Here is a 144,179-nt window from a genome sequence, read left to right on the forward strand (position 1 = left end):
GTATTTATAAAACTTACTGTGTTAGCCATACTCTTGCCCTGATGTTCAAGAGGAAAAGAAAGTTACCTAGTGAAGTTATCACAGCATGTAATTATTCCTGATATACCACTGCTTGCTTTAAGTCTGCTGCTAAAAACGCATGTATGATGCTTGTGTAACAATTTGGTACAAGTGATAAGATATATGGCTTATAAAATGTTTCCCCATTAGCATACCTCTGAGCCTGTTCATGATATCTGAGTAGTTTCCCCCCCCAACATAGATAACAAAGCAAAAAAAAAAAAAAACATATACATATAAATAAAAAGGAGGCCTAACACCAAGTGGCATGGTGGACCCAGGGCAGGCGATAGACATCCTGGCATTCAGGGACACATGTTTTGTGCTGTTGAAGGATTTGCAGTCAAAAGGGGAAATGGTGGGGAAAAAAATCTGTACATACTGAGGTATGGGGAAGTCGATCTGGTGTATGCATGGTTTAAACTTAACTGATTAGAGTAGCCTGTTTTGTGGCCTTTTGGACAAGTATTGTACAATTGCTTTGGCCATTGAGGAGGGGAATGTATTTGAAAGTCAAAATCGAGTAGGTATGGTTCAGACGTTCAAGGTAAAACTAGATGGTCATTGTGGACATAATTTCAGACACATTCCTATATCGCTTAGAACTTGAATTTTCTGAACTGTGTCAGACATGGGGATGCCACCAGCCCTTCTCAAAGGAGCATCTGCTGGCAGCTGCAAACTTACGGTCTCAAGGTCTCCTCTTGTAACTATCAACTTTTTAGACAATGGAATTGCTTTAGATCAGATGTTAGTAAAAGATGACTTATGTGTAGTGGCCAATAGCTCTGGCTATGTATTTGTTAATGCCACATCAGAAATTAAACCCTGCTTTGATAAAATTAGACAACTGGCTAGAAATGTGCCCTGAAGTTCCAGGTCCAGATTGGGTGTCAGGCTTATTCTCTTGAATTTCTCAGACCATGAGATCTATCTTGTCTATTAACATTCCTCCTAATTCTAATTGGGTCTGTTGCACCAAAATGGTGGACCACAGGATTAAGATCTGAATCATTATAAAATTCGAATCCAGGACTTGGAATTTAGGAATGTTTCCAAATCAGTGTCTGTTCCCCAAATCAAGGTAGGACTGTGCCCCATTTCAGCAGAAAGTAACCAGAGTGATCATCACCCTGTTCCCTCAGATTTGGGGAAGGTAGAAATAGAAGTGGAGTTTGACACCAAGTCCTTCGGAAAACCAAGTTCCTCTGCCGAGTTTATGATTAATTTCTCTACCCTAAATGTTATTCCCTTTCTTGTCCAACACGTGTTCTCCTCAAGATTGTGGTTTATCGAAGAAAAGAGGGGATTGAAACCGAGCAGGACCCTGTGAGCTCTCTAGGGACAAATCTTCTTCCATGTCCTCTGCTTCTTGTTTGTAGGAAACAGGCTTTCATTCAGCCTCCTAGACCTTCCCTGAGTTCCAGAGGGCAGATGCAAACAGTTGCTAATCAGGGAGGGGGAGGGAATGAAGAAACAGAGGAGGAGCAGTCAGGAAACAAGAGTGCAGTGATAAAGCAGGGTCCCAATTCCTGCTCAAGGAATATACATAACAAGTGATGGGCAGACTTGGCCAACATCTAGCCAGACTATGCATGCATTTATCCTTTGACAGGGATTCTAATATCTAGGAAATTATCTCGATGATACACACCCAGTAATTTAAAACTGCAAATACACAGGATCATTCCTTGCAGCAGTGTATGTATGCAACAAACTGGAAACTACTTATGTTACAGAAACGACAGGCCAGCCAAGAAACAAGCACCACTCGGAGGGTTGGAGTACTCAGATGTATTATGCCGGCGGGCTCAGAGGGGCTTCTGCTCCGAAGCTCTGAGCACCTCCAAGACGTGCGCATGAGGTTTTATAGGGCAAAGTACAAGCTTGGGGTATTCGGCCAATAGGCATGGAACAGCTTTAGCAGCAGCATTATCACAAGAGTGGAGGCAGGGAGGCAGCAAACCAACACTCCAAAGCCAGATATATATCTTTGAAAATCCAGCTGGCTAGCAAAAAAAAACATGAACAGCAAACAACACTAAGTAACTTAGATTTACAACTTAGTCCAGCAGAACTCAGATCAGTATTCCGATACTTAAATTTGTGAGTTATCTTGTTAGCCCAGCCCAGCCTCTCCTTCACATTCCTAGACTTGTGAGTTATATTGTTAGACCAGCCCAGCCTCTCCTTCACATTCCTAGACTTGTGAGTTATCTTGTTAGACCAGCCCAGCATTTCCTTCACATTCCCCCCCTCTTGATGTTTTCACAACCCTAGTTGGAGTAAGCATCATCACTTATCTGTTGCAGGGGCCCATAATTGGAGGCTAACGTCTGAAGTTTTATAGCCTCTATCCACTCACTGACAAAGCAGGTCAGGAAGTTTAGCACACAGGGCCCAAACAGCAGAACTGCAAAAATCAGGAGCAAGGGGCCTATGAATGGTGCCAGCCAGGAGGTCCAGCCCCAGGGGCCTGTCCATGGGCTCTTATCTAAAATACGTTTTCTCTTTTTCACTCGGCCTTGTAACTCGTGAACCATCCGTCTGACAATTCCTGCTTGACTGGCATAAAAACAGCACTCTTTGTTTAGGAAGAGGCACAGTCCCCCCTCTTTGGCTGTGGGTAGGTCCAGACCCGTCCTGTTTTGTAAGACCACCTCGGCCAGAGAGTCAGTCTGAGTTTGCAGAGTTCCCAGGGTTTCTGCTATTTGTTGGAGATCGTGGCTGAATTCACCTGTAAGCTGATAATAGTAGTAAGAGGAAGAGGCGATGCCCCCGATTCCTGTGCCCACCCCTGTTGCTGTTCTGAGCCCCACTAGCAAGGGGATCAATTGTATAGCTCGTTTTATTCTCCGTGGATGCTGGTGAGTTACGACACGGATAGGTAGACTTTGATTATTAGGCATAATGTAACATCAGCCTTATGATTTTCTTAGACGTGATGCTGCCATGATGGCCCTAATTATGACAAGGTATAAAATACTTATCAGGATTCTATGGCCTATGTTCCAGTCAGGTGGGGTGGCGCTAGCTAGCCCCACTGCTAATACGCAGACTACTATAGCAAACAAGGAAAGAGGCAAGGGAGCACAAAAGAAATACGTTTAACAGCTTCACTGAGCTCTCCTCAAGGTTCGGCCGTGCGTGCATTGACTAGCCAGCTTCCGGGTGTGGCTAGAGCAGGGCTCGTCGATCCTTTTCTGGTCCCTCTTGATCTTGATCTTGAGCGGGTCTCCCTGGACACTCTCAATTTTCCAGGGACCCTCTGTCTGAAGTGAAGTCGTACTCTTAACCCTGGAGTGGTGGATCCAAGGAATGACTCCTGCAACTTTAACAGCTGTAGAGGTAGTTAATACCACTAAATATGGCCCCTTCCATGTTGGTTTGAGAGGTTCTTTTTTCCAGTCCTTCACCCATACTTGGTCACCTGGTTTATGGGGATGCACTTGGACCCCTAACGAAATGGGGGTTCTATTACCCAACCCCAAGCTTTTCGTAGTACTTGTCCTAGTCCCAGCAGTTGTTGGTGGAGCCCTAAATTTCCTATTTCTGGGGTGAGATTTCCCATCCTGACTAAAGGTGGTGGTCGCCCATAGAGGATTTCAAAGGGAGAGTACCCAGTATTAAATCTTGGGGTGCATCTTATTCGCAACAGAGCCAGGGGTAGAATGTCCACCCAGGGGAGCTGGGTTTCTTGGCTGATTCTAGCTATCATTTGTTTTAGAGTTCTGTTCATTTGTTCTACCCTCCCTGAACTTTGAGGCCGGTATGCTGTGTGCAGGTTCCAGCGGGTGCTCAGTGCCTTTGCCACTTGCTGTACAATTTCTGCCATGAAGGCGGGCCCATTGGCAGACCTGATGGAGGTAGGCATTCCAAATCGAGAGATAACATCCCTGAGGAGAGCCTTTGTCACTTCCCTTGCTTTCTCTGTCCTGGTGGGGTAGGCTTCTACCCACCCTGAGAAGGTGCAGACGAAAACCAGCAGGCCCTTATATCCCTTACTGGGCACAAGTTCAGTAAAGTCCACTTCTAAATCTTCGAAGGGAGCCAGTCCGCATCGTTGTATTCCCATTGGCCCAGTGAGCCCTTGTTTTGGATTGTTTTGTGCACAGAGCAAGCAGCGTTGGGAAGCTGATGCGCACAGAGTAGGGAGACGAGAAATTAGGAAATATCGCTTTAAGAGGGCCTCCAAAGCCGTTTTGCCCATATGTGTGGCCTCGTGTTGTTGTTGGACTATACGATAAGCTAGTCGTTCTGGGATGAAAACCCTTCCATCCGTCATGATCCACCATCCGTCCTTTCCTTTCTTTCCTTGTTCAGCCTGTGCCCACTTGTTTTCATCGTGGCTATATTCTGGGGCAGTGGGGAGCTGGCGCTGCCATAACTTTAATTACTGAGTGTTCCCAGGCGGCTGCCTCTCTTGCCTTTTGATCAGCCAGCCTGTTCCCCTGGCTCATAGGGTCATTTCATTTTTGGTGTCCCTTACAGTGAATAATGGCCACTTCCTTTGGATCCCATACTGCCTCCAGTAACTGTAAAATTTCTTCTTTGTTTTTGATTTCCTTTCCCCCAGCAGTCAAAAGTCCTCTCTCCTTATAGATGGCTCCATGTACATGCAAGTTTGCAAATCCATATTTGGAATCAGTGTATATATTGACTCATTTTCTTTTCCCTTCCCTTAGTGCCTTGACCAGTGCCCAGATCTCTGCTCGCTGAGCAGACCATCCTGGGGGAAGGGACTCTGCCTTTATTTCCTCTCAGGTTGTTGTTACAGCGTAACCTGCTCGCCGTTGTCCATCTTGCATGTAACTGCTGCCGTCTGTGAAAAGTTCCAGGTCTGGGTTTTGCAGGGGCTTGGTTAGATCAGGCCTACTCCCGTACATCTCTTCGATGATTTTTTCACAGTTGTGGTCAGGCTGCCATTCCTCCTAAGGCAAATATGTGGCTGGGTGTAAGGTTCGTACAGTCTCTAGACGGACTCTTGGATTCCCACACAGAAGCCCCTGGTGTGGGTCATCCTTGTGTTAGTTACCTATTTGTAACCTGGGCTATTCATCAGGGCCACCACAGAATGGGGCACTTTTACCTTTAAAGTCTGTCTCAGTGTGAGTTTATCTGCCTTGTTGACCAGGAGGGCTGTGGCAGCGAGGGCTCACAAACAGGGTGGCCATCTTGATGCTACAGGGCCCAGTCTTTCAGATAAATAGGCCACAGGGCGCTGCCATGGCCCCACATTCTGAGTTAGGACTCCAAGAGCAGTTTGGTCTCTTTCATGTACAAACAGGTTAAACTCTCGTATTACATCTGGTAAGCCTAGTGCTGGGGCTTGGGTGAGCAGTTCCTTTAATTGCCTAAAGGCATTTTCTTGTTCAGTTTCCCATTTGGGGGTTTCCTTTCCTGATCCAGCAGTTGCTTTGTAGAGGGGCTTGGCTATTCTTGAAAACCAGGGATCCAGATCCGGCAAAACCCAGCTGCGCCCAGGAACTCTCGCAGTTTTCTTTTTATTTCCAGTCTGGGTATGGTGCAAATAACTTGTTTTCGTTCTGGTCCTAGGGCTCGGTGTCCCTCTGAGATAATAAATCCCAGGTATTTGACTGTCTTTTTGCAAATCTGGGCCTTTTTCCATGAGACCTTGTACCCAGTTGTTTGGAGTAACCCTAGGAGGGCTCGAGTTCCTGTCCAACAGTCCTCTTCACTGCGGCTGGCTAACAGCAAGTCATCCACATACTGGAGCAGAGTACAGTTCAATGTCTCCCCGGGGAATTTTACAAGGTCTGCAGCTAGTGCCTCTCCGAACAAGGTGGGCAAGTTTTTAAAGCCTTGGGGGAGACGTGTCCATGTCAGTTGAGTTTTTGCTCCTGTATGGGGATCCTCCCATTCAAATGCAAATATGGGCTGGTTCACAGGTGAGAGTTGAAGACAGAAGAAAGCGTCTTTAAGGTCTAGGCATGTAAACCATTTGGCATCTGCCGGAATGAAGCCCAGAAGAGTGTATGGATTTGGCACTGCTGGATGTATTGTAATGACTACTTCATTCACTTTTTGTAAGTCCTGCACTGGTCTATAGTCTGTTCCTTCTGCTTTCTTCACTGGGAGCAATGGTGTGTACCAAGGAGATCTGCACTCAGTTAGGATTCCCTCTTGTTGGAGGCGCTGTATATGCTTCTGGATTCCTAAGTGGGCCTCTCGAGGCATGGGCTATTGTTTCTGTCTGACCAGGCTGGCTCCAGGTTTGAGGTCAGTCACCAGTGGTGCCTGATTATGTGCCAAGCCTGGCGGTCCATTTTCAGCCCAGACTAATGGGAACTCTTCCAGGAGTTTGCTAGGATTTTCCTAGAGTTCTCTGCTCTCATACAGATGCCACTCTTCTTCTCGGGCAACTGAGATGGCTAGAATCATAGACTCTCCCTGTAGGGTCAGATGTGCCTATTTCCCAGGGATGAAGGTAATTTGTGCCCCCAATTTAGATAGAAGGTCTCTTCCAAGCGATGTTATCGGGCATTCAGGCAAATATAAAAATTCATGTGTCACTAGATGGCCCCCTACTTGACAGGATCGTGGTTGGCAGAAATGGCGGACAGTTGAATCCCCAGTAGCCCCTAATAATAGTCACCTTTTTCTTGGTCAGGGGGGCTACAGGTTGGGTCACCACAGAATACTCTGCTCCTGTGTCTACCATAAAAGTCATTGGTTGGCCCCCTATAAAGATCTTGACCTTGGGCTCCCGGGGGCCCAGGGGCAGGGAGCCCGGTTTCTCCTGTTCTGAGTCGACCCCAGCCAGTCCGATGTGATTACTGGCTGGTGGCTCCAGCTGATAAGTAGGCCTTTTGGGGGGTGCTCTTTTTCCATCCTTTCTGTTTGGGCACGCAGTCTTCCAGTGTCCTGTCTCCTGGCAGTATGCGCACTGGTCTCGGCCCAGGGGCATCCATGGTTGGGGTCCCCTCTTCCAGGGTGGTGCAGGATTCTGGCTGAAGCTTGCTTTCCCCAGGGCTGCTGCAAGGAGTGTGGCTTTCTGCTTCATTCGCTGGTCTGCCTCTTGTTGGGCTTCCTGTTCTCGGCGTACAAAAACTTTGTTTGCTACTTCCAGCAGCTGTGTAGCGTTCATCCCTGTGACTCCATCCAGTTTTTGGAGTTTCCGGCGTATATCTGGGTATGATTGGGCTACGAAGGCAGCGTTGACCATCCGCTGGTTTTCTTCGGCCTCAGGATCAAAAGGAGTGTAGACTAGGAATGCTTCACATAGTCTCTCATAGAAGTCAGTGGGGGTTCCATCTGGCCTCTGGGTCACCGTGGTCATTTTAGACATGTTAGTTGGCTTCTTGGCTCCCTCTCTTAGCCATTGTAGGATGGCCTCCCGGTACTCACACAGTGCTTCTCTTCCTTCTTGGGTGTTAAACTCCCAATCTGGTCTGGTGTCAGGGGCATGTGTCATGGCCCACCCCTCAACATCCATTGTGTCCCCAGGGGCTCGGCCCTGCAGCCATTTTCGTGCTTCAGTGAGACTGCTTCTCCTCCCCTCCGTATTGAAAAGAGTCAGCAGCAGCTGGCGGACATCTTCCCAGGTGGGCCGGTGAGAATGGAAGATAGACTCTAGGAGGTCACTCATAGCCTGCGGCTTTTCGGAGTAGGAAGGAGTATGATGGCGCCAATTGAGAAGATCTGTGGTGCTAAAGGGTTGGTAGTAGAGTATGGGGTGCCCGGGCTGAACAGTCCCGTTTTCCCCAACTTGCTGCGGCCTGTGTCTCCCGCAGCGGCATTTGGAGGGCTGGTGGTGCTGGCTTCACGGCTTGTGCTGAACGGAGTCTCCTTCCTACCGGCTCAGGCTGGGGGCTGGGCTCTGCCTCTGGGTCCTCAGGTTGGGGAGGTGGTGACACAGAGGGTGGTGGTGTCTCTAGTGCGACTGGAGGTGTCTGTGCCCCGGGGGCATATGGAGAGGGAAGGCATATCTCGTCTTCTGCGTCTTCCTGGAAAATAGGTTTTTTCTGTCTGTCTTTTTGGCCTGGACCAGCTGAGCTGCTAATATCTTACATTGTCCAGGTCCATTTGAGCAGAACCAAATCCATGGGAGGTAGAGTCTGGGCGATATTCAGCCAGGAGTCAATGTAAGGGAATTGATCTGGGTGGCCTGGGGTTCCAGTGATTATTTGATAGACTGCTCGCACTGTTGCTAGGTCCAGAGTTCCTCCTGAGGGCCACCTGACTCCAAAGGCTGGCCATTCAAGCTCACACAAAGTGCAGAGCCTGCCAGGGGTCGTTCGAATTCCATAGTCTCCTGAGAACCCCTTTTTGAAATTCTTAATCATGCAGTCTAGAGTGGTGGGCTTCAACTTAGAGCCTCCGATTCTTTTTAGATGTTTAAGGATAACAGATCTGTTGCTTTAGATGTTTGGGAAGGTAGCCTTTACACCTTTTCCTTCTTCACTCCTCAAAACACCGGAGTTCCCAGAGAGACTGCTCTTTTGCTGGGTCTATGAGTTGTTTGAAGGCTAATTTGGTCAGGGAGTCTGGGTTCCAGTCACCACTGATGTTTCTGGAGCTCAAGGCCTCAAGCAGTTCCAGGGACTTTCTTCATTAAATCCTCTCTATATCCTGAACTAACGTACCAAGGGCCTGGGACTGATGGTGGATGGTAAAACAAGTGGACTGGAAAAGGGACCTCCGAGGCCGGGTGAGCCCAGTCTTGAAGGAATTTGTCTTCTAAACTTGAGTCCTGGGGGTCTGGGGCTAAGCAAAAGGGGCACTACTTGGGTCAGTTCAGTAGGGGAACAGTAAGTCTCGGGTGTTCTGTGACAGAATCAGGTAGGAGACTTTCTCAAAGAAATAGCATCCTAGCATCTGAGGGCACAGGGGTGTTGACTCATTGGCTGTCTATGTCCTTTTCCCTCCCAGTGTAGCCACCCTGTGCTGGTATCGCAGACAAGACAAGGGAGGGTTTTCGTTGCGTCCACCTGGCCGCTCCCCTCACGGGGACGAAGGTGCCTCTTAGCTTTGGCGGGTCAGTATAAGCCGCTGACTCCGATTGGGACCCTGAGGGACCGATACCGCCCTGAGCCATATGAGGTCACCATGGAACTGCAGGTTGGGACTCACTTGAACTCCGTAGCAGAATGCCATGCAGCTACAAACTCGAGCCTGATCGCATGCTTCACAGGCCGCTCATTCACTCACACACACACACACACACAGGTTAACAACAGTCCTCCCACCAATCCCAATATCCTGTTTCCTGTAGGAGGGGATCCGCCTCCTCTTCTGTCCACTGGGACAGGACCTGATCCCTGACCCGATTTCCCCGTCTGAAATACCATCAGACAGAGAGCCTGTAGGAGGGGATCTGTCTCCTTTTCTGTCCAACAGGACAGGACCTGATTCCTCCCGGGGGTTCCTATGTTGTCCGGACGGCCACCTGGTGAGTCTGTCCGTCCCTCCACGGAGTCTGGCTCTGGATGTAGCCCAGCCACCCGGGGGGGCCGAGTTGCCGTCATGAAGGAGACCCTGGAATACCGTCGGGCGGCGCCACCTCGTTCGCTGCTGGAGTCCTGTCCCCTGGTCGGCCAGAGCCACCAGTCCAGCGGCTCAAGGGGCCAGCGTGGTTGTATCTTACTGGGGTCTCCAGAAATGTTATGGAAACGACAGGCCAGCCAAGATACAAGCACCACTCGGAGGGTTGGAGTACTCAGATTTATTATGCCGGCAGGCTCAAAGGGGCTTCTGCTCCGAAGCTCTGAGCACCTCCAAGACGTGCGCATGAGGTTTTATAGGGTAAAGTACAAGCTTGGGGTATTCGGCCAATAGGCATGGAACAGCTTTAGCAGCATCGTTATCACAAAAGTGGATGCAGGGAGGCAGCAAACCAACACTCCAAAGCCAGATACATCTCTTTGAAAGTCCAGCTGGCTAGCAAAAAAACATGAACAGCAAACCAACACTAATTAACTTAGATTTACAAGTTAGTCCAGCAGAACTCAGATCAGTATTCCGATACTTAAATTTTTGAGTTATCTTGTTAGCCCAGCCCAGCTTTATTTTCACATTTAAATGCCCAAACCTGAGAGATTTTGTTGAACAACCTATTTGGCATATACACCATGAAGTACAATGTTGCTTTGAAAAATGAATATCTATGAATTAACACGAAGAGATTTCCAAAGTTTTTTACTAAATTAAGAAAGCAGGGTGCACAAATGTATGTCTCTATATATCTATATATCAGTCTTTTGCTTATGAAAGAATGGAGGGGAAAATAAGTCGAAAAGGATGAAGGAAAAAAATTCTGTCTATTGCAAAGAAATAATTGAAAATAAGACCTTAACTTTTTAAAATGTGCCTGATCTTATCTTTGGAATGTTGTGGGGATAGGAATTCTGAAACTCCCCTTCAGGTGTAGAGTAGTTTGGCAAATGAAATGTACAGTGCTGCTGTGGCTGGAAGCTAGGGCTCTTACTGAGGAAGGAAGTATTCGTGAACCTATGGGTGTGTGTGTGTGTGTTTGCTTTCATGTTACGAATGGGTGGAGGTATGCTTCTCTGCATCTGCTTATTTCTTCCAGCTCTGTTCACTGAAAGGGCCTGGAAGTATCAATTCTAGTAGTAATGAGCTTACCTGGCATTCAGATCTTGGATTCAAAGTATCCCTTGGTAACTCCTCTAGGTTTTCTGACCCCTTCTGGTACTGATTCCAGGCCTAGGACAAAGAAAGTGCAAAAGTGCAAAGTGAGGCTGGAACAGCTAGTTCTGCCACGAGGATGAAAGCAAGCCCGCATAGGACAGGGGCATGACTGAAAGGTATGAGAGTCAACTTGAAGAGTTTCTACAGCCAAACCTAGGCAACTTCTTTACTTTGATAAAGACTGAGCTGGATGATTGCCCTTTACATAACAGGAGAATGTGTGATTTCCCTTTGACAATCAATAATGATAAATAAATAACTATGTACATGAAAAAAAAGGAGAAGAGAGAAAATATCCCCCAATGGAGACATGGCATCTTAAGGTGAAGTAATTACTGGAGATGGAAAAACTACCATTTCATAGTTCTGGTAGTTGAAACTGTTCCTGGGAAATGTCATGGGTAGTGAGAGTCTCAAAAAGACCCCACACAAATTGCTTACCGTGTGGAGAGGGAAATGTGGTATAGAGTGGAGAACCTGGGTAAGACCTTAGTTAGGAGGTCATGGGCATCACCATGAGGGATGGTCAATTCCGTGTCCCTCTGGATGTGTGTGATGCATGAAAAAGATTCTGCTTCAAGTGCGCCGCAGTCTAACCAGGAATGCACAACTTGACTCTCGTCCGCAGAAGCACAAAACCTCAAACTGAGGAATAATCTACAAGGTAACAGGTCTGTATTTCTTCAAAATGTCTCTGTTATGAAAATGAAGTTAATTAGGGCTGAGAGTCAGTTTCAGATTAAATAAAGGCTAAAGACATGGGCCAGCTACATCGGAAGCATGGCCCTAAATTAGATCCTGTATTAAAGAGGGAAATGCTATAATAAAATATTACTGGAAAAGTGCCACTCTAACAAATAGAAAGAACCTAAATTATCACACCTAGATTGAACTTGAAGTATCAAGTCTTTTACACCATCTGAACCTGATACACTACGCGCAGTTGACCTAGTAAGTAATACAGACGCGACAGCTGATAATGGGAATGAACGTGACTCCCGTTAATTAAATGCTTGCTGGGAACCTTGCTTGGCGCTTTACACCTGTTATTCTGAGTAATCTTCAATGATGGAGTTAAGGTAAAGACATTAAGGGGAAATTGATGCTCAGAAAAGAGGAATAACTTATCCAAATACCCAAGGTGCTTTGAGAAACATGTTGCTTTAGATATTTAAAATAATTTTGGGAGGTCTATGTTTAAACTGATAACTAGTTTTCTGCTAATAGTAACATTTTAAAACCCAGTGTTTCCCAGTGGTATAGATTTTTAGGAAACTGGTCCACGGCTTTATATTTGGCTTACTTGTACCTACCTTTGTTATGTTTCTTGAGTTTGCTGAAATTTATGTCACTATACAGAGAAAAAAAATTGTTCTATATAAATGCATACTTAACACATCAGGGATTCTCTTGGACTCTTAATGAAAAAGATGCATGAGAAAACCAAGATATAAATAATGGTGTAGGACAAAGTTTTTTTAAAGACAAAAATCAGTTCTTAATATTTACAGTTCTGCTAGAGATCTATATTTTATTTTATTTACTTACTTTTGTTTTTTACTTTTTTATTGTGGTATAGTCAGTTTACAATATTAATTTCTGGTGTACAGTATAGTGATTTGGTTATACATGAATATACATATATTTGTTTTCATATTCTTTTGCACTGTAATCTACAAGATATTGAATATAGTTCCATGTGCTATACAGTATAAACTTGTTTATCTATTTTATATATACCAGTCAGTATCTGCAAATCTTGAACTCCCAATTCATCCCTTCCCACTCCCTTCCCCTCTGGTAACCATAAGTTTGTTTTCTATGTGAGTCTGTTTCTTTTTTGTAAATAAGTTCATTTGTATTTTTTTTTTCAAGATTCTACATATGAGTGATATCATACGGTATTTGTCTTTCTGGCTTACTTCACATAGTATGACAATCTCCAAAGCCATCTATGTTGCTGCAAATGGCATTATTTTATTATTTTTTATGGCCAAGTACTATTCCATTGTGTAAATATACCACAACTTCTTTAAGAGAGCTCTATGATACATTTCAAATATGAGTATAGTATACATCTTTATTTCAATGGAAAATAAGTCCTCTACCATACTTAGAAAATGTAATTCCCAACAGAGTATCTAATTTGAAGAAAATAATTCTCATTTTTGTGATTTAACTGAGTTTATTTTTAAGTTATGAACTTACTTTTGACTTTGCTGTCAACCTCTAGGTGAAATGTTTCAAAAGTTTGCAGAGTGAGTTTTCCCATTAAAATGCAAATCAGTTTCCTCACTGACAAATATTAAATTAAAATCCTCATAAAATGAAGACATGCCTTAATGGCTACAAATTTAAATCCAATCCTATGTTAAGATCTGAGTTATGGAGTTCTATCGGAAATAATGTTTGCAGAAGTGGTTTTTCACATTATTTCATGCCTGGTAATGTGATGTTAACTGTTCAAAGAAATATATTTCTAATGAACAGATTTTAATTGTTAATACTAACAGAGTGTTAACAAATAACTAGCAATTTAGAATAATTGTTTGATTTTATTTGAAATTATATATATTTGTGTATAACTTTGACCAAGAACATCAAAGACTTTGGCACTGAAATCTCATATTGTTGTGATTAAAAGGAACCTGAGAGCTTGGATAAGGGCAGGGTTAATAATAGTAATTTGACTATGATATCTTGCCTCTGAATACTTTTGACCTATTTTATAGTGTTCTTTAAAAGCTTAGTAAATGCAATATGGTATTCTGGATTGGATCCTGGAATGGAAAGTGACACTAGTGGATAACTGAATCCAAATAAATCTGGAATTCAGTTAATGATAATGTCCCAATGTTGTATCAGCCAGAACTCCTGTGATTCAAAGTATCTGACGCTTAGCTCAGTGTACAAAAATACAATGTACAAGCAATTAGGAGTTTATATGAAATTAGATTTGGTAGGTACAAACTTCTTTCTCTTTACCCTGCTTCTGTCTCTTCCTCCTCTGCGTACATCCACGTTGCCCTCATTTTCACACTCGAAAAGAAAACCTATGTATTTCATGAAGATAGCCATTGTGAGTCCCAACTTTAGTACTTACCTACTTAACATTCTGAGTGGAGGAAATATGTACCTCTCTCCTCATACATCTATGTATTAAAAGCGCTAAAGTATCTCTTCAGCAAGTGGTGCTGGGAAAGCTGAACAGCAGCATGTAAATCAGTGAAGTCAGAGCACTCTCTCACTCCATACACAAAAATAAACTCAAATATAAGACATGATAAATCTCCTAGAAGAAAACACTGACATAAATCTTAGCAATGTTCTCCTAGGGCAGTCTAGCCAGGCAATAGAAGTAAGAGCAAAAGTAAACGAATGGGACTTAATTAAATTCATAAGCTTTTGCACAGCAAGAAACCATAAGCAAAACAAAAAGACAACCTACAGATTGGGAGAAAATATTTGCAAATGACGTGACTGACAAGGGCTTAATTTCCAGAATATAAAAACAGGTCATACAACTTAATAAGAAAAAACAAACAACCCAATCCAAAAATGGGCAGAAGACCTAAACAAGCAATTCTCCAATGAAGACATACAAATGGCCTATAGGCACATGGAAAAAAAAAGCTCAATATCGCTAATTATCAGAGAAATGCAAATCAAAACTACAGTGAGGTATGACCTCACACCAGTCAGAATGGCCGTCATTCAAAAGTTCACATAAATGCTGGAGATGGTGTGGAGAAATGGGAACGTTCCTACACTGCTGATGGGAATGTAGTTTGTTGCAGCCACTATGGAAAACAGTATGGAGATTCCTCAAAAAACTAAAAATAGACTTACCATATGATCAAACAAGCCCACTCCTGGGCATATATTTAGAGGAAACTCTAATTCAAAAAGATACATGCACCTCAGTGTTCATAGCAGCACTATTTACAATAACCAAGACATGGAAACAGCCTAAATGTCCATCAACAGATGACTGGAGAAAGAAGTTGTGGTATATTTATACAATGGAATACTTAACCATGAAAACAAATAATATAATGCCATTTGCAGCAACATGGATGGACCTGGAGAACATCATTCTAAGTGAAGTAAGCCAGAAAGAGAAAGAAAAATACCATATGGTATCACTCATATGTGGAATCTAAAAAAAAAGAATGAAAACAAAAGACATTATGAACTCATCTACAAAACAGAAATAGACTCTTAGACATAGTAAACAATCTTACGGTTACCAGGGAAAGGGGGTGAGAAGGAATAAATTTGGGAGTTTGAGATTTACAAATGTTAGACACTGTATATAAAAATTGATTTAAAAAAAAGTTTCTTCTATATAGCAGAGGGAACTATGTTCAATATCTTGTAATAACCCTTAATGAAAAAAGATGAAAACAAATACATGTATATATATGCATGACAGGGACATTGTGCCGTACACCAGAAATTGACACATTAAAATCGATATACAGTCAGTTACAAAGTGCTAAAGTACTAACGTCTGTTTTAGTATTTACTCATCCCTGAAATGATTACTAAGACTGTGCATGTTGGCCAAACTCATGTGATCAAACCAGAACCAAGTGAACTGCAGGGAAAAAAACTGTCTTGGGAAGATTAAATTTGTGTGGTCATGTCACCAACATGTACCCAGGAGAGGGTGTCTTTGCTCCATGATCCCATAGCATCCTGTTTATTCCTCAAATTATTCTCAACCATCACAAGTCTGCCTTCCTCATAAGATCATCTTTGGTGACTTGAGTTATAAAATAATGCCTTTACTCATCTTTCTGCCTCCATGTTTATCTGATGGTAGTAACTAAAACATATTTGATGAATGGAGACAGAAAGAAGATAAATCAATCTGAGGCAAGTAGGAAAAATAATTGAAGTTAGCATAGAACTTGTTGATTTTCATTTTTGTTTTTTAGCATTTAAGCAAAAGTAATTTTATTTAATGGAAGTATTAGATTTCAGTCCATGCCCATTTGTTTGCTTATTTATTCATTTGAGATATAACTGACATATAATGTTAGTCTCAGGTGAACAACATCATGATCGGCTATTTGTATATATTGCAAAATGATCACCACAAGTCTAGTTAACATCCATCACCACATGTAGTTAGTTTTTTTCTTATGGTAAGAACTTTTTAAGATCTACTCTTAACAACTTTCAATTATACAATACAGTATTATTAACTGCAATCACCACGCTGTATGTTACCTCCCCATGGCTTATTTATTTTTTAAAGATGCTAATTTTTAACATAGCTCGTAGGTGCTATCTAGCTTTTCCCATCTTCTTAAAAATGATTTCATAGATATGAAGCCAATACAGGACCTGGAGCAATTAAGCTTTTTGAGTTTCTATGGATAGCACCAGAGGAAAGCTGTCTCTCTTTTTCTTTTTTTTTTTTTTTGACCCCTTTCTGTCTCTTTCCTAGCACTTATACACAGAGTCTTTGTCTCTCTCACAAATAAATATTTTGCCTGGGACTAATCTTGTCCCAGGAGAGCCAGTGATTGATGGATTGACACGGCATGGATTGACACGGCTGTTTGGATAATGGCCATCTTAGTCTGTGCTTAGCCCTGTTTATCATGTGTTTTTTTTTTTTCTCTAAGTTTTGGGTTTTTTTTCCTTTGTTACTATTTCCTCCTCCTGAACCATTATTTTTCTCCATGGCGCCCTTTTTAAAACATCAAGGCTCTACCCCATAGTTCTTATTTCTCAACATGGATTTCTTTAAGTTTGGCAAAAAATACTGGGAGCAGACTGTGTTAACTTCTCCTCACTACTGTACTCAAGTGTGTTGAAAATCTTCAATGGTTATAGTTGTCATCCAACAGGATTGATGCTTGCATAGGGGAGGCAGCTGTGAAGTTCTAACTCCCGGTCCCAACTCCTAAAGAAAATGATCAAAGGCAATACCTTGTGGCTAGGACATAATGCTTTTTGCCATGTTGCTCTAGCATCATGAATCCAACTTGCTGGACCATGTTTTATGATATAACTAAGGCAGTGATATATAGGTGGGGCATATAGGTTGATAGCCTGTGGGGTGATCTGCACACAAAATCTTCCTAATAGGATTTTCTGTGTGAAACCTGATAAACTTAACAAACAGTAGTTTTCCCCTGAGCTATTCTGTATGTTAGATTCACAGAAAAGAAGGAAAATAGAGCAAGAGAAAAAAACAGAGAAAAGCAGATATAAATAAAACTGATTCACAGAATTAGCACTGAATGCAAACTATTTTGCAGGCAATGGACTAATGATTTTAAATGTATCATCTCATGTAATACTCAAGACAACCCTATAAATTGTTTTTATCACTGTTACATAGATGAGTAAATTGAGGATCAAAAAAATTAACTTACCCCCTTTTACAGATCTAGACTGTGGAAGAGGCAGGATTCAAGTCTGGTGGTCCCGTCTAGAACTCGTATTCTTAATGTCTCTGATTTTGGAGAATTATGCACCTGACCCCGAAGACACAGGAGGCTCCACAAGTCCTTGGAATAGTAGCACGTGATTAACATGAGTTAATGTGCTAGGTCGGCATGAGCGCACGCTGTGCTTTCTTACCCTCAAGCCCTTATGTTTTAGTCAGCATGCGCTGCCATAACAAAATGTCTTCGACTAAGTGCTTGACACAACAAATCTGTTTCTCTCAGGTCTGGAGCCTGGAAGTCTGAGATCAGGGTGCCAGCCTTGTCGGATTCTGACGAAGAACCTCTTACCATGTTCTCATTTGGCACAGAGAAAACTCCAATCTCTTTCTCTTTTTATAAGGACACTAATATCATCCTAGGGGCCCCACCTTTATGATCTGATCTAAATATAATTATCTCCTAAAGTCTGCATCTCCAAATAGCATCACATTGGGGGTTAGGGCTTCAACATATAAATTTCAGGGGAGTACAAACATCCAGTCCAACACCCCTGGCTTCCACAATGGCTGGACAGTCAAGTTGACCCACTTCTGAGCCAACATACGTTTGAAAGAGCGCAACTCATATGGTGGTCATTTCAATAACATTCTCTTCTTCTAAAAGTTGTAGGTCATTTTTGTCAGTGCAGTTCTGCAAGGTAGAGGTGGGGAGAGGAGGTTGTTATTTTGTTTTAAATATAGTCTTTTTTTTTCCTCTTAGGCAGTTAGGTGCTGAAAAATATTTCATGCTCTTGCTGGTTAAGCCCTAAACAATGTCTGCATCTGAGGGAAAAAAAGAAGCAAGTGACAGGAACCATAGTAGGCAAGATAATAATGACACCTGTACTTCACGCAAGACACTTCTATAGCTACCATGCATCAATGTGCTAAGCATAGAATAAATTAATCTGTTTCGTCTTAGTGTCATCATATCCAGAATCCAAAAGCAGAAGAAAGCAATATTCACAGTTAGGAAAAAATTAGTCTGAAAGAGGAATGGTGACAAAGAGCTTACAGCCATTATTAAAGGTGGTCAGTGGGACTGACCTGATGGCCAAAAAGAATGTGTCAGTTTACTGAACGTCATCCAGCAAAAATTCCATTTTTACCAGATTTGACAATTGAAAAGAAAGAACTTTAAACACCGGTTAATGGCTTTGGTGACGCAGAGCACGGTAGATTGGCATACAGAAGACTGAGAATCCAGTTGATATCTGTAATGAGAACTTTTATTGTCTGTTGGGTGATCAAAATGTCTGAATCCTCGTGAAAGCTAGAATGTAAAGAGTAAAATGCCAGGGGTTGTTAGTAGTCATGATTTTTAAATCAGGATCATTCACCAAACCGGTTTCTGAAAGACCTGAGGGTAAATGATGTTGCAGTAGCACATCAGGTTAGAAGTGTGTTTAGATTGAAGAAAAAAAAAAAAAAAACACAACATGTTGACTGACGATTGAAGAGTTCAAGCTCAAAACCATTGACTTGAAACTTTTAAGCAGATGAACTCCACTGGGAAGATGTACAGAAAGAACCATTGACTGGGATTTGAATTCTCAGCGTCTTCTTTCACTTGGAGAATTTGAACTCAACTTTGAGCTCATATTGAATTCACAGGAGCTTCAAGGGAGTTCAGATTAGCACAACAGGGGGTAAGCAAGATCAGATGGTGGCCTTTTAATGCTCTCTCTGTTCTCTGCTTCAGAAGTCAGTGGGAATGCTCCGTGTGGAGAAACTCAATAGGAGCAGTGAATAAGGACAGTGCATCTGTATCTTTTTTGCCCTGTGTGGCAGACCGAATTCCCATATAATGAATGAGCTAATTTATCATTTGGAGCTCATTATTAGAAAGCATTGTGTAAGCAGATTATGAAGAATTCAAGTTTGCAACCTTTTGATAACTCCAAAAGTGCTCGATTTATAACCCTGTCTTGAAATATTCAGATAAGCCAGGGTGTGAAACAAAAATTTCTCATTGCCTCCTTTTGAAGCATTGTGCAACTTACAAGCTCTGACCTCAGTGCTGCCCTTCATAAAATAGCACCTACTCCATAAGACAATCTTGAGGATCAATGCAATAATATACTTACAGTGCCTCCATTGGTTCCCAGTGTGAAAGGATAGTTGAACAAGTCTTACGTGTTCTCCTTTTCAATTCAGTCGGACATTTCTAACACTGGCAAAACTAAAAGATTCCTTTAAAATCAGAAAACTAAAGTTACTTGAAACTTGATCCATTTGATTACTTTTAATGCACTAATTTTAAAACAAATAGCCAGAGAATGACTATATTGTTAAGATATTCAAAAAGCTAAAATGAAGATATCTTAAAAGGTAAATAAAGTACATGATGTCATTTAAATTTATTGATGTGTCAATGAGAGTGTGGATGTTTTAGGAGAGATTCCAAGGACCGATAAAATATTGCATTTTTTGAATCTTTTCCCAAAGCAGTTCAGGAAACATGCAAACTTTTTTTTCTGATCTCAGTTATTTTGAGAAACTATAATCTAATGGCTATTCAGTTAATTCAAGAAATGGTTCTTTTAGGGGGGAGGGTATAGCTCAAGTAGTAGAGTGCATGCTTAGCATGCACGAGGTCCTGGGCTCAATCACCAGTACCTCCTCTAAAAAAATAAACCTAATTATCTGCTCTCTCCACCAACAAGAAATGGTTCTTTCATTGGTTGCAGTGGACAGTGATACTGTGTTAGCCTGAGTCATCTAGAAAGTAAGACTAGGGGACATATTACTGTTCAAACACTGTATTGATAAGGTTCAAAACCAGAACAGTCAGGGTGATGAGAAAGAAGCAGGGATTTACCTGTATGGCCCTATCCCAACCTTACCACTTGCCAAGGTTTACCCAACAGGGAATGGAGTCCACATCACTGAGCTGTGTCCTATGACCTCTGGTGGCCCTTCATGACTGTGGATTTATATCCAAGTCTACAAGTAATGAAGTAATGGCAATGCTGCATGGATATAACTTGACACATGGGGCCCAAAGCTCTAGCTGGCACTCATCCACCTCAGGAAACCCAGAATGAGGGACCTTCACCAGCTGCCAACCTTTCTCAGTTTCAGTGTGCTTGTCTCAGAAATCTTTTCACAGTGCTAAAAGAAATATCTTAACAATTCATATGATTGCATAGTTAGGTTCAAACATTTTTTTAAAATATGTATAAATTGAAAGAAAATATAACATTATAGTTTCACCCTTAACTAATCACAGTGACTAATTTGATGTGTGCTGCACAATTTTTCTGGCCTTGGAATTAACCACCATTCTCATTTGCTGTTGATTTTCATGGCACTTTTGCAGTAAGATGCCATCAAAATGTCTATGTCACATGACCTCTCCTCTGCTGGGAAACCTTTCCATCTTTTCCTCCAGGGCCCAGTCCCTTGGCACTCCCCTTGGGGGTTTCCCTCATCCTTCAGGGCAGTGAAAGAAAAAAGAAAGCAATATAGAATAATCTAATGTTTAAACCATGAACCACCTAGGATTTATAGTTTAGGGGAAAGTCTAACAAATGCCAAGTATTGCTTAAAATTGTAAAAAAAAAAAAAAAAAAAAGTCCTGCAGAACCCTTGTGTGGCCCTATCATGCTCCAGAATAACTTGGTGCATGGTATGGGAACCTCAGGGGCCAGCAAAGCCAAAGGCGCAGGGGGAACCTTATAAAATTGGAGGCTGGATTATGGAATATGAGGTAGTTCAAAAGGCCTGTCATATCAGAAGCTTTATACACGTCCAGGTCAAACTCTCGGAATTAACAACCAACCAAATAGCTAACTAAATAGCACGTGGGATATAGACTCTGCTCTGGATTCTGACTCTTTCAATAAAATGTTAGCTGTCTGACTGTAGGAAGATGTTTCAAAGCCTGAGTTTGCTTGTGCATGAAATGAGACGGGTAGTGGACTCTCCTTCATGAGCTCTCTGGGAGCGCTACGTAAGTGATTTCTTTAAAGCGCTTTGCATGATACCTGTCTCGTAGTAATGGGTCAGTGACCATCGTGCCGCCGCTGCTGATGACAGTATCCTGAGCCCAATCTATGTCACACTCCAGTCTCTGCTATCATATTAGACTGTTTCTCTTGACTCTGTAGTACCTTCAACTGGAATGGAGACAAAATGCTTCAAGGTAAGGAGATAAGAACAAATGTGAGGGGTTTTGCAGAGGCTGCCCCTCTTCCCATGTCTGGAGCAACTTGGCCTCAGTGTGGGTGAAAACCATCGTAAGTTTGCTTGAAAACTCCAGCTGTTTCAGCTGCAGCTTGTCTGTTCCTCGCAGCAGACAAGGTGCTGCAAAAAACAGACATGGTCCAGCTGACTTCTGATGGCAATTCTTCATGCAGTTGAAAGCTACAGATGTTTCAGTATCCTCATCATACCTGTCCATCAGTTTTGTTTCAAGTGTTGACTTTGGTTCTTAGGAGGTTCAGTTTCAGCCACGGAGCATGTTCTTGATTCTGTGAATTGCATTATCACCCACCTTTGCATTCGTGCATGTTGTTCCTTGTCTTCTTGCATGAGATTTCTTATGTCAGCTTTAGCCCTCAGATTATGGACTAGGGGTACTGTTTTCTTGTCCAGTGCCTTAGTCAGAGACCATTGCTAGTCCCAGTCAGGACTGTCCATTTGAAACATCTGACCACATGCCATGCTGTCATTACACACACAATCATGGGCCAAAGGTGATAGATAGCATCGCGTAATCTTACTTGGAAGGAACCACATCGGTCAGTAGTCCAAAGTTCAGTTCAGTTTAAGGAAGCCTGTCAGTTGTACCCAGATCTGCCCAGTAAGGAGAAAAGGGAATGAGTGCTGAGCAACTAAAATAAATCCCCTCCAGGTATTGATTAGCTGGAAATGTGGCACTCAGTCTGCTGCTTTAAAAAATGCATTAAACTCATGAGTAAGTCAATAATTGTCCCATTTTGCTCTTCTAAAATAGAGAATTTATACTTAAAAAAAATTGGTGTACGTACCTTTGTGCGTGTCAGAGAACAGAGAAGGAGGCAGAGATTTGGGGTGAGAGTGAAAAAGAGAGTAAGAGAGAAAGAGAACACCCCTCTTTCTTTCTCCCTGGAGCTCACTGAAAATGCTTCTCAGTTAACTATTCACGGCCGTGCAAAACGGAGCTGACACAAAACCAGAAGTGGCCATGCAGAAACTTGCTGCTGATATAGTTGGGTGACTGAAATACAAATTTACTTTCCTGAAAATATTAAAATCCCATTTTTTCCTTTCTTTAATCCTGGGTTCAAATGAAAAAGTTTCCTGATTTCTTCCTGGGGAATGAAATTTTACTTCCTCTGGTCTTGATCTCCAGTGGTCTTACTCCAAAGAGGTCCAGTCACAGAAGCGAAATGAGCCGTAGACAGGTTTGTCATATTTATGTACGTGCTTTATTTCTCTACTGTATTACACATTTCCCTCTACTTGAATTACGGTGGTTTACATATTTGTCTTTCTCACTAGACGTGTGAGCTGCTTAGGAGGCCCGAGTCATTATTTTGTCTTCATCTTGATTTAAGGAGATTACAATTTCAGAAAGCTATTATGCTGTTTGTTGTGTACCAGTTTACAGAGTGCTACATGTACCTTCAGTGGTTGACATTCTCCACTTGACATTACAGTCCATGGAATATATGCCATTATTTCCATTTTAGTGATGACACAGCTGTGACTTATAGAAACCTTTCATAAATCTCATGGAGGGGTTGTGATTCAAACTGAAGGTTGCAAAATCCACCTGCAGTACATTTGGTTACACCTTGCTTATCCCAACATGCCACTTAATAGACGCCCATAAATGTATTTAAATATGCACAGTAGAAATTTTTTAAAAATCTGCACAGTGTTTTTCTGAGAAAAGTAACATTTTGAAGAAGAGACCATGTCTTCGGACATGAATTCCCAATAATGACCAAGAAGATGCTGGCAGAGTGTGAAACTACCCTAGCTTCTCTCGTGTTCACTTTTTCCTGGGCTTCATTAAACAGGAAATATGCAAATCACAACTTTCTGAATGTACACAGATTCTACAAACACAAGTGCATTTTCAAGAGCGACTTTAATTTTCCTTCTTTTCATCCTAATTGACAACATTGATAGAAGGAGCACAGTTTGAGCAGTGAAAAATCAGGAAAATTAACTACGGAAACAGTCTCAACTGTATAACATGTCTCCTCTTTCATTAGAAGAAAGAAATATTGTCAGTGCCCTTTATAGTTTTAATTAAGTGTGTCAGGATAATACTTAATTGAGAGAAATATGCAAATGACTGTTTCTTTATAAGGCCACAGCTAAATAAACACAGCATTCTGCCAGGACCCATCTTATTATATGTCTGTGCGGAAGTCTTGTGCAGATTAAGTTATTACAGGCGGTTCTTTTTACCTAGGAAGTTATTGGTAACATATTCGCGCTTAGAGGTTTGTATCAAAAGTCCTAGCCGGTTTGCAATTTGTTTTCAGTGTTACCATGCAGTACTCTTCTTGGAGCACAGTAATAGGTGTGCTGCTGATTCCAGTGGCCAGCATATTCCATGTCTGTGGTCAGGCTATGGAAGGTGACTCTGAGGCATAGACCAAGCTGCTTTACCATCTCTCCTCGAGAATTAACGCACGCATGATTGCTTTAAACTTGTAAAAACGAACACATCATGTCTTTCTAGACTTTAAGAACAAGAAGACCTGGGCGATACTGAGAGGCGTTGAGGACTAAAACAAACCTTGTTAAACTTCTGCTTGTAAGGATTGCCGTGCTTAAACCATCACAGGTGGATGCATGTTGCAAATTCTTGTGGCCTCTCTTCTACTGCCTGCTCTGAAACACCCTGCAGTCCACCCAAACCTTATTACTACCTCTTCCTGAATATTTGTGTTTCTCTGCTTTTATCCTATGCATTTGTGATAGTGTTTAGTTGACAATGTCTTACCCTTTCTCTTCCTCTTGACATTGTACTTTTCCACATAATTTCAATACCCTGTCTCCTATGAAGGCTTCCCTGAGTCCCTCAGAGATCACTTGTGCCTTACTCTTTATGACTTCCTTTAGCCCTTTACGCTTCTCTGTGGTATAAGTTATTATAATAGGTTACCATTAATTGGCTTTGCAATGCTATCCTCAACCCCTTCACATCCACTGCAAAACTAAGATTTCTTTGCCTTCCTAAACCTATTGTCATTTATCTTGTTATAGTCCAGTCCTCCCAGTCTCGTGGAAATCTAATAGGCATTGTTGGCGATTTAGTTCTTTTGTGTGATACTTTTATTGCTGTCTAAGACTTATTTTTGATAAAGATTATAATAGGTATTGTTTTATGGAAATAATCAAATATTCATTGGGCAATATATCCAACAGGATTAAAGTGATTTTCTAAGTATGCAACGGACTAAAAAAAATATGTGTTGACATTGAATGTTTTAAATAGTCACTGGCAATTTAAAACACACCCAACCATACCATCCATAATGATCCAACCTTTCCCTCATCCTGAGAGGCTATGGTCTGTGTGAATCTGATGAAGATTAACCAAAGGAAAAGTAGAAAATATTTACTATCTGATTAGAAAATGATATATATGTATCTATTTATACCTCATCTAAAGACAAACCCCCCTGCTAATAGTTAATGTAGGTCATTATTTATGAATTATTTTCTCTGCTTATATATAGTGGGAATAACTATTCTCTTATTTTCAGGCTAAGGTAGAAATACTAATTCCAGGAATGGAACCAATTTCTTTTTTTTTTTTTTTAAACGGAGGTACTGGGGATTGAACCCAGGACTTCCTACATGCTAAGTATGCACTCTGCCACTGAACTACACCCACTACCCCTGGAACCAGTTTCTTGAACCAGAAGGGGCTCCCTCCTCTGAGCGCCTTGGTATGCGCCTCCTCTCAGGCTTGGCTGCTTTTCCCATGCTGCTCCAGTGTGTAACTCTGTCTTGTCTATCAGGGCATGATAGCCATCACTCTTCTCTTAAATGCCTCTCTGACTGCCCCAGATATTAAAATAAATGCTCCTAGTCTGTGCTTCAGTAATATGCTCTTCACTCCCCATTTTCATTCATTTATTTACATTTGCATTCAACCAATATTTACTGAGAGCCACCTTTATGTTTGGAACTGAGGGTTCAATGGCAGATAATAGCACCCATGATGTGTTTGCTGCTAGCGTTCAGTCTGCTTGAGGGATTTCTCTCACATGACACATTTCAGACAGTACCAACTGTGTCTGTCTCCCCTGTTAGTCGCTGCTCTCTACTCTGGAACAGAGGTTACCTCTTATTGCATCCTGTGCACCTGAGGCTTGGGAAAGGAGGTACTCAGTAACTTTTTGATAGGCTCGATACCCAAAGAACTTTGCACTTGTTTAATCCCATTCTCAATCCACTGGCCAGCAAATATTTAGTAAACTCCTCAATTCTGTGAGGTCCAGATAAGAATTGGAAATATTGCATTGCAAAAAGATGTAAAATATATTCCCTACAAAACTGGAGCTCACCAAATGTTCTTAAGGCCACTGTGCATTTGCCTGTATGCCACAGTACACGCGCATGAGTGGAATAAATGGCAAGGCTGTCACGTTTCACCTTTTTTGAGTTCTGTGCATCTCCTGTTGAGTAATCACAACTCAGCTCTAATGATGGGGTCAGGGCTCAGTGTCAGGGCTCGACTCTTAACATTAATGATATGGGTCAGTGAACATCTATGCAGGTCCCAATAACTCGGTTCTTGTTAATACATCTTCCCATAGTTTCTCTCTTGCTCTTGTAATTAATAGTAACATCAAAAGCCCTTCAATCAATATTTGGAAGATACTGAGATGCGTCATTATGTGTCCTTAATGGGCAGGGATGACACTGTGCTCAATCTGGAAAGCAGGGCGGCCATCCACTCCAATGGTTACCACGAGAGCTCAGCAAGAAAGTACTTGGCCTGCTTCTGGCACATATGACAAAATCCTCTTGGAAGGGAAAAGTCGCTCAAGGTTCACTAGTCCAGTTCCTTCCGGGGGATGCTAACTGCCTGACACTAGAGAGAAGGGGCAGCACACAGGGAAACTGCAAGGCCACTTCCAAAGCAACTCTTACTGAGCTTAGAATGTAAAAGCCGATGCAGTGAGAAGTGCACGCATTTTAATCTGCCAAGTAATTAAGGTATTATAGTCATTTCTCACTTATCATTCATACTGTCTCCAAAACAGCACCTTAGAAAAAATTATATGTTATTACAATGAACAAAAAGAGTTTGCAGCTCCTTGTTGACCTAAAAATGACTAATACTGAATGACCTAAAATGAGTTAAAGGATGCATTTTCCCACCAACTTATACATGAGAAAAAAAAAAAACTAACCTTTTAAACACAGTTAATAGACACGTGACTGGTAATATACGATGGCAGACAGACAGTGCTGGTTGGCAGACCTACCTTCCATCCCCTAGCCCTTTTAGCCCCTGCTGCTTCCACTTCAAAGGCTGGAAAAGCTTAATAGACACAGCCCCACCCTCTCTACAGCCAGAGGGGTTGACATACTTCTCTAGTATTATGGTTAACAGTGTGCATTCTGGAAGCAAACTCTTGAGTTTATGGCCCGTCTTAGCTACTCACGAGCCATGTGACTTTGGACAAAAGTCACTGCCCCTCAGTTCCCTCCCCTGTGGAATCGAGGTAACCAGGGTGTTCCCTCCTCTGGTTACAGGGAGGTAGATGTTTTAATGAGTTATCACATAAGACATGTTTAGAATGGTGCCTAGCATATAATAAGTGCTGTATGTGTCTAAGCTATTACTATGACTTGTTTTTTTGTTAATCTTGGCAAAGAAGGTAGAATTGGAAATCTGCTGTTTTTGGAAAGATTTTACTTCCTAATAAAATCAGAAGTAGTAGCTGGCACTGTCCTGCCTCCCTAATGCCAGCCGTGCAGCTGGAAATGATACCTGCAGCTGGAACAGATGGGCTGGACATCCTGAAAATATAAGCACTGGGGAGAAATGGATGGAGACAAGCACAATTTGAACCCAGACCAACAGCCACCTCCCTTCCCTTGAGGTGTGTGAACCATTGTAATCAAGTTTTGCATTCTCTGAAACCTAAAGCATTTTTTCACTGAACTGCGGGTGGAGCTGACCCGACAGCTAAGTCTTCTTACTGCCAGAATTATGTAAAAATATTCTCTGCTGATCAAATTGATCAAAGAGATGGACCGCATTTTATGAAGTGTTTCAAAGATAGCCTCTGGAACACTTAGATCTTTTTGGGTCAGAAGAGCTTGTCCCACAGTTAACATTATGTATTATCACACATTTCAGCTACGGCGCTAAGTTAATTGTCTAGATCTGACGTGTGGAGAGTGGAACTTTCTAAGTCACTGAACACCTTGGCAGTTTAGAGACAGACTTTCTTCCTATGGACTATTTGCTATCAGCTGTGACATTTTTATTTTGCCGTGGAAATGTACGTACCTGACACGTGTGGTCTCCAGCCTTCAGAGCTCCCAGGGTGCACACCTTGTAGACTTTGTTCCTACATTTTACCAGTGTTGGTCTATGTGACCAAGAGCACACAGTGGAGGTGACTGTACGTGCCTCCAGATTAGGTTATAAAAGACCGGTTCTGTCTTGGACTTTTTCTTGCTAGCCAGCTCTCTCCCATCCCTCACTCCGTGCAGAGCCAGTTGCCCTGTCGTGAGGACACACGGGCTTCCTATGGAGGGGTGGGGAGTCTCACTTGGCAAGGAACCAGAGGTCACTGGCCAGAAGGCAGTGAGGAACTGAGCCATGGCAACAACCTCCTGGATGAGCCTGGCAGGTAATTCCTCATCCTCCATTAAGCCCTGAGCTGACTGCAGTCTGGCCACGCCAACAGCTTAGCTGCAACTTCAGGAGAGACTCTAGACCAGAACCACTCGGCTAAGCCACTCCTAGATTCTGACTCTCATAAACTGTGTGAGATAATAAGTGTTGGTTGTTGTAAGCTACTAACTTTTAGGGTTTTTTGGGGGGGTTGTTTTTAGCGATTGATAACTAGTGTTATACTAGAGGAAAAATTTAAGGCATCAGTCTTAAGTGATATGTCACAAGATTGTGTTCAAGGTTGTTAATTCCCCAAGAATGTTCTGTGAACTAATATTTTGCTCTTAAAAAAAGTATGCGTGTACATACATACACACACTTACAGACACATATATGCCTGTTCTGAAATACGCAGCATGCATCTGGGTAAGCGGCAGTCCATGGGCCTTAAGTGACAAATACTTCAATATATTATATGAGAAAACAGAGGCCGTGTAACTGGAGACAGATGGCATGACTCAGTGAGACTCCAACTATATTACAAAGAGAGGTTAAGAGTTTTTCCTTTCCTAACTTCAGATTCCTTTATTTCCAGAAGAGGCCAGTAAATCCTACCTCATAGAGATGTTAGAAAAGACAGCGTGACAAATATAAAATATCCAGAACGTAAGTTAGTACATATCCAGTAACCTATAAATGTGTCTTCTCCTTTAAGAAAAAACCTTGAAAAACAGCATAATAAGAGTATTCAACTGCTTTGCTCATATCTTAAAATTATACATGTCATTATTTATTCATTTGAAAAGTATTCTATTTAAAAGATATCTTAACAATTATGTATTATATATACTAATTTATATAGCCATACTTATAAAGGCAATTTATTTTCATTCATATATATTGAATGTTAAGGACTTACTCAAGTAAAACATAGTTGTAGTTTAATCTAACAGTGATGAATTACTGGAGTGAATTCATGCAAACAGGGAAATTGAAATTAAATTCATCACACCAAGGAAAACACTTCCTACCCATGTAAATTAGCAGCTTTTCCGCTAAAATCAATTTGTTTTGGTAAATTATGCAAAAATCCTCAAAGGACTTAGGTGAGTAATTTATTATACTCTCGGCTGTCTCATAATGTTAGGAAGTAAAACGTATTCACATAGTATTAGAGGGCATGAGCTGAGAGCTTTAGTGACAATTTTTGTTTATTACAATTAATCTGACTTGACTGCACCGTCAGAACACCCACGTTGTATGGGACGTATAATTTTTGTGCCGGTGCTTAGAAGATGTTGCATTAAAAAAAGAGGAATGAAAGAGAAAAAACTCTCTTTTGGAGTACTGATTATTTCCTGAAACATTTCATGGCAGAGATCAGTAATTTCAATGAAAAATGCCTTGAATTCTGTAGTTCTAAGAGAGGAAATTGCCTTCCTAACCAGCATGCGTGAGAATACAGTTTTGCACAAGGCTACTGTAGAATTTTTGGTGTAATTCAAAGAGAATGTGTTTGTTTAGCAGAAGATTTTATGTTGCTATATCACCAGATCTAATATGCACCTGTAGTCGCATGGGATATCCGATAAATTTCTGTATGCAGAGGGGTAGAAGTGTTTGCTATTTGTAAAAACTTCTCTCTCACCCTGTACCCAACTGCTTAGGTTATCTGAGCCATTCTAAGTCACGTGTATGTACTTCCCTCTATCCTGCTGTATGAGATCAGTTTTAGAGACCTCCTTTCTTATCCAAACTATAGACACAGCCACCTAATGGTCTTGTATCTCCCACCTAATTACCCCAAATCCCTTCCCCACAGGGTGGACAAACCGATGTTACCAAACATGAAGCCGGTGTGACACTCCACTGCTTGAGGACATGGAATGGTCTCTTGTGACCACAGTGGGAATAATAACCTTGCAGAGTATCACATCAGACCTATCCCATCATCACACTAAGCCACTGGGCTCGTGTTAATCCTTCCTCCAGGCCCTTCATTCCTGTCACATCAAAGTCCTTGCCTATTATCTTAAAGAGATCATGATCTTTTCAAAGTACATCATGAGCCCTACCCTTTACATGGTAAGTCTCATTTTAGATCACTAAAATTTAGAGGACCTTACCCTTTCTGGCTTAATATTTTTGAAGTACCTAAAATCACAATCATTTGTTTTTCTGCTCTCTCCCCCTAGTACGTAAGCTCCGTGAAGTCTACAATCATATTATTTGGTTGACCAGTAATTTTACATGTGTATGTATGTGCATTTGTGTGTGTACGTGCACACACACATTTCAAGTGGTGTAAACACTTTTATATTAGCTGGTTTTCTTCCTGATACGGGTTTCTAATCTGCTTTGCTTTCTTCTCTACAAATTTTGGGACCTCCACAAACTGAGGTTTCCACACACTCTTGCATCTGATTATTTGCTGTCTGACTCATAAAAATTTAAAAAATAAAAATTAACTTAATTTATCTCTGTGATTATATGTATAAAATTACTTAATTATGAATGTATGATAAAAAGATACATATCTTGAAAGTTACAACTGAAACCAGATGAGGATCATTTGACCCATGAGCTTTTGCTAACAGATGGTGGCTAGTTTATTTCTGGGTACATTGGAGTGTCAAGTGGGTTAAAAATAAATGGCCACTTCTGAATGGCCCAGTGGTTTAAAATTACATTGGCATCCACTATCCATGTGCTCCTTGTGAACACAGTGGGGTCGAGTTAGGCTGAGATTCCTTCTCCTCTGCCCTACTCCTCAACATCAGGGATCTAAGCCTATGTTATAGGTTCAACTCACGACTCCAAACATCAGGTTTTGTGAAACCACAGTCTACATGTGAATTCAAAGTACTCCCATGTGTATGCTGTTTAAAGTCAGTAGAATTTTCACAAATAAAATTGAATTGTGCTACAATAAGGGATTATTTGATTTCAAGGAATGAGTTGGTACATATGTAGTATAAATATATATAGATAGATAGATAATTAGAATAATGGAAAGATATTGCAGCTTACTTAACAAGACTGAAATGTTGGGATGACAGTGCTTCACTTTCAAGGGGCCTGGATTCAATGTCAAGCGCATAAAGATTTTTTGTTTGTTTTTTGTTGGTGTTTTTGTTGATTTGTGTTTTCTGGTTGAATTTTCTTAGTCATTGATAATTTTCTCCTTTGCCAAGTCATTTGTTACTATGGTTATTTTAAGAAATGTTTAAGCTCTAAACATTATTTCTTTCAGAATCAGTGCATCTGACATATTAAACATAATAAATTATGTCCTCAACAGCAACAGATATATACACACACACACACATATATGATTACTCCATATAAATTGCATTTTAAACATTGAAGGAAGTTTCCATTTTGAGATTCTTTTTAATCAATGCTATTTTCACGTTTTAAGCTCTGTAAAGTTCATTGAAAATAACGTGTCACAAGTATGTAAGGGAAGAATTAATGTCCTAATGTTATCCAAAAGCCTACGCTTTTAAGAGTGAAATAGTTGCTCTATTTAAGTGGCATGGGAGGTTTTCTAAAACCCAAACCTATGGTTTTATTCCACACTTCTGGCTTTCTCAGCTTCTCTCATTAATCTTGCAGTAAATGATGCTAATACAGGAGTTGCAGGGGGCATCCAGTCTGCTTATTCTCTGTTTGTGGTCCCCAGTGGGTGTGAGCTTGGAGCAATTAAGGCGGTGTGTGTGCTGTTCTGAGGCACCACAAAGTTAGATTAATTAGGTGGCAAATGGTCCCAATGACATTGCCAACAGAGCCTTTGATGGGCTCGGTCCAAGGTGAGTACGAAGTTACTGATGGGTAGATGATCTCAAAAGAAGGGAACTGACTATGAGAAGTAAAGGAGAAGCATCTGGTGCCTGTTAACATGAACAAGCCCTAGCTAGCGCTGCCAGAGTTTAAAAATGGATGCATTCTCTAAAAACACTGTTTAGCAAGACTAATATAAAGTGAAAGGAATAATATTAGTACTAAGGAACTTGAATTTCTGATTATAAACCTCACAAAGAAAAGAAAACCTCAGTCCCAGATTAGAGTCATATGCAATCCAAGTCAAATATTTGTAGAACAAATAGTACTAATCTTACCCAAACATTTTCTTAAATCTTCTCTATATTATCACTCATATGTTTGATAACTCACTGCTGAATTATATCACACATATGAGAGGGAAATGAGAGAGAATGAAGAGCTTTCCAGTCAACAGAAGTAGAAGAAAGCATTTGAAAAAATTCAACACTCACTTACGGCAAAGCTTTCAGACTCTAAGAACAGAGTAGAATGGAGAAACTTCACGTGAATGTAGAAAGGGAAGTAAGAATGTAGCCTGCATCACGATGAGCTGAATTTTGATCACTTTTTCTTACCCAGCAGGGGCAAGTGTTGTCCAGTGTCAGCCACATGTGGCTATTGAGTATTTGAAATGTAGCCTGTTCAAATCTAGACATGCAGTCAGAGTAGAACATGATGGACCCCAGTAACTTAGTTTGACAGAAGAATGTAATATTTCATTAATCATTGTATATTTATTTAATGCAGGAAAATTATATTTTAGATATATTTTATTGATTAGATTGGCTGTTAAATTTCACCTTTCTCCCCCTGTTTAAGGTGGCTACTATAGAAATTAAAATTACATATACGACTCACTTTGTCTCACAGATACCCATTGGACAGCACTGTTCTAAAGTTTCACTTGCCCAGTTAATTTGATACGGCTCTAAAATGAGATGTGATCCACAGGGGTTCTCAGCATTAAAAATTTAAGATGCAGATTTGTGTGATTTCCTCTTTGCTTATGTTGTAACTGGTTCAGGTTGGGACCTTCGTTTACAATCGGGTACAAAAGTCTATGTACCGCTCTTTAAGTTGCAAAATTTTCGAGGCCAAAACTTTCTCTCTAGTGCCACCTTTTAGGCAAATAAGTTCTTAGCATTCTGTGTCTTTCTGGAGGGGTTTTCTTTTCCCTCGAATATCTTTTTATACCTGCCTGCTTTTGTTCCAGCTATTTTCTTTATCTGAAACACCCTTGTCCCTTTTGCCTATGAAAATCCTGGTACTCCGTCAAAGGCCAGCTTGCCCCATCTGTGAGAGCTGATCGCTTCCTCTTCTGATCCTCCCTGTCCTCTCCCCAGCTGAGCCTGACCCTCTAAACAGAATGGTTTTCTCCTGACTTCCATATTCCAGTGAGAGGTCCTGTGTCTGATCCTGCAGTAAGGAGCTCTGTGACCACCATCAGGACCGTGGGGCCTCCCTCTTGCCTCTTTCTTAGCACCTAACCCGGTTTGCACATGGTGCTGTTCAAGGCTTGTTTCCATAATTTATTTTCATTTTTTGTATGCATGCGTGTGTACTTATTAATTTATAAGAGCAATTTGTGAAGATGTGATGTATTCTTGGGTTTATTTAAAATGCCTCTTTGGAGCTGGAGCTGCCTCATTAGCAATTCACCAGGGTACTAATTGCATGTGACACTGTAGATGTATTGTGTCCTATTTTCTAAATCCCTGGGTGGAAATACAGACAAGGGTTGCATCTAAAACAAACAGAGGATATATAGACATTTCCTCTCCTATTATAACAACTGGTCTGAGCAGGTGGAGTAGAATTTTCTGACCTCAAAAAAACATTTTTCTCATTTCTTTGAGAATCTGCCAGATGTGATCTTTTTCCCCCCTAATTTTTAGATTTAATTTGACTTAAGAAGAAGCCTCCTTTCAAGCTAGTGTTAGTGGCTTCTACCTTCATACTATTAGCTAACCATATCTTTTTCAGATCAAGTTTTGATAAGAAATAGAGGTTGCCCATCTAAATGGAGAGATGGGATCACGAAAGACAAAAGTACCTGTTCACGCAGCTTGCCTCGTATCTGCCCTCCAGTTCTTAAATCCCCCCAACGCTGGCAAGTTCCACATCCCTGGGATTCCCTCTGTCCACAGCCCCTCTCTCAGATTTCTGCCCCCAGTAGCCCTTCAGTTGATTTCAGTAGTTACCTCCTGCAAGTACAGAATACCCCCATGACTGAAGACCCAGCCAGGATGAAGTACAGAATCACTTGGTCCAACTGTGCCCCCAACTCAACCATCCCGGCATTAATTTTACCATTAAACAATTTAAAAGCTTAGAAAAGTTTAAGAGTTAAACATTCCAATCTCTTCATGTTACAGATGGTGAAACTCTCCCGGAAAAGTATTGTTTTCCTAATATTAATCAATATTTAGGCAGAGGTTTAATGATAAACATGTTATCTGGACACCTGAGCCAGTCTTTTCTCCACCACACTATGATCTGGAAATTTCTTCTTTTTCACATTGTGAACAAAGTCAAGTGCCTTCAAATATTTTATTTCCTGTCTCTTTTTCCTCTCTGCCTCTAACTTCATCATCACCTTTGGACACTGCAGTCACAGTTCAAAACTAGACTTGTTTTGAAGTAACCAATAACAATGTTCACTGACACACTGCTCTCAAACAAGAGAAATTAATATGAGCCTAAAAAAAATATTCTGATGATCTTCCAGAAGCCAAGAGGGAAAAAGATTGAATGAAAATACTCTGACTAGCGCTCTCTGATCAATTTATTTATGCATTGAGATCATCATTTGAGGGGGAAAAACAACTGTTTTAAACAGTTTTGCTAATTAAAGGGTTCTGACAGCCTTTGATATGTTTGCGTATGTTGTAGAAGTCCATGCTGGAGATGTGATTTGACCATTTTCAAACTTTGGCTCTAAAAATTTTTACACACACACACACACACACACACACAAGTTCAAGTGTGCACCCAGGCACACACAACAGATTTACAGACACCAAATGGCTTGTGCCGGTGCTCTGGGAAACACATTTTAGGAAATGCTGCCTGAGAGAAAAGAAAGAACGGAGCCTTTTTTTTTTTTTTTTTTTTGGCGGCCTCATAAGGAAGCTGTTGTCTAATGAGAGAGAGGAAAATATTCCAAGACTATATAACCAAAGATTAAGTATCACAAAAAGAACCACTGGCTTTACGGATCTTAAAGAACTTGAAGTGTTTGCGCATTGGAGGTGAGAGAAATGACATGAACAAGAAGTGAGGGAAGCTTGGAAGATAAGGGAGAGGACAGAATCTATTAACAGAATAGCCAGTTCAGTTCCCTAGAGGGGCTGTTCCCAACCATGGATGGTTTGTCTGCCCCCACCCCCACCCAAAGGCATATGGCAGAACAAGGGGACATTTTTTGGCTTTCATGCTGTGGCTGAGGATGGGCATGTTTACTGGTATCTGGTGGGGACAGGCTAGGGGTTCTGGAGACACTCTGCAGTGGATGGGACAGCCCCCTCCACCGCCACCGCCATGAAGACTTACCTCACCCACCGGGTCAGTAGTGCTCCTCCTGCGAGAAACCTTGCTCTTGAGCATCGCTGTGTGATGGGCATGCCAGAGTCAAGAGTGTGGTGAAGGTGATAGGGACTGTTTAGAATTCCAAAATGAAATGTGTCTCTCAGTTGGGAAGGAGAAGCAGGAATCTTTCCCCGTAGGCACAGTATTGACAGTTATGTCTGTTACCCGTTTATACACAAGTTGCAGCAGGGATGGGATGAAAAGAGGAAAAAGTGGGGATGAAGCTCAGGTGGGAGGTGGTGAGGCAGTTAGAATTATGCGAAATATCAGTCACTTGTCAAACCACAAGGAATATTTGGCTGTATAGCCTCCTAGAATTCAAAAAATAATATATGATGTATTGCTTCACATTATCGCATCATAGTGTTCATAGTGAATTTAATATATATGGGGGCCCTGCTACAAGTTTTACTTTGTAATCTGTGATAAATACTTGTTAAATTACTTAATTATATATGAGCATATATATAATTATATGTTACACAGATCTATACTCATATGTATGTGTGTATATATGTATATAACTACATATATACATACATATATACATTCAAAAGAAGCTGTGGAGGTCTCTGCTGATCTTCTACTGGGTGACATCAATTATTTAAAAGTGCATATTTGAGCATTTAAACTATTTAAATATATAGAGAGAGATAGACACATATACGTATGTGTATATATACTGGCATATAGTTCACTGATGCCTTCACTAGAAGCTCAGAAGAGGCCTTCCCTCCGTAGTTCTTTTTGAGTCTCTGTTGGTTTGCAGTTTCTAACTCAGACTCCTGGGAACATACCAACTTAGTGTCCTTGATTTGGCCAGAAGAAGTGCATGGTAGCATCCTTTCCACAAGATGGCAGTGGCAAGACAGTGTTTGACAAAAGAGGTTATTGATTGCCCCTAGGTTTTGTTTTTTTTTTTTTTTTAAAGCTTGTTTGGTAATTCAATTTGTGTCTGTCTATCAGAAGAGGATAAGGGGATTTCAGAGGCAGACGGCAAGGGGAAAGAGCATTAGTGGTACGATTTCTTTATAAGAAACAAAAAATAGAGCTGCTTTTCTGTGTGTCACAGATTTGCTCATCTTTTTCTCAAAGTGAAATGTTTTCTCATAATTGCAGCGCTGTATGTGATAGCTGTGCATTCCTTAGCAGTCATGTCCTTGCAGCGTGATCTCCCTCACTTTTCCTCCCCACATAAAAATATTTGAAAGTGGTATCTTTGTGTTTCGTTTTTCACTTTAATAGTGAGAAATGCTCTGATTTTAGTTTAAAATTTTACACAATGTAGACATTACTCGGCTGCAAATCCATAAATATTTTCTATTTATTTACAGTAACAGGTCAGCTGTTATGGCCAGCATATAAGTAAGTGTTAAGATCAAAAGTCTCTTCTTTATTTGAGCCATAAGATAGATCAGATTTCCAATTAATTGCTCTCCTTTGCCTGTGTGTCAAACATACAACCACCTTCATTTAGCCTAAAAGGAATCCAAATACTTCTGCTCTGTCCTTCTCTCTCCAAGTTCACTAACAAGATTGTCCTGCTATTAGCTAAAGTTATCAAAATATGTTAAGCATAAGTAACACATGGTAACGTGTAAAATATGTTCTTACAGATGGATGTATGAATGAAAAGAGAAGCAAGTTATTGTAAAGCGGCCACCATAAATTAAGGTTCAAATCAATGAAAAAAATTCAAAACTATTTTAAGTTAATAGTGGATATAAATAAGACTCTGGAATGTCTGAGAGTGTAGCAATTTATGCAGATATCCTGTTGCTTCTCAAAAAACATTCTGCACTCAAGACAGATGACGCTGTAAAAACAAAGTTATTTTGGTTCTTTTGTGTTTTAGGAAGACATTTTGGATCTCTTGTTTTGGTGAAAGGTGCTTTCTTCCACTAACATGCTAGCTTGCTTTCCTTCTTTCTTCCCTCCCTCCCTTCATCTTTTTCTCTTCCTTATAAAAACATATAAAGCAACTTTTCTTTGCTGGATGCTTGTGATACTGAGATGTGATATTGTAAGTTTAGAGTTACTCATATTAACCTTACACTGTACTTTTGTGGTAGAGAGAAATGGGGAGATTGGAGGACCTTTGAGAAAGAGATACTTTAGTTGAGACTTGAAGATTGACTCTCACCATTTATAGGGTGCGCGTGCGTGTGTCTGGGGAGGATAAAATGGTGTGACTGTTCAGGCCTATGGTGCAGCGTGAAGAAAGTCTCTAAAACTGTATGGAGCTTTGTTTTTTCCCACAAAATGAAATAATATCAGGTGTTTGGAGCCTAAGAAGGAAGGAAGAAAGAATATGAGTTGAGTCTGAAGGAGCAGATCACATAAGATCATTGGCTTCTCAAGACAAAAGAGGACACTGTTGGATTTTAGAATCTATGTCTATTTCTACGTGCATATTACAGAACGCCTGGAGCTCTTTCTTGGGAATCTAGGAGAACATTAAGAGCCAGTACAACTCCATACATTGCCCTGAACCAGAGTGAAAAATTAAGGAAACCAAACAAATACAGTAAATAAATAAAACAATTCTTAATGAATAATAATGGGGGTGCCCTCATTCCAAAGCATAGGAGGCATAATACCTGTTACACGTTTAAATCACATAGTGGCTTAAAACTAAACCAAGTTCTGTCTTAAGTATGCAAATTTAATATATCTCTAGTGAGCTAATTTATTAGTACTCTTGTTCTCAGATGATTGTAACGTGTTTGTAACTGTGGTTGAGAACCCCAGGTCCAAGGAAGACAAAAGTACCTTGTGAGACTGTCCCCTTCCTTAAAATGAGTGTGTGTGTCCCTGTGAAGCGTTTGCTTAGTTCAATAGAGAAACTGGAGAGCCTGCAGCTCAAGCTGGTGGTAAGTTTGTGAAGGACCTATAGCTATGAGGCTACCCCCCTACCATCGTGAGTGGGAGGCGGCCCCCACACTCCCTTGTCCACCTCGCCTCCCAGGATCTGAGACTTCAGTCCTGCACGTTCTGTAAAAGCCTACGGACCATCTGAGCACCATGCGTGATGCAGATCAGCTCTCAAGGGAGGAAAGGGAGAAGGATTTAGGGAGGCTGATCTTTTTGTGGAGAGTAGGCTTGGGGAAAGTGGTGGCTTTTGGGGTGAGGGTACACATATGTCTTTTCAAGGGAAACGAGCTATTTCAAATGTTAATTGTTTATCAGCATATGATGGAGATGGCTTTGGAATTTGGACAAATAGCAAAAGCAAAAAAGAAAAGGGGCAGGTAAGAGAGAGAATAAAGATAAAACAGACAAAAAGAAAAGAACCCACATACAGCATGGAAATGGTTAGTCTTGTAAACTGATTAGCTGCAGCCACAGGGAGGCAGGTCTGGCCATCTGCCTTGAGGAAGGCTGGCTAGGGCTCTCCAAGTACAAAACTTTTATTACTTATTCATTCTCCAGAAAGTTTTGGGAGTGTATTCCTGATGTATACATATGTGACATGTGCCTCTGTGCAGTGTCTGCCACTGCCTGTCCCTTAATACCTCCACAGTATTTAAGCCACCATTGTCCTTTTCAGGGTTTGATGGCTGATTCATTGGCATCCCTTTTCTTGTAGGGACATATCCCTCGGGCCCGTCCTTCTCATTGGGGGCCTATTTTATTAAATGTCTTCATTTGAGACTGCAGAAAATAGCCAACTTAGCTACAAACTTGGTTTCCCATTTCCATGGGAAATTCTATGTTTGAATATTCCCTGGAATTTTTCAAACCCAACTGTAAAGCAACTTTCATATACATAATTAATCAAGGAGGCTACTTTTAGAATTTTGGAAGGGCAGGGAAATAGGGAGGGACATGCCATATTCCCATTTTGTTATGGGTTCCTCATGAAACAGGTGTCAAGCTACCCAGGGACTTAAATGTGGTTAGAAGTCTCAAACGTAGAAAGTGTGGTGTGGCTCATAGCCCACCGAGACCAGCAGGAAAAGACGAAGACAAAAGGTGAGTGCCTGGGTACGCTTGCAGCTGAAAGACAGAAAGAATTCCATGTGTCCTCTTACGTGTTAAATCACAGATTCTCAAAACATGGATGTTTACCACTGGTATTGAGTGTAATGACTTTATATTGAAGAAACCAGGCATTTTTTGAAAGGTATCACCATCACATTTCTGTCAGTCCATATGCTTCTATCAGGAAGAATGTCTTGGTGTCATATGACTGTCTTAACTATTATTCTTATATATGCTCTCTGTAAGATTAGCAAAGAAATGACAGGCTTTTGGCTCAAAATCTCAGGTAAGCAATGATATCTATCTAGTATTTAATATTATCTTGGTCATATCATGTTTATTTCATGTTAAAATAGGTACTATTTATCATTTGTCAGAGTGGCATAAAATTTATTTTAAAAATAAATATACTTAAGTTAAATATTAGTCAATAGGAGGAAAACATTAAATAATTAACAGTATAGGTAGCACATAAAATGGAGAGGTTTGTGAACAGCTAAACCCTGACTGTGATGCTGGGTCAAAGCTGTTGTTTTCTGTATTGACTTTGCATTGGAATCGCCCCAGGGACTTTAAATATACAGATGTTAGGATACCATCCCAGACCAATTAAATTAGAATCTCTAGGGACAGGAGACTGGACATTGATTTTTTTTTTTAAAGCCCTTGCAGTGATTTTAATGTAGAGCCAGTGTTGAGTCACTGGGTTGGAGATGCTAAAGAATGAAGGGTATGTGTCCCTACTCATAGCCACAGAGAAACAGATATCATGGCACTGTCATGGAAAAGCTGTATTTTAAATTTAAAAAAGGCTTTGTTTTTAAAGGAATAACAAATTGTAATTCAAAATAAACTATTCTCCCTTGCTCTGCAGATTTGAACGCCTGGGCTCCTGAACACAATCTACTGGGACCAAGCTCAGGTTTAGCCATTAGCTTAATTTGTCACCTTGGGCAAGCCACTTGACTTCTCTGTGCACCGATTTCCATTTTTATAAAATCAAAGGAGAAAGGATGTTTGACATGGATGATCCCTAAAGACCCTTCCAGCTGCAAATCTTTATGGTTCTTTATTTTAAAAGGAAATGACTAGACAATTAGTGGTTCCTTCTCGGTTTTGCTTTGATGATGATAATTAAAAATAGAACCATAGATGTGGTGTGTGTGTGAGGTTTTCCGCTACTTTTTTATTGTAGATAGATTTTGAAAACTAATTTTTTTTCTCTCCCTGAGCTGACAGTTCAGCCAGCAGGCAACCTTTTAAAAGAGCAAGGAAACCAGCTTGAGTATGCACAGGGAAGACATGGTTGACCTAGTAATGAGGACTGTGTGAAATCACATTGATTTTCTTTTTTGACCTCCCTTTCCATTTAACCATTTGTCAATACTGGAGAAAGAAAGCTGTAGAATGTAATTTTTCAGTAACCGGAGACAAGGCAACTTGTCCAGGAGAAGGAAGCTGGAATACAGTTTTGACATGGATTCAGCTCTAAGTAGAGTGACTTTTCTCAAGTTTTTTGCTGAATATCAATCTGTGGGCTCAAACAAGTATTCTGCATGTAGGTCTTCCTGAATGCTTGACTGGCCCTATTCCCCTTTTGCCTCCAGGCCTAACCTAGAATCCCTTCTCCTTTTTTGCTCTTATTTAACTCCCAAATGTCAAGCGAGTTTAGGGATCACTTCTGTAAAGTATCCCTTAATGAGACCAATAATATCTCCACCCCTTGACAGAGTTCCTAGGCCCCCTGTAAGCAGTACATAGTGCCTCATACCTGCCAATGGCCAAGTTCCCATATGACCAGCATCTCACCATTACTGAGTTTATTTGGCTCAGGTGTGAGACTGCAAGGTCTTCGAGGCCATGAGTATGTCCTTATTTGTCTTCATTTCTCCAGGAGCTGACACATAGTGGCGGTTTGGGAAATAGTAACACACACATAGAGCTTACAAACTACATCCTCGAAGATAAAAATGTCCCCAAACATCCTAGGCTCAGAAAATATTTTATTTCTACTGTGGAAAGAATATGCCTACTTGACAATCCACTTATAATTTATTCTCAAGTCCATACTCAATTCCTAAAGGTCAGATTTGCTTTCTCTAAACCTAGATGCGAGAAGCAGTGGCCAACAGGTGGCATATTACGAGCCAACGCCTGGCAATTGGCCGTGGCTGACTAGAGTATTGAGTTAAAAAGGATTTCGAATATTATTAGGACTAACCAACAGTTTCTTGATCACTAGAAATATTCACCAGGGGCACTGATGAGAAGATTGCCAGTGAAGAGGCTTTGTTTAAGTTGATCAGATTAATGAAATATAAGTAAGATTTAGATAGCTGAGATCTTTGAGTAGTAGCCTGGGCAAGCATTTTAGAAGGAGGCCAGTTACAGATAAAACATTCCAGAAGTCTGAGTTACTATCTGGGACTCCTGTGATTTATATACAGCAGTGTTCTGCTATTTGGACCAATTTTTTTCCAAGTCTGTTTCCCCGCTGTGTGTGTGTGCGCGCATGCTCATGTTCCAGCTAAAAGGGTAAGGAGATGAGGCAAATAGTTATGCTCTAAATAGATGTTGTGCTTGCATATAGCATGACCTCTCAGAAGCTAATAGGCTATTTTGATATAAACACAGATGTCAGCTATGGTCTCCTTTTCCACTTACGGGTCAGTAAACTTCAGGTTAAGATTCTCTGTGATATGATAATCCTCTCTTAACCTATCTGTCTCTCCTGTTGGAGTAAGAGCTGTTCAAGAGCCAAAACTGTAAACCACATTCATCTTTGTTTACATATAGTAGTAGAGACTGTACAGTGTGTGTGAGTGTATAAAATTAGGCATGTATGTTATTTCCTGAACCGATGAAAATGAATATAAAATATGTACATCCTTTTGACACCCAGAAGTCTCTTTTTTATGTATTTATTCCTAGATGGGGAATTAGTGATAAATGTGTCTCAGAGTTCTGGAGATCATCTTTTCAGTTTGAACCAGAACTTCTAATCCTACCTAACTGTTCTCAGTTGTGATATTGAGCTACTTTAGGCTAAAACACGACGCAGGGCAGAAAATCCTGGTTTGGCTGCTTCTAAGAATGGAAAATGCAGAAAGTGCAGGATTCACTGCAAACAGTTTTTTAAAAATATGGCAATGAAGAGCAGAAATGAAAGAAATACTGTACTTTCCATCCCTAATACATACACACACACATTACAGATAGGTGATGAATCAATAGATCAATACATAATTTTTTTTTTAAGGCAGGCTTTCCTGTTTCCTTATAGGAAACCTCCCCAGTCTCACCTTGGTAGGTTACAGTTACACACAGAGATTCTATAATCCTAAATATGCATCCCAACTAGTACTTACGTACTGGCTGAATACACCCAAGAAAGGGACCCTTATAAATAATCCTTTCTGTTCATTAAACTTCAGCACAAACCACTATCTTGGATTCTAACCAAATACAATACTTTTACCTGTTTATGTATTTTATATCAGTGAAATTATATAGTATTACTCATTTGCACCCAGGTCGTTTCACTCAGGATTCTATACCTGAGATTCATCCATAGTGTTGCTGAAGCAGAGTGGATACTGTGACCCACCACCCACACCCAGAAGCCCCTCCAGGGGTAAAGGACTTATTTCTTAACAGCTGTGGGTGTTGCCAGCAAAGAGCTCTCATCTTCCATCTGAAACTGGCTCAGCTGAAGAAAGGCTCCTCACCTAAGGCCTTGGCTACTCTCCAGGGTGGCCAGCATCCAATGACTGATCCACGTAGGGTCATGTAGGGTCAGCCCTCGTGCCCTAATCCCACACATCGCTGGCAGGCCATTCGTTCTTTAAAGCCCTTTTCAGGGTTGTTCAAAGACTCTGCTAGACTGGCTCCAAGGCTGACTTCTCTGTATGTCCAATTTTGCTTCTCCTCTTTACTTTCCTCCAGTCCCGATGCAAGGAGCACCTCGAACAGCCCCTGTAAGTATGCAGTCCTCCTTTGTTTCCCCTCATTGCTCTACAGTATTCCACTGTGTGCAGAAATACACGATTCATGTGTTTATTCCACTGTTACTGGGTCTGTGTGTTTCCAGTCTTGATAATTACAAATAAGGCTATTGTGAACACCCTAGTTATGTGTGTTAGTAGTCATATTCATGAATTTTCATTGCGTGATTATGAGTGGAATTAATTGCTAGGCTTTTGAGTTTGTATTTTCAGCTCTTGGATGCTACGTAAGTGAAGTCTTGATGTCGTGCCTTTAAGTGATAGACTTTCCCCTAACTAATGCAAAGAGACTACTTTTAAGTTGGGTATGAGTGTGTCAGGTTGAAAGCATATACATGTGCTTTTTTAAGGAAAGACTTTTATAACAAACCTCAAAGAATATTTATTCAGAGTGGTGGGTGGGAAAGAAGGAATGTCCTTTACTCTGGAGATAAAAATGAATACCAACGGGGGGAAAGGAGGTTAATTAGGAAGAGGCACGGAGATGCCTGGAGCTAAATTTTAGAATGTGTCCAAAGTACGATCTCTCTCTTGAAAAGTGTCAGGGAAAGAAACTGAAAGGAGGAATCTACAGAAGACGATGCTGAGCGCATAGTAACTTTTGGGATTTCAGCGTGTCTTAAGCTATGGTGACGTGGGTGGAGTGATGGGAAGAACATCTCTGCATTACATGTGATTCATAGTGAACATCCTGATGTAGGAGAGTGGGGAGGGAGGAAGGAAAGAGACCCCTGTGACATCTACCCCGTGAAAGGAGCTCTGCATATTTACAGGTGTGATTACACACACAAAGAAAGGAGCAAAGGAAATGACAAACAAAATGCCTCCCAAAGTCTGCAGGGTCCTGTTCTGGCTTATGTTGCTGATTTTTAAAAATGCATTTCTAGAGTTGCAAAGTAATTTGTAAGTTAAACTGCATTATACCTTTGTGTTACTGTGAACCTCCTTCATAATGGAGGGAAAGATGGACATTTTCATATGATTAAAATATCAAGTATCTGGCACATTTCTCTAAGAATTAATAAAGACTAGTCTAAACAATTACTTTAAAATTTTTTTCATAGAGATTAATTGGTTCTACCAAAGATAGGACTTTCATATGTTATAGAGAGTTTAAATTCCTTGATAAAATTCCTTGCCAGGGTCCACTTTGGTTGCTTCCTTCTGTAATTATCTCTGTGTTCTCCTGGAGAGTGTTTGCTTGATTTTAATGTTTAAAGACAGTAGACATTTTGTCTTTTTAAAGTAAGATTAGACTCCACATGGACAAATAATCATCACGGAACACTGGCAATTATGGTGTTTGAAAGAAAACTTTATATGTATTTTTGAAGGGAAAGGGTTCTAGATTCTTTCCTTTTTGAGTTTCCATTGCAAAAATAACAGGAATCACCAGATCAGGACCCGTGAGTGAGATCTGGGAAGCAGGTGCCTGGGGGATCTGGGTGGGCATGCTGGAGAACAGAACTGATTTCACTGAGCTATCTTGTAAAAAGGAATTCAGTCTTTATTTTAATGATAGAAAACAATAAATTGTTAACTATCCAACCTCTTCTTTCTGCTCATTTAAGGCATAACTCCTTTGAACAGAGTCCATCCTGGGTAACATTTGAGTGTTTATGGACATTTATTTTTGGTTATCTCAGTAGTATAAGTTCTTGATTCTGTTAGGGGTAAATTCTGCCCTCCACAAAATTTTATGTTGACATCCTAATGCCCAGTGACTCATAATACAACCTTTCTTACAAGACAGAGAGAGTCTTTACAGAGGTAATCAAGTTAAAATGAGATGATTAAGGCAGGCCCTAATCCAAGGTAACTGGTTTCCTTATAGAATGAGAGAAATATTGGAGAGAGACAGGGAGAATATCCTGTGAACACAGAAGACTGCAAGCCAAAGACAGAAGCCTGGAACAGAATCCTTCCTCACGGCTTTCAAAAGAAACAGACCCTGCCAACACTTTGATCTCAGATTTCTAGCCTCTAGACCTGTGAGACAACACATTTCTGTTGTTTCAGACACTCCATTTGTGGTACTAGCTCTAGCAAATTAATACACTATCTTATTCAAAACTTTTATATCCCTGGGTCACAATAGTAATAGTTTAAAAGATTTTGTTAGATAAGTGAATGTAAGTGAACAAATGTATGAATGAACTGATAATTTTTAAAACGTATCATGAAGCTGATACATAAGGAGAACTAATGAGACTTGGAATATAAGGAATTCCATATTTTTAGAAATAATTTTTAAGAATCATTAGCATCTGGTGTTTTTCTGATATTAATGTATTTTTTAAGGGAAAGAGGGAGATAATATTTGCTGAATTTAGAGTATGTTCCATGTCATGTTCTAGGCTCTCTAAATGTTTTTTTTCCCAATTAATTTGAATGCCAGCTTTTCACAGAAGTTATTGTTTCCTTTTTACAGAAGATGTACAAGAGTTTTAGGTAATTTAAAATAAGTCACCAAGATGAAATAAATAGAAGAGTCTTCTATCTAAATTAAAAAAAAAAAGAAATGAGGTCTTGTCTAGCCCCAAATCTGTTACCTTTTTCTATCTTTCTAACTTTCTTGGAGTCTAAGAAGTAGTTAACTATAGGAGTAGTAAAGAGATAATTAGAATTTTTAAAAGGCAACCGTTGTGGAAAACGTCTAATAGAAAATAGACAGTTTCCTTTCAACAGTTAACATGTAAATAAAAGGAGAGGAATACAAGGGTGGACAGATGGTGAAGCATGCCACATTCTGTTAACCTCTTCTGGCCATTTTGTTAACAAGAATCAGTTCTAGTTTTCCTTGAAAGTTCAACGGAACACAAAAATGTCATTTTTCATTTACCCATGCAGCCTACAATAAACTATTCAGATTTTAAAAATATTTTCAAAAGAATGCTTGTATCTTAGGCAAAAGAACTTCATGTGCTTGGCTTTGGAGGATTTCATATTCTGCTTCTAATATTTAATATCATTAGGACTCAGAATTTTCTTGAGTGTTTCTTCATTTAAGAACATATAAATGGAAGAGTCTTACCTACCAAAAAAAAAAATAGATGATGCCATAGGTAAATAATAGAAAACACAGTCGACTTTTAAAATACCCTCTGTAAATGAGGAATTAAGCTTTTTGGAGACAATGGATACTGAGGCATCCCAGATGCATAATGTGTAAAGGAAACAATATTCACTCCCCAGTTATTTTGCTGAAGATCCCTTGAAAAGTTGTAGCTATTCAGCTATGTGTTTAGGGAAACAGGTAGGAGATGGATACAGTTTTGCCAATTTTTGAAACTAATCTGGACCTTGGATATCATGGGGGTAGGATGAAGGCTCCAGATACCGAGGCAGACTGGAAAGGAAGGAATGTTCGGATGCTGATATTATGCTTTTGACAAAGATCATAGGCAAAGGCATCCTTGCATCTAGGAGAGGAAGGTTGGGGATCCTGAATCTTCATGCATTAGGGGAAGAATAAATGAAAACTGATTTAATAATAGTGACAAATTTGAAACATACTGTTGAGCTCAGTTCTCAAATTTTTGAATCTTTTAGTATGCTGGAGGGACCTTATTCTAAAGAACTCAAACTGAAAACATATTCTACTTGAATAAGGCTATGGCGATACCTCGAGGTAATTAAAGCGTTGTGGGAATTCTCTTCCATCACATTTGGGAAAAATGGGTGAACATTAATTTGGCCTTTGTTGCTCTGAATAATCTCATGTAATTTACTTACTGATTTAGAAATACTAGGAAAAAAGGTGGACCATTATCAACTTGTGTCGTTTTATTTTCTGGGCAGTATTCCTAATAAAAACTCTAGCCCCGGGCATCCAGTCATTATGTTTATTTGTCTTTAGTGTGTGTGTTTCTTCATAGACTAATTTTGCTTAGGAATTACTTTCTTTTGTGATTTACAGCTAAGCACACATTTAATGAACTGAAAATCAACGAACAGTCAGTGGTGAAAAAAAAAAAAAAAGCTAGAACACACATATCAGAAGAAATAAATAAAAGCCTGCACAGAGCAAGGGGGTGAAGTGTGTGTGACCCTTACCCGATTGCTTGATAGAGTAGAACGTGGGACTTTGGCGCTCTCAGCTTTGTTTGTTTTACAATTCTATTTCATCATTATTGTTCTGTTATTGTATCGGTGATGGTGGTGGTGGGGATGCTTTCTCTTGCTTTTCTAAGAAGTGCGTGGGAGAACATGCAAACTAGCTTTGTCGCTTGGCATCTGAAGAACCTGCAGCCCAGGAAGGAAGGCTATATAAACAATCCTGTTAGGTAGCAAGGTCAAATTCTGTGCTTTTCCCCTCCAGCAGGGACAGCATGTAGGTCCTGCACAATTGCCGATGGTGACTGATCGGGAGTGGCTGAATGGGGTGCTATTCCAGGGAAGATCCTGTTACACGTGGGCAAGGCAGGGACATGCCCAGGCATGTTAGTAATCACGGTCTCCCACTTGTGAGGAGTAGGAGACACAGGCACTGTCTTTCTCCCCCAAATGACACGAGTTTGCATCTCTTTCTGGGAACAAACACATCTACCCAAAGATTTCTAACTGTTGGACTAAATTATCTTTGATAAGTTTTGCATTTTCTCCTTGTGATGTGTACAGGCTGATAAGGCATTGGTTAAATGAGCTAACTATATTAAGGTAAGATAATATTGAGTTTTAGCTTAGGGCAGAAGTCTATGAATTTTAAGAGTCATTTGCTATTTGCTGTCTAGATTACAGATGTGGTAAAAAAACAAACAAAAAAGCCAACCCCCCCCCCCCCCAAAAAAAAACCTTCCAAACTTTGAGAGTTTGGATTTTACTTGTTTTCTGGACGTAGGACTAAATTTTGTATCTGTCCAACAGCAGAGGTCTGTAAGGTAATGGCTCCCCCACCACTTCCATTGGGTATTTCATCAGCAATGGTTCAGGCAGGGACATTTTTGTTTACAAGACACATAGAAGAGAAATACCCAGCTTATACTGGGAATTGGACTCAGTACCTCGGAAGCTCCTTTCAGCTATGAGTTTCTATGAGTAAACTTAATTCCCTTGGTGAGGGGATACTGTTGATGTGTTACTGGGTTTCTAGGCAATGATTTTTCTCTGGACCAGCCATCTCCACACGCTATGTATAAAATTTTATACTGTATTTCCTACAGTTTTCTCTTTTGTAGACTTCCCACATCAAGGCAACAAGCGGTCTATTCCTTCTTTAAGTAACTAATTACTGAGTCACAAATTATTGAGTGCCTATTAGAGTGTTATGTGCATGGAGTACAATGGCAGACCCAGACACCGTCTTTGCTTTCATGGGGTCTGTTTTCTGTGGATTTAGGAAGGTACTCATGGCCAAAAGGAACAGCCAGATAGACATGTAGTGAATGCTGCTGGTGCCCTGCCTAGCTCACCTTCACCCGCTGATGTAATCATCCATCCTCCCTCCTGGTACTTTGAGCACAGTGCCCTCCTCTCAGACAACCGCTCCTGGCCACACTCGGGCCAATCAGCTCCAGAGTGTAGCAGCACCTCTCAGGCACAGCTGGTCAACGGCCAAGGCTGACTGAGAGAGTGGTACAAAAAGCTGCTCCCTTGCCACAGGGTAGGACTAACCCTGTGGTGAATTTTGTACTCAGAACCTTCAGAAGAAATTAAGGCTTGTCTCTAGCTAAGTCTACATTTTTTGCTTTTGAAATTTTCTTCCTTTCATGTCCTGCCTCCTTCACTCTCATTGTCCCCAAAAAACCGCCTAAGCGAAAATGTGTACCTGCCTCAGATTTCACTTCCGGGGAACCCAACTGAGGACTGTATAGAATTGCAGTTGTGGTCACTCAGGAAGTATGTGTGGGTGTTCTTTTCAGGACATATCATGGGTGGAGTTTGACCTGTAAAGTGCAAGAAAGGCTTTCCATTGGAATGGAAAATGCAACAGAAATGGAAAGAATGCTTAGGAACTATGCAGATAACGAGATGGGAAGTTTCCCGGACAGAGAAAAACCTGGGTCATACAACTAATGGAAGAAGCACCCCAGTACGTTTGAGGAAGAGAGATTGGGGTGATGAGGGCAAATCACAGAGGATGAGGGGTAGTGAGAGGCAAGATGGAAGAGCAGGTGAGGGCTTGACTCTTTAGGCCACAGCAGAATTTAGTTTTTAATTTAAGTGTAATGAGAAGGCATTGGTATTTTGAGGTAGGGTAACAGGAACTGATGGAATTAGAAGTACATTCAGCAAGATGGGCTGAAATGTACAAAACGTATATATTCCTCCCTAGTTACTCTTTGATTTGTCCCTGGTCTGCTTCTCCATCAGACATTCACCAGCCCTAGCATTCGGCGGGCTGTAAGCATCTGCTCATTGGGCCAAGTTTTCTATGCAGAATTCAGGACTTAGGTTCTTTTCTCTGCTTATTCTAACTTGGAGCTATGATATAGTCAGCCCTCAGTATCCATGGGTTCCTCGTCCATGGATTTAACCAGGCAGGGATCAAAAATATTTTTTGTGGGGGAGGGAGGAATCCAGAGAGGTACAAAAAGTAAAACTTAAATTCACTTGCACCTGCAATTATTTATATAGCATTAATATTCTATTTACAACTATTTACATGGCATTTACATTGGATTAGGTATTGTAAGTAAGCTAGAGGTGATTTAAAGTATAGGGGAGATTGTGCAGAGGTTACAGTAAAATACTGTGCCATTTTATGTAACAGATCTGAGCATCCACAGATTTTGATGTTTTGCAGGGTCCTGGGACCAGCCCCCTGTTCATACTGAGGGGTGACTACTTCCTTTCTACCTGTAAACCCACAAATATTGCCTAGGATCTACCTTCTATTTTCCAGGTCAACAATTAAGCATTTTTCAAAATTTGTGTCTATTCCACAAATGTTTTGGAATAGTCTTGGTTCCAGGAAGCAAATAACAATTCACATGACTGAGGGAAAACCTATGTGAGGATAATAGATTCACGAAGACACAGGAGATTTCACCAACTCCTTTACCATCTTTAGATGCAAATGGAGTCTGACGATTTCCTTAAGATTATCTCAATCATTACATAGAGGACACTGTCATCTTTTTCCCCATTATTTTCTTATTAATTACATATCTGTGAATAGAGACCTATAAAAAGTCAATAAACCAATCACTGAGTGGTACCAAAAATGATTAATGCTATAGTGGGACTAATATTTAGTGTTGAATAGAAACTCAAAGCATGCCAAGGGTTTAAGGAAAGTCTTGTAATACAGTTGCCTTCACAATTACATGGCAACCAGATCATCCAAGGGATGATCCAGAATGACCTACAGACTTGCCCATTGGCACAATAGATCATAGCATTGATTATTTATCAAGATTTTTATTAACACCTACTCTAGGGATTTTTTTTCTAGATCCTGGGGATACAAATAAGAGTTACTTGCTCCAGTAACTTACAGTCTAATAGTAATAACTCTACACAAAATCTGCTGAATATAGAGGATATACACTGTTAAGAGTGAGATGCTCTTGCTTCTGAAATATAATGAACTCAAAGATTTGTTGTTATTACAGTCGTTAGGTAGCTGATGATATTTGGAAGATGCCACCCCATATTACAGCCAGAATTATCACCATGGATAACATGTCATCCTATTGACCTCACCACACAAACTAGGATTCACAGAAATTTTAATTAAAAAACACCTAGATGTATTTTACTTCAACCTCAGCATCAGGAACATAGTGTGTTTCAGCAGCACCACTCTGGAGATAACAGATAATTGTTCTTATCAATAGTAGCCACCAGCATTATCCCCCATAAACATGTACAACTAAAACTGTCTGTCTGTATCTATTCAAGATCCACGCATTCATATATCCTTGTGTATGTGATACACACACAAGCATGTATATTTACATCTTGTCTAATTAACATTGCGATATGGAAAAAATCTTCATAATGATATTTAATGACTATGTTATCCACTAGTAACTAATATTTAACCATTCTTCTGAATATGAAATGTTGGTTACTATTTTAAAATAGAAATAATGTATCCAGAATGGACTTCTGTGTACTTAAAATAATTCCTATTTTAAAAATTTGTAACATTAGAATTACTGAGACAAAACATCTTATGACAAAATGTTTTAGGGTCGTGTTATGTTGCTTGTTATCTGGCAAGCTCACTTTCTGAGTTATACCAATGAGGACTTTCACCAGCACTCAGTTATGCTAATGGGACCATGTTTAAACATTCATTAAGATTCCCACTTTGAAGCTACTGTAATAAATAAAACATGATATTTCACTTTTGATTATGGTGTTTTAAAAGTTTTCCCACCCCTTACACCAATCAATAATCATATTCTAAATGTCTGGTATTTATCCTCCTATGATTTTCACTATAATCATACAGGAGCATGTATAATTTGTTGCGGCTGTTTTATTTTGTATTGCTGGTATTAGAATGTCCAAACAGGTGGATGCGCACACAGACAAATGTATACACTCCCTTTTGAATTTCTTCTTTTATGAATAAGATCCGTATGTCTGTGAAGGTTTCAAAACCCCTAAACAAAAGCTTAGCCATTCTTTAAGAGGTGGAGTATACGTCCCATTTCCTTGACTCCGGGCGGGCCTATCACTGCCTCAACCCGTAAAGTACTGCAAGAGGAACTGCAGTCCTAGCCCATGAAAGGCCATACAGCCTTCACCTTGTTTACTCTAACACTTGCTCTTAGAAATTAGGCAGGCGGCCAGGTACGAGCCCAGCTACTTTGAGTCAGCTCTCCTGGAAGGAACATGCGGGCACTGAGCCACCTGCGCCCACAACTCAGGCAGCAGACAGGAGAGTGAAGAAGCCACCATCGAAATGGACCCACAGCCCCTGCTGTTCCAGCCCCCAGCAGTTGTCACCCCCAGCCATGTGAGGACAGTTTGAAGCAGAGAAGTGTTGACCTCACTGTGTCTTTGCCAAATTCCTGACTCCAAGAAGTTGTTGAGTGCCACTCAGTTCGGGGGTCATTTATTTGTGAAACAACTTCCTACTGCCATGTTTATACTGGGGCTTTAAAATAATTTCCAACTCAGTGCCATTCTAGTATCTCCTCTTGGAATAAATGTTCCCTTAATACACACGATCAACTACTCAACACAACCCCTAAACAATGAAACCTACGCCAAATGTCCTCTAATAATGTCCAAATATAAAAAGTAGATCCTAGAACATTCTGTCGCCAGAAGAGGCAGACGCAAGGAAACAGCATCATGACTGATCCATTAGCAACAGGTCCTCACAAGTACTGTGCTGTCTAATTAGATGCTTTCCCATTTGGAATCCCCTTCCTTAGGGAAGAGCTAATAGGGAAGGAAGATCTGAAGGAAATGTAGGCGCCAAAGACAAAAATGAAAAGTCTACAACAATACAAAACAGACCCAGGGGAGCTGACGAGGGAACTCTGCCAATTATCTAAAAACCAATGAATTTAGGATTGAGTTCTTTGAACTGCCACACACTGGTATAAATTCAGAGTGCTTCAGGGACGGCGCTGCAGGGCAGGGTCATTCATCAAATGACAGACTTGAAGGGGCCTGTCTTTTAATTTCCTTCCAATTCTATGTGTCTGTGAAGTGAGTTTTGTGTCCTGCAGTCCATAGGGTGAGCTGCATGCAAGAGAATGGTTGCAACAAGTATGTGGAAGGCCATGTTGCACACCTAAATGAAACGCAGGTGTTAATATTTTATCAAGAGAGCTTTCAGTTCAGGTCCCTTAGCACATAGACGCTGTACAGGCATTTCAAATGTTAGTGCTAGTTCTTACTTTCCCTTGATTTGTGTTCTTCCCCGTGTTCACACTCTAAGAGGCTAGAGTGACAATGATGTATGTATATAATCATCCTTGGAGGTAACTGCATATCTCATCCCTGCCAGTCTAATACAGGACTTCTTAACCATTTTTTCCCTGATGGTCTAGTGATACCAGTAATTCAATAATCCATTAGTATGTGAGCACTTGAGTTAAAGCAATAATTACCTGCCATTCTCACACTAACACTGAATGTGGTTAGCATCTTTATCTGGTGACATTTCCATCTGGTACAGGTAAAGAGAAAATAAACTGAAGTTGAAGACAATAAACCGAAATCTGTTTCTGATTATTTGGGATGCTAATACAACAAATAAGTTGAATGAGATGACAACACTATTAAAATTTAAAATTCACTCATGAGTTTAGCTTCAAAGGTTACTGTAGGTGAAGCTTATGAGCATAGGTAAGTTGCAGACCTCTGCTGACTCTGAACCTGACTTTCCACGTGAAAGTCACGTGCTAAAGTAACCTGCTAGTTCAGGCAAAGATGAAGTCCTCATTGTGAAGTCTACACCAGTGATTCTGCATATGTAATATGGACTCCAGTGATTGCATTACTTTGTTTTCAACTTTTAACCTGGGGTTAACAAAGCCTGAATGATATTGGGGGGGTGGGGATTGTACAATCAAGAGGACTGACACAGACTACAAGTTGTACTCCCTTTGTCTCAGAAAAGCCAGCTAATCCTTCTGAATTGACTTTCATATAATGAGGGAAATGATACGTATCAATTTCACAACTATACATCTCACATAAAAACAGCTGTAAAGCCTCTCCCATGTAATCTAAGATAAAACTGTTAAGTATGGAAAAGGCAGAGGGGGTCTGGGTTTCATCCCCTGCTCTGAGAAATGTTTGAAAATGAAGAGAGGTTAGAGCTGTGTCCGGTTAGCAACAGGGCAAATCACCCAGGTAAAACTCAGTGCAAAAGTTTTGCATTTTTCCATAATGTCCAGAGAATATATTACTCTCCTGTCCGTATTACTACAGGAAGAACTATGTTGAAACTGCATCAGAATTACATGACTTCGGAGAAAAATACATCTGTGAAATTATACACTTACATAATTTTAGTTCAAAAATGGGGGTGCTGAAATAAAAGACCTAAGCTGGGTGCCTTTTTAAAATGAACTGGTAAGATCTTTGTAATTTAAATCAGCTGGACAGTTACAGACATCTGGGGAACTGAGCCACTGGTGAAGTTACCTGAAAGGAACCACATCCCCCCAGGTTAAAGGCTCACGGAAGGGGTCAAATATGAAAGAGCAGGGATTTGGAGTAAATTCAGATCTAAGCACAGATTCTGGCTCTTTAATTTAGTAGATGTATGAATTAGGATAACCTACTGATCTCTGAATCTGTTTCTTCTGTAAATTGTCTCATTTTCATCAAACGTACCAGTCCTTATGGAGCTCAACACTACCCTCTGTCCCGACAGTCATGGAAAGATTCTCCTAACAGAAACACACATTTTAGGAAAATGTATGCTAAAAAATTCCAATGCTAAGAAATAAAATGTCTTTTTTTTTGCTCTAATTACATATGCAATATTTTATCTTTTTATTTATGTTCTTACTACTTTAAAGTAACAGCCATTCATGTATAAAGTTTGACAAAATCCAAGGAGCCAAGAAGGGAACAGAATAGAAGTAAACTTCTCCCTCTCACCCAACGCAAACATCATTTTAAAGGTTTTCTGAAAATTTCTTCTGGAAAAAAATGAGTCCTAATGCAGTATATACACATATTTTTATTTGTAGTACTAACATCATATGGTGTATACTATTCTGCATCATGCTTTGGATATAAAATATTTAGAAAAATAACCTTGTCAGGACAGTTTATGTATTATTAGCAATTAATGATTGGTAGAATGGATTCATCAAATCTCTTAATTTAGACATTTGAAAACAGTGGAAACCAATAGCATATTTCAACCAAGCACACAGGTTTGGAAACCCAGTATTCCTGATATGAATTTACTCAGATTGGGGGTAAAGGCGGAACTTTTATAGGTGATACTTAGAATTGTGATAGGAAGTAGACTCTGCCCCACCTATTGCTTACTAAAAGCCTTCTGTGTAAGGAGACAATGTGAGGTCGATTTAATTACAGAACTAAATTCAAACTGTACCTCCGCCACCTGTATACTGAGAAGGTATCTCACCTCCCCCAGCCTCAATTTTTTTCTTCATATTTAAAAAAGGGGGCAAAACCGACCCTTCTTTCCTTTCAAAACAAGCTACAGGGCTGGAGAATATATTTAAAAATCATATAGGCAGATATCTAGATTGTATAAAGAATTGTCCAAACTGAATAGTAAAATATTCCAGTTAGAAAACAGGCAAAAGATATGAAAATACATGTCACTGAAGAGGATAAACAGACAAATAATCAAAAACATATTCAGCAGCATCATCCATTAGGGAAATACAAATCAAAAGCACAATTAGCTATCACTTCATCCTTATGAGACTGGCTGAAAAAAAAAAAAAGACAACCCACAATGCTGGTGAAGGTGCAGAGAAATTGGATCACTCACGTGGTGCTAGTGGGAATGTAAAATGGTACAGCCACTCTGGGTAAGTGTTTGGAAGCTTCTTTTGAAAAGTAGATTTGCAAATACCATATGACCCAACGATTCCACTAGTGGGCATTCATCCCAGAAAAATAAAATCTTATGGTCACACGGAAGCCTCTATATGAATGTTTATAGCAGCTTTATTCATAACAGCCCCAAACTGGAGACAGTTTTATGTCCTTCAATGTGTTAATGATTAAATAAAATCTGGTACATCCATAGCATAGAGCACTAGTCAGCAATAAAAAGGAGCATCCTACTGATCCAGAGCAATCTGGATGATCTCAGAGAGTGACGGTGAGTGAAAAAAGCCAGTCTCAAGGGTTGCCTTCTCTATGATTCCATTTGTATAGCATTATGGAAATGATAGAATTGTGGAAATGAACAATTAATAGTTGTCAGCATTTACTAGGGAGGTGAGGGTGGGAGAGAGGTGGGTGTGGCTGGAAAAGGACAACAATGAAGAATCCTTGTGAAGATGGCAACATGCTGCATGTAGACTGTATCAGTGTTAATATGCTAGAGGTGATAGCCTGCTATTCTTCTGCAATGTTACCATTGAAGAAAACTGGGAAAAGGCTACATGGGATCTTGAGTATTGTATTTTGTTACTGCAGGTATCTCAAAACAAGTTTGATTATAAAGAAAACATAATTCCACCATTGTCCTCTCTTCCGGTCTCCATAATTTTTGATGAGAAATCTCTAGTATTCAAATCATGGTTCCTTTATATATAATGTGTCATTTTTCTCTGGATGCTTTCAAGATTTTTTTCTCCTTACATTTGGTTTTCAGCAGTTTTGTTATGGTGTATCTAAGCATAGTTTGCTTTTAATTTATCATCCTCATGCTAGTCACTTTTCCAGCCTCCCCCCAAACACACAGTAGGCCTGCACGTGTGTTATCCTCAGAATTCTTAGGTAATTTTATTTGTATATTTTAGCTAGTATTTGTAGTTGGCATCAGAACTGTTTTGATGGTGAACTGAATGCTGTTCTGATAGAACTATAAATTCTTCTTCCTATACCTACATAGTAATGTACAAATAAGAGACTGTCACAAGAGCCCATGGAACTGAAGTGGAAACTCTTACAATAATCTCTTTTAGTCAATTTTGGCTGAGTGATAGCAAAGTATTTCAGACCCACTTGCCCTAGAAAATCCTATTTATTATATCCTTCTTTTTAAGACCGTGACAAGGCTGAAGATTCTAATAATCTTCCATCAGTCTTTATTAGAATTGCAGAGGGGAACTCTGTTATTTTTGTCTCTGAGACACGGGAGCTGCATGAATGTACAAGAAAAAAAAAACTTCTCCTTGCTGGAAATAAATAGTATTATCAGATGACATTAGGTGATCCCAAGCACCCAGAATCTCATGGGGGAAGTAGATTTATGAGAAAATAAACTAAATGAAATATAGTTAGTGTTACTGAAAGTAACTATAGGATGCTGTAGAAAAGCAGGTAAGAACATAGACTAGTCACTGGATGATGGGAGTAAGGGTGAGATTCTTGAAGACGTTGCATTGTGAAGATGTGAAAAAGCTGAGCAGGTGGAAATGAGAGAGGAGGGCACTCCAGGCCGTGGGCCAGGCAGACCTAAAAGGGGGCACAGACTATCTCCCAGCTTGGAATGAGGGACTCTAAGCACACTCTTATTAAGAGAACATTATTCTTGAGAAGTACAGCACTTTTACAAGTCTACAGTGTGAGCATTTTGTGGCAAGGCACGGCTTAATTTTCATGACAGTTTTTGTATTAGCACTAAAATGAACGTCTACGTTGTTGAGCATCTAAACTTATGTTTGAAAAATTATTACTTTTTTTTCTATTTATAAAGCCTCACTTCACCCTAAAGGATACTGACCCTCTTTCATTTTGAACATGCCACAGTCGAGATCAGGAACTTCACTTGGGAAAATTTCTCTTGCCATAAGAATTTAATTAAATGCCCATTGCTCTTTGAGTATATACCACTTTATAAACATATCCAGATAAGCAATGCACCTACATCCATCTCTCTCTGATGCTAGACTGAATACTGTTATCATTTAGAATGTGTAAAATGCACATCATTTATTGTTCACTCCAACCTTATGTATCATTATTCAAATTTAACTAATGAGGAGACTTAGGTTCAGAGAAAATAATCACAGCCATGATTATAGGAATAATAGCTACTGCTTGTATATATTATCCACTCTCCTAAGTAATTCATAAATATTATCTCATTTAATGCTCACCACAATCATATTGGCCAAACATCATTATTTCCACTTTATGGATGAAGATTCTGAGCACGTAGCTTGTTTGGGGACATAGAGCTAGCCAACACCGAAGTGCAGAGTCAAACCCAAGGCTCTGTGGCTCCAGGGGCCGTTCCTCTGTCACTACAACACGGTACCTTTCTGATGCTGGGAGAAGGGGATGGGGAACAGGACTGCCTCTGTCTTTGCATTAGTACTAGTTCTTACATATATAAGGTATAGGGCATTTCTGCATCCTTAATGAATAATAATGCTGAATCTTCAAAGTTACCAGTAGAAAGTGTGGAGGGCGAACTGGTCCACATTGTTATATCTCAGTCTCATAGACCTACTGTTTTCTTGGAATCACGTTCTCTTTTTTGCTCTCATGACCTATTGATGCCTAGGAGATTCTAGCCTCTAATATTCTCTTTCTCTGTCCTTCTCCCCCAACACCCATCTTTTCTCCCCGCCCCCTGCCGTGTCCCTGACCTAGGCCTTTTGATTTAGAGAGCATACATGTGAGAGGTTAGAGAATAAAATTATAATTTATCTGAATATAGAGGATAACAAGAGAACAGTAATAACAGAGAGCTTGATCTGGCTTGTATGGATGGTATGCTAACCCAAGGACAACTTTTAGCCTAATTCTCTATGGTTGGCCACAAAGTGTGTAATGATTTTGCCTGAGAAAAACACTAATCTCTCTTAGATTAATTCTAGAGGGAAAACAAAGGAGGTTGAATTCTTTCTTTTCATCTCCAGCTCTACATCCACAATCACAATGATAGCCATGGACTTGCTTGTATCCAGTATAGTTATTACAAAGGATGATTTTATCTTCCAATTATTTTTTCTTCAATCTATTCTGTTATAGTCATTTATATCTTCTCAGACTTAAATTCAATAAATGTTAATCTGCCATTTATTCTTCTATATTTTTATACCTCTATAGGAAAACCACCCTAGATTGTAATAACTACAATATCCGTTAAGGCATCCAGTAATAAAAAGATGTTTTCATTAGAGTACGCAATAAATATTTGAATAAATGAAACAATGAACTCCTGTGAATAAAGGAAAGAATACACTGATGGCTGAATGGATAGCCGCCTGGCAGTCTAGAGCGGTGAGGAAGTCGTTGCTGCTGGATTGAAACTCATTCCTGACACGTATGCAGCCCATTCGACCACCTGGGTCACTTCTCCGTGCCAGGAGCCAGCCACAGGTGGTGCGGGCTTTCTGTGTAATCGTTCTGAATGCTTCCTCATCTGCCGTTGCCTGCGCTTGCTCCTGGTGTGAGCAGCCTCACCCTCTGGCTGTGATCATTTGCTTCCGGACGAGCTGTTTTTCTACTTGTCAAGTAGACCAACAGTATCACGCTTGCATAAAATGAATAATCAGCACTACGAGGAGCCATTTTTCGCTCCTGAAATGAGTTTCTTACGAGTTTATTTTTCATCGCCTATCAAACAGATGTTGCCTGCTCTCGGAGGAATTTTCTGTGCTTCCCAGTCACCGTCGCTGGGTAGATTGCCAGATGCTCGAGTGCTCTGCAGAGCTGCTCGTGAATGCCAGGGAGGTGAGTGGATCTGCCTCAGCAACGGGGAAAGGAAACCAAAGTGTTGCTGAGCTTGGTGGGGCAGGGGGTGGCTGTTGCTTTAAAGCGGAAAAATGCAAACAAGTGTAGAACAGATGCAGACAAGCTCCAACTGCTGTGGAAGCAGCTTGGTGCAGGAGAATGAGCATCACATTTGGAACCAGACCGACCTGGGTTGAAATCCCAAATGTGCCACTTTCAGTCTCTATTAGTTGAACTCTATGCTTCTTTAAATTATAAACACTCAAATCAAAGAGTTGCTGTACAGACTAAGTATGTCTGTGTTGTAAAATAGATTAGCAACAAATAATACCTGATCTGTTCTTTTCTTAACTGATACTAATCTAAATGATGGGACCAAGCCATTTTTTAATCTCCCTGTTTGTTAATAAAGTGTCTCAGACATATCTGTCTGTCTACCGACCTACCTACCTGACCTGTCTGTCTATCTTTTCATCCATCTATAAAGTTACCTTACTATTTTAAAAGGCTACAACTTATGGATCAACACAATGAATGCTAATTAATGAACAAACAAGTTATTTGTGTTCCGTGTGTGTATTAACATTGTCACGGTGAATATTTTCACAAACACACACACACTTGGTGTATTTGTCTGATAATTACTTTAGGAGACATGCCTAGAACAGTCCAAAGTTTATACATTTACTTCCTATTTCACATAGCCAGATTTTTTTTTTTCCTAAAAGAGCTATCAATTTGCATTCCCACCAACAATACGTGAAAACTGTTCCCACAACCTAATAAAGACAGAGGGTTTAAAACATTAATGAAACATTTAAAATGTTTCCCTTTGCATTATTTCGCTAGGTGAAAAAAATGAATGCCTTTCATATACTCATTGGTGACTTGTGTTTATTTCCTTTGTAAACTGTCTACCAAAATGTTTGCAAGTATAGCTTCTTTTTGTTTGTTTGATTAGGGCTGAGGATGTTCCAAAACTAAGCCAGAAAGATGACTGCACAACTGTGGCAGAGAAAGTTAGTGCTCACAGAAAAATCCACGTGAAACTACATTTCTCCACCTCCCCTGCAACTGCATAGAGTTTAAAAAAATTGTCTTGTTTTTATTATAAAAAGAAACATACAAACAAGAGTAGAGAAAAGAAACTGATATAATTGAAAGATTAATAAAATGAATACCCTCATATAAAATATTGATTCAAATGGTTTTCCTGAAACAATGGCAAGAAAAATTATGCAAATATATATAACTAATGCACTTTCCAGCCCTATTCATGTGTAACTGGCAAGTAAAACTGTATATATTAAAAGCATACACCATGATGATTTGACTTTGAGTGAGAAATAAACACAATGAGATGTGTGGCAGCTAGAATTAAGTGCCCTTATTTAAAACAGTGTCAGGATGAAGCTGCCAGAGCCATGACTCAATGATAATGAGAGATTATCTTGATTTAATCAAAGGCAGGATGCTGGTGTGTATAGTGTGTACACAGTTGTGTGTATGTCTGTAAACAGTGTCAGAGTGAGCTCAGATTTACAAGACCCTACTTATAGATGACATTTCATAATCTCCTATGTCCCCTTGGATTTTCTAGTCACAAAATTATTTATAAATTCAAGAACCTTCCCTGGATGCCTGCTTTAAAATTTGAGCAATTGAAAAATACTATATAGACAAAGCAAACCAAAACAAACCCACACACACAGGACTTCAGAACCACAAAAGCCCAGCTTCAAATCCCAAAGCTGTTCTTATGACCTATGAGATGTCTGGTAAAGCTATTCCACTACCTTTAGGCCCCCTTTTGCTCATCTATAAATGGGGTATGGGGTTTGCTCTCAGAAGATTTTTCTTTTTTCAACTGAAATATAGTTGAATTACAACATTATATTAGTTTCAGGTGTACAAAATAGTGATTCAATATTTTTATAGATTACACACCATGCAAAATTATAAAATATTTCCTATATTCCGTGTACTGTACATTATATTCCTATGACTTAGTTTATACCCAGTAAGTTTGTACCTCTTAATCCCCTTCACCTATTTTGCCCCTCCTCCCACCCCTCTCCCCCCAATAACCAATGATTTGTTCTCTGTAAGTCTCTTTCTGTTTTGTTATATTTGTTGGTTGGTTTTGGTTTTTAGATTCCACGTATACATGAAATCATATGGTATTTGTCTTTCTCAGTCTGACATATTTCACTTAGCACAATACCCTCCAGGTCTATCCCTGTTGTCACAAATGGCAAGATTTTAATCTTTTTTATAACCAAGTAATATTCTGTTGCATACGTATATATGTCATATGTATATATAATCATAAGATTATATATATAATGCATATATATATAAAATCATAAGGTTTTTCTAAGTGTTAACTGAGCTAGTGGACATAAAGCCTAATACAGTGTCCTGTATAATGGTCAGTGCTCAGCAGGAGATGAGCCCTGTTCTTCTTTATATCTCAGTTTACCTTTGATGCCTGTTCCGATTCCACATGACTTGGGCAATACATTAGATAATTTTGACAGAAATATAAAGAAATATGTCTTATTATAAAAATAAAAACTTTGTATAGTGATTTCCCTATCCTTCTTTAGAGATCAGTATATCTATTAAGGCTGTTTCTGTATTCATGCTGCAAATACAGTGTTCACAAATATGATTTATTTCTTTCTGTTTTTCTTTTATTTTTATTCTTTTTTTTTTTTTGAGGCTTCTAGGAGTAGAGTTCTAGTCAGGAAACCTTAGTTTCTGCTCTATTTCACACTTACCAGCTAAATGTCTTTGCAAAGGCCACTTAATCTTTAAAATGGGACAATAATAATCACATTACAACCTTGCTGAGAGCATAGACAAGTTTATTTACTACTATTTTCTATTTAAAGCCCTTTGTAGAGGAGCATAAGGGCTCTGTGGTGGGTTTTGTCCTTATAATTTATCTTTACTTTTTAATTTATTTTGAATAGTATATTTCTTCACAACAGATCATTGGTTTCCCCTCATTTTCAAGTATCACACTCTTCTCCAAACAGAATTATTAGTCAATTTAGATACTATTAACTTTGAGGGTTTGATTGTCTATAATGGTTTTGTTCACATTGTTTCTAATTATAGACATGATTCTTGTTCAGTGTAGAGGGAAGAGATTATATGGTATAAAGGAGAACAAATTAAAACCCATAATTTAGGTTTCATTGAAATGTATGTTTCCCAGTATTTGTGGATGTTGAAATGCACACATGTACACACACACACACACACACACACACACATATAGCTTATACATTCTGATAATACTATTGCTACTGTTCTGCATTTTTCATTATATTGCTACTAATGTTGCAATATGTACATATATCTTTCTCAAGTTTAGTAACTGTCACAAGGTTGCTAAAGGCCAGAGCTTCCTTGCTGACAGCCAGGAGAAAAGCATAAACTGACTTCACTGGAAACTCAGAGAGGTAAGAGTGTACAGCGAAGAGGTCTGAAGGTCATGCACCATTTTCTCTTCTAATACGAGTAGTGTTGTGTTAGAAGCCAGTTCTTCAGAATGCTTATTTTCCCTATACCCTGGCTCTCTAACTTCTAAGTCACTAGGTCTTCCAGAACTAAGTCCAAGGCAGTGACTGGATGGTCACTCTGGCATCAACTGACTCTTAGATCAAGGAAAAACTGAAGCCTGTCTGTTGCACCATCAATGCCACAGAGGAAAAAGCAGCATCTCTGTGGAGCAAAGGTTAAAAGTTCTCCAAGACAAGGGGTTAGGCCACTGTACTCAAGAAACTGATTAGGGTCTTTGTTCTCCTTGAAGTTCATCTAATTTTCCTGCAGATACTGAACATAAAATGTGAAATAAAATGTGTAAGAAAGATCTGAGGAAAGGTTATATGTCAAAGTGTCCCAGATTCACTCTAGTCTGGGACTTAAGCTAAAAACTAAAAGAGATCTTGATGCTTTACAGCTCACAGGCTCTTCCAGCTTATTGAATGATGAAAACAAAGAAGAATCCTAGCTGTAACCCCTAATTGTGATATTGTTATTAATAATAACAAATACATTTAGCATTTACAGTGTACCCAGCCTCATTCCCAGCAACTTGCGTATGTTAGCTACTTGATCCTCTAGGTACCCTACAAGGTAAGGACAGTTGTGATCAACTTTATTTTAAAGATATACAAGTAAGGCAGGGAGAAGTCATGTTTGTGGAGCCAGAATACCAACAGGATCTGGGCTTGCTAATTCCCGAGGGAAACAGCTTACACATTTTTCCTAGAGCAACTTCCGTGTCATTTGTCTCTTAAATACTATTCGGTCTCTAGGTATGTGGCTGACTTACCTAATGACTTTTTCCCCTTAATTTCCTCATCTTTAAACCGAGACAAGAGCAGTCAGCATGAAAGCAGACAATATAGGTAAAATACTTAGCACATTTCCCTGCCCAAATTAAAGGTCTGATAGATGATGATTCTGACTATTCTTTCTTTATTATTTTAATTGCGATAAGATCGTTTGAAAAAATGTAAGACTGAGTCTGATTTCACCAGGAAGGATTTTAGAACTGGTCAAGTAGTGTCCACAGTAATATAAAGATGGAATTAATGTTCTTAGAGAACACAACAGAAATTAAACCTAAAGAATTCCTCTGTACTCGCTCAATAAAGTTGAAATGAGTTGCTGAACATATATACTGAGAAGTCACGTATCAGTGGGGCAGATTTTTATGTGTGTTGGCTTTGGAGGTCACATCTGACTCTTAGAAATTGTATTTTGGTTGCGAGATCCAGTCAGTATTTTGAAGGAGGCCAGTATTTTCTGGCATTCATATAATGGTGCCAGTGAATATCGCAAACACAGTAAATGTGATGTAGTATGTAGATACAGCAAACAAAGAAAAATAAATGAATAAAAGCTCTTATCTCCTCCAGGTATACACAGATTTGAAAAGTTACTAAACAGTAAACAGCCCAACACTGAAGATAACACAGAATTTCTATCCTCACCAACTTCCTGCTACCACGTTAAGTAAAAGTGGTAACATCTGTTTTCCATGCAGGTAGCTAGCACTTCTCATGTAGGGCAATTGGATCCCCACCAGGTGAACAATTCAGCTGCCTGTTTCCTCTTTTTAGGTGCATGTTTATTCAAATCGTGGTGACATGTAGAAATAAATGTGCTAACTTTCCATTCCCTGTAAGTAAAATTTATTTCTTCTCTTTTTATTTTCTGGGCTCTAGCACGGAATAATACACATATAGTATTTATCCCAAATTACTCCTCCACTAATTCTTTCTTTATACATAAGAACTTTTTTTTGGTTATTGAAATTTTTCTGGCCAACAGAAATCTATTAAGTATCTTTAATACAATTTTAGATTACATATTATAAATGGGTATGTTTATTGAAAGTGTATATATGTATGTATGTATATATGCTGAGTCTTATGCTCATTACTTCATATATTGTATGGTAAGTGGTGGTCAAGCATAATATTATCCCTCATGGAAATGAGGTGTGAAGTTGCTTGTCCAGTGTAACACTGCTGACTTCTCACTGTGCTCTTTTATTTGAACCAGCTCCATATTCATTATGTTCACTAGTGCTTTCAGAAGTGTTCCTCAGTGCTATGCCTTCCTTGGGAGGTAGTTTACCACATGTTTGTTTTAAAGAATTCAGACACACAATTCTTAATTTGCACACAGGGCCCAATCTGAGAGCTTGTCATCCAATAGGAGAGGGAGTCTACCATGTTTAATACTATTTTCACTGCCCTTGTTGGAATCACCATTATCTCTAGCCTGAAGTCCTTGCAGCAGGACAGAGAGGTTCTAATTCGAAAATCTGATGCAATTGGACTGCCGATTCTAAGTGGTTTGAAATTTTCTTCCGAAGGAGAGAAATACTCATTTGGAGAGTTTGTGATTTGGAAAGTGAATCCAGAAAGTTGGAGGACCTGGCGTCATCTAAGAAATTAGAATTGTATAGTATTCTAGTTGGCTTTCTCATCTCCCTTGTCAGTGGCCCTCCCACAAGGTACACAGTGGCTAAATTAAATTCCATGAAACATGGGTCTTGGCTGTCAGTGGAATCATTTGGCTACAGGATAAATTTCAGTCACCTAAGGCTCATTCTAAAGCCATTCATTATGTAAGTATTTTCTAGTCCTAGCTCTCCTCTCCCTTTTCTAGACACCAGTTGACCCTTAAACAACACAGGTTTAGAATGCGTGGGTCCACTTATATGTGGATTTTTTTTCAAGAGTAAATACTACAGGACTATACAATCCTTAATTGGTTGAATCCGAGGACACGGAGGGCCAACTGCAAAGTTATATGTAGATGTGCTGCTGCACGGAGGGTCTGCATTGCTGACCCACTTGTTCCAGGGTCAGCTGCGTATTTAGAAAACTCGACAGTATGAGCTTGTATGTCCATATACAGAGTTACCTTTGACTTACATCTATTTGATTTTTTTGTGCGACTGATCACATAAAATTCTAATTTGTCTTCCTTTTAATTGAAAGCCGGTGACTATGGGCTGTGTCTATCTATCTTTATAATCATCATGCTTAAGTGGGATGGGGAGGGTGCGTAGCTGACTCATCTTGGGTGTGACTCGCCTATGAGTTAGGTGCTGTGCTTATATTCATTTTAAGCCTTGAAACAGCTGTAACATAATTGTAATCTCCATTTTCTTGCAAAGACATGGGGACTCTTAAGAGTTTAGTGCACTTTAGAAATTGATCACAGGTTTGTTTAAACTTATGTCCTTAAATAATGTCATAGTGCCAGGTACAGTGGCATGACTATAGCAAGTGCTCAACTAAGATTTCTTGAATGAAATAATGGAATTAATCTATCAATATCCTATTTATTTCACCTTAAAAATTACATCATGAATTGTTTCAAGTGTACACATCTGTGCAATACATACCAAATCTGAAAGTGGGAAAAGAGATTATTTCCAGCATTTCATCATTGTTTATATTAATACAACTTTCTCCACCACTGAGCCAACTTGGTTTTACAAGGCAAAAGCAAACAATAAAATCAGACTTCTGCTAGAGTGCGGCTGCTTTCCTAATTTGCAAACGTAAATGCTGCCAGGTGTTCGGCTCCCTTGTTCTAATAAATAAATAATTAGAAAACACGATTAATATGAAGCCTCACTGCCCAGCTGTGCAGAGTGTTCTTGGAGAGCAATGTGGGAAGTGATCTGGAGGGCAGAGTATGTGCTGAATAGTATGCTTCTGAGTGGTCCTGCAGAAGAGCATCACATGGCTGTGCAGAGCATGAGTGCCTCACTCGGGCCGGAAGTATGGACGTAGGAGAGGCCAACAGATATACCTGTGACAGCGAGGGGTCGGGCTTGGAAGAAGCACCACCTAAAGTCGGTACAGTTCAATATAGTTAGGGAGTGTCCTGAGTCAAAACGGGTTTGGTACACAAACTGTCACTTCCAAGGTACACGGAATTTGGCACGTTAGCTAGCTTCTCTTATTTCATCGGTTTTCTAATGACTATTACAACACCTGTCTCACTGGTAAATACTGAGTGAGATTTTGAATGTGTCAACACCTAGATCGAAAGAAAGAAGCCCTTTCAAAGTGATAGTCACTTAGCCCTTATTTCATCTGAAAAATGGAATTAAGCTCAGAAAACAATACATATTATATTCTCTTATTAAAACACAACACTCATCAGCATATTAGAGTCTTTTCAAGATTCCTGCGGTAATAGGGTTTATATACTTTTAACCCTGTCATCCACAAACCTCTTCTACTATGAGAACTTAAATGACTGTTTTTCAAAATACATTTTGGGTAATATTGCCGTACCTTAAGGAAGGCTGTGAAGAATAATTAAGATACTATTTCTGTAAATAAACAACTGTAGCCCTATTGGCTCTTAATAGGAGTGCCTTTCGTCTTCTGCTAATTCAGAAATTTGGGGAAACAAATCCAGATCATTCGAGAATCAAAAGTTGCTATCCATACAAAATTCTGCAAATTCACAATGGGTTTGATAATAACTTGTTACACTCTGAATCCTCCATCCAGGGCTCCTGATTTTGTGTTGGATAGTGACTTCCTTTGGAATTGAGATATTTTCAAATTGAGATGCACAATGAGAAAAGAATTTATCCACTGGTGTAATGTGGGACATTGTTTTTAAAAATGGCCAAATAACTCTCCCCATCCCCAAATTTATGACCTTGTGACACTGCTGCTCCTTTCACACAGGGTTGGAACATATTCCTTTAGCCCCTGAATCTGTTCTTTACTCTGTGACTCTCACTACGGCATATTTAAGACTGAAATGCAAGCAAAAGCCTCTAAAATGTTTGCACCTTGGAACGTTTCTTCTCTTGCTTTGCCTGTTCTTGCCATCTTGTGAACAAGCCCAGACTGACTTTCTGCAGGATGAGAGGTCTTGTGAAGAGAGGCCCCAGCCACCTCAGTCATCCCACATGTTCCTGCTGAGAAACGGGATGTGTGAGCAAGTCTAACCCCAGGGAAGTCCCTTCAGACCTGAACCACCCCATTCACCACCTGAATCATGGGAAATAATAAGTGGTTTTATTTTAAATCACTGAATTTCAGGCTAGTTTTAATGCTGCAGTAGGTAACTAATATAGACAAATGGCCATGAGTTCTTTGAAGACAGGTAATAGTCTAGCTCATTTTTTGTAAAACCAGAGCCTGGTTGTAGGACCGAGCACAAAGTTCTAGCTGAAAGTGTATGGTTTTATGGATTACCTTTACTTATAGACATCTAAACTGACCTCAAATATTTTTATGAGTTATGATTGGCATATAATATTAGTTTCAGATGTACTGTGTAGTGATTCTGTATTTGTCATGTATACATGACAAAAATGATTACCACAATAAGACCAGATACCATGTATCACCATGATGTTAACTCACTAATTACATATCACACAGCTTGTAAGTTCCAGTCACCGATCTAGTTGTGGTCTCATCAGACCTAACGACTGTTTTCTCTAGGTTATGACATTTGACTTCCAATTTTGTCTGTGATACTAAAACCTGGGGGGACAGCTTTTCTCAGAATTGCAATGCCGGTCTCGTACCCTAGATATCTATTATATCCTTTACAATAAATAATAAACTAATGTCTCATAAGTTGAGGGCAATCAAATCACCTCCTCAGCTGACTGCTTTAGAGATGCTTAGAGGGGTGAGTTCTGAGTAATAAGAAATTCAGGACGCCCGTTGTCTGTTACATGGCAGACAGTGTGCTGGATGGGTAATTTAATGCATGCAGTGGAATTATCAAAAAATCTTGCTTATTATCACTCAATATGTAGATGTCATTTATACATTTGTGAATCAATTATTTGATTCACAAATGTTTTACATCAGCTTTGTTTAATTATGCCTCTTCAAATATAAAAGATAAATAAAGCAGACAATTGTCTATCTGTTGGTCTTTTCTAGAGGGTTTCTAAAATATAAATATTATCACCACCACTATCACCATCATCATTATCTACCTGTCTCCAATAGACCCAGTAGATATATGACTATATCTACTGTTGGTAATATTTTTTCCCCTAGGGATAGTGCAGAATAAATGCACAGAGTATTTGATGAATGAATCAGTGAGTGAAACATGATTACTATCACATCACTACCTTATTGCTGGCAGTTGCATTTTTATTGATTTTATAGTGTTTTAATGATTAAAACCCACATAAAGCAATTAGATGTTAAATAAAAGCCCTAGGAAGGTTTTTAATTTAAGCAACAATAAAATAAACTTAGCATTTGAAATAAATCAGACCCAGATAAATGAAACAATTTACCCCAAATTATCAGCTTTATAATAGCAGAAAGAAAATGTGGACCCAGATTTTCTGATTTATAGCCACAGATATACAGAAACAGCATGCTTTTGATTGTTAAACCAAATGTTGTCATTTTATGGGGTAAAATATTGAAACCAACAGATGATAATTGACAAGGAAGAAACTCATAGAATTAGAAATAGAACTTAAAGAAGTAGTAGTTATCTATGAAAACAGAAAAGGTAGTTTTCCAAATAGAGAAAATGGCTTGTGGACAGAAATTGAGACCGAGAGAGAGTAACCTAGTTTAAATCTGCAAAAATCTAGTGTGAGTAATACAAAATGCCTGTTTTTTGTTCTTGTTGCTGTTTGTTTCTTTTTTTTTTTTTGCTTTTAAAAAATGGAGATGAAATTCACATAAAATGAACTATTTTAAAGTGTACATTGTATTGTCATTTAATATGTTTATAATGTTGTGAAACATGACAACTATTAAACGTTTCAAAATATTTTTATCAGCCCAAAAAGAAACCTCAAAGCTAATAAGTAGTCATAACCATGCCCTCAGTGCCCCAGCAGCTGCTTTCTGCCTCTGTCTAGATTTGCCTATTCTGGATATTTCAAGTAGTGGAACCATACTGCATGTGACCTTTTGGGTCTGGCTCCTTTCACATGGCATCATGTTTCAGGATTCAGTCAGGTGGTGGATGTATAAGCAATGCGTTCGCTCTCTGGCTGAGTAATTTTCCATTCCATGTATATGGCACGTGTTTGTCTGTTTATCTGCTGATGAATATTTGCATTGTCTTCACCTTTTAGCCATTGTAAACAGTGCCACTATGAACATTTGTGAATAAGTATTTGTTTGAATTCCTGTTTTCTACATATTTGGATATATACCTAGGAATGGAATTCCTGGGTTGTACAGTAATTCTGTAATGAAAGAAACCTAAGTGAAGCAAACGGCTGAGCCAAGATTTAACCTTAGACAATGTGGCTGCAGAAATGTTTGTAAACATAATGCAGAAGTTAACTTAGTCAAGTTCCAAACATATTCACCTTACTTAAAACCAAAGCAAGGAGCAACAAGTTGCTAGGGACTCTCCAGTAATTTTTATTTCATCACATTTCTGTATGGATAGGAAATCCACACAAAGAGATTAAAACAAATATAATGCCTTTTAAAGTATCTAAATTCCTTGAGAATTCAAAGGAGGTTCAAGAATGATGATTATTTTTTAAAAAGTCATCAACAGAATTGAAATGCTTATGCCCTCTGTCTCCTGGTTTCAACACGATCAAGTTCATTTCTAATTTTGTTTCTCTTTTCTCTTATAAAAAAAAACAACAACAACAGAATAGACTTACAGTTTCTTGTTTTGTTGCTCAGTGCACGAAGAGTGCCATTTGCTGATCTGAGTAAAAAATCCCCCGTTTAACTTGATGCCTGGGATCAGTGCCAGGTTTTGACACTAGATACCTGCTGTGACTGATACTTGTGAGAGCAGAAGTCACTGCAGTGTGTATGAGAGGTGCCCAGAGTTCTGAGCAAAGTCATCAGATGTCTCACATGTTCACTACGCTTGGGAAGTAGAATGAATATGGATGGATGGATGGATGGATAGATAGACAGACAGACAGACAGATAAGTAGGTAGTGGGTTTTGAGTTTTGCACAAATCTTGGAATCAGGATTCAATCTGATAATCTTTTCTGCCAGTCATATTGATGAATGCATTGCCATAGTGAACAAAATGTGAAATGTCAAGTCAGCATGCAGATACTGTATTAAGCATTCTCCGCACCAGCTGTAATGTTATACTTCCCTGGATGATGATGATGATGATGATATGCTAGTAGCAACTATGTTAATGGTAAAATAATAATATATCTAACACTTTACTAGGGACATTATGTGAAATATCTCTTTTACTATCTCAACACTTTCAATTTAGGATTAATATACTCTTTTCACTATCAAGAAAACTATGCCCAAGAATCACCTTTCCGAGGACATGCAACTAGAAAATATTTATCAAAGTCTGGAAAACAGGCTGAAGCAATCTTGCTCTACTATGCCATGTAGTTTAGCCATATTGTTGTCTCCTGGGGTTGGCACGTGCTATACTCTGCTGGCTAATGTCTGTCTCCACCCCCTTCAGCTTTCAAGTACAGCTACTTCTAGTAGGTGTCTCAAGTTGCCATAGGGCTGGGTTACCTGTTCCATTTACCTGGGTTACCAATTGAATTTTCTGAGCTCCCTTGCAAGATATAAATTCCTTGAGAGCAGAGATGATGACCCCATTGTAAATCTTGTACATAATGAGTGATGGTTTAACACGTATTTGGTGAATAAATTATTACCATGGGATTTATGGTGGCAGCTGTTACATAATAAATCCTCGCCATGATCCAGGTGGTTGATATACTCATCTCTAATCCTCATAATAACTCTGTAAGGAAAGTGTATTTAAGAATTATTTTTACAACGATCACTACTGCTACTACTACAACTGTTATTATTATTGGCATTTTAAAAATGAGGGTGTAGAAGGTCAGAGTTTAAGTAGTTCTCTCTCACACTGCTAATAACTGACAAAGCAAAGAAAAATTTGTGACTGTAACTTTGTCCCCCATCGAAGTAGCTTTTGAATTTGCCATGTTAATGTCAAGTGATTAAGCCATGATGCTCCTTAATTTTGCTTTAGTTGCTTCTGTTGCCATCCACCTTTTTCAGCCCTACGTTGTAGCTATTGAGAGAGAAAAGAGAGAACCTGTACTGTTACAAGAGCCTTTGTGGGCACGGTCTATCCTTTCACCTCCTCCTGGAGTCTCCTGTATTTGCATAATTGTTTTGACTCTGCTGTCTCTGTTGAATCTCTCATCCTAAAGTTCAAGAACAGGGGCAGATGCCCACGTGCACACTCCACTCAGGAGTGGCCCTTGGCCACCTCATTTCTCAGGGGCTTTTGTTGTGCTCATCTGTTCAGGAAGCCTGGCTCTATAAGGGATCATCTGATGGTTAATTGCATCCTCAGATCCTCTAAGAAGGCTGGCACATCTGCTCTCCACTTCACCGTCTCTTTTGATCTCTCTAGAAAGACCCAACTTTGATTATGTGAAAATCTCCTGTAACTATAATACGTGCCTGGAAAGCAACTGAAAACCTCTGTTGTGACTATTCTGACCTGAAAGAGAGGCTATTTTAGGGCTAGTGTGTAGTGACTAGGAAAAAAAAAAGAGAGAGAGAGAGACTTTCTTGTTTTTGTGTGTGTAATCCATTTCAGTAAGTAAGATTTGATTCACCTGATGTTTGGCCGATGTTAAACAGATGTGAGTTGCACCATTAACACACTTTTAACACAATTTTTAAAACACTGGTCTACTACTAAATATCCATTTTCTAAGAAATTATGTATTACTGCTGGGAAATTAAGGGGAAAACCCAGAATTAGGACCCCATTTAAAAATAAATACCAAAGAGGGAAAACAAACAAAACACAAGAAAAATTATAAATGAATCAGTGCAGTCTTCAGAATATTCACCATATGTAGCATAATCAGTTTCAAGGATGGAATTATCATCTATTTCTTGACTTCTCACGACATTTATATCAACTTCTTTAATGACACTTACTATTTCCACTTTGTATTCTAACTATTCATGTCCATGTCCTCTCACCTTTCACTTCTCTCCACATGCCTGCTAGACAAGTATTCCTTTGGGCAAATCTTGTATCTTTCTTTATTATATATTTTAAAAATCATCTCATACCCTTCTATCTCAGGGCCCGGAACAAAGCAGAAACCCAATAATTGTTTGAGTTAGAAGTGAATAAATATGCATTTACCAAGGATTACATATTCATTTATTCACTCATTTGTTAATTCATCTAGACATCTTAAGTATCTATTGTGAGGAAGCACTATGATAGATATTAAAAATCGAAGTTTAGAGCAATTAAATAAAAAGTTACCAAGACTTGTTAAAGCCCTCTTTATATTGTCAGCACTTAAATTCCTCATTATTTATTCATATCCAGCTATGGAAACAGTATCTTCACATATAAATGTATATTGCCTTCCAAATACAACCGGTCAGGGCTAAAACCAGAACAGGAGAGGACTGCCGTACAACTTAGCGAGTATCTCATGAAAAATATCTTTTTCCTTCATGAGGTGAGTCATAGATGTGTTAACTTAGGAAAAAATAAATGTCTTATGTGTACCATCTGTAGAATACTTATAAAATAATTACTTTTATAACTTTTGTGGGGTTTTTTTGGAAAAGAGGGTTCAATATAGCCATCGAATCATAATACCCAAACGGTTAGACAGGAAACTGGAAGTCAGTGACTCCAACTCCTCTCTGATATCCTTACCATTGAATCCTTACCATACACATATTTGAATACTCCAGTGACTGTCAGTCCACTGACTGGTGATTCAGCCTGTTTCTGTTTGTGCCCGCTGCTTTGAGAAACTTTGGTTTCTTTCTTATTGCCAGCTCTGTTCTTTTCAACAACAATATGAAGACCGCACGGATATTTCATAAAACTTCTCACATCACGGTCATCCTAAGAGCTCCAGGATTATATTTCTACCCTGACTCACTTTTGCTAAATTTCATTCAACTTCCTTTAAAAGAAAAGACATTTTTGGCTGGCCACAAGACTTTTCTGGCTGGCAACAGAGACCTTATTTTATTCACGCTTCACTATAGTTTACTGATAATTTAACTGTCAACAGGAACTTTCATTTCCGATATGACTATTCATTAGAGTCATAGTTGTTACTTCTCTAAGTTTAAATCTCATTTTCGCTCCAAAGGTAATGCATCTTATTTCCCATTTGGAACATGGGTCTTTCTTGTTCTTTCAGAGTCTCTAATTAGGCCATCTGTTTCAAAATTAGTCAGTCATTGAGAATGGATCTAGTTCTCTTTGTTTACTGGTCTGTTTTATTTTTTTACCAACCACATTTTTAATGTGGCTTCTTGCTTTTGGTAATCTATGATCATTTCTTTCTTTTCCAAATGGAGAGGAAGATTTTATTCAATTACTGTTCTTCTCTACATCCATCAAGTGAAAATACAAGTCTTCCCTTTTTCATTTAAAGCAAAACTCTTTGTAAGAGTGTCAAATATGTTATATGGGAAATAGAAGACTAGAGACTTCCTCCATATCTTCCAATGGGTGAATATGACAGAAAACAGTAAATCTTCATCTTCTTTTTATATGAGTGTGTGTGTATGTATTTAATCATATGCAAACATAGACAGAAGAGCTCAAAGAAAACCCATATATCCCTTATGCTGCCTCAGTAGCTAAGAATATTTTGCCAATCCCAAGAATATAGAAGACAGTCTCTTCAATATGTGGTGCTGGGAAAACTGGAAAGGTATTCTGACACCATGTACAAAACTAAACTCAAAATGGATTAAAGACCTAAAGGTAAGACCAGAAACCATAACACTCCCAGAAGAAAACATAGATAAAACACTCTTTGACATAAATTGCAGCAGTATTTTTTTTAAATCTGTTTCCTAAGGCAAAGGAAACCATAGCAAAAATAAACAAATGGGACCTAATTAAATTTAAAAGTTTTTATACAGCAAAGGAATCCAATCTACAAAATGTAAAGAGAACACACTGAAAGGGAGAAAATATTTGCAAATGATATGATAGACAAAGGGTTAATACCCAAAATATGTAAACAGCTCATACAGCTCAATATCAAAAAAAAAAGAACAACCCAATTAAAATTGGGCAGAAGACCTGAACAGATATTTTTCCAAAGAAGACTTACAGATGGCCAACAGGCACATGGAAATTTGCTCAACATTGCTAATCATCAGAAAAATGCAAATCAAAACCCAATCAGATATCACCTCACACCTGTCAGAATGACTGTCATCAAAAAACCCCGCTAAATAACAAATGTTGGCAAGGATGTGGAGAAGAGAAACCATAGCACACTGTTGGTAGGAATGTAAATTAGTGCAGACACTATGGAAAACAGTATGGATATTCCTCAAAAAACTAAAAACAGAAATATCATATGATCCAGCATTTCCACTCCTGGGTATATACATAGAAAAAATGAGAACACTTAGAGAAAGATACATGGACCCCAATGTTCATAGCAGTACTATTTACAATAGCCAAGACATGGAAGCAACTCAAGTGCCCATCAACAGATGACTGGATTAAGAAGATGTTTACACACACACACACAGACACACACACGTGCACAATGGAATACTACTCAGCCATGTGATAATGAAATTTTGCCATTTGCAACAACATGGTTGGACTAGGAAGGTATTGTGTTTAGTGAAATAAGCCAGACAAAGGTAGCAAATACTGTATGTTATCACTTATATTTGGAATCTGAAAGATAAACAAATGACTATAACAACAGGAGCAGACTCACAGATACAGGGAACAAACTAGTGGTTACCAATGGAGAGAGGGAAGAGGGGAGGCAGAAGATAGGGGGAGGGGATTAAGAGGTACAAACTACTATGTATAAAAAATAAATAAGCTACAAGGTTACAAGGTACAGAACAGAGAATATAGCCAATGTTTTATAATACTTTAAATGAAGTATAATCTATACAAATATTGATTCACTGATGTTATATATCTGAAACCACTAATATTGTAAATCAACTATACTTCAGTTTTAAAAATTATAAATAATATTTTCCAATCAAGTATATATTTAGCATCTTATTTCCAGAAATAATATGCTTCTCTATTCCCTTGCCCTTTGAGGCTATTAATTTATAAGCAAAGATAAGATAGAAAATGGCAGGGGATTTATCCTGGACATCAAGTTGGTCTAACAATAAACCACTTCATTGAAGGACAAAGAGAATGATGGTATTACTACTGAAAAGGCTGCATTTTCTTCTCTGTAAATTATACCTCAATCACCTATCTATAAATAAAACATTAAAGAGAAAAGAGCAGCAGAGGATGAGCAGCACCAAGTGTCTGTGTATTGGAGAACACAGTCAACTTAAGCCTGTGTATTTCCGTGGTGCCCACTTGTGTTCCTGCTTGACATCCTCTTGGACCAAAGCTTCTCTTGGAGTCAGTGAGGCAAGCAGCTTCGCTCAGATGTAAGCTGACTGTCCTGTAGCTACAACGAAGGCTTTCTGGTCCAGAGTTTCCTTGTTTGGTACCGGAATTTTGGACACAGGCAGTGTAGGTTCCCCCTTGGCACTTCAATTCTTACTAGCTTAGAAACACAGGACATTTAACAACCCATGCGACAATCCTGGGCCAAAGAGAGGCACCAGGTTTTGAATAAACATGTAACGTCCACCTATCAGGGGGACAATTTTGAAGCCCATGCTGTTCCTTCTCACTGCTCCTCAGAGGGCTTCAAGGGGATACGCTCCCCAGTTGCCAACAGCACTAAACAGCTCCATCCTGCCTCTTCATATCAGCTCCTCTCTCCCTCCTGCGTCTTTCCAGGCACCCACTCTCCTTCCCTGGCATAGTCTTCCCAAATCAACCATCTTCATTGCAAACCTTGACTCAGGTTCATCTTTCTAAGGGGTAACCCAGTCTACTGCAGAGGCAGAGAGATTAACATGCAGTGGGAACTAATTATGTCCTCATACTCTTTTTGAAATTTATATATATTACTTAATCAATTCTCACATTATTATGAGGTAAGATTATTATTCCTACTTATCAAATTCAGCAACTGAAACTCAGAGAGTAATATTTCTCAAAGACCATGATTATTAAGCGATCGATTCTTCTGGCTTTCAGCTTAGTATTTTCCTGCAAATTCAGATGAAAGTAAATCTCCTCCTCAGCCAGTAGATTACTCTTAATACGGCAATTAAACCTATTTTTTTAAAGTGTGTTTATAGTAGGCATTGAATTAAAAAAGTAAATTAAAATTAATTGTCTCATTTCCCCTCCCAATAAAATGTAAGCATGCGCAGCCATTCTGTGATTTCTCATAATGGTCAGAGTAGGTCATATATGTTCTTGCTCCCAACAGCTCTTATGGAAAACTTGTCTATGTTCATAATAGGGTATCCTTTGTTAGAGTCCTACTTTAAGCTTAGCACTGAGCAAGATTACTAATATATCAGTCTATAGCCTATTATCTTTAAAAATATTAAAAATCTCAATGAGTATATAAGGTATTCCAAACCTAAAAGAAGTTAAGTGATTTACTGAAGGCCTCCATCGCTAATAAGTTGCAGAATGAAGAAACAACGCCAGATGGCTCTGGCCCAAATCCTGTGCTCTTTCCCAGCTCTGAAAATTTACTTAATTGGAATCAACTATGACGACATTTGAAGCCAACTGTTAGAAAAGCTATTCCCAAATACTGATTTTATTTTTTTTAACAAGATGAAAATTTTGTAATATTACACATATTACAAAAGGTAGGAACTTGCAATAACAAGTTAATGTTCCCAGCTTGATGGTATCTGGAATAAATGCAACCCATTATATTTATCTCAGAATGATCCTATTTCTTGTTTGTTCATTAACATCCCAAAATGAAACTAATTGTGATGCAAATAAAATTTTTATCATAGCCAAAAATATCCTTCCTTAGGTCTCATAAAGAGGATACCGAGGGCTGGAGCTCCTCCTTCCTCACTCACTCACTGGGTCACTTAGCAACACTCTCAGCCTTCCACAGCACTTCAGGGGCCTCAGAGAACTTCCACATAACAATTTTGAGTCTTATAACGATCCTATGTGGTAGGCAATGCAGGGAATATTATTCCCATTTTACAGGTGAAGAAATGGATACTCATATAAGCTAGGGTCTTTCTCAAAGAATATTAATACATTCAGACCTTGAAGTTTAATTCAGGTTATTCCAAACAGCAGCGGTACGCATCACCTCCAGACACTGAGCCTTAGTAAGTTGGTCATATTAACACTTATGGGCATACTTGTGGCTGGATTTTTTGAATCTATGACTATTGTTTCATTTTCAGGGCAGTTTTACTGGCAAGGGTTGATGAATCCTCACCCAGCACAGGATAATGTCAGAATTGTGGGTGATAGTGGGAATTTTAAAATGCACATGTGTAGGATCCTAAAGGAAATGGCTAATGTGTGGAACTCACAAAATGTCTAATAAAATAGGTTGAACACAGGACCTGTGACACTCAAAATCAGACAAGAGTACCACGGCCATACAAAAATAAGTTCTAGGATTAGAGGAGAAGAGGGCAAATTCCAACTTTCTGTTAAAAGGAAAGAAAGAGGATTTCAGGATCCTAGCAGGGTGGGCTGATTTCAGCTCCAGTAACAGCATCCTAACCATGACCACGTCATCAATAACTGAATACCTGCTTTGAACCCGGTAAATAATTTAACATATCATGTACGTTAGGCCCTTGAATATCTACAGCTTCCTACACATTAACTTCTCTGCCTATTTTCCATAGCATCTACTCTGTACTTCCTGTCAGAGACTCACTGAGGTAGGTATCTGTGTTACATCATCAAGTTACAGTTAAGGCGGCAGGAGTTAAGAATGGCTATGGAACATTTTCAAGTTGACTCAGTTTCTTAAGAGGCAAATCAGGACTCCAAGCTATGCTCTTAGCTAACGTATCTATCATACTGCCACTTGACACAGGAAATGAGAGAATTCAGCTACAAACAAAAGCAGTGGCACTCAAAGCTTGCAGGTGAGGACTTAATGACTTGGGCACATAGTGAGTTACGTAATTACCTGTGCATGTGTGGTGTCCTGTCTTAAATGAGATACTGCCCCGAAGTCAGCAATTTCAGTTCCAGACTCGCATCACCCACTCTCACCTGTCCCCATCATGCAGCGATGTAAAAGGAGTTAGTAAACCATCCCTTGCCCTTGTCAGGATTTTCTTAGAACTGAAGTATGGCTGAAGTTCTGGAGTACAGAATGAGTATCTAACGTCTAGTAAACCTGCGTGAGCCAATTACTGCTTTTCTAAATACGACATGCTTTCAAGTATAAAGTAAAACAATTTCTTAGGTTATCCACAAAGCTACTCAATTGAGTAGGAGATGTGAGAAATTAAAGCCTGGGCTCGTTAGCCTCTTTTATATAATATTCATTAAAGATTTTTAAATGCCCATGATAGATTTCTTTGTTAGCATTTTTCATTATCTTTTCTTTCTGGCCGTTCCTCATTCAGTTTTCAGTCTGTGCGACAGCCCTTGCAGCTAAGGTAATTTGATTAAATTTTCAAGCAAGATCTTTTTGTATGTGTGTTTGTGAATTGCTATCAACTTGTTTTATTACAATCAAGATATTTTCCATCCACTCTATTTCTCTATCCACTAATTTAGTGAGTTTATCAAAAAAGCAATCAAGTTTGTCTGGCATAACGTGTTCTTTATAAATTTAGCATGGCCCCAGAGAATGTAATCTGCTATTTATTAACGAAGCAGGCAACAGAAGCATGAGCTTTTTTTTTTTTTTTTTTTAAAACCACACTCCTGCAGGGGACTGTTGCACAGACTGATTCCTGATTTGAAAGAGGAATCATAGTCTGTTCTCTTTAAAGGCATAGGGCCCCTAAGGCAAGGGGTGAGTCTCTTGAAATGCACATAGAAATTTCAATTTTTCAAATTGGATGGATTTACAAGGGACTGTATCCTAATGTAAAATCAAAAGCCTTGAAGTGTCATGAATATGGCATCTGAAATTCTGCAAGCTGGTCAGAGCCGAAGCTCACAGTTAGCCTTCTTACAACTCTAGGGGGCCGGAAAGGTCCTGCCATCTGCCACACATTTTAAGTATTAACCTTTTAACTGGCTTCATCATATTTTTTTCCTGGACCAATTTAGCTCATTTTCCTTAAACAAATCTAATTTTGTTATATGACTTTTGGAATCTCCCCCTTCTTTTCCCCTCTGTATTAGAATAAGGAAGTAAATAGATAAAACATTTTGAAAACTCCTACTAAATCAAGTCACTTTCTATGTAAATGAAATGGTTCCTATGAAACAGCCTGCAAAATTACTCTCTTTACACTGAGCCAGTAGACGATTTGTTTATATGCAAATGTGGAGTTCCACTCACACAGATTCTGATTCAGTAAGTTCAGAAACAGTCATCTTTCTTTTAAACACATCTCTTGAGTTGAATTTGATAAAGATGACCCTAAAGCTAGCTACACGTTGCTTTTAGGAAAAAACAAACTTGTTTTAAAGGACTATTGAATTGGAAGAAACTGTTCATATTAATTCTTAATTTCAATTTTAGAATTACCAATTCTAAACATCACCTATGTGTCACTCAATCTTGTGTGTCTGTATGTATCTGTGTGTGTGTACGTGAGTATATATATTTATCATATAATTTTTCTGCTATGGTAATGTAATTGTTCACATTTATAGAGTCCCAGGACACCCACTTCAGAGTGTGACATGCCTGACAATGATGCACAGAATTTCTACTATCATTCTTTTGCCCAGCACCCAATCATGTGCCCCTAACTTATTTTCAGTGGAGAATGGAATATATCATCCTCCTCTGAGTCTGGGAAGATGAGTAATCCTTCCCAGTGTCCACCCAACATCCTGAAACAAACTAGATCTATGCATTCCTGAAAGTAAAATCGAATTCAGGCGGTGAGTATGAAGGAAAATATAGAAGAATGATAGAATCATAATCTGCTGTCCCTGCAAACCCTTTAGAAATAATTTAGTCAAATACCAGCATTTTAATAATGGGAATATGTTTCTATGCTCAGGAGCCCAAATGTGGAAAAATGATCAGTATCATAGAATTATTATTTTTTAAAGCAGAAAAAAAGATATTCCAGTCCTTTGACTGAATATATGTATATTTTCAAAAAAGGACATAATTATACACCCATTCAAAGCAGGCAACCTGAAAAAATTAAATCTTGTATCTAAATCTTCAGTTACTTGGGAAAAGTTTGAGAGCTCATGTTCATATAGCAAAAATAATTTGATTCCATGATCTCTTTGTGGTAGTTTGAAATCCATAAAGGGATATTTGTTTTCCAGCAAATGGGCGCTAGTGAGAGAAAGCAGACCACTGTTGTAGTCATTTTGGACTACTGTAACAAATTACCAGTGACAGGGTGGTTTATAAACAATGGAATTTTATTTATCACAATTCTGGAGGCTAGAAATTAAAGATCAAGGTCCTATCAGAGTTGGAATTCGGTGAGGACCCTCTTATAGGTTGCAAACTGCTCACTTCTTGTGTCCTCACGTGGTTGAGGACAGAAAGAAAGCAAGCTCTCTTGTCACTCTTAAAAGTTCGCTAATTGTATGCATGAGGGCTCCACCCTCAAGATGTCATCTAATCCTAACTACCTCCCAAAGGTCCCATGTCCAGTTTCATCATATTGGTGGAAAGTATTTCAACGTGACTTTTGGGGGTCGCAAACATAATAACCATGTATCTATTACTTTTGAGTTATAACTACAGGTAACATTGTACATTTAAAAAAATGGATTTCAGGTTGCAGCTCCAATACGAAAAGAAATTCCCATTTTCACAAGAAGAAGAAACTGGACAAAGTCAACAAGTTTTCTCAGGCACATCAGAGACCTAACATCTCACAGAAAGCCATCATCATGTACTTTGGAGCAAAGGTACATCTAGAGAGATACAGTAATGACCAGCTTATCAGATAGAAGTTGCCAGATCCACATACTGGTAAAGACACATGAATAGTTATTCTGATGAATTTCTGGGGCTCAGTGTGAACTAGTGTGAGAGTGAGAGGCTCCTGGTGGCTTGAGTCTTAAGAGGATCTCCACATTTTCCTGGCTCTACCCTGAGGAGCTTCATCAGATTCTCACTGTGGGGATTCTATACATCTGGCAAGGAAAGAGGAAGGGTAATCACTGTGAAACACACTGAGAGTCTTCTCCTTAACTAAGGCCTACTCTTCAGCAAGAGAGGAGACCCTCCCCTCCAAACTCCCAAACCAAAAAACAAACAGTAACAACAACAAAAACTACAGGAGAAAGAGAAGTAGACAAATTCACTATAATAGTTGGAGAAATAACAGCTCTCTGTCAATAATTCATAGATAAGTCAGGCAGAAAATCTGTAAGAATTTAGAAACCTGACCAACACTCTGCATCCAATTGATCTAATATTTATAACATACTCCCTCCAACAATAGCACAGTATACATTTGTTTCAATCTTACATGGAAGTCACCAAGATAAAACACATTCTGTGCCATAAAACACACTTGAAAAAGTTCAAAATAATAGAAGTGATATAAAATATGACCACAATGAAATTAAACAAACAAAAGCCATGAAAGAAAGATAGCTGGAAAAAAACCTCAAGTACTTGGAAATTTAGCACACTCCTAAATAAGTCTTGGGTCAAAGAAAAAGTCTCAAGAAAAACCGAAATTTCTTTTGAACTTAATAAAAATGAAAACACAGCTTTTTAAAATGCAAGATGCAGTAAAGGTGGTGGTTAGAGGGAAATTTCGAGCATTAAACTACTGTATTAGGAGAAAATAAAGATTTCATATGAATAACTCAAGCTGCAGCCTTATGAATCTGGAAAGGAGGACCTAACAGAGCCTAAAGCAAGCAGAAGATAAGAAATTCAAATTAGAGCAGAAATCAATGAAATTGAAAACAAGAAAACTATAGAGGAAAATAAGTAAAACCGAGACCTGATTCATCTTTGAAAAGTTCAGTAACGTTGACAAGTCTTTACCCAAACTAGCAACCAAAAAATACAGAAGTCACAAATTACTAATGTTACTAATGTTGAACAGGGAGCATCACTGCTCACGCCTTAGTCATTAGGAAATGAAAATGGAAATTCCATGATCCCTGTGTTTAAACATTTAAAAATCTAGATGAAATGGATCAATTTCTTGACACAATCTACCAAGACTCACACAATGAAGGTACAGATAAACAATGGAGGGATGTTCCATGTTCATGCATCAGAAGACTCAATACTGTTAAGGTGTCAGTTATTCCCAAGTTCATGTACAGAATCAAAAAAAAAAAATCCTAATTAAAATGCCAGCAAGCTGTTTGGTAGACATCAACTAAATGATTCTAAAGTTTACGTGAAAAGGAAAAAATATGTAATAGTCAACAAAATGCTGAAGGAGAAAACTGAAGTTGGAGAACTCATACTATACAACTGCAAGAATTTTATTATAAAGACTCAGTAATCAAGACAGTGTGGTATTACTGAAAGAAAAAAACACAGAGATTAACAGAACAGAATATGAAGCCCCACAAATATAATTGATCTATTTTGGACAAAGACACTCCTTTCCTCCCCCGGACTTTTCCTCCCTTCCTCTTTCCCTCCCGTTTCTCTTAAATATTCATTCTATATAAAAGTATTTTAAAATTACCCCTATTAGTACTTTTGCTTCAACTACTAGTACCATAACTACTATTGCTACTTTTAAATAATTTAGAAGTGAGGAAGTCTAACTTGGATATAATTATGCTTTTTAAATACTTTAACATAGGAAGTATATATTTTATAAATTAAACAATTGTTAAGTGTCTATGCATGAGGGCTCGACTCTCATGACTCAGTCACCTCCCAAAACCTCCACCTCCAAATATCATCTCATTGGGGATTAGGTTGCAAACTATCAATTCTCATGGGACACAAATATTCAGCCTGTAGCAGCTACACTGCATCAGGTTGGTTTCATGCCCTAGCTTTCTGGGCTAAGCCACAGTATATTCCAGCCAGGCGTGAAGGTATTCCTTTGGTCAGAATGATAAACATCTGTAGAAGGAAAACCAAACAAATTGTCAACTTTTAAACTGACAAGTTAGTATACATCTACCTTCTGGTTTACATCAAATTCATTGCAAGATAGTTTGTCCTTGTATTTAAATTCTGGAAGTTTTCCCATGACCTGCTATTTTGCATGGATGAATGATCTCCATGTAACACACCGGATCCATCATACATACCACTCTTTACAGGTTGCCTGAGGTATTCAGTACTCTAATGACTTTAGACCAAATAAAGAAAACTGATTTAATAACATTAGAAACAGACGTTTTCCTATATGGTTTTTGATTAAATCAGAGAAATGATATTATCGCAGTTTCTTAAAAGTCCACTTATTTTTGGAAGAAATCCCACTCTAATACAAAACCCTTTTTGTCATTTCCAATGAACACTTTGGTGCCAGTTGTGTCACCACAACTGCATTACGTTTTGTTTTTATTATGTTACACGAAAGACTTAAAACCAGTTATGTTACGCTAGTCCAATTATTAAAATTAGATGGGCTTCATGTACCACCATAATGTATTTTGTGAGTGTTAGTAGGAAAGAACCATGTAAAAAAGTAACGAAGGATGTATATTTTTACATAATGTTTTTCAACGTCTCCAAATGCTGTGTTCTCAAAGGTATATTTTAAAATACAATATAAAATTTCAGTACCCTTCATGGAATTGCATGCACCGTAGTGCCTGACACAGATTAGGTGGCACATTTCTCATCAATTTGCAGATATAGTCAGATAAAACATTTGGGAAATAAAAACTACACAGTTACTGGTTTTTAACAGTTCTTGCTCTTTCCAGAATTTATTCAGTTCCTAGAGAACACACACACACAATCTTTTTTTTAAACTCAAGTTATCCTCTATAGATTTCTGAGCGATTTCATAGTGTCCATTATCTTGCTGAGTTTAAGTGCTATCACTAAAAACCATCTATATTTACACCACAAAAAAAGAGAAAAAGAAAAAATATGAATGAACGAAAAAGCATACTCTCCCAAAGGTAAGCTTAGTGTCAAATGCCTTTGAAATGTCTTTTGTGTTGGAGCAACAACCATTCTCATGTGTCCGTTGAAAGCCCTGGTCACTCAGTGATTTTATGCTGAAATTTTCCATACCACAACTCAAATGTGAAAAAACAAAGGATGTTTGCTCTCATCTTGCTCTCTACCTCCCTTCTTTCTTCCTCACCCCCCAGCTGTCTATTTTCTAGTCTGAGATGACAGGAAAAGTGCAGACAAACTTAAAATTATAGTTTATTCTGACTTTTGCTCTTTTTTGTTTTCAAATTCCTTCTCAAAACACTTACTTACTTGCTTACTCATTTAGTCAATTATTTACTTGTATCACTACTGATTCATAAGTAATTACTTATTTTTCTTAATTCAATACCATAGCTCTTAATTGTATCACTCCCTTTTTTTTTTCCTTCCAGATTTGCTTTACTGGGGGCTCTTTTAGGTTGGCTCCTGTATCCTACTAGTATTGTTTTTTTTTTTTTTAAGAATTTTATTTACTGGAAATATAAGGAGATGCAGGCTTAAGCTCAGTTTGTATTTTTCCTGTCCTAACTCTAGGATCAAAGTTTTCTAAAAGGAGTCTTTATTTTTTTTATTAGAGAGTGATACTTAGAAGCCAGAATCTGGACATTGGGTATGAGCACAACCGTGCTTCCAAGGTATCAGTGCTTCTAGGCCCTCCAAGAGAATGGAGTTAGGGAAAATATGTATGTACACACACATATTTATATACACATATCAATACTTTCTTTTCATTTGCCTATATACACATTAAAATGAGTTCATATTGACATATATGACTCACAAACGCAGTATTCATTGTAATGTTCCCCTTACTTACATGGTGTCTTTCTCTGATAGTGAGAAATCTAGCACTCAGTAGCTACATTATATTCACTTTCTTTTTAAACACAGGATAAACATAAAGCCATTTCAGATTTTCTAAATAGTACTCCTGTGATAAACACATTTATAAGAGTATTAGAATGTTTATATGCAGTTCTTTTTGTCATTAGTCTTACATATTTTGACAGAACAATCAAAGTTATTTAGGTTAGTGCCTATCTTCTTCACCTCTTTAAATATGCCATCTATGTGTAATACAATTAGATGCATTTTTTCCCCACAGTCTGCATTAAACTCTGGATGCCCCCCAACAACCTAGTTGATATTTTTTTTTCCTCTAGGAACATTTTATGTAGACTTGGAGGGGCAGATTTTCTACACAGTCCAACATGATATCTGCAAAATGAGACAGTTTTTATTCTTCTTTTCCAATCTGTTGTTCTTTTTCTTGCCTTACTGTACTGGCTAGGACTTCTAGTGTGATGCTGCATAGGAAAAGTGAGTGAACTTATCTGCCGTATTACCAAACCTAGAAGAAAAACATCCAGTCTCTCATCACTGAATATGATGTTAGTTATAGGTGCAGTTGGTTAGATTTTTCACATTTTTATATGTCTGCAATCTTTTTTTTCATTTGGGCATATGGTATTGGGCAGTAGACACTGAAGTAAATATGTTTTCTCATCTTTACGAACATATGAGCACATCTTTCCTCCTGCTTGGCTTCAGTGTGTATATTTGTGTTAATCTAATCAGGGATTAGATGACGTTTCATGTTTTTCTTGGACCTGGAGCAGGGAAGAAGTGCTAGGCTGATTCTTCTTCTCTAGGTCCTTGCTGCCTTCACCGAGATTGCCTTTTGAAAGGAAATATCAAAAAGCAATGAAAAATATGGCCATAATATTGTCTAGCTTTTTCCATTATGAGGTTGAGTTTGTTTTCCTTAAACCTGAATCTGGGCTAGCGCAACTGTTTGCTTTGGTCAACAGTAAGGGAAAATGGTGGTCTTAACCCTCAGAAGACCTTATGATTTCCAGTCTTGATGCTCATGGGAACTCTGCAGCCCCACGGTATGCATGAACCCAGGGTAGTCTGCTATATCATGAGTAACATATGGCCTAGTTCCCCTCTTCCCTGGCCAGCAGTCAACCAATTGCCAGCCACTTGTCAGATAGATGAATGAGGCTTTTGACCATTGACTGAAGGCAAGAACAGGAGTCAATCCAGCCAAAATCAGCAGAAAAACTGTCCAACTGAGCACAGCCAAATCGCAAATCCACAGAATTGACCTCAAGGATGGATGGTAGATGCAACAGATCCTTTCATTTCCACCTTTTTCTTGTTTTCAACATACAGAACTAGGAGGACTCTCCTCCTGCTATTGGACTACAAATCCCTTCTGTCGTATCTTCTTCTTGCTGAGTCTACGGCTATTCTCTCTTGATTAGTGAGAGAAAATTTTGTACTATTGACAGCTGTGGTGTTTATCCCCAGAGCCTGTTTTCAAGACAATTGATTCACTGTAGACAAATCTGTCTATAATATTTAAAATTCAGACATTAGAAATGGACCATTTGTTTGAACTTGATGCTCCAAAGCAGTAAAAGCATTGATTTCAGTGGTGGAGAAACCTGGAAATACATGGACTGATGATCCAAGGAGCATTGATTCAATATCACATAAATATTACACATTTTACCATCTACCAACCACAGTGGTTCCTTTCAATCTTTTCCAGTTATATCCATCGCTAATTCATGACCTGTGTTTCTACTCTCTCCTAACTTGATCTTAACTTAGCCTGTTTTAGATATTTATTCCCTTTTTATACCAAACTATCTGAAATGATTCATAGTTACCAGTATTTGTTGCCAATAATATTTTCTCCATTTGTAATTGACATATCTGTACACCAAATATTTGGAACCTTTTATTACTGTTTTTCTTTCACTTGATAGAAACTCCTGAAGTAGAACATGTTTTATCTAAAAAAAAAAGTGTAAGGTGAAAGGGGTTCTCTAGTACTTTATCAAGGGAGTAAACTTTACAAGTATCTTCTCAGTTTCTTCTATGAAAAAACATATTTCCTTCAAAAGTCTCACATTAACGTTAGGGTAAAGTCTACACTTATTTTGGGAGGCCCTGCAACTTCAGAATGCTGACAAACTTACGATCATAACTAGTTACATCTCATTGTGCTAAGTCTTCAAAAGTATGTTCACTCCCCAACGTGTACCGAGAGTGATGTACGTGTGTCCATCTCATTGTGGTGTTTTTTTCTGCCTTGTCTTATTTGACAAACTCTATACATATTTTTAAGAGATTTTTTTTTACTCTCCTCTTTGACCTTTTCAGGCTCACACTAAACTGTTTATTTCTTTGTGAAACAGAACATTTGCACATAGCTCTATAAATTCATAGCGTGTGGCAAGGTAATTGTCCATGTCTATGTTCCAGCCATTCAAGGACAGAGGCCTTGTCACATTGTTCTTCATTTAGGTGGTACCTGGAGCACTGCAGTCCTGTCCTTTTATGAAGTTACAAGAACTAAGGCCATGACTACCTTGTTTTTGGCTCTCTCCCCATCATTTCACATAGACATCGACTTATATTGATAAATACTTGGTGAGCAAGTTAGTTTGTGTATTATGTAGGTATAAAATGAGCAACACATAACAAATACAGCACCTGCTCCATGAAACTGATGGATCATTGATGAAGACGAGATATCAAAACAGAACATTTCTTTACAAAATAAAAACAGAACTTCAAACAGAAAGCCACTGAGAAAAATATACTGAGTTCCATTTTTAAAAAGAGAACTGTGCAAACATAGCATCTGAAAGCTTAGTGATATGTGGGCAGAGTCAGTTGTAGTACTGCAGTGAAGTAAAAACAACATCAAAGTGCACACACATCACTTTAGATAGAAATATATATCATAGGGTGAAGACATATTCCCTTAAAATGTTCCCTAAAAATCTTACTACATGGAGAACAAATATTGAGGTCATATCACATTAATTGTGGATTTTACCTCACAATCAAGTGGATTTTAGCACCGCTTTCTCTCACTCCGTACACATTATGGCTAACGACTGACCAGAGTATGCTGTCCTCAGCAGTAGGGAATTATTACTAAGTTCCAGAGCAGAGTCATTGTTTATAGTTCTCTAATCCTTTGTTCAAGTCAATTCTTCAGACATTTATTGACCATTTGCTAGTCAGAATGCATGGTTGTTAAGTACTAGATATTTAGTCTGATTTAAAGAATAGAGAAATAGTGGCTGAACTTTATTTCCAGCTCCAGGAGACCTGAAAAATTCTAAACCTGAGCCTAAAATTGCTGGTATACTAAGGAAGTCTGAAAGGCTCTACAGCTTTTAAAGGTCATCAGTAAGAAAGGAATAGATGTGTGTGAACCAAGTTTAGGTGGTGGGGAGGGTAAGATGTCCTTCGAACCAAGTTGATAGTGAGGTACACCAACAAATTGGGATTTGAAACTCAGAGACCTGAGATCTGAGCTGTACGGTTACCCTGAGTTGGCAAGAAAGCCAGACAAAGGAAATTAGGAAACACATGCTGGGTTTCAAGTAAGAAGCACAGGCTCTTTATGAAGCTCTAGAGCTTTATCCTTGAAAATACGTCCCTATTTGTGGTTAACTGATCAAGGCTCAAAGATTTGTCATCTTTGAATATACAGCAAGGTGAACAATAGAGGTCAAACACAAATATGATTAAAATTAGCAAAATGCCAACATAGACTCGTAGAACAGATCTGCTAATTGCAGTTGTTAGAGTATATTGGATGCTGTGTTGTTCTTGCCAGTTGAATATAGAAATAGAAATTACCTGGCATAAACATGCAGGAATTAAGGGTTTCCTCACTGGATCACTTAGTGCATATTTTGTTTGCCTGATTTTTCATCCTCCAATATTTGGAAAGAACCTATGATTTTCACTACCGATCTACCAGGTCACCTGCTCTCAGTCTATGTAGTGTGGGATAGGCTTTCTTCCCACCCCATCTTCATCCCATTTAAGAGAAGTATAGGACCCCAGGTTGAAGAATCAAATTCTGATTCAGGCAGAGACATATGTGCTGAAATAGGACTAAATGTTTTTGTTACCCCTTATATTTTTATATTGAAGCCCTAATCCTTATTATGATGGTATTTGGAAGTGGAGCCTTTGGAAGGTAATTAGGTCATGAGGGTGGCATCCGTCTAAGAAGAGAACTTGTTCTTCTCTCTCTCTCTCTCTCCCCCTCCCTCCCTCCTTCCTTACCATGTGAAGACACAGCAAGAAGACATTCATCTGCAAACTAGGAAGAGGGCTCTCACCAGAACCTGACCACACTGGTACCCTGATCTCAGACTTCTCTGTCTCAAAAACTGTGAAAAATCAATTTTTGCTTAAGAGACACAATCTATACTATTTATGTCAGTGCAAGTAGACTAGGCATTCAGCAAAATAAAACAAAGATCCATTTAGAGATAAAAAGATTTCCAGCCAGAACTTAAACATCCAGTTTACCGTTGTCAGACGGAGCCATAGAAGGTGCCAGGAGTACCATTTAGAGGTGAAGACATGGACTGTGATGCTTTTACTTGCATAAATGATCAAAAATATCCCTCCCTGTGTCTGTCCCTTTTTGCAATTTTACTTTCCAGCTCCCACAATCAACATGATTCATCTTCCCCAACCCCTTCAGTCTAGGCTAGTCCTGTGATGTTCTTTGACTGATGGAATGTGGCATGAGTTATCACTGGACCAGTTCCAGGCCTCATCCTAGGCCTCCTCCTGCTCTTGCTCTTGTAACCTTGCCAGAGTCATGTGATCAAGCCCAGGATTAATTTGCTGGATTCTGAAGTCATTCCTTTAGCATGAGCTACAGGCAGCAAACTTCAAGAAGGAAAGCCACCTAGCTGACTCACAACAGAACCATTACCGAAGGGTGAGGCCAGCTGAGAACTGCCCAGCTAGCCAGACCAAGTCACCGACCTACGTAATCATGAGTTGTGTAAATGCTTATTCTTTCAGCTACTAAGTTTTGGGAGACTTGGTCATGTACTGAGTTGATACCTTAACCACTGCAGCAGGAGAGAAGTCACGTCTTGAGGGTCTTGCTTAATCGCCGAATCCAGCTGCCTTTGGACTTTCTAGTTTCATTAATGAACACTCTCATTTTATTCCTTTATCTAGTATACACTGGATTTTTCTGACAACTGCAACAGAAGAAGGTTCTTTGCTGACTCACCTACTAACCAACGTGTGTGCTCCCAGTTTCTGTCCCTTTAATCTATTCTACCCACTACAAATAAGAACACATCATCATTCTACTGCATAACATGCCTATGTGATGTCTCCTTTAGAATGTGTTTGGAAGTCTTTGTATGGTCCTTCTCAGGCTGTATTCTGTATAAGTCTTGACAGTCATTAACTGTCAATAGTGAGCTTGTTCACACCCCTCCACACCCTAGGAAGACCATCTTAATCATTGTCATTGAATGTATCAAAAACTCCACCATACCGCCATATTTTAGGCATGATATTCTCTTTGCCATAAATGTCCTTCCTTATTTGTCTCCTTTCCCAACTCTTCTTATTTTTCAAAAATGATCTCCTTTAGCAGACATGTAATAAAGATCATAGGCTTTATAAAGAGGCCATCCTCTGTGCTCTGCTTTGCTGATGTAGCCTTGGAGATCTGATGATGCTGTAATCATAGGAGACTGTGCTTGATGGACTTCTTTCTGCACAGGACTTAGACTGGGGCTCACCACACAACAGTGCTCAGTGTGCTTTGATGAACACACACACACGCATGACCTAAAGACTTTGCTTAGTGCATTTAGAATACATTCTTTATGAGACTTAAAATTTTTAAGGTACAACTTCAGTTAATGATTTGGTCCTTCCTTCCTTTCTCCTTTCCAATTAAAATGGATAAGCAACTATTCATAAAATTAACTAACAATTTAACTCCTGAATTATATTATATTTGTAATCCAAATGAAAATATATTTGGAGTATAGTCAAGGAAGCATATCCATCAAATATAAATTGCCACCAGGCACATTTATTAACGGCAGACACTTAAAAAAGACCTAAAGAGACCTCAAATGAAATTCAAGGGTTAACTGTCCTCTGCCCGTGGCTCCTTGAACTGTCCTCTGCACAACTGTGCTAGATGTTTCTTATTTTGCATTCTTATCTTCATATAAATCAACATCTGTGCTTCTTTAATTAGGATACTCTACATTTTTCACACTTGTGCTTTTTTAATAATTCTACCCAATGCCCTATGTTGATTGCATTTCTTTAGCTTCACAAAATTAGACTTTTCCAATGTCTAATACCCTTACAGTGTTATGCGCTTGAAAACATTTCTTTCTATAATGAAATTTGAGAAGGTTTTTGCGATGTTACATTAGTGATAAGTGGAGGTTGCACACACTCCAAAAATCATCAAAGGAAAAATCTTATACGGAATTTTGGCATAAAATGACAAAGAATGAAGAAAATTGATACTTTTAGCTGATTTCATAAAGTTGACCACCAATAGTAAAAAATGGTATTTTCATCATTTAGGGTATAAATTAAACCCTTCATTTTATACTATCTGAATGTTAAACATGCTTTCTAAAATAGGGATGCATTTTTAAGGAACAATTCAAGTAAGTTTATTCAATTCTGTTTAAAAAACAGTATTAAGTATATGTATTTTGCCCATAATATAGAGCATCAAAATGTTTGACTTTATGTTTTCAGACTTTTTCAAATTTCCTTAGTCGTGAGTAGACACAGACTTTTAGGGGAACACCATCACAAATCAGTAAACAAACAGTCTTCACTTATAACCAAAACATTTTAGGGTGACTAATTTATGGTTGCTGATGACTCATTAAAAGCACCAATTTTATTCTGTTTTTTCCATAATTTAGAATCATTAAAAGAGCCCATCTCTATAAGACTGTGAGAGCCATTTCATATTAAAATTGTGAGTTTGCAGAATATTGGTTTTGTCTTTTGTCATCCTGCAATGTGCCTTCCATAGCAGGGGTATCTGAAAATGCAAGCTGAGTGACACTAAATTTCTTATTTTCCCCAAGTTTGACTACTCAACAATAATTAGACAGCACACTGGAGTAAGACTAGATTTGGACCCAGCAACCCTGGCCTGTTTGCAGCAACTCTGGGGACATTTTTTGATATCTCTGAGTCTCCTTCCTCAGCTGCAAAGTGAACACAGTGACACGAGTGTTGCCCTTAGTACAAGGTTGTTTTAATGATATGCAGATATGACTTTGTACTGAATGGGTTCACTTAAATGCATGTTTTTTTCACTAAGTATGCATTATGGTACTACACAATCCAGGGCTGGCTGAATACATGGATGTGGAACCTGGTATATAGAGGGCTGACAATGAAGTTATAGGCAGATTTTCTACTACACAGGGGGTTGCTGTCCCAACCCCCACGATGTTCAAGGGTCAGCTGTATATTCTCAGACTATATGTATTCACAGAGAGTGGTGTGTGTGTGTGTATATATATATATATATATATATATATACACACACACATATATAGTGTGTGTGTGTGTGCATATGTGGTATGTGTGTATACGTATATATACAGATTTAAAGATGTTTCTTATTTGAGGACTGTTTTGAGAATCAAACGATGCAATATAGTGACATTCACATAAGCTTTATCAACCTAACACATCCTACATATATGTAATTATCATTAATTATTGTTTCTATTTATCAGAAGGTTAGCACTTAGTGCTGAAATGAAATAAAAAAAAATCAAGCAATCAAGTATAGAAGAATTAAGGCTGAAGCTTCTGTCCTAAGAGGTAAACTAAAAGAGAAAACAATAAGTAAAGACAAAAATTAAAAGTGAAAGATGAGCCACTGTGGAAAACAGTATGGAGATTCCTCAAAAGACTAGGAACAGACTTACCATATGACCCAGGAATCCCACTCCTGGGCTTATATCCAGAAGGAACCCTACTTCAAAAAGACACCTGCACCCCAATGTTCATAGCAGCACTATTTACAATAGCCAAGACATGGAAACAGCCTAAATGTCCATTGACAGATGACTGGATAAAGCATTTGTGGTATATTTATACAATGGAATACTATTCAGCCATAAAAAGACAACATAATGACATTTGCAGCAACATGGATGTCCCTGGAGAATGTCATTCTTAGGGAAGTAAGCCAGAAAGAGAAAGAAAAATACCATATGAGATTGCTCATAAGTGGAATCCAAAAAATAAAAATAAAAACAAAAACAAACAAACAAAAAACATAAATACAAAACAGAAACAGACTCATAGACTTAGAATACAAACCTGTGGTTGCCGGGGTTGGGGGCAGGTAGGAAGGGACAGACTGGGAATTTGAAATTTATAGATACTGATAGGCATATGTAGACTAGATAAACAAGATTATACTGTATAGCACAGGGAAATATATACAAGATCTTGTGTTAGTTCACAGCAAAAAAAAAAATGCGACCATGAATATCTATGTATGTTCATGTATAACTGAAAAGTTGTGCTGTACACTGGAAATTGACACAACATTGTAAACTGACTATAACACAATAAAAATGTTAAAAAAATAAAATAAAAGTGAAAGATGGGTATGAAATCATGTATCACAAGAGTATAATGATTAAAATTATAGAAACAGATAATTTTGAAATAAAATAATAGCCTTCTGGTTCAACAATGCAGATGATTCACCTCCAATATAGTGTCTCCCACATTTCTCATAAAATGAAAAAACTGAATTAATAAAAATAAGGCATATATAAATTTGAAAAACAAACACTTATATCCCAGAACAAGCATTCATGGTCTAATGCCAGAAACTAGAAACGATTCTATGTAACAGGCATGTTATCATTGAAAAATTCACTCAGATATTGCCATGAGAAACTGAAGTCTGCTCACCACAAAAAGGTGAGGTACTTCCTCTATTAGCCGTCCCTGCCAATAACTAACAAAGTGGATCATTCTCTCTCCCACTAGAGGGCTATTACATAGGTTGCTAGAATCCTCTTATGTCTCCCCAGTCTAGTCCATGCTGGCTTGTATAAGACAAGGTAACTCAGAAGGAAGTGACCTACCCAGCCTTACCGTATTATTTTTTAGAAAAACTGAATCTAGAACTTTTATCTTCTTTATTCTTTCTTGATACATAGTACCGCAGAATAAGAATCTCACTGGCAACTGGCTTTAACAATAATAACAATAGTTACATGCAAATTTGCATCTAAAACTTATTCAGAAACATAGTCTTCTCATGCTAGAATGAGCCCTGTTATCTTGCTGCAAAATATACGCTAGTTTAACCATGTAGGAAATAACCAGAAGTACCCATAATACCAAATTTTTTCTAACAGAAATGCCAATTCCTGGCTCATTAATTCAATATTTTATCCTTGTTCAACTTCCTGACATGGAATCTGCCCAACACTAAGCAGCATGAAAGAGTTTTAAGACTAAGGCAGATTCTAAAACAGATGACATTTAAAAACCCATGCCAAGGTAAATATTTTATTTGAAAAGAGAAAAAGGATACATACACACACACACACACACACACAGGTGAATGATAGTCTAAACACACACTTATATCCACAAGTGTTATCATTCATAATCACTGGGAGCAAAATACTGATTTATCTAGCTCCTTTCCATGCCCTGAAAGCTCTTACAGCTACATAGTGAGCACGTTGAATTCCCGTGGACATTGAGTAGTTAAGCAGGCAGACTCTGCAGTCAAACGTGGAGGTCCAAATCCCAGGCCCTACATTTTATACCTGTAAAATAAAATCTCAGGAATATTATCTAAGCTTCCTGGGCCTCACCTTTCTCACCTGGGCAATAGGGATAAGAATAAATCTCACTTCACAGAACTGTTGTGAGGACTAAAGGGCTTAATAAAAGTCACTGAGAATCAGCCTGAAGGCCCACAGTAAGGTCTCTATGAGAGATACCTATTCTTTTATATTCTCAGAGCCCAGAACAATATCTCGCCTATTCTTTCTTCTCTCTATATACTTTAACTTTCTTTAATGAAATGTTTGGGTTTTGGTTTTGAGTTGAATTTCCCATGTTGCGTTTCCCTCAATATTCCGAGAAACATGAGAGGCTATGATACTGGAAAAGAACAGACTAGCCCCCTCTTTCATGCTTGATCACAAAAGGCAATCAAAGAAAGCGTTTGTAGGGGAAAGCAAAATCACAAAACCAGATCAGTGTGGCTAACTCTTTAGTCTCAATGTGGTATGCAAACGAGATGCTCACATTGAAGCCAATGGGTTAGAACTTGGTGAAAGGAATGATCATGGAACTATGCTCTTTTTTTTAAAATACAGGTTCAGCCACAGGAGGCAAAAGGTGAGGGTGGTCTCTGAAAGTTAGCCCATGCAATGTTAGAGCATGGATCTATTCTGCTATTCAAAACATATGAAATGAGCATGACTCTTGGACTTTAAGACATACATAGCACCTGTCTTTCTCAAGGCATTGCTCAGTATTTATTATAGATCCCAACACATGTTGGGAGCTCTATGAATGCTTGTATAATGAAATGTGTGTATTATTAAGAATATATCCCTAAATATTTTGACCTACCCGCAACTTGGTGAAAACCCTTTGTACCTAGTGCAAGATTTAGTTGCTTGTGTTATCAAAGGTACCATCCAATATCCAGCCCCGCTTCCTACTGTGTCTGGTTTTTATAAACCACATCCTTTACTTCCCTCTCATTAGATTCATCCTTGCTCTACTGCCTCAAAAATTCAGGCTTTCGGTAGAAAGTAGGAAATAACTATAGCAGGAATATAATACAATGAAGTTTGTAATTTAAATATTCTTATTCTTTTTTTTTAAACCATGTATATTAGTTACTTACTGCTGCACAGCAAATTACCTCAAAACATAGTGTAAAACAAATATAAACATTTATTGTCTCGCACAGATTCTGATGTCAGGATTTGGGGAGCAGCTTGGCTGGGCTTATCCAGCTCCAGTCTCTCATGAATTAAAATCTCAGTGTCAGTTGAGGCTGTAATCATCTGAAGGCCTGACTGGGGATGGAGGATCTACTTCCAAGATGCTTCACTCACATGGCTGTCAAGTTGGTGCTGGCTATTGGCAGGAGGCCTCAATTCATTGCCACATGGATCTCTTATTCTTAACTATACATGGAGCTAATGGTTCGTGCTTACACGTCTACTCATGACAGTGCTGCTTCTGGCAATCAGAGATTTTACCCCTATGCTCTTCTCTCTCCTCTAAGAAGCCTTATACACGAATGGGGGTGCATGTAATGCAAAGCGACTATAATAGGTTAGGATAAAATAAATACATCAAGGCCATATGGGCACTTATTGCATACAGATCACCAATCCTGAGGGAAAAAAGAGGCCCCTTTACTATCCTCAAAAAAAAAAAAAAAATCACATCCTACTTGTGAAATAGAGTTTACAAATGCCCTACATAATATCTCCTTGTTGGTTAAGTTTTCAGTTTACTGCATTAGATTTTAAGCTCTTGCTGAAAATGATTAAGATATTCTTCTGCACTGGTAATAAACAGCAGTGCTTCCATAAAATTGTAGTGTTTATTAATATAATCAGTAAATATTTGTTGAGCAACTGCAACAGATGTGTTCAGCTCAGAGACACATGTTAAAAAAAAAAAAAAAAAAGAATCCTGCCCTGGTAGACCTACCTTCTGGCAAGAATGTGGTCATGAGAGTAAAGATGAAAGTAACTAAATTCGCATTTTAATTAGTGTGTTGCAATGTGATAATTGTTACAGAAAAAATAATAAATGTAGAGCAGGGGTAAAATGGACCAGAAAAGCAGGAGAGAAGGAACGTGTGATTTTAAATGACATGGTGTGAAGGCAGGCCCCACAGAGAAATGACACAGGAGATCTTTCATGGAGATGCATGTGCTTAGGAGGCTGGAGCAGAGGAAGGATGTAACACTCACACAGATATTAGCCAGTGTGAAGATCAGTGATTGAAATGTTTCCGTGACATAAAAAAGGTCAATGTGGCTGCAGCAAAGTCAGGAATAGGGAGGAAGAAGATCAGGGAGGTGATGAAGGGGGAGGACTGCACAGGCTTCGTAGGCCATCACTGCAAACCCGAAGGAAGTGAGAGTCATTGCTGAATTTTGACCAAATACAGGGCTGCCTCACTTATCTGAGGATACTATTAGCATTTTGGACCAATATGGTGGAAAAATCACCCTATTTCCTTCACCTCCACAAAAAAGTAGGTAACAACAGCAACAACATAATATATGAAATAAAAAACTTCACAACATTAGACATGATGTCATAACAAACAGTGATCATTTACAATGGAAGAGAAATGAGCTGAGCCCTGATAACCCCCAGCTTCTTGCATTGGGAGAACTTCCAAGAACAAAGCCTCACTGAGCTGTGGGAGAAATTCAAGAGATTTAATGTATGTGTAATAGGAGTCCCCAAAAAGGAAGAGAGGCATGGGTACAAAAAAAAAAAAAAAAAGAGTTCCAAATTTAATAAAAGGTAAAAGCCACGAATCTAAGAAGCACAGTACAACCCAAGAAAGAGATGTTATAAAATGCTGTATTAAGACAGATAGTTATCAAGTTTCTCAAAGCCAATAAAAATAAAAGCAGCTTAGAAGCATCCAGAGATACTACTACACAGAAGGACAAAGATTAAGGTAACAGCCAATTAACCTACTTCTGATTAGAAACAATGCAAATGAGAAGAGAGTAGAGCACCTTTTAAAATACTGAAAGAAAAGGGAAAAATAAAATCTAGACTCATACACCCAGTTAAAATCTCTTTTCTAAAGAAGAGCAATATAAAGGCTTTTCGTATAAACATAAACTGAAAGTACTCATCACTGGCTGACCTGCATTACAAACATTGTTAAAGGAAGTCACTCACATAGAAGGAAAAAGTTATCAGATGAAAACATAAGTCTACAAACAGGAATAAGGGCCATTGAAATGATAAGTACGTGTGTAAACATTTAAGGGAGAAATGATATCAGCTCTACACAAACTCAGATATCTAAAGAGAGTGACTTTTTTTCTAGCTCATTCTAAATTACACTGATACTACAGCCAAACAAATTCATTACAAGAAAATTGAATCCAATAATCTATAAAAGACAAGTGTGTAGTGATCAAGTGGAATGCAATGTTGAATTATGATTTGAAAATTAATAATTCATCATTTTAATTCACTAATAATTAAAAAGAATAAACATATGAACACCTTAATAGATACAGAAAAATATTTGACAAAATCCAACATCCATTTATGAAAAAAACAAAACAAATAATCTCTTGGCAAATTAGGAACAGAAATGATCTTCTTACAACCTAATAAATATCTTTTATAAGTGACATCATTCTTAAAAGTAAATTATTCTAGTTTTAGAATTTAAAAAATTGTTTTCATTTTCATATCCTTTTTCATTAAGTTTTAGAATGTTTTAATTATTATTAAGTAATAACTAGTGTTAAAATCAGCAAATTATTTAGTTTTAAAGGAAAACGAAATTATTTTCCCCTAAAATCAAGAGCAAGATTAGAATGTTATCCCTTCTATTCAATACTGATTGAGTGGAGTTTCTACCCAATGCAATGAAGAAAGAAAAAGAAATCTAACAGACTGAGAATGGAAAGTAAGAATTAAAACTGTCAGTATTCACTGACAACCTGATTGTCTTTGTAGAAAAACTAATGAAATCTACAAAATGTAAGTAGGAAAAATAAATGAGTTGAGGAAGTTTATAGGATATAAGAAATATTGAAATCTACAAAACATTAAGTGAGAGAAATTAAATAAAAGCTAAAATAATAGAGATATACCATGTTTGGGGGGAAAATAGGAAAATATCTGTATGATTTTGACCTTACATGCAATGGCAAAAGTACAATTCTTAAAATAATAAATTAACAAATTGGGCATCTTATCTTCAAAGACATTTTTAGAAGACTAAGACAAACCACAGACTGGAAACATAACTATAGAAAGCCAATACTTGATAAAGATCTTGAATCCAAAATATGTAAGAAATCTCAAAACTCACCAAGAGGAAAACAATCTAATAAAAAGGCAAGTATCTGAAAAGATGCTTCTCTAGGGAAGCTATGCAGATACCAAATAAGCACATAAAACTATGTCCTCAATCCATTAGTCGTAGTAAAAATGCAAATCTAAGCCACCATGAAAAATAGCTGCACACAGAACAGAATGACTAAAACTGAAAAGACCGATACCAGGTGTTGTGTAGGACACTGAGCACCTGGAGCTCCCAAACACTACTGGTGGGGGTCAAAAATGACGCAACCAATTTGGAAACTTTTTAGCAGCTCTTTAAAAAGTTACACATTTACTACCATATGATTAAGCCTTTCTGTTTATTCCACTACTTACTCAGTGAAATAATAGCATATTTTCATACAAAGACTTGAAGACAAAGATCACCTGCTGTATATTTCAGTTGCATAAGTAACACAAAATGCAACCTAATCTCTGGGGACGGAAATCAATTCAGTGGTTGGCTGCAGAGGGAGGAAGGGATGGAAGAGAAGCCTACAAAGTGGGAAAAGGAAACTTCTGAGAGTGATGGCTATGTTTATTCTCTTGATTTGTGTGATGATCTCACAAACACATTTTTACATTATAACACATAATTATGCACTTTAAATGCATGAAGTTTACTATATGTCAGTGATGGTTCAATAAACCTTGTTGGAAACAGACAAAAGAAGTAAATTATATTTGGGTGATAGGATAAAGGAGACTAAGGCCAGAGAAAGGATTTCAGCCAGGAAAGCACATTCAGTAGCCCAGGAAGGCATGGAAACATGGAAGCACTGGGGGTAGAACACAGTGGTAAGATTCCAGGTATGTTTGTTAGAAGAGCCAGTATGATTTTCTGATATATTTGGTATAGGGTGTGAAAGAAAGAAAGAAGTCCAAAATAACCTGAGCATTATCTATACACACACACACACACACACACACACACACACACACACCCACCATATACATATATATGTAGTAGATGTAAATGGAGACGGAGCAACTGAATCAAAAAAACAGTTTAAGTTTTGAAGGCTGATTAGGAGTTCAATTTTTAAGAGGTTAATTTTACTTGTCGATTAGATACTAAAATTGGAGTGTTTAGAAGACAGCTGGATATATATATGTTTGAAGTTCAGGAGTGAGGCCTGGATGACAGATGTTAAATCTGCCATTGGCATAGAAAGATATAATGGTAATAATAGTAGTCATGAGAGCTACTAGCATTTAATGAGTATTTACTAGATTCCAGGATAAATGTTTTAAGCTCATTTCAGTCAGTCTTCTCTGAGGCCCTGTGACATCAGTACACTGACTTTTCCCCAATCTCGCAGACGAGTAAACTGAATTTTAAAGCTGTTAAATTGTCCAGAGTGGTAAGTGGAAGAGAAAGAGCCCGTGACACGTCTCTCTGAAACCACAGACCGAGTCCCTAACCCTTAGACTGTTCTCTTACCCGCTGTAAAGCAAGTATTTCCAGCACTGGACTGGAATGACGGATGGATGTGTGGATGAATGGAATGGATGGATAAAGTAATTCGTGGAAGTCTAAACAACTGTTAGTGAAAAGCCCCAAGGCAAGAGAAGGCTCAGTCAATGCTGACTGGGGAGATGCAAGAACTCAACATCAAAGAGTTAGGATGAGCGCTCCAAGCAACAGGATGCTGCCGGGTATGAGAAGAGGAAGATGGCAACGTGGATGACAGGATAGGAGGGGCAATGGCCCGTCAGGACCAGACAGAGATAAAGAGTGAGATTTGGCTGGGCCGCAGGGACACAGACAGACGCGGTGGGGGATGCATGTAAAGAGATCTGAGGGAAGCCCGTGTCGCCGAGCCTGGCGTGATGTGTCGGCATTCTTTAGTCCCATCTGCGGCAGTCTGCTGAGGGCAGGGGGAAGGGAAGACTCGCGTGGGTGACACGCTGTCATGCTTAGAGAATATGATTAAATAACAGCTGTGACCGGACGACTCTTTAAAACCCAGGAAGCTTCCTTGCAGCCATCAGTCACTGACTGTTTATTGATGGAATTAAGAGAAACTGTCACACATAATATAGCTTTTAAGATTTCTGGTCGTACCTGACTATGACTATAATTATGGGTTTCATCAAGAGCAAAATAGGAGATTTTCAAGATCTTACATCTGCTTATTTAGCGTAATACTGCACTTTGAGCTAATTCTTTCTTTGTAGTGTGACAGACTTCTGCCATATTATTGTATTAATATATACTAAAAGATTTTAGTGTATATTAAACATATTAATATATTGAATATCTTAGTAACTGGAATGACCTAAAGTTTATTTTTCCCATTTTAAAGGTGATAGCACTGAGACCCCAGTAAACTATAAAATCATTAATTGTGAAAATCCAGGCCATTTAAAAATAGTGTAATTCTTCACTATTCAAATTTTCTCTGGCCTGGATCTAAGCAAATTGTACTGCAACCTGTTTTCTGATTGGCGCACACAGAAACTACTTAACTAGGTCCACAATGTATTTGCATTGCTTGAGCATTTCCTTATTCTGAAATGGTCTACAAATAACAAAAATTATTAAATTAAAATTAAACTGATTGGCTATTTACTATGCTGGGCACTGTGCCCTAGATATACCAGGCTTTTTCTTATGTTTATAGAATTATGGGTATTGTGTCCTTGAATCATTGCCATGACCTTTTGAAGCAAGTGTTCTTATTTTATGCAGGAAGAGTCTCAGATTAAAAAACAACATCCATGATTGCACAGGAACTCATGGACCATATACCTCAGAGCCTGGATGCTGTACCTGGTTTGTCCAGTGGCTGAAGCATCTGCTCTGAAATACTACATAATGTGTCTTCACAACCCAGCACAAAGATAACCACGTTGTGTACCTCCATCCTTTTCTAACCTCGTGAATAAAATTAACCCCTTCCTCTTTTGTTGAAAGAATAGCCAAGAGAATAATGCCTAAAAGTAATACTTAAATACACTACTTTTTTCCTCATCATTCCTATAAGCTAAGAGCTTCATGTCTCAGAATATGGAGATACTGCAAAAACACTTCATCTCCCTCTGGACCCTCTGTTCTATTTAGTCAAACTCAGTTCTCATGAAATTTCAACTTTTGTGGCCACAATAATGTAAATTTTCTGTGGTGTGATTGTTTTTATTTTTTCTTCTGTTTCATAAAAGAGGTTACATGAATGTATATTTTATATCCACAAAATTTACTAACCTAACTTACTTTATTTCATTATTGGTTACCATTCAACAGTGACCTTTAGACTTTTCCCTTTGACAATAATTCCCTAATAAGTGACTCTTCCACACTTAACTGGAATTGCACAATAGTTTAAAATTCAAATAAAGAAAAATGGGCACACATAATTCTTCCTTCCTTCCAAAAAATGCCATATATGAAATCGCCACCACATTTCTCATAATGAAATCCATTGAGGTGCGATTATTAGGAAAAAATACATAAAACATGATGAAATAAAAATTTTTAAATGATTAAGGCAAATACTAATCAAATAAAGTAGTAATTTTAAAATACTTGCACTTTTCTCTGTGCAGCCCAGAGTAAAGCTCAGAACTGATAGGAATATTCCTAAAATGGAACTGAGAAATTCTGAATGTAGTTACTCACAAAGTACAGATTCACCAGAGGCCCATGTAAAGACTTTGATTATCTTCACATCTGTCTTCACACAACTGAGGGGCTGGTATACATTGTTCTTCCAGTACTTTTCTCAGGCGACATCCCCTATTTGGTAGAGGAGGTGGAGATAGTAGTGTCCCTGACTCATCCAATGGCTCCAGTGACCACCCAGATCTTGGGACCTTTGCAAGCTGAGCTAAAGGAATACGATGGACTACTGGAGGTGAGGGATGGAGAGAAATTGAGATCAGACAATGCAGAAAGGAGACCAACTTTTAAAAAAATAAGAGTAGGTAGGTGGAGAAAGATTTCATTGTTGTTATTGTTGCTGATGTTCATATGGGTGGCCTCTTAAAATTAAAAATAAAAAAAAAAGATTTTTGAAGGAAGAATCCAGCCACCCAGAAATAAATATTCTAAATAGGTTACACCACTTGAGGGCACTGTGGCATTGCGTTTTGGTCAAGTGACCTCTTAAAACTCAACTAAGGGAGAATGATCTAGATTTTCAAAACCCAGGAGGAGCACACACAGGTACTCTGGGGGTAATGTCTGTACACACGGATGGGCATAACCGTGTGGACATATAAATCAGTGAGTGCCCCACTGAGGCAGCTCCAGGACTAGGATGTGCTTTCCACATCCAGCCTTCACTGTATGCTTCAGAGATTCCCTTTACTGGCTGCTCAGGCTGAACTATGATATTATGATTTTCCAATTGCAGTGATAATGGATCATTTTTGGCATTTCCCCACTCATTAGAATCTGTGCCAGTGTGATGGATTAATTTAGGGGCATTTTCTGTCCTTGGTATAATTATTGGGAAGGAAATGAGAATGGCTGCTGCACTGGGTAAATTACAGCATGGGGTCCAGAACTGAGATATGAGAGGTGGGGAGAGAGAGAGAGAGATGGAGACAGAGACAGAGAGAGGGACAGAGAAGGGAAAGAGAGGGAGAGAGACAGTGTGTTCACAAGGCTTAGCTGAGCAAAGGTGAAAGTCTCAGCTTGCTGACTGGGGCCAGCATCCCGGGCAGGTCACAATGGAATGCAGCGCTAATATTGGAAGATGTTTAAATATATGTTAATAGAGCTGGATCCTCTCATGCAGTAATTTTCCTTTTTATCAAAAATCAACTGACTGCAATAAAAATCATGGAGCTTTTTTTTTTTTTTTGCCAGTTGCATTTTTCTACATTTATAATCCTTGTAAAGGAAATATAAGTCCTGGCTTATAGTCTTGTTTCTAAAATACCCCATTTCAGTAAATGTGTTTGATAAACACATACTGAGCATCTATTCCGTACTCAGCAAATTTACGAGGATGGCAAATACAGAAAGTCTTAGAAGAGCTTTTCCTGTCCTTACTCCAGTCACTCTTTTAATAAGTTGAAATACATTTTAAACAAATGAAACAACAGTACAGTCTGAATTAGCTTCCTCTGATTAAGTTCTTCAGCTTCTACATTTCTTTAAAAGGTATGCAATTCTGATGCGCCATTTTTTTGCCGCGAGTGAAGGAAGCCTGGGGATTCAGAAGCCGCCTCCAGCCTCACCCACTTAATTAATTAAAATTGCTGATGGCCTTGGGAAGTCCCCCATGGCACAGCTAAAATAGTGAGTTTTTGACATGTATATGTAGAGAAATCAGAAGTAATCCCATTACTAGAGAAAAAGGAAAGACAAAGTTGAGTGTTACAGCATAAAAAAATAATAATAATAATGTAGGAAAGAATGGCTTCTTTAAATATTAACAAGTGACAAATTTTCATACAGATTCACATGAATAGGGAATAATGAAGGCTTTGATGGGTCTGTAACATGGCTCTGCATATCATAAAACATGGCAGGTGAAACATATAAAGGTTTAGAAGATGACCTCAGTATGTCACTAATGAATGGTGAGAAAGAAAATACAAAGGAATAAGATGGACACATGGACTTATACTGAGACCTTTGATATGCAGTGTTTCTGTTTCAAGTAAGAGGTTCTATAAATCACAAAGAGTAAGAAAGAAGAAATCTGTGATCGGTAAGAAGTAGTTAAGGAAAAGGCAGCTAAAAAGAAAAACCGAGCTAGTTGAATGAAAATCTAAAAGGAGTTATGTGAAGTTTTATAAATAAGCCAAACTGAGTGGGTAATTTTAGAACAAGGTGATAAACTGATTTTTTAAACATTTGTTCTTCAGAAAACTCCTCAGTAGGTAGTGAGCACCCTGTCAGTGGTAGCACCAGACAGAGACAAGACAACCCTTTGATGGGATGTTGTAAAGAGAATTTTTATCTCAGCTAACGGTTTCACTTATTTCTCCCTTAAGGTAACATCAGTCCTAAGATCCATTAATACTTTCTGATTATAAATTTGGACATATTTACATGCTAATATTATGTGCCAGTCATAGTTGTCGGCATCATTGATTAGGATAAAGACAATCAGCATATACTTTAAATTAAATAGATACAGGTATTCATAGATAAAAAGATTAAATACCATAACAATGAAACACGTTGCCAAATTGATCCATAGGTTTAATGCAATTAAGTTCAAACCCTAGGAGATTTTTTTTTGAGGCATTTGATAAAGTGGTTCAAATTTTTATATGAAATAGCATAAACATAGAAGCAGAGGTTACTGCATGGTATTGACACAGGGATAGATAACTTGACCACTGCCAAGACAATAGATATTTCAGGAAGTAATTCAGGGAATATGTAGACTTAGCAGGTCTACCTGTATAGCATGCTGATCATTGCAGAAAGGGGATACTATTCAACAGAGTGTTGAGACAATAGGTTACACATATTTTTAAATTAAACTGGATCTCTGTTGTCAGAAGACACACACACACAAGCATACACTCCAAACAGAATAAGAATTTAAATATGAACCAAACCCCTAAAACTCTTAGAATATAGGAGAATGCCTATATTGTCTCTAGGAAGTGAAAGGATGAGCTAAGTAATTCATGTTAAACACTAGCATAGAACTGAAGTTTCAAACATTTGATTACATTGAAATTAAGAAATTATGTTCATCAAACAATAACATAAAGTTAAAGAGGAAGCCCATATGTGAGACTAATAATTGTAGCATATGACATTGATATTTGATGTTGAGGATATATTAAAAGTTGCAAATCAAATAAGAAAGAAATAGCCTTTTAATTAAAAAAAAAAAGACAAAAATCATGAACAGCCGTCTCTCCAACAAGGTAAAGGAATGGCTGAGAAACTTGAGGACAAATTCTCAACCTTACTGGACATTAAGAGAATGGAGGTTATAATCAATTTCACACTCACTAGACCATTAAGAAGTGGAAATCTGATTAATACTGAGTGCTGAAAAAGTTATAGATAAGTGGTAAAACCACTTTAAGAAATAGTTTTGTAGCATTTCAAAATCTTAGCATTTACATAATTTATGACTTCCTAAGGTTAAAAACATTAGAGAAATTCTGACTGTGCACCAGGAAACCTTTAGGACAACTGTCAATGACAGCCTTGTTCATAATAGTTAGGAAACGGAAAAAAACAAAGATTCATAAATGTTTACTCAGTGGAATATTATACAACTACAAAAATAACTAAACAAGCTACAAAAACTACATGAGTGAACTTATTTTTGTAATATTCAATGAAAAAGGGAGTTGCCTGTGATTACATACTGTATCATAGCATATCAATGAAGTCCAAATTAGCAAACTAAAAAATGGAAAGACATTAGGAAGTGTCTGGAAGGGAGAGATTCTCCATTTTAACACTTTTACATCAAGGTCAGAAATTGCAATTACTACGGTGCCTCTGCACTCGACTTACTACAGATATTATTTAAACAAACTCACGTCTACTTTTAAGAAGTCAGACTGTATGGACAAATGGTCATTTAAAAGACCAAGAACTCAACAAACTGCTCCTAAGTAAAATGATGCCTAACTACCTAGACGTGATTTATAGACATGTAAGTCACTGGCCTTGAACCCATATGGCTAAGAGTTGTGTAGAAGTCGCCTTTGTATATATAGTTGTATTAGTCAGGGTTCTTCACAGAAATGGAGCCAACAGGATGTATCTATAGAGAAAGAGGTTTATTGTAAGGAATTGGCTCATATGATTACAGAGGCTTAAGATGTCCCACATTCTGCAGTCGGTAAGCTGGAAATAGTGTAATTCCAGTCTAAGTCCAAAAGCCTGAGAACCGGGAAAGTGTACGTTCCCATACAAAAGCTAGCAAACGCAAGACACAAGAAGGGCTGATGCTTCAGTTCAAGTCCAAAAGCAAGAAAAGACCAATGTCCTAGGTCAGCAGTCAGGTAACTCTTATTGGCAGAAGGGTCAGCCTCTTTGTTCTATCCAGGCCTTCAGCCAATTAGATGAGGGCCACCCACCTTAGGGAGGGCAGTCGGCTCTACTCAGTCAACTGACTCTAGTGCTCATCTCACCCAGAAACACCTTCACAGACACACCCAGAATGCCATTTGCCCAAAAGCCTGGGCATCCTGTGACCCAGTCAAGGAGACATGTAAAATTAACCATCACAATGTTAACATACACCACATGGCTGGGGAGAGATCTTGACTGATGACATAGACAATGAATAATATAGGAATTAAGGGAGGGTAAGTACTGTGGAGTTAGAGATCAGGAAAAAAAACACTCACATGTAGGCAGTATGGTTTACATAAAGGAGGGCCACGTTTCATGCATGGATTCACCTATTTTACTTCATTTGCATTGTTCTAAGTGCTATCATTCTCCAACACCTGCAGAATCTAAAATATCCCTTGACTCTAATTCATTACTTTCAATGACCCATTGTCACCAGTTTCTGATTTCTTCCACACCACACCAGTGATTTTACACACACACAGCCTCAGGCCAGTCCCAGTGTCATGAACAAGAGCTACTATTTTCCCTTTTACTATCTGTGTTTTCTATTTTCTCTTTATACCCAGACCGCATATGGTCCTTCCCCAACCTATTCTGCAACCTGTTATGTTTTCTTGCCTTATACCTTTGGTTTGAGTTTTATGATGAGAATTGATATCAGGAGCTAGAAGGGTTGAAGAAAGTTGAGGGCAGTGTCTGTATCTCTCTGGTCCCTCTGTGCTGGGGCACAGCTCCTCGTGGGTTTCTCTCTTGTTCCCTCAACGTGATCTTTTATGTCTAAGAGTCTTGCTAGCCTTGAGGTTCTCACATCTTTCCTCGTTTTCCATAGTCCCTATCCACACCTTTCCAATAAGTTCACTTATTAAAATCTGCTATGATTATCATGTATTTCCTCTCCAAACCAGCTGGATACACGAATCATCATCCCACATTATTCAGGTGGTTTCAACTTGCCTTTGAGAGACTCCCTCTAGTCAAATATGACAACTAAGATTGCCACCAGCCTCGATTCCAGAAGTGGCAGTGTGACACAGTTCAAGATCATTAGTGTATTCCAGTCACTTAATCACTATGCTTGCCTCAAGGATATTTGACCCGTCAGGCCATATGTTTAAATATCAGGATTTTATTTTATTATTATTTTTAATAACCAAGAAAGAGATCCTCTTGTTCCACAAATGTTGCCTACCTGATGGGTCATAAGCCTGGGCTTATTGGCTGTCTGGCTAGAGTGAACGTAGAGTTTGCCTGGGAATAATCAGAACCCAAAGATGAAGATAGACATATTTTTACCTGAACAGTCACCCTATCTTTGCATTTGTGGCACTTTTTCCTCTAAGTCAGTTTGAATTGCTTTCTTTGCCATTTGCCATCAAGTGTTTTATGACAAATAAACACTTATCTCATACATCTTTTATGAACACAGATTCTGTGACAATGGCATGTTGAGCAGAGTGTTTCAATTCAGGTCACTTGTTCTCTGGTGTGTGATGCTGTGTGTGGCACTTTATCATAGTTCCCTTCCCCAGAACGGTCCCAGCTCTCCATCCACTTTAGACTGAGGGACTTCTTGGACCCATCGTTCCGCTGACCTACATTCTTCTGCATCGATGTTCTTTCATCCATCCCTATGGTCCCATGAATCATTCCTGGAAATATCTTTCCTAATCACTGAGCACTCACTATGTGTGACTTGTAACTTTAGAGCTTCTTATGAAATACGATCCCACATTTTCTTCAAAGGCCTACACCAACACCACTCTTGACCACACAACTGGCACCAGCTGACCCATTCTTGCCAATACTTAATCCACTCAGGGACAACCCAGTCAATCTCCAGAATTCTCAGTTTTCTTTCTATAATCACTGAAATATGTCCCAGTGTTTTTATGTATATATATATAGTTTATTAAACAATGTCTCTTTATGTAATACTTTATTTTTATTGTTTTCTTCCTTCATATTATTTATAATCCTACAATAAGCACATCATTAATGTTTCTGCTTTTGTTTAAAAATCATAGAATAACTTGATTGATGATTAAAAGTATCATCCTAGATCTTGCTGGAAACTATATTATTGCTTTACAAAGCAGTGTGGTAGTTTGAACAATAGACAAAGAATGAGTATACTGGGCTATAACATCACCAGTGCTGGGGGTCATTTTGAAATCGCTCCTTTCTTATGTGTAAAGCAATGTAAGTGTCATTTTAATTTTTATTACCTCTGTAGATGTGTATTTGACTATTATAGTGCCTTTTATAGAATAAATGAAATTTATGCATTATATAGAAAGGAAAAGGAAACAAAAACAACAATATGAGGAAAACCGTGGTTATAAAGAATAAACAAGGTATATACAATAAAGAGTAAAGCAGAAATATAACAAATTAGCAATGTACTTTTTCATAAAGGTGAAAAGTCTTTTCTTGGCATGGCATTTATCATAAAGTAGACCAAAACAGATTCCATAAATTTGTTCTATAATAATTATTAGTTTCAAGCTTGTATAGAATAAATCAAATCCTGCTATAGGCTTTATATTTGTGTATTAATTTCATTGTTAGCACAATCTATCACATTTATGACAACTGACGAATCAAGGGATTCTATTTGAGCAGTGAGGCTTTACAATGCATTGAGATACACTGTGACTTGGAAATGGAACCTATGACCCATATTACTGTTCCCCCACCACATGTGATTTGAAAGTTGAAAGCTGACATATGGTGTGATACAGTTCGCTGTGCCAGTTTTGGGTAGTCAGTTACAATATTACATAGGGGAACCTATAAACCAATGGCTTCTTTCCTTAATCAATGTATATTGGGCATACACATTTGGGAAACTTAATGTCACACATTTCTGCTGAAAATTTTATTTTTGAGCTGTGCAATGAGTTAAATAGATGGGGACAATCATGTTCCCCAGAGGGAAGTCACTGTAAAGAGGACTGGACTGGGGAGTCAGATGATCTGGTTCTAAACCTAGCCATGCAATTCACTCTCCATTGGTCTTCGGTAAAATGCTCGACTATTTAAAATGATGTCTCCTTATATGTTGAATGGGGTTGAGAAGTCCTTTTCTAATGATTCCCTACATCTTTGTGAAGATCAGCTGTGATGCCTGTTTGAAACTAAAGCATTATGTGAACATAACACTTTCTTACTATTTGCACCTCACCGTCTCCGACAGCGGCAGATAGTTTTGTCCATTTGTGTTGCACAGAGAAATACAAACTGAATCCATTAATTTGGAGTGAAGCTGTCTTTATATGTCCTTCCAGCAGACACGTCCTTTGTGCTGTCTGATTCTAAGAAAGCATTTCTCCATAAATAATTGTTGTTGAAACAAAGGGCCTTACAACTCATGGAACTGCAATCATGTTAGATGAGCATGCCCTCCAACATGCTGTCAGTATTAGTCAGACCTTAGAAATAGATGTTGAATAATGGAATTGTGAAATGGAATAAAAAATATGTCTCTATATTCTGGCAGGCTTGTGCTCATATATGAATGTGAACAGACATTGGAAGACAACATTATCAAAAGTTCATGAGCAATAATTGTAGTCTTCACTTGATTCCCCATTTTGCCAGTTTCTCTCAAGATTAAATGTGAAAAATGCATCTGAAATATATTTAATGTGCTGTCCAGAAAGCATGGTGGAAGATAAGATTCTTCGAAGCTGTTTTCAGACTCAAATGAAGATTTACTGCATGAAGAGGAGGAGATGATTGTAAGCGATTGTAAAATTTGTCATGAGAAATCTATTATTGAACTTCTGTATATCTAACTGCTGATTAGCTGGCAGGTGCTACATATACACACACTCTCAGAGTCTGTGTACACAGACGTGTGTGTGTATGCACACATCATGTATATACACACCCAAATAAGGTCACAATCTGAGACCTTATATGTCTTAATATCTTCTTTCATTGAATGCCTACCTAATCTCTTCAGCAGTATCTCTCGTAGTCCCCCAGGCCTCCCAGTTCTCTGTATCTCCCTATGTTCTGCTACTAGACTTTACCCCATGCTGATCTTCCGCCTGGAATACCCTGCACTTTACTCATTTCTACTCCAAGTTTCAGCTTTAAAGGCATTTTCGTCGGGAAGCATTCCATAGTCCTCCAAGTCTGAGTTAGGTGTCTTTTTTCTGTGTTCTCTCAAAGTGCACTTAACACTCTGATGACATTCATTGATCACCAATGACTGGATACTTGTCTACATCCTCCATGAGACCTTAAACTCCATGAGGACTGGTATGAAACTTTATTGTATTCCCAGTGCCTTAAACACAAAGAAAGCATTTAATGAGAATTTATGGAATGAATGTATGAAAAACTGAATGAATCAAAAAATCTGGCCAGCTAAGTTTGTGCCTAATACATTCCTCTTTACAAGGATTGGAAATCAGAAGGGAGAGAAGACAGGAGAGGGGCTTTCTTCTCTGCTGGCACCATCAAAATATTTCTGTTTTTTGCCAAATGTCTGTTTATAAGAACATAAGCCCAACCATCAAGACAATTCCAATGGACAACTTAATTCCAACGATTAGGGATTTTTCCAATGGTCATGAGATTTCTGGTTGAAAGAAATCAGCTAAAGTAGGACATTGCAAAATCTTCATTGGCAGTTGTCCTACTGGATGCTCATGGGTCCCTCAGAGGAAATAGGGACATGGGTTTGGGATATGGACAGTGTAAGGATGACAATGAAACTGATGACTTTCCTATATTTTGTTTTTTCCCAACTAAACATGTAATAGTTCATGAATAACATTACTGCAATTTTAAAAGAAACCTTTACAAATTTGGAGGGACACATATTCATCTTTCTTTCCATGACTGTTACACCTTTAGAAAAGTTTTTGCGGAACCCCACAATATGTCAAATATGTACACATATATTTGTAATTTATGTTTTAACCACTATCACCATTGTGAGAGAAATGCACTATACATCCCCATATGCATGTGGATATTTGATGGGTCACATAACTAAATCCAAGGGAGCTTTATTCCACCACGAGCTATGTGACTTTTGATAGAAGACTGGGTCTCCCTTGGCCTCAGTATTTCTCTCCATAGATGAGGGGATTGAACCAGGTGATCATTTAAGTTGCTCTGGGTTGCATGATCCAAATCCTTTGAAATAAGAATTTATAGAAAAATTTTGCTTCTCCATTGTTATATACATTATTCCTTTCTGAAAAGGATTCAAGTCGTCATCCATTTACTGAGTCATATACTCACTTATTCAGCATTTGTTACGTTGCCAGCATAGAGTATTACAGTAACAGTCTAGCAGTATTACGACTATTGTCTCTACTTCTACAACTGCTAGTCATGCCAATAAGCCCAACAGGTAGTGAGCAGGTAATGTGTGCTGAGTAATAGGCTGAGAATATGTGTACGTATTAACACATTAAGCAGGAGTGGCACCTCTCAGTCAATGGCCAGTACTCCCATTTCAAAGAGGGTGGGAGTTTAAGCCTCCTCAAAAAAAACCTTCCTCATCTCAGCTACTGTCATGTTTATTTTGGAAAAAAAATGAAACAGGTTTATACAATATTTTCAAAATTAAAGTGTTATTTAATGCTCTTAAATGGCTGAGCTGGGATCCATACAAAGCCCTCATGCTTAACCACTCAGATACTACTGTTATGATATTTTCAGTGTCGGCTTTTATTAGATTAACAGTGTATTTTAGAGTAGGCTTAGATTCGTAACATCTGCTTTTTTGTGTTGTATACGTTTAAGAAATCTATCTGTGAGATGCTGAAGTAGGCGTCTTTGAGAAGAGGAAGCATATTCCCAGACTTTAACAAAATTTCCAAAACATGAAATGAAAACGGACGCTCATTGTGTTCCCTGTATCTATTGAAAAATGAATGAACAAACAAAAAGAAAAACAGCAACAACAACAACAAAAACTAAAAAGTACTTTAGAGACAGGTCTTCTAAAGTGGAAGGTGGAAATGGCCACTGACAGACATCAGGGCTTTGTAAATGGAGAACCTGTCACTGCAAGGCAGGGTGTACATCTTGGCTGAGCGTGGGACACATTTGGTTCTAAAGCCTGCACACCCAGTATCAGAGAAAGCATTTAAGAAGTATACGAGCCACTTTTGATAAGAACAATTGATTTATGATCATAGTTTAAAAAAATCTGCATGTATCTTTTAGCTTTCTTATGAAGTATAATTTAGCATTATTTAACAGAAGGAGGTTTTAACTGACTAGGCTGTTGGTTTAGAGCACTGGAATGTGACTGCTGTTCGCCATTTGTCTTCCTTGCTATTCGTATCAGTGGCTTTATCAGCCACATCAGGACTGTCCTCATAATTTGTCTGCACTTTCTCATGATGTCTGTCATTGTTCCACGGGGAAGCCCAGTGCAGGCAAAACACGGCATATGTTTGTGTTACTTGATGCATCTTTCCTAATGCTTTTAAAGCATTTCATTTGTAAAATCCACTTTTATTAAGATGTCGATAGTTCTGGCATTTGATGTAAAAAGTGAAACTGGGTCTGTCAGAGCTGAGGATCTCAGGGATAATCCCTAATTTTAAGTGTCTTATTTTCCAGATTCATGATTAAAGTTAAGCAGATTTTAATGCCACTTAGAAAAATGACTTGATTCTTTAAGAAATCTGACCGAAACACTCTTGATGTATTACTTACAACATGTTGGTGGCATAAAAATATGTAAATTCAGGAAAGAAGAAGTAAAATATAAAGTGACAGAAGTGAACTTTTATTTTTTAACTTAATATCCAGTGCATATCATGCGAGATTTCAATTAGAAGTAACTAGCAAGACCAGCACAAACAAGAACCCTTCTATTCTCAATGCTGCCTCTTCTAGGTGGAAGAACTTGAGAAGACAATCTCTTTGAGCTTCAGGAATATTTTTTTAAAATTAAAGTTGGTTTTCTTTATTATGTGTACAAATCTTTCTTTATCCTAAATCTCTTCTACAATTTGAGGGGGGAAAAAAATAAGAGAAGCTTTTAACCCAAATATCATCATTATAGATTCATTATGAGCAGATCCTAAAAATACTAACTTACATATTGGAGTCTGTGTTCAGATCCATTATTAAATAGAAAATTTAGCTCTGGAATGTTATACAGGCAATGTTTTCTCTGACTTCAGCATTATGTTTTGTTTGTTGTCTTTTCACTATTACTTATGTACAAGATAAAATCAAACTTGAATGTGAACTAATTCTATATCCCTGGGGAAAAAAGTAATGAGTCCTGAACCAATGGGAGAGAGATTTCTTATCACTCTAGGCTGTAGGGTTTAGTGGTGATTTTATACACACCCACCCACCCACCCATACACATTTATATTACATTCTATTCAGCTCAAATTAGCTTACCATTCTGCTTCAAACTGCCTCAATCAGAGCTTAAAAAATTGCTATTTCCAAACTGTCTCTGGTCTATGAACATTTTATTACTGGTCCACAATAAGATCCATGTAACTGTTAAGCAAATTTTATGTTTTCCCATCAGTGCACTAGTCTAATTTTAATTTTTGTTGGATTTTACAAGATTATCAGCCTAAAACTGAATTGGAAATCACAAGACAAAAGAGAAAAACAACTCATCCTGCTCCACAGATGGTTTGAGAATCACTGCATCAACTGCTCTCCACAGCTTTCACTGTAAGAGGATCAACCTATCGCTAGCTCTCGCTGGTGTCTCACTCCATTCTCCTTGTCCACCAGGATGCAGCCAAGCTGGCCTCTCTGTCCTTCTGTGCCTTGAACCTTCTGAGCTTATTCTTGGCATGAGTCCTCTGTGCAGTCTGCATTATGCACGTGTGCAAGCATATATGTGTGTGTGAGTGCATGGGTGTGTTTCTGTGTGTAATGCCATTCCCAGAGACTCCTCCATGACTCACCATCATTTGATCCTTGGTGACCATTCAATCTAGAGAAAGTATGCTCCCCACCAGCCCTGTTCCTGCAGCTCATTTTTTATGACATTGTCATAATTTATTTGTTATAAACTTTATCAGACTATGAATTCTCTCACTTTTTGTTTACCTGTTTATTTCCCGATTCTCCAACCTAAAACAGGAGCTTCATGACAAAAGTATCTGTTATATTTTGTTTGTTGCTCTAACTTTAGAGCCTGGCATAGTGTCTAGAAGATAATAGGTACTCAATAAATACTGGCTATGTGTTAAGTACTGAATGTTTATACAGCACTTTTCAGTTCAAAGAGTAATTTCTCAGACATTATCCAATCTAATCTCATTAACCATAGAAGAACTATTACAACTTGAAATAATATAATAATATCTCTCCATTAACGCTCTCCAAAACACTGAGATTTATCTTAATTGAAACACACTTAACTGAAACACACAAAAAAGAGGTGAAGCATAAATCATGATACATTAAAAAAAAAAAAGATGTGGGGTGGACAACCTGGACAGGACAACCAATCCAGGACAAACTGGATTTCTACTTATTGAGTTTTGAAAAATCCTCCTCATGGTCCATGCGAATTCCAAATCCTTCATCTGTGAAAATTAATGTTTGGTCCACATTGCTAGGTTTTCAAAAGGATTCAAGGGGATCTCATATATAATATCATCAGACACAGGGTTTGGCACATAATATGCTTTCTCAATTATTCCTTTAATCAGAAAGGATAAAGCTTATTATTAATAAATTAACACCATACTTATTAACAAATTTAAATTATATACGTGTTATTTGTCTTCCTTTCAGCAAAAATATGTGTGTGTGTGTGTGTGTGTGTGTACACACACACACACAGATTTTATTTTTATCACCAAACTCTAATTTCACCTGCTGAGAAAGCATTTCTCAACCTCAGGCAATTTTTGCTTAACTTTGAAAAATATTGTTCACTGTTGGGGCCATAATTATAAATCTGATTTTCCATCTAGCAATCTTAGGGATTTACTGACTGCTTAATTTGATGGTCTGGGACTTATTCATAATTATAATAAAAATACATGTTAGAACACATTTCTGAATGACACAGTTATTTAGCGACTGCTATTTCCACTGGCCAGAAACAGCATTATTGTCAGCACTCAGAGAGATTTACAAAGGAGAGAATGCAATCTATGTGGAATTTCTGCATATCCACCCTGATTCCCATTTCACATCCCAAACTTTGTTTCCTGATTCATGTCCTTATTAGTTTAGTTCATACTCTAGTTTAAAACTAATTTAACAGCTCTATCATCAAAATCTACTTAGTTTGAGTTAAAATTGGGAAAACAGAAATGAACTATTCTGCAGCAAAAATATTTATATACTAGTTAGACTTAAAAATATTTCCCTGGTAAGTATTTTAACATGATTGGGTTAAATAAAAGTCTGCAGAATTGCTTCTTCTAACTCATAATAGGAAATGCTCCTCATTAGAAAAAAAAATCAGATATGCTAATTTTCTCAGGAAAATAATATATTTACACATGGAAAAATATAAAGTATTTTGGATACATTATAGGAAAACTATTTGGCAAAATCTGCCTTAGAAACAGATAATGATTCATTAGTTCTGTAAATATTTCCTAAGGGCCTATATTTGTGGACATAGGCAAGATACAAGAGATTCTGAAATAAGTCTACTCTCTAAATGTGCTCACAGTGTACTCCTGGCTACAATGCAAGTCACTTGCATTACAGTGGAGTGAGTCATGGAAGCACTCGGGAGGCTGCCAGACCGGGTCGTAGAAACCACTTCCATCCTGGGATGCTGGCTTGGCATGTGAATAGGCGTCTGCCAAGCAAGAGCAGCAGGGGGGCATTAGACAGTGTACCATGAAGTGTAATTCCAAATAGTTCATGCAGGCTAAAAAGTATAGACAGTTACGACTGGTCAGCTTGAATAGGAAGCAGACGGAAGTGGAGTCGAACGAAAATTAGCTGTCAGCCCTCCCATGAGATCAGTTTGGGAATGGCAAAAGACTATCCAAGCAAAAAAAGGAAAGTTCACGTGCTGTGACCAGCAGTTTGGAATTTTATCCTGAATAGCTGAAACAGGAAGCTGGCATGCTTAATTTAGCCTGTTTGAGCACTCATTCGAGCAGGACTGAAATCTGTATGTGTTTATGCTTATTCTTTCTTATGAACCTGAGGCCTGAGAGTTCTTCCCTGTCTGTATCCTCCCACATTTGTTCTTTTTGTTTAAAGCTAAAGATCAGAGTCAAATGAAAACAGTAATTTTCTTCTCACACAGCCTTCCCTAATACTATTTTCAAAGTGACCATGACTTTTTTAAGAATAGAGAAAAGATTGCATTTTGAGAAAGAAACATTGGCTCCCTCTTTTATGCCATAAAAAATTCCACTAGTGCTGGAAAGAGTGGGGTGGGGGTGGCCAAAGGTGGCTCCACTGTGACATTTGCCCTTGATGTGTAACAGAGTGCGTCTCTTTGAGATGATGTATGTATGGTAAGAGGAAGGATACAGTGCAAAGAATGTACTGTCTCTATTATAGTGTGATGTCATCCTTAAAATTTTCCCACCTGGGGAGTATGTTTATATGTTCCTAAGAGCAGCAGGAATTATGTGTGTTGGGTATGTGTATATGTGTGAGTGAAATATCCTTAAATAATTCTGAATTTTACTTAGAATTAATTAATTATTAATGTGAAAGTACAGGATGCTTTATATATAATTAATAATTTAAAGTATATATAATTAATTAAGAGTTGAAAGATTTCTAAAGACCCCAGTGATGGTGCTTCTCTCCCCTCTCTCTCCATCTCTTTCTCTTGCAGGCACACATGCACATACACTATCACATGTGCATACATTTCTGCCAAATACAGACCGACATAAACACACACACACAACAGCACAAGCGTGCATTGCTGACCAAGCATTTCAATGGTTGAAGCCAATAACAGACTTTTTTTTTTCCAATGAACAGGTAAGAACTACTTGTCCTGGAGTAGCCAGTTTGCACACAAATACTGTGATAAATTCCTCAAAGCAGATCTGCAAAGCAGAACCTTAGCACCAATGACTTCAAACATGTTTACCTCTAGTGTTAACTCTGAAGTCTTTTGAGTTTGTTATAGGTCCAACAGGGATCTCTGTTCCAATCAGAACACAGCAAAGAATGACTTGAAAGGTAGCTTACGTTATCTTCCACTTCTGTCCACTACTTCCTCATTTAACTAACACACATAACTATTTCATTCAAAATCCTATAACCATGCCCTGTTCATCAGATTGCAGTTTCCTGAATTATATTCCGAGCAACACTAGCACCCCCATACTGTCATCCTGAATCAAATATATTTTAAAAACACTTCCTGAAACAAAATACCCTTCTCCTTAGAAATTCCAATTCAGGGAAATGTAATAAATTCTCAGTTACTGACACCTTGCTGTGTTTTACACAGGATTTTTCAAACTTATTTGACAACAGAAACTTCTTTTCCTCACTATATTTATGCACACATGCATGCATTCCAAGTGATAGCATGAAAATCCACTTACCTAGAAAATGACAATAATTTATTAGTCTGTTAGCATGGCATTCTAGGACTTGCTTAGTCTAATCCTTTCATAACCTCAATTCCCTTGAGATTTAAAATCTGGTGGAGTAGACTTCACTTTTACAACTTCCTGAGTCTACTGTTTATATCACTTTTCACCCTTCGACCCCCTGGGGCCACCCCCCAGCATCTCAGAACCTCATTGCTCTGTCCCTCATCTGGTGCTTTATGAACTTACTGCTACCTCTTCACTAAGTGCTTGAGAAGAAGTCTAAGTAGAACAAACGTTGGGTAGGAAGGCCACAGGAGGCTTCTGCAGGACAGGGATAGACAGAACTACAACTAATTTTGGTCATCTTGAAAAACGTGATGGAGAAGCATATGCTCCCAATTATGGCTGAGAAATGACACAGTTTGTAGAACGGAAAAAAGGCTCTTAGACCTGGGTTCCAGAGCTTATCTTGCCCCTAGAGGTCCATAATTCCATAAATGATCGTGGTGGTCTTAATTTCTTGGGAGTCATCATGTTTACATTGGGATAACAAACTCTCTTTCAGAGAACTACTTTGAAAATCAAAAAATATCAGTGATGTGAGTGAGAACATCTCAAATTCTAAATAAATGTACTACGTTATTTCAAACCAGAAATTTAATACTTATAACATTGACAACTAGCATTTATTATTCTTCTTCATTGTATGTGACTCAATGTGCTATACTAAAAAAATGCAATATAATATTTCATTAAATTCTACCAGTGTCCATCCCTATTTCCAAAATAGTAAAACTAAGTTTCCCAAGTTTAATACCTGGCACAGGTCATAGAACAAGTAAGGTCACAGAACAAGTAAAAAGGGAGTTGACATTCAGAGATCACTTTTTTAACCAGTAAGCCTTATTGACTGCTCCTAGTGGTATCCAATCTATTATATAAATCTGTTTATCCTCACCAAGCCCAGCACAGCATTGAGCATGTCCTAGTTAGCAAGGAACTAACAGATTTATTTATTCACAGAGATGTAATGTCTTACTGGAAATTCTAGCCAATGTAAGGTACAACAATTGATACCTGTTTAGTCAGCTGTTAGTTCTAATTAGCCAGAATTCAATTCTAAATCCATTCTTTTACATCATAGCCTATTAGTTCCCAGAGTAGAAAAATCTGCTTCCATAGTACATTGGAATTGGAGTCCACAATCTATCATCCAACACATTTACTAGGATATATTGGGTGCCAACATTTATATAGCTGAGTTTTCTTTGTTTCTTTTTTTACTGCTGGAATAGGGGCTATTTAAAAAGTTACTGTTTTTGAAACTTGATGCAACCTTCTTTTTTTTTTACATTTTTTATTGATTCATAATCATTTTACAGTGTTGTGTCAAATTCCAGTGTTCAGCACAATTTTTCAGTCATTCATGGACATATACACACTCATTGTCACACTTTTTTTCTGTGATTTATCATAACATTTTGTGATGCAACCTTCTTAATTGCTTGCTTCTAGTCCAAATTGACGTAAAGATCAGGGCACAATGAAGAAATGAGTAATCTGAATCTTAACAACATGTCAGTGGCAGGACTGTCACACTAGTTTCTATGTCTCAGTAATATTTGTGGGGATAATTTTAGCTTCCAGTCTTTGGAATGCCACACTTAGTGAGGAACTAGAAGTTTGAATATATTATTGGGAATCCCATGATAGACAGAAACTCCAGGTCAGATGGAGCCATGAAAATGAACTGAAGGACAATTAAGACTGAATTTAGATAGTAAGTCTAATATCTTGAACTATATTCTATACAAGTTCTTTCTTAATGAGGGGGTTTTTGTCATTGTTCTGTTGTTGCTGTTCTTGTTTTATTGAGCAATTAAGAAGATGTTGAAGTTTTGCATGGCAGAAAATCTCTCTCTTTAAAATAGATATCAAGCCTTCAGGGAGAATGTGCTGGAGTCAATGTTAAAGGAAACTGAGATGTGCCAAAGGAGGAAAAAAGAAAGTTGAAGGGCACATAGACTGAACGAGATAAACTGAACTCCGTCTTTCAATGCCCACTCTCATCTGCTTTTGTTTCTTTTTACAATAAAAAGGTATAAATAATAATAAATTTATCTTCCTTATCATTATATTATTTTTATTATAATTATAAACACATTTAATGATTTTTAACTGTACAACAGCACAGTGCTTTTAGGTGTTATTTATTATTATTTAATATTCACCTCGACTCTGGGAGGAAACAGGTAACCATTTTGTAGATGATTTAGCTGAAGTTCTGAGAAGTTTACAAAATCTGCAGTTTCCCTAGATTCTCTTTTTTTGTGGATGTTGCATTTGGAACCAGCAAAGCTCAGAGGAGGACTCCTGGAAACAGTGTAACAGATAGAAGAAGTGATAGGAATTCAGAGGGTTTCTTTTATCTTAGCAAGAGACAGAGGGTGATTCAGCCAGGGATGACCATATCCAAATCAACTTATTAATTAAATCAGCTACCAACCCAAAATCAGGAGACAGTAAGAACACGGAACACCAAGCACACAAGGTATGTTGCCCTGCAGACTGATCCAGATGATGCTACTTAAATATGCCCTGCTGCCAAGAGGTCACACGATCCTTCCCTCACACACAAATCTTGGAAGAAGTAAGGTCGTGGGTGCAGATACCATTGAACCTGAACAGTCCTCTCTCAAACCTAAATATTACGTCCCTGCCTTGTTTCATCTGACCTCCTCCCTTGCTCTAGTGTCCATTATTTGGAGGGAAACTGGTAGTGCTGCTCACATTAGCAAGTCCAGGTTCCTATTAGACCAACTGAATTATGTTAAGTTATACTTTCTCATCCCATCAAAGTTAAACTCTGTCTTAAGCTGTATTCTGCTACCTGTTCAACGGCCAATGATGGAAACCATTTTACTGTCACAGCGACGTTTCCAAAATAGATCACAGTCTACAGAAACTTGTTGTACTTAATTATCATGATTTCAGACCCTCTGAGTCCTATTTTTTTTAAATAAGTTGACATAATTTAGTACTCAGAACAACATTGGTGCAGTATGTTAATGTGGACTGGAGATAATGATGATGATAATAATAAAAAGACCAAACAAAAATAGAACATGATTGTGCATCAGGATACCTCCTATGTTTAAAGAACAGTTCGCTTATTCATTAATTGAAGACTGAACCAACCTTTTGAGTAGTTCAAGAGTGAAGGACAAATTAATTACCCATAACATTTTGGATACTTAATCCATCATGTCTATGCATACGTTATGTTCAGTTTCAGAAATTACATAGAAAATGGCTGTTTTTCTGGTGGTAGCCACTCTGCAATGGATAAATACATCCAATTAACACATTGTACACCTTAAATTCACACAATGTTTTGTGTCAATTACATATCAATAAAGCTGGAGGAAAAAAAGAAAATTTTCCTATTTCTATTCCCCAATTAATATCTATATGAGGCTTTGAAATGATTGCTTTTAAAGGCTACCAATTTAGTTAATAGATGCGAAATGGGTTTGATTGATCAATCATTACCTACGAACACTAACATGGATGAATGATGGCGTTTTCTTGATGGAGAAAACTGTATGCTCAAGGCTAGTCATCTCTACATGCGTGACCCATATTCCTGGGCATTTCTCATTCTAGCTACATTTTTATGATGCCCAGAGCCCAGTGTTGATGCTCACTGTAGCTTGTCTCTCATCTAGCCACACATCAAATTGAATAGCCCTTCCTAATTATTTGGAAAACATTATGTTTCTCATGTCTAAGATTTTGTACCCATCCTATAGCGCAGGATCCAGGGAAATGTGTATTCCCCATAGGAGTCCTAAATACAGAGTCAAATTACAAATTGGACTAAGTCAAGAATTTGAAAACCTCAGCAAACCAGGGCAAGATAAAACTGTTGGCTTTACTTCTTAAAAAAGGAGTAGGGCTATAGCAGCAGTGAAACTTGGAGAGACTCAGAGGTGGTTCTTAATGACTTCTCATCTCATGTCCACTAAGGTTCCCAGGGCCTGCCCAGGAGGCCAGAGCGCCACCTGAATTTGTCCTGCTCACGCACAGACTACCCACTAAGCCACTGTGCGGTGTTTCTCCTGGGTGCAGGGACCGAAAAGACCACTGCCTACTATGAATACATCTCCTTACTGAGAACACTTTTGAAATAATTCTGAGGAATTTAACAGGAAAATACACATTAAGTCATGTCGATTTCAAACGAACCCCCAACCGGTCTTTATAAGGTATTCCTTATCAATGAAGGAGAGAGGTTTCTTTCTGACGAGCGGCACCCTCCTCCAACTCTGCCATGCATTTTCTTACTAAATCATGGGGAAATAATGGTAACCCAGATCTCTTTAATGGCAGTTGAGGGGATCGTAAATGTGGTAAGCTTTATAAAGTGGCCTCTTCAGCTGTTCATCAAATGATATAAATTAATTGATTTTAGCTAACACTTGGTGAGTAATTTCTATCTTCTGGGCACTCTTTTAAGCATTTTAGATGTAGTAATTCATATAGCATGCCGAATAACTCCAATAGGTACATACTAGTAGTATCTTATTTTATAGAAAATAAAAATAAGGCATAGAAAATTCTATGGGGGCAACTCACTTTCTCTGTTCAGATAGTATTTGAGAAATACTATAAGTTGAAGAAAGAAGATGGCCCTTGATATCCTGGCAATTAGTGAAAATGAGCTGCCCCCAGTGACAGTGAACTGCCCCAGGAAGGAGGTAAACTCCTTTCTATTGAGAGCAATTCAAGGGGAAGTACTCAACTAAGACCAATCAGCAGCCAAGAATTTCAGCTACTAGGAGAACCAGTGCCCCAGTCCTGAAGGTGGAGCTCAGCAACACACTACAGAATCCACTACACTGCCTAGTGGATACGCTCGAGATGTGTGATAGAGTAATGGGTACACTAATGCAAGAAGGAGTGATTGGAGCATCTTTGTCTGCTTTGTCATCTGAAGAGGAACACTTATTCAGTACTCCAAGGGTAGAATCATATTCACCATGTTCAGACTTCTATCTTTCATCTGGAAGAAGCAACACAATCTGAATTATCATCAAGGAATATTCGTATATTCCAAGTGATGACTACAGAACAGGAGAGCCATGCAGTGGAACAGGAAGTACTTGGCTTTTAGTGAAGCCGACTCTGGCTACCCAAGACAAATAGAAGGAAACAGATTGTCTCAAAATAACATCACAAAGAATAATCACTCTGAAGACAATGATGAAATTAGATGGTAATAAACCAGAACATTAAAGAAGGAAGGATATTATCACATAGAGGTTTATGCTAAGTGTGTTGCTTTAATTATCAAATTTAGTTTTTGAAACTCTTGGAATACTAGGATATCAACCAGATGAAGAAATTAAAATATCAGAAAGGTAAATTAAGTTGTCCAAGGTGACACAGATTAAAAAGTGATGCATCTTATATTTGAACACAGGCAAGTCTAGATCAAAATTCAGTGATCTTGTCTATAGAGGCTACATTACTTCCTCTAGTAATATTTGACATTAACAGCCCTGCTTTAGTTTGCCATAAAATATTAATTTGGGGATTTATTTTGTATTTTTTTCTTCATGACTTGTGTGGTAAGCAAAGCAAAAAAAAACAAAAAAACAAAAAAAAAAACCCTGATAGTTCTTGTTTTACACATGAGAAGGTTTAGGCCCAGAAGAGCGCTCCTTCTGCCTTTTCCATTCCCTAGGCCGCGGGGACGTTCCATTATCATCCAGAATGAGAGTGCCCATCCTCATTTTTCAGAGATGACACCATTCTGAATATGCTAGACAACTGGGCTTGAATCTCCCCAGACTGAACTGAATAGTGTCCAGAGAAGGCGCAGACGTCACGTGGCTCATTTCTTTGGTGATGTCTTCCCTCCAGAATCACACATGGAAAAAGGGATTTTGAAGAGGCAAAGTGACTTGTCTGAGGGGACTCAGCTTAGACATCAAGGAGTCAAACCACAGAGACAGATTGTCTGTTTCAGAACCATTTGCCATAGTTTTGAAACAACAGCTGTAACTCTTGATGTGCTGATAAAGCAATCCTTTCTTAGTTTTTTAGGGTCTTGCTTCTTCTAAAATGCTTAAGCTCTGCTTCTCCCAAATGATGGAGTTGAAGCCAAGGTCAGATAAGACCTGGGACAATCTTCTGCCCCAGATAATGACCATATTGGTCTCTCCGCCTACTCCTGAAATCTCACTGAATGATACTTAACAGCATATGTTTTGTTCTCCTACGAGTATGTAGGAGATCTTTCCTCCTGTCACAGGAGGGGAAAAAAAAGCTCTTATTTTTTTTTCTCCCTTCTGCATCTTTTATTTTACCTAAAATTCTTTGGAATTCAGATAACCTTTGCTTTGATCATTTTCAATTCCATTACATACAACAATCACTGTATCACGCATTTTTTCAATTTTCTTTGTCCAAATATTTGTTTAATCAACTTTTCTCCATTCAGATAGTTACTTCAGAGAGACTTTAACCTTTTATTAGCCAATTAACTCACATGTTCTCTAAAATGTGTTTTTTCTTGCCCTCTGTTCTTAGTGGTAAATCTATTTAAGTCTATGTCTCTATTTATCTATGAGAGAAAGAAAGAAAATACAACTCTAGAACTAGAAATATTTAGGTAAGGACAGAAATCTGAGTATCTAAGAATCAGAAGTGTACACTGGTAGCATATGGAGAAATCAGCTTTTTAAGTTTTTCTTTGGCCTGGAGCAATATAGCCAGAGTAGGAAAATACAATTCTCCTTAAAAGTTACTACAACTCTAATATATTACAATTCTAAAAATGGGATTTGGGGCCAAAGCTTTCATTCATTCAACTGTCAGTCCATCCATCCATCCATTTACTCATTTATTCATTCAGTATTCATGAACAGTTAATAGATTCTAGCTACTAATAGGTCATTGCATTGCACCGACTTGGTTCCTACATGCGTATGTCTCCCTCAGAAGATACTACTAGGTCTTCAGACCATAATTTGACCCCAGATTCTAGCATAGTGTCAAATATTCTAAAACAAACATTTATCAAAAGTATTAACTTGCTTACTGTTAGGGCATTTTTAATAACTCCTTTTTCTTACACTTTTCTCCTTATTGACTTTCTCTTTGGACATTTTCTCTCTTTTCTAAAATTCTATAATGATCCATTCTAGTAAGCCACAAAAGTAGTCTTCATTTTTCTGAATAGTGTTGGTTTGTCCTATACCTGTTCTAAGGTACACTGCACATTCTTCTCTTATTAGATTTATCCACTATGGGTTTCTTTACTAATTAGAATGGGTTATTCTTGAACTATTAAAAGTAGGAATAAAAGAAAAACTTACAGTAACGTTATCTCCACTTTCATAGGCATTAATCCTCACAAAATACTTCAGGGAGAAAAATCATTAAACCATTTTCAAGGAAGACAAAACTGAAGCTTCAACCATAAAAAAGAATAAAATAATGCCGTTTGCAGCAACATGGATGGACCTGAAGATAGTAATTCTAAGTGAGGTACACCAGAAAGAGAAAGAAAACATAGCATATGATATCACTTATATGTGGAATCTAAAAAAAGAAAGACACTAATGAACTTACCTACAAAACAGAAACAGACTCGCAGACATAGTAAACAATCTTATGGTTACCGAGGGAAAGGGAGAGGGAAGGGATAGATTTGGGAGTTCAAGACTTGCAGATATTAACTACTGTTTATAAAAATAAACAGATGCCTTCTGCATAGCACAGGAAACTGCATTCAGTATCTTGTAATAAACGTTAGTGAAAAAGAATATGAATACAAATATATGTATATATATGTATGACCAGGACATTATGCTGTACATCAGAAATTAACACATTGTAACTGACAATACTTCAATAAAACAATGATAACAACAAACAAAGAAAAATCCTGAGGCTTCAAGAGTTAACTTGTGTCCGTGGGTAGGAAGTTCATTCATGATGGAGCTGAGATTTCCCTCAGACTTGTCCAAATCCAAAGTCTTTGCTATTTCTATCAGACTAAAGAAGAGAATTAACAACTGGGGGAACCACTGGATGTTACCCAGCTGGTTTCCACTTCTCATGATTGATATTCATTATGTCTTTTTTTTGTCTCAGAGCTTTCCCTGGTGGTTTTTCTATCTCAAATCACTGGGCCATTATGTCTGTGAATAATCTCCTCTTATGTTAAAGCAGTTGGCACTTCCAACTTTAAGTGTGTCTCTGTGTAATATTAAATGCAGTGCCTCTTTCCCCTTTGCAGCTAACCCCCTCTCCATTCCAATTATTGCAAGTGGCTGAGACCCACCATTGCAGTGGTGAGTTGTATTAAATTGAAAAGTAGTCACAGATCATAAACTTCCCACATAAATTGTGCTCAAATAAGATGTGCATAGAAATTTAAGTTCTAGATCACATTTATTTCCAACTTGCACTGTGTTCACAGCATTTCCCCCTGGTTCATGTAATGAATCCTTATTTGTTTAATGATAGTGATTAGATGCTTTAAATTACCAGAAATAAAACCCATCTCCCTCAGCACTGGGCATATATGTAAGAACCTTCAGTCGTGTATTCTCCAGGCTCTTTTTTACCACGGTACTAAATACGTATAAACAAGCATCTGCTGCAGTAATTTAAGTGTTTCCTCCTTATGTACCGCCTGTACATCAAGAACAAGATGTGTTATTTAAAATATTAGTTATACTCATGGACTAGAATCTTTGCTTGTGAATAGCTAGCACATAAAGATCACCAAGTGAATACAGCAGAGTGTACCTTTCTGTACCATCTTTCATTTGACTCTGTGGGTTTTACATTGATTATTCAGGATCATGTTTCAAAGCACTTAGAACCTGCACCTACAAGACGTAACACCTCTCCTTGCTTTAGGTGACTTCAAAGAAAATAACTACTTCTACAGTTATCTAGAGATTCAAATACAATTTTGACATTTGCTGCCTTGAAATGATGTGCTGATTACAATTAAAATTAGAATAGAAATTGGAAATTAAAATGGCAAAAAAAAGAAGGCCCTGGAGTTCCAAAACATGTATATAAAATAGGGTCATAGAAGGAAAGAGTAGTCAGAAAATGGTATGCTGACAGTGATTTTAGAAATAAAATGTTAGTAAGTATAATGGAGGCTTATATTTTCCACGTAGAATGAGGTGACTCTTGCACTACTATTTTGGGTGCAGTGACATTTGATGTGTAAGAAATTAGAGGGAACATGAATTAAACTTCAAAATATGAAAGGTCACTATATAGACATTACCTGAGATTTCTTTCATTAATTTTACTGCTTACAAATTCAAGTGCAATTGCAGAATAAAGCCAATTTTATAGACATGCTGTTTGACCCAAGCCCCTCAAAAACAATATTTAACCTCTGCCACCAATCTGTGATAAAGGGCTTTGCCCGAGAATAAGCCAGTAATGGCTTCCACTCTCTTCTCCACTTTGTGTCTTCTGTAGGCATATATTGAATTTCTATGTAGCAGAATATCCTCCATTGTAAACTAGCCTCTAGATAGAAGATAGTTTAACTAGTGAATGATGTGGAAAATAATAAATTAATATTTACCTTCAGATAAAATATGTGGTTTTTCTAGATTCAAGCATTCTGCCATTTATTTATTCAGATAATTCATTTAAATCTTACATTAGTTTACTGCTATATACCACATTATTACCAATTTAGCAGCTTAAAACATAATACATTTATTAACTCAGAGGTTCTATAGGTTAGAAGTCTAGTGGTGGTGTACCTAGAGCCTCCATTCAGGGTTTCAGAAGACTACCATCCAAGCATCACCCACAACACAGCTCATCCGAGACGCTCAGATCCTGCACCAAGCTCATTCACGATGCTGGCAGAACTGAATTCCTTGTGGTTGAATACTGAGGTAGCATTTTTCTTACTAGCTGTTAACCAGGGACTTATCTCAGTTTCCAAGGTTGCCCATAGTTCCTTGCCCAACAGCCTCTAAAAGTAGCATACAATAATACCATGTGCTTTCCTCCAAGCCAGCACAAGGGCTTATCTCCAAGGCCTTCCTCTGGGGCCCACTGGAGAAAACGCTCTGCCCTCAAAGGGCTCGCCTACTTAGGTCAGCTGCACCCAGCATCGTCTCCTTATCTTAAGACCAAATGATTTGAGACCTTATTACAGCTGCAAAATTTCTTCACAGCAGAATCTGGATTAGTGTTTGATTCAATAGTCAACATGTATACATCCCAGAGGCCTGGACCTTATGATCTTACAGGACATCATAGAATTATACCTAACTTGAAAATATAAAGGAAAGTTCTTTATGTAGAAGAGACATTTCATCAGGAAGCAGCATGACCGTGAATGATCATATACACACACACAGACACACACACAGGCATACGTGTCCCTACTTATAACCTTTGGCTCAACTTTTGTTTCCTAATTTTCTGATGTCCTTACCACATCTCATGAGCCCTAAAAATTAGGATTTTACTTATCTTTTAGTGTTCGCCATCAATCATAGCATAGTGTTTACTCACATAAACCCTTTGTACAGTGGCATTTACACAAATCCAGGCTGGTGAAAAAGGGTATATACACATACATATAAATATGTATCCATAGACACACACACACGCACACTCTCAGACTCAGACTATCTTGAGTTAACCTTCCAGATCTTGGGAAAGACGTTTTACCTCCACAAGAGCAAAATTTTATCTCTTGTTTATAGGTAGGATGCCTATATGTCTTGGCTTACCCAGGGAAGTCCGAATTCGTCTCTGTTTGACTATTAGTATGATTAACTGTGCTACCTTTTATTCTAAAATGCATCCACGTTTGGACAGTAACTCACATGGTCTACTCACATGGCTGCTGTGAGGATGTACTATACAAAAGTGTGTAAAATCCTACAGTGTGTTTGGCTAACAGAAGACACTTAAATTAGTATAGATGCCCCCTTTTCACCAGCCTGGATTTGTGTAAATGTCACTGTACAAAGAATCTGTGTGTGTAAATAGTATGCCATGTTCAATGATTAAAACTAAAAGGTAATATAAGAACCTAATTTTTTAAGGCTGATGACAAGTAGCCAGGACATCAGAAAACTAGAAAACAAAAATTGAGAGCCAAAAGTTGTAAGTAAATTTTTATTGGCAACATTTAGTGATCAATTACTATTTGGGGAGGAAACTATCTGAGAGTTCTTAGAAGAGAAAATTTATAATGATTCTAAAACAATGAATAGAATTTCTAACAAAGAAAAAGGAAGGGGAGGGCATTTCAGTTTGGGAAAAAAAAAACAAAACTAGATCCATCCCGGAGAATGGGTTAGAAATTGCATGTGGATACAACACAGAACGGTGACAGGGTCCAGTGACAGATGGAGCCAACAAGGTGAAGTTTGTTCCAAATAATAAAGGATTTTGACAGCTGGGCAAGGAGTTAATACGTATTTAATAGGTGACTCACACAACCACAGTCTGTCAAATGATAGTAAGAGACAAGGATTGAAAGAGGAAACAGGGTCATGAGAGACCTCCAATAATTTACATGAAAATAATGGAGACTTGAGTTAAGATAGTAATGGCTTAAAGAAAGAGGACAGGGCAGAAATGCAAAAATGTAAACACACACAAATTTATCAAAGCCACATATACTGAGTAGAGACCATCAGTAACTAAGGGATAGATGAAGGAATTTATTGAATAAAAGTAGAGAAAAGGTATCAAGATTCAGCAGTGGAACACAGAAACACAAGATTTAAGGTAGCAAATTTACAGAAAACTATTGTTCAATTAGTGAGACTACAGCCAAGTATATAAATTACTATGGGAGTGAAGGGACAAGAAAAGGTCCCTTCGCTGAGACCTGAGTATGATTTCCATTTTATTAAACTGAAAAAAAAAAAAAAAGCGTGGTAAAAATCTGACCAGGAAGAGATAAAGGCTGCCTTTACAACAAGCATGTTCCTTATCTGACTGCTGGGTTTTTGTCAACAGAGCTCCTGCTTTATGTTACCAGTACCATAATTAGAAGTAACTAAAGCAAATATGTAACATGTTAATTAGAGATGGGGTTTGTCTCGTTAGTTCTACCTTAGGAAAAGATATGTGGGAAAGTTTGCAAAAGAAATATGTTTCAGGGAACCCTGAAAGAAACACTGTGACAGAGAACATCAAAGTTAACTTGAGTCTGCCTGTTTAAGATACATAAAGCATTACATGTGTATCTATTGTGTATGAAAAATACTGCAAACCATATCAGTAAACAAAGAATGCTGAAACTATCAAGTCATCAGCGGCTCCCCACCCCGCCCCGCCCAGTGAAGACAAGCCTGCAGCCCAGCCTCTGCAGCCACTCACAATGGTGCCCTCTGAGTGGACTCAGAATAAGAAAGGACAGGATACTGGCCCTAGATAGCTAGGTGCTTGTCAAAGGAATGAATTCAGTGAGCCCAAATGTTTGCTTCCTCCCACACATAGAAAAGCACTACATTCTTTAACTTGAGATGCCTAGTTTTCTTTAGATAACAAGCAATCTTTTATTGTTCCAACTCCCTGGTCTTTTGTTGTAAAACTCCTATACATCCTAGCTCCACCCCTACCTCTTCAGAGCAGTCCCTCAGAGTGACCTGAGAGGCTGTCATTCTGGCTCGAGTCCTCTCGCCAAATAAAACATAACTCTCAACTTTTAGACTGCACATTTATTTCAGTCGACACTATGTATTTAAATATATATGCGTGTTTAAATATTCGTTTTAATATATGTTTGCATATATTTTAAAAATGCATTTACATACCTATTTGTACACATATATATGTGTGTGTGTGAGTGTGTATTTCCTGTGCCCTGTCAGTTCAACTAGCTCATCATCAACATGACGGAGGGACCAGAGGACAGGGAAAAGCCAAAGACACTGTCTGTGTGGATGCTAACCTCAGTTTGGCACAGCTTGGAAGCCTGTGTCTGATTCATATTTTAATTGCCCGAATGGCAGTTGAACAGAGAATCAACACTGTATATATTCTCAATTCTCTTAAGTATTCTATCTATTTAGTATACTATCTTTCACCCCATTACTTCCAGTGATCCAGGGAAAGTACAGGTTTCAGCATCCTTGACTGCTTTTTTTTTTTTTCATACTCCCAGGAAGTGTAATGGTCTCTCTCTGCATTTGGTAACTGATACCATTAATTAGACCTGACAAGTTAATGATAGGCTATATTAACCACATTTATCTAAGCACTTCACAGATATCTCCTGCTTCTAGAGGGAGTCATGTAGGCTACAGGAAAATATTTAGAATCCTGGATTCACCAGTAAAGTCAGATTTCCTAGTCCCGGAAGTATCTCAAGTAGAATTTTTAAAAGGGTTGGGCTAAATCTATAGCATGCCTTTCATTCAAAAGCAGCAAAAAATCTATCACCTATAGATGAACCAGACTGAAATCTCACCCCAATGGACAAAAATCATCAGTAGTTCCCTATTACGTCTTAGCCAGACAAGGCAGCTCATGTTCTGCCTTTCCTAACTTACACCTGTTTCCTTTCACACAAATCATATTTCAGTCTCATTGAATTATCCATGAATGTGTCTTGGGGAAAATGCCTATTTGATATGGATTTCACCCAAAGCAGCAAAGTTTGGCTGTTCTTTGTTCATCCTTATTTTATAATCATGAGACTGGGACAAAGCAAGTAATACACAACTTTATCCTTATGTTCCAATGGCAAGTCACACATAGGAACCTGGGTGGAAGACGTACAAGCACTGATCCCTCATTCATCCATTTAACAAACTGCCTGTGTGTCCAGGTCACCCAGCAAAGAATAACTAGGGACAATCCCAGCTTGTAGAGACTCCCAGCTCCTCTCTGCTCAGGCGTCTGGTTATTTAGAGTGAAAGTGGAAAACCCAGGGGGGTGCAGCACGGCCTCAGGCTCTGAAGAATTTTGCCTCAAGGAAAAAGGAGTCAATACAGAATTGGGTTATAAAGCAAACATAGCTACTTAGCTGAAACTTCTTTAGAATCCAGTGTCTCTTCTCATTTACCCTAAGGTCAGAGCTAGGTGCTTTGACTCTATGGCCAAGCAGGGAAAGACTTACGCAACAGTGAAGGATCATTATATTTTCCCTTTACTTGGACACAGGACGCTCCAGGAACAACAGAGCTGAGAAGTCTACTGATGGTCCTAAACAATTAGCCACAGCACTCAAACCCCTATAAATCAATCTCCTGTGCTGGAAGGAGTTAGGAGAAACAGAAGAAGAGTGTTGTATCAACCAGTAAAAAATGTGTGATTATAAAGACTTCTCTTCAATGCTACTCATAGACCAATGGCAAAGTTCTAAAGTAGGTTGCCACTCAAAATTGGTAAATTAAGACATGACTCAGAAAGTATGTGTAAGTGTATATGTATTCACTTAGCAAAAATTAATTTTCTCTTCCGTAAACCAGGGGCATTAATACTGACATCTTGGATTTGTCATGACTACTACATTGGAGGATAAGGAAAAGGTAGTTAAAAATGCTACTGATGCTGCATCTCAAATACCCTGGCCTGGGCTGCGTTCACCTATAACTACGAGAGGGTGTTTTCAATGTGCTGATAGCTCCCTAACTCAAGCATCTGCATTCTTCTACTTCGCTGCCCAAGCGTTTTCTCCAGCATCCCTGGGGTCTGCTAAATTGAAAGCAGTTCCCTGTGTTGAAATGTGGGGTATCAACACCTGGGGGCAACCCTCCGCCATTAGGCACTGGGAGTTGGTGTCTAAGTGGCCCAGGCTCCAGTCCGCTGGTGTTAAGATTCTGAGCATGCTCCACACCAGTTCTCCACAGGCCCCCAGTGCCTTGCAGCTTCAGTTATCCACAGCAGTCATTAGCAAACCTTTTACTACATTTCTTCCTTTCTTTCTCATTTGACTCACTCCTTCACTTGTAATTTTTGATCACCTCCCTATGAAGTATCTGTACTCAAGACCTTAACTCAGTGTCTCCTTCTGGGAAAACCGTAAGTAGAATGGCACAGTCTCCCCTCTTATTCCTTCACTTCACGTAATGCTGTACCTATTCAGAGATTTAATTTACTATTTTATCACTGATTCACTTATCTGTCTCCCTTACAAAAATTTAAGCTCCTTAAATATAAGAACATGATTGTAGTTAGCATTATAATTTTACTACCATTGTACTCAGAAAAGATTGCTGTACAGATGAATAAAAAAAAAGGTGGAGACAGAAATTCATGGGTTGTTCTGTCTTACTGTGTATTTCTGTGACCAAGATAGCCATCGTAGTTCAGTAGTGAATGGTAATGTCCGTATCCCCTGAGAATTTAAACCCTGGCTTACCGTAGGCCACTTTTCAAGGAGCTGAGTTGCCCTCTGTCCCCTAAAAGGCAACTAAAATAAACAATGCTGAACCATGGTAGTATAAACACATGGCAATCTCAGGTAGGTTCAACCAAGTGTATTTATAAGAGAGCATGTTAGACTAAGGATCTCAGGGGCATGTGGGGAAGTTTGGGGAAATAAGATAAATCACTTTTGGCCTTCGGGTGCCAATTTTTCTATTGTAGGCACTAACCCTGTATTTGGAACCACTCCTTCCATCTGAAATAGTTTTTCAACAAGTTGGAACTGACAGTAGACAAAATGTTTTACTGGCACGTGTCGGGTAGCTGGATGCATTTCATGCCTGAATAAATGCAAAATGAAATTTTAGCTGAAGGAGATGGTACAGCAAATGGTTCTTCACAGAGCAGGGGGTAAGGGATATGTCGCCCATGGAGTAACTCATGGTGACAATGTGTCTGATTCATATTTTAATTGCCAGAATAAAATCAAATATCCATAAGTTCACACATGCTAATGAACAAGAAGCTGAATTAGATTTTTCTCTGCCTATTAAGTTTTCTAATGTCGAGAGAAGCAAACAGAGCACTGTGGATCCAAATATTACCCCGAGGTGTTATAAGCACTAAAATTTGCAGATTAACATTGAATGGTTTTTTATAAGACCCTTCTGAAATACCACTGGTTCTTCAGCAGGATGGCCTCCCCAAGAAGACATATGTTAAAATAATCTGCTGAATTTTTCTACTGAATTTCATTAAATTGGGACATACTATAAAATACAACTTTTGATACAAGTTTTAAAAACGGGCTCAGATAAATATTCCTGTTTACCATAAGAATTTACTTGTTACTCCTTCCCCCTTTAAAAATGATATTGTCTACTACATTTTATTGACTAAAAAAAATATATTTTTACTTTTATTGTCAATATAAACATTAATCCTAACTAAGGCTTTATTTCACAAAAGAAGTTTGCTTTTCTAAAATGGCTCAGTATGACTTCAACTTGAAAAACAAACACAGAAATATGTATTTAATGTTTCAGTTTGTCCAGGTATTCTCATTGTGGGGAAAACACAGTTTTGAAATTGTTACAACAGCTTGTTAAGTTCTCTCTAAGAAGTCTATTTGCTACAGAATTTTGATGATATTGCTATAGATTTGCTATTTGAGAGGGACAAAAGTGAGTTATGTTTTGAATATATCATTTATTCCATAATGTTAATCCCATAACTATTGAATATATATATTCTCTGGAGGTTCTAAAAAATCAGAGTATTGGTATTTTCATCCAAAAAGCTTTCCTGAATTATGCAGGTTTAAGAAAGTGACAGAGGAATATGAAAGGGCAGTATTCTGTCTACACATCCATATACTCACATGCAAGCTGGGATCTGGAAAATATGAAGCAATGGGAGTGTACATGGCTATCCAAGTGTAATAGAGCTTGGGGTGTAACGGATGAGAAAAACAGAAGGTAATGCATATTTTAATGATGCAATTTTTAAACTCTGATCTTATATTTTTACTTTAAAATTCACATATAGCTACTTTAGAAATCCCTGGTGACCCAAAAGAAGACATGGTAGAGTCTAGAATGACTCTGTCCATGTTTGTGCTTACTATGTTAAACCCAAAGCTAGACAGTAGGGCACAAAAGTAATGTATTTCTTATTCTCATAGTGTTTATGTCACGGGGTTTATAAAACAAAGGAGATGTAAATTGACAAAAACAGGAAAACAAATAAATTTTAAATTTATGCATTTAAACAAATGCATAAAATTCAGGTAATGCTGGGTACTATGATGAAAATCTAAGTATCTAATTTTGAGAATGAATGGAATTTGGGAAGCTGGCAAGTGAGGGCAAAAGTATAACTGTAGGCTATCCAGGAAAGTAGCAGTCTTATGTGTGTCTATATGGAGAGAGATTTAATAAAAATTATATATGTTTATGGTGTACAACATGATTATTTGATATGCATGTACCTAGTGAAGTGATTACTACAGTCAAGCTAATTAACATGCCACATAGAATTATCCTTTTTTCTTGTGGTGAGAGCACCTGAAACCTATTCTCTTAGCAAATTTCTACTATTCAATATAGTATCATTAACTATATTTATCATGCCTGTACATAAGATCTGTAGACGTTAATCCAACATAAATACAACTTTGTCTTCTTTGACCAACATCTCCCCATTTCTCACCCTCCCAAGCCCTTGGCAAGCACTATTCTACTCTCTGCTTTGAGGTCAACTTTTTTTTTCCCCTAGATTCCACGTATGAGTGAGATCATAAAGCATTTGTCTTTTCCTGTGTGGTTTAACTGACTTAGCATAATGCCATCCAGGTTCATCCATATTGGTGAATATGGTAGAATTTCCTTCTTTCTCAAGGCTGGATAATATCCAACATCTGTTGACAGACACTTGGATTCTCTCTGAATCTCGGCTATTGTGAATAATGCTGCAGTGAACATGGGGGGTGCAGATATCTCTTCAAAATACTAATATCATTTCTTTGAGATATATATCCAGAAGTAGGATTGCTGAGTTATAGGGTAGTTCTATTTTCAATTTCTTGAGGAACCTCCATACTGTTTTCCAGAATGGCTACGCCACTTTACATTCTGAGCAACAGTATACAAGTTTATCAAGTGTATGAAATGTTCCTTTTTCTCCACATTCTCACCAATACTTGTCATCTTCTGACTTTTTGATAATAGCTATTCTAACAGCTGTGTGGTGATATCTTATTGTGGTTTTGATTAGCGTTTCCCTGATGATTAGCGAGGTATCCCATGTCAGATGTTTGTTTTGCAAATAGTTTCTCCCATTTCATGGGTTCTTTTGTCATTCTGTTGATGGCTTCCTTTACTATACAGAATCATTTTAATTTGAACAATTATGTTTGTCTATTTTTGTTTTTGTTGTCTGTGTTTTGAGGACATATCAAAAAATATCATTGCCCATATCAATGTCAAACTTTAATGTTTTGTTCTAACACCTTAATAATTTCAGGTATTACATTTAAGCCTAATGCATTTTGAGTTGACTTTTTTTCTGTGGCGTGAGGTCTGGATCTAATTTCACTCTTCTGTATGTGGAAAAAATCAATTTTCCTATCACCGTTGAGTGAAGAAATTATATGTATGTATGTGTCTGTATACATATAGTTAGTTGTACATATATACATAATTCAAGATAGTTGTTACATCATACTTATCAGTTGAAACTTTCATAATTTGAGGTAGTCCTCTGATTCTCTAGTAATATTTTTGTCTTATAATCCGTCTTACCTGACATTAGACTAGCCATTCGTATCTTCTTACTATTGCTGACCCTATGACATGACTTTACATGCCTTTACTTTTCATCTACTTGTATTTCTGAGTCTGATGGATGTTTCTAGTAGACAGCATGTAGTAGGATCTTCTATTGTTTAATCAAAGCTGAGAACACATCGGATAGTATTCCATTAATATCTAAAGTCGTTATTCATATGTTTTTTTCTCATGTAGATTTAAGTTACTGTCTGGGCTCCCTTGGATTTCATCTGGAAGAACTTCCTGAATATTTTCCCTTTAGTAGAGCTTGTAAGTTGAGTCTTTCAGTTTTTCTTCATAATGAACTATATTTCATCTTCATTACTAAAGATAGTTTTGCTGGGTGTAAGAGTCTTAGTGGATGTTTTTCCATTCCTCATAGCATCTTGACTGTGTCTTATCACTCCTTTCTGGTCTCTATTTTTTCGTGCTGGGAAGCCAGATCAATTTTATCAGTTCTGTTGTACATGATTAATTGGTTATATCTTGCTGATTTCAAGATTTTCTCTTGGTCTGTCTTTGTCTTATTGTTGTTTGGCTTGCATAATTTCTATCAATTTACTTTTAAGTTTGCTGATTATTTCTTTACTCAGTTCAGATCAGCCTTTGAACCCCTCTAGGATATTTTTCATTGTAGGTAATGTAATTTTACATTTTATTACAGAAACCTCAGCTTGCCATTTCTTGGATAGAACCTCACCATAGGAGAGAATAGGTAAAGAAAGGAAGCCCCTAACCTCTTGGTTGCAATCACCCGAAATTTAGCCTTTGCAATATGAAGCTAGGAGGGGTACAACATTCTTGTAGCCTGTTCCTTTCAGCAAATCGAGAAGCTGGGTGAAGAAACCTCACCCTCTAGGCCATGTCACCTGTTATATTGAGCTGGGGAGAAGATGAGTGAGGCAGTGGGTCATGGATTACCCTCCACCAACTCTCACTATCCTCACTGAGGTTTGGTAGATTTTCTTGAATAAATTTTTTTTCATTTGTTGTAATCCTAGGACAAATTTCATATACTTTACATGTTTTTTTTTTAAATAATTTTAACAAATTTCAATTGTTTTGTAGAGGATCAGATTTATGCAGTTTCTCATATGGCCATTCTAGAAGTTGTCTCACAATAGTTATCTTTTGTTATTCATATTTGATGTCTGTTCTGTGTATATATGTGTGTGTGTGTGTGTGTGTGTGTGTATCCATGTTTAATGAATGCTTTTGAAATAAGTAAGTACACAGTAAGTGAACAAGGCTGAAGTATTCTAACATACTGGCCAGCATTAAATGTTAATGAAATTGGAGTTGACTGGCCCCACATACAGGGGTTTGAAATTATAGATATAGAATGCCAGGTTATATTTTATTTCTTTTGAAAATGGTATTTATAGGATATATAAGGTTTCAATTCTAAACATTCCCCATAGCTCAGAATATAAGTGTGCCAAGAAGGTGGGTTTGATCACCATGGAAACAAGATCTCTCTCCCCTCTACATTGTGTTCAACCAATAAGAATCTTTCAACATAGATTACTCTGTGCCTTTTAGAGAAACCTGTGTCATTATCAATTCAAAATGGGAAAAAAATTCACAAAGGAGAATGAACACCCCTCTCCTCAAATATCATGTTAAGCAAAACTACAAAGAATCTTTAAGTGGTATTTCAAGGAAAACAATATTTTATTTGTATTTCTCCTATGAAAGCAGTCTATTCTCCTGTTAGGTGTCTAATATTATCATGACTAATACTCACAAAGCCTGAGAATGGAGGTGTCTAAGTAATAAACAATTCAGCTAATAAATTAATAAGTCTGAGTTCTAATTCAAAAGTATCTGTAGTCAAAATATTTTCTCTCTTCCATAGTTACCATACATACTTCCAGTGGTAACAAGAAAATAAATCTATACGATCTTAAAATATATACTTTCGTCTTCACCTTCTGCTGTAATATATGGCTCTTTCAACTATGAGACTAAAACACCCTGAGGCTGAGTAAGCAGTATTTGGTAAAACTTTTAGCTTTTTACCTTGCTTTTTGTTTTGTTATGTATTTTTCATTTTTAGTTTATTTGAAATCTGGTATTTAGATGGCCTAAGAAAGAATGATTTCTTTCCTTTAGATATTTAAAAACAAAACAATCCAAATACATTTCTTATTATTGGCCCTGATACAGTAATGAAACAAATACGTTTAAAAATAAGAGCATAGTGGAAAATAGGCTTGATGATAGTTGTAGGTTACAAATCTCAGCTCCCCTACTCTTTAGGCAAAGACCTTGGTTAATTACCTTTTGGCAACACCTTCAAAATGTCTTTTGTATTTTGTATTACTTTAGTCTTTACTTGACTTTTCTCATACCTGTGTGAGGGAACATTATCTGTGAGCAAACTATGTTGATGGGGGAAAATGGGTCAATAAAAATGTGAGCTACGTTCTTATACTGTAATTATTTCTCAGTTACAACTGCAAGAATCATTTAAGTCAATCAGCTTCTCAGGGTTTGTAAAATCCTAGGATGTGGCAATGATGCTTATCAAATGATCATCCTCTCAAATAATAATTGACTGTCAGTGAATAATTGGGTTTCTTCCTTGCTTTTAATGCAAAATAAGCCCATGAGTTTTGAAGAAACTATGTTCAGAACAACACTCTTGATACATGCACCTGATATTACTGTTATTTTTTTCTTGTCATTGTCCATTAGTAAAAGAGGGAGAGTTTCCTTCTTTCCTTACATATTAGAAAAACACATTCCCCCAATTCTTCCACACTCCACTGAGGTTCATTTCTAAATTTATAGTAATAGCCATTTAATGGAATTCTATCATAAAATTACAGACAGTAAGAGTGAATCCTAGAAACCATCTTCACCATTTTTACTTTTTAAAAAAGTTACAAAATCCGGGTCTTATAAACTATATAAATAAATACAATCTGTGCTGAATACATTTTGCAAATCACAATTATAGTTCCTACTGTTTATCCTTTCTAAGGCTCACAATGCATTTCATGTTATTCAATTAGCTTGGAGCAAACGGAGCATGTCCAAAGGAAGGATATCATGATGTGAGGAGAGTTCCAAGCGAGTCCTACAATCATTGAAAAAGTGTTTTACTTTTTATTTGCCTGAGACAAGAAGAGACTGGATAGGGATCATAACTCTCTTAAAACATCACAAAGATTTTCACTGAATAGAATTTAACACATTTTCCTTCCTTCCTTCCTTCCTTTCTTCCTTTCTTTTTTGTGGCTCCAGGAAAAGGGGTATACAGAAGATACTAATCCAACATCAAAACCTGTCACAACCAGAATGGAAAAGATGTCTAAATGTTTCAGCAAGCTGTTTAAATCCATTGAGTTGGGTGTGGGGAGGTATGATTTCAACAGAGGCCCTAGAATTGGCCAATCTATCCTTTGCCTCTTTTTTTTAATTAAAAAAGTATTTTTAGTGGGGGAGGTAATTAGGTTTATTTATGTATTCAATGGAGGTACTAGGTATTGAACCCAGAACCTCATGCATGCTAAGTGTGAACTTTACCACTGAGCTCTACCCTTCTCCTCTGCCTCTATTTTAAGTGACATTCTCAATGCATTTTTTCCCTCCAAGCATCAATCCCAGGACAGAAATCATGTGTCTTGCAAATCCGGACTTAGATGAATCCATTCCAACTTTTTGTTCTTATTTCCTTAAGAATTATTTTTCCTTTTGCCTCCTTCCTGATTTGCTGTAATGTTTCTACCCAGGGCCTCTCTCTTTTATTTCATTGTGTCTGTTAGTAATATTAAAACTTGTGAAAAGGCCCTGTTTCCCTCCACAAAGCCTGGATCCAAAGCTTCTTTACATGAACTATCTATGTCCTCCCAATGAAGTTTGTGTTTTCTATTATCAGGATGCTTAAATTATTTCAAACATCATAGTTATATTCAAATATAACACCTAATCACAGCTTTGTTTGGTGTCAGGATATTCACAGCCTCCTAACAGGCACTTTAAACCAATTATATTATTTAATTTGTGTAACAACCATGGAAAATAGATATCATGCTTACTTTAGCAGCAGGTAATACAAAGGCTCAGCAAGGTTAAGCAGTCTGGCCTCTGTGATTGGTCTGCTTTGGCTCCCAGTGATATTGTCTTTCCACAGGCTTATCCTACAGCATCAGCTCTAGTGGCCTGCAGGCTGAAGGCGGAATCACCTGTAGACTTAACACACTCACTTATCCGGCGGCTTCTTTTGACTGTTTTCTTGTATTTCCTTAAAGTTTAGCTGGGTCTGTTAACTGGAACAGTAACATGGATTCTGATGTGGCCTGAGATTCCTTACGACATGATCGCCTGATACCAAGGGCTGAGCAGAGAGAGAGAGACAGAGACGGACTCCAGAAAACACAAGGATGGTGCAGTGCCTTTCATGACCTAGCCAGTAATACCATATAATGTCACTTCTGATACAATATATTGATTAAGGTGGTAACATAAGGGAGAAGAAATAAGCCTCCCATTTGGTCAGATACTAGAAGACTGAAGAGTATGTTGTACTGAAGTAACATTATAGACATTTAAACAATGTATGTTCTGTTGCAAATGTATTCATGGCCCAGAGCACTGTCTCCAACATTTTGAAATGTTTATTTCTTTTTCTTTGCCACTTGTTGATCAGAACTTGGAGAGTGAGTAGAGTCCAAAAGCCTTCCATAAGTCAAATCTGGTTTCATGAAGTGCAATTATTAGGTCTTTGGGAGTTGCCTTTACAATTCTCACTGACCTTGGAAGCAACCAGCACAGTACCACGTTGATTTTGCAACTCGGGCTTTTAAAATAACTCGATTTGCACCAAACGTCCAAGAAAAAGCAGACCATACCATTTACTCCTCTACAATATGTTATGATTCCATTGCAGTAAAACATTTGATGTTTAGCCACAACTGTAGTTAAATTTCTGTAACTGTGCACGGCAGTACATTCATAGACTATAATGTCATTTAGCATATCAACAACATATTCTCCCTAAAGGGATGACTTTTATTTATTCTTTTAAGTAGTACTGACTGTACTGCTTCTCATTTTTTTTTTAACATCGTTTCTGAAAAGACCATGGTCCTATAATCCCTTATGTTTTAATTGTAGGTGTTTTCAAAATAATCAGTGTGTGATAATTAGAAGAATATGTAGTATCAGGGATGAAGTGATTAGGAGAAAAAACAAGCCAACAAAACCAAGGCTTACATTATGAAGCTATGGTAAACTTTATCACAGAAATTTACTCATTGCTTCTAGTCAATATAACACATTTATAAACTCCTAATATTTTATCCTCAGAATATTTGCTGTGCTTGGAATTTTTCCAAACATCTTTTCTTCACTTTCCTGCATCCTAATACTGACCATCCTTCTTGATTCATTTCAAAGAGCTCCCCCTGGGCATATACCTGGAGGAAAATCTAATTCAAAAAGATACATGCACCCCAATATTTATAGCAGCACTCTTTACAATAACCAAAACATGGAAGTAACCTAAATGTCCACTGACAAATGATTGGATAAAGAAGATGTGGCATATGTGTACACACACACACACACACATCATGGAATACTATTCAGCCATAAAAACAATAAAATATTGCCATTTGCAAAAACATGGA

This window comes from Vicugna pacos, chromosome 9, assembly GCF_048564905.1.
Source record: "Vicugna pacos chromosome 9, VicPac4, whole genome shotgun sequence".
Taxonomy (NCBI): Eukaryota; Metazoa; Chordata; class Mammalia; order Artiodactyla; family Camelidae; genus Vicugna; species Vicugna pacos.